The sequence below is a fragment of the Perna viridis genome, chromosome 2 (genome assembly GCF_037379345.1).
Source record: "Perna viridis isolate PV_CMFRI_1.1 ecotype Kerala chromosome 2, ASM3737934v1, whole genome shotgun sequence".
Classification (NCBI taxonomy): Eukaryota; Metazoa; Mollusca; class Bivalvia; order Mytilida; family Mytilidae; genus Perna; species Perna viridis.
The window spans coordinates 62,979,581-63,081,920 of NC_142446.1; the positions used below are offsets into that span (position 1 = coordinate 62,979,581).

General features: G+C 32.5%; 1 protein-coding gene across 5 annotated transcripts; it reads left to right on the plus strand.

Moving 5' to 3' along the window:
* Positions 1 to 7,647: 7,647 nt before the first annotated feature.
* On the plus strand, positions 7,648 to 83,638 carry LOC148626403 (neuroligin-4, X-linked-like). 5 transcript variants are annotated; one of them, XM_088570367.1, is made up of 6 exons: positions 7,648 to 8,348; positions 72,801 to 72,950; positions 77,526 to 77,711; positions 79,845 to 80,643; positions 81,051 to 81,148; positions 81,412 to 83,638. In XM_088570367.1, the coding sequence occupies exons 1-6, from the start codon at positions 7,916 to 7,918 to the stop codon at positions 82,326 to 82,328; spliced, it is 2,583 nt and encodes an 860-aa protein (XP_088426493.1). In that variant the 5' UTR covers positions 7,648 to 7,915; the 3' UTR covers positions 82,329 to 83,638. The 5 variants fall into 5 exon arrangements, with proteins under 5 accessions (XP_088426493.1, XP_088426496.1, XP_088426494.1 ...); XM_088570370.1 differs by lacking the exon at positions 7,648 to 8,348 and adding an exon at positions 25,329 to 25,537; XM_088570368.1 differs by lacking the exon at positions 7,648 to 8,348 and adding an exon at positions 40,544 to 41,433.
* Positions 83,639 to 102,340: the final 18,702 nt, after the last annotated feature.

Sequence of the window (102,340 nt, forward strand, 5' to 3'; positions counted from 1 at the left end):
GAATGAACTATATTTGAATCTCTCACGATGGTCAACGTAATTGTTTACTGAACAGATTAAAGGGATTCAACTGATGTATTTTGCTGATAAAAGCATCATATATTTTGACTAACTTTGAACACAATTGATAACAGTATAATTGACAGCTGACGATAAATCAATTTCATTCAAGAATCCATACAAACAACGTTTCATAGCTGGATCTGCAAAATGTACCACCAAACCTTTTTCAAAATTTTTAACTTCTATACTCACAACTGTCAAAGAGGGTCTACAGTCCTACCACAACACTTGGTATTAATTCAATGTGGATCCTGAAAAATTCGAAAGATCTTTTGGAGACAATCAGTTCAAGACTATTATTTGAATATAATAGCATTAAAACCTATGATTTTTCGACACTGTATACTTCTATTCCCCATACTCAGTTAAAATCCCGACTTAAAAACATTATACATCGTTGTTTTTCCAAAAAAAGATGGTACACCTAGATACAAATATATAGTTCTTGGTAGAGATTCCTCATACTTGGTAAGAAATAATTCCTAATCATCTTACAAATATACAGAGGAAGATGTTTACAAAATGCTGGAATTTTTAATTGACAACATATTTGTCCAGTGTGGTGGACGTGTTTTTCAACAAACGGTCGGCATTCCAATGGGAACAAATTGTGCTCCTATACTTGCTGACCTATTCCTTCACTCTTATGAGGCTGACTTTATAGCTGAACTGATCAGAAAGAAAGAATATCGTTTGGCTAGATCCTTCAATCTCAGTTTCCGCTATATAGATGACGTATTATCTTTAAACAATCCTAATTTCGGGGATTTAATAAATCGCATCTACCCAAAAGAACTTGAGATGAAGGATACTACAGACACTGTGAAGTCAGCTTCATATATTGACCTACACTTAGAAATCGATGGTAAAGGAAAACTATTGACCAAACTTTACGACAAACGTGATGACTTTTCATTCAGAATTGTCAACTTTCCTTTCATCTGTGGCAACATCCCTTCGGCTCCTGCGTATGGAGTGTTCATATCACAACTCATACGTTATGCCAGTGCTTGTCGAAACTACACAGACTTTTTGTATCGCGCTAGAACTCTAACAAATAGGCTTCTGGAACAGGGTTATGTTGCTACAAGATTGAAGTTAACTTGTGGATCGTTATGGTGTATCCATCAGTACCATGAAAACCGATTTATTCAACGGGTCATAGTTTTCCTTCCCTCGTTTGTCTACCCCGGACTTGACTTTTTATGAGCAACTCGGCGGGTGTTTCTAGAAAAGCAGAGGACGCTTACCCTACCGGTGCACCTGGTCCATGCTTCCAGTTTTTAGTGGAGTCCGAGTTGCTCATTTACTTTTGTTACTTTGTATGTATGATTTTAGTTACTTTATGTTCTTTGCTGTGTATGTCTGTTTTCCATTTCTGGTCTTTGTCCCTAGATTACATTCTGTTGATTACCGCTATGGCCTTGGTTCCCTTGATTACTCTTTCATTACAATATGCTGCAAATACTAAAATCGTTTGACCCATTATTATATTGAGACTCAATTTTAATTTATACCATATGTTATACTTAATAGGTTTAGTTCGCGTAAAAAGCAGAAAAAAGATAGAAATATAATAATTGTCTCAAACGACACAAAACTAGGTCAAGACTAAGTCAAGGCACAAAGAACGCAAAAAAAAACCCAACTAAAATGAAAGCATACAAAACAAGTCAAAGAAACAAATCAAATCAACTTCAACATCATATAAAAAAAACTTACTTCCGGGTTTGCGAGCAGTTCCTGTTGAAGTACCAATACATATAAAATTCAGATGATTCAATGTGCAGAAAACCCACTGGACAAACGATGTTTTGTCTACATTCGCTATAATCAATTGTACGTTAAAACGTTAAAAAGGTCATAGTCCTTTCTGTACTCAGATCTGCATTTTTGAGGAAATCATACATTCGTTTCCCCTTTAAAATCAGCCAAACAATGAATGATAACTCTTGCAAAATGTCAATGTCATACACAATCTGTAGGATTTACTCTCAAAAGTACAACTAACGAATTACAAACTAAGAGAGGTTATGTGGTCCGTCACTGTTCCTGAATTAGAAATAAAGAATTTGGTGGGTTTTTTATATGGATGAATCACTGTCTGTCTTGTTTTTACAACGTCTGCTACGTGGAGTCCCGAACATATTCATTGTTTTTTACACACAAGTAGTTTTGAGTGGACTAAGACCGCATCATTTACATATTATACCAAAATTATGATCATGAATATGTTGTGAAACTACCGATACTCTTTTGTTCAAATACGTAACGTGTCGCTGTATATCGAATATAACTATGTATCTTTATTTACTCTCCAATTCCAAGGGCTTGCACCAACGTCGATGAATGCAGAGATCATTTCTTTCATACTCTGTTGTTCAAATCTGTATTAATCATTTCAGATGACAATTATCATTAGTAGGAAAATGAGATATTAATTGCGCTGAGCTAGATGTTTCTATCTGGCAAAAGATCCTGAATTGACAAAAAGTTGCGGTTTCCATCAATATTCAAACCACCATAGGAATGTGGTGCCAGATTTCACATAACGGTTTAATGGATATGGAACCGATATCTTTGGGAACACATTTTTAGTGCAAAGTTGATATACTTTCTATAATAGGCATCGTAATTCCGTAGTAACAGTAACTTTGTTATTATTTTAATGGTCAAGACCGACCGCTTTATGACCTTTTAGAGACGTTTTACCACACAACAGACGAGAATTACATAGGCAAAACGCTGTGTACTTCTGAATATTCCCGGAGCATTATTTCTGTGAAATGATATAATCGCGGCAATTTAAGTCCACAAAGTAAATTTTAGACTTTGACTTTTTAGTACTACATTTGATATACAATGTTTCAACATCTCTCATTGGAAGAAAACAGACAAAATTAATGTAGTTTATTTCTTAATTAAACCGTCGACAGTTAAGTAATACTAGAATCTAAATGAGGAATCGTTGAATTATGTGTTTCCTTCCTATTGTTGTCTAGTCATGGAAACAGGAAATACATATTTGTACTATAGATTGTTATTTTACCTGATCATAACAAATTGTTCCGTCAATATAGAAGTGTTCGGAAATTGGAACTTAGTTTCCGAATCACAACGATTCGAGACAACAAATGGGTTTATCACTGGCATGCTATATACAATTGGCGGTAGTCATACGGGTTCGGTTAACGTATTAAGTGGAATCTCCTATGGGTCAACAAATAATAATTCTAGGTTTAACATGCCAAAACGATTCCAGCAGTGGTGGAAAACAACATGCGTGAGATATGGCGTTGTATGTCCACAAGCACGTACGCATGATCGGAAGTTGGAGGAACAATATCCATTAAGATTTATTGAACAACTTGGACGGAAGTCGCATTACTCTGTGTTTCAAGCTGAAGATTGTTCAAAGCTAAATTTGTATTTGCCTAATGGAGGTAAGATGTAACTGAATGTTGAACCCTTCATAATCACATTATAAGATTTTATTAAAGAGAAAGCTTAGCATCAACATCTATTTTCTATTTTACTATCTTATTGTGCATCAAAAACAGCCCTAAACCAATAGTTTCAAAAAAAGAAAAAAAATTAAAAAATAACAAGATGCCAAAGGGTCACGTAAAATTTTAATCTCCCGCTGCTACAGCTTTTACACCTCGGGCACACTCGGTGCTTAAGTCTGCCTATGAATGCAAATAAGTACAGTATAATGAAAACAGTACTGCTGAACTCTAACGATTACTGTTTGTGCTTGCGATTTTTTTCACATCTTATAATAGCAGTCTAAAATCTAGCGGAGTAATACATAAAGTAAATCAGGAAGCGGCTATAAGTCTGTTGAAGAGAATGGGAAATATACGTTATCCTCACTTATAAGCAGGCAACGCAGAAGCCAGGTTTTCCCTTTAACAAAATAGCCTCAAATGTAAATTAGAATCTTACACTGACTGTGTCATTTTGGTAATATTAAACAGATGATATATGACACAAGGCCCCCAAATATACGAGTTTCCTAAATTCAAATTTCAGAAACAAATTTTGCCCGACTTGATTATAGCCGCATATTCATATTTCCGTTGTGACGTCATTGGTTCAACAAAATGTTTCGGCAGTGATATGATGTTTCCAGATCTTTTGTTTTGTCAACATTTTTTTTTATTAAGATGTTTCCTCAATTTATGAATTAATACATCTTGGTGTATTTAACCCCGAAATCAAAGACTGTGAGAAAGGTAAAAGTATCCGCATGACCGAATGTTAGTTATATTTTCTTGAAGTAAGTATCCACATTTCTTAGTAATCGTTCATGATAGAAATAATTATTAATGATCCCTTCAGAGACGTGATAATAAGTTCAATACTTGAGATTTCTTGCGTACATCATGTCAAAGTTAGCCGAGAAAAAAAAACCAACATACAACCGAGATTATTTCTAGATAGCTCTGAGAAGTACAAACATGTAAGTTATAAGGAAACTGAGGATGACCATTTGATTCTGAACGGGGAAGTGGATGCTGGCAGATTTGCCGGGACAGAATACTTACTTTGAAAAATTCGCGAATCAAAATTTTTATTTTTGAAATTCTATACGGCTAGATTATTCATACTTATTGTACTTTGCAGTAGAATCTGGAGGCAAGAATTTGTTTTAAAAAGTTGTGGCCGGAATATTCATTTACAAAATTTTCCAGGAACAAACCTGCCAACACTACTCAGAATCAAATGGATATCACATTAATTCTTCTTTGTATCTGACCTGTTAATAATTTCTGGTTTTCACTCTAAATAATGCTTTCACAATATAAGATATGTCATTGGATTGCTTTTGGGCTCAATATCCAACATTAATCCCCACAAACCAACGAAATTCAAAGAATCACGATAACAGCATTGCCTTGCGCCCTTTTCAAAGGCTAATGTCAGATACAGAAATACGTAAATCAGGAGAAATAAAATTGACACATTTCATTCATTTCTGGTTCAAAGGACTTACGTTATGCAGACCTTTTACTTCAGACCCAATCACATGGGAATCAATTAGGCAACGGTGATGATTAATGCAGATTGATTTGTCTGTCCGTCCGACCTTTGATTTCTATTGACTTATACGTCTTATTTCATCGTTGTACTCCTCTGCATGGTTTGATGGAACAGACTGTACATAGATGATGAATTACTTTATATACCCCCTTTTGATATTAAAGTTATAAAAAATCTGGTTCTGTTTGTTATGCAATATACGATTTATTCTGGTTGTGAAATGAGCATATTATTCCCAAGATGCTACCGTCTCGACGCTAAAATATTGTTTTGGCATTTTATGAGTTAAAACATCATGTACGCAACTATGAAGTGTTGACATAAATGCAATTATTTTATATAAAACAGGCATTTAATGTATATGATCAATTGAAATCGAAATATCTGGACATGAGATATATTATTCACTTTTTTCTCTGTATTTCTTATTTAGCAACTTAGCCTCTAGTGAGCATGGGTCACAGACGAACTCCCTGCATCTAACGTTTTTTTTTTTCGAGTTGTTATCTTGCCTCTGTAACTCTCAATGTATCTAAAACTCACTGTGTGATTTTTCTATGGCTTTCGAAGTTTTGGCAGCGAAGAAGGGCTATATTAGCATAGAATTGACGTGATCATATCCCTTCATCCTAACAAGAGACGATTACGATCAAAACCTGTCTCATCTGTGATTCCAAACAGACACAAAACCTCAAAAGTTTGATTCGGCGTATTTTTTTCCTCATAAAAACCTAATTTCATCCAAATTGGAGCATTTTGAAATTGTGGTGATGAAAATTGGTCGCAACGACAACCTTGAGTTTCAAAGTTTCCATTTTTTGCATAATTTTGGGTGAAAAGTTATAAATATTTATGTATACTAATAGAAAAGGGTCTAATGTGACTGATTAAATACTTTTTTCCGACTCCGGATTTGACTCCATTTAGGTGAATGAGATTGTGTCTAGTCAGGAAAACTCATTAAATCAGTGGACAAAAATCGGATATAGAGAAACGTAAAACATGTGTACAGGTGTAGTAAAAATACGGTTTATGACAAAATGACGTATGAACAATTAACGCAAAGAAAGTTACCAAACGTACTAGCGATACTATTTTTTGGTCCTTTGTATCAACTTTCGGTGCTTCTATAGGATTAGTACAAACAATATTTTTTCGTTTTGTATTTTTGCAGTGTTGACAATGGTATCCGTCACGTGTTCATTTTCTCTTCGGTTGACTTTAAATTACACACATAGTACAAGTGTATGTAGAAGTGTATCGTTGAAATATTGTTAAAGAATGCCCTCTCACTTAATAGTGTTCATGTATTGTACTTAGAACAGGGTTAAACAAGACTTATGTTCTTTTGTCCAATCCAGTTTGTTTAGGGCAAATAAAATATGAAATATTTTTAAACTAACAGTATTGTTATTACAGAACGCTCCTCATCTTTACCAGAACTTTAGAAAAATCCGTTTAAAAAAATTAGTGCGTAATAGGGATAGAGCTTCAGCGACTTCAATTCCTGTAAATGTAGAGTATACTCTGAGTATGAATGTCTCAAATCTTTCTGTCGGAAATGACGATTTCGGAAGTTACGTCAGCAGTTAGGAAGTGATTGTTTAAACTTTTAACGCAGGCGCACGATGTATGTTATAAAAAGTCTCGCATATTCTCGCTGGTCGAGATATCAGCTTTATAACATAACACTGTATTATCAACACGGTAATTTTTTTTATAACAAATAGCAAATATCTCTGTTCCTCTTAGGCAAAGCCTAAATTCATGAAACTAGTTCTTTCAAGTGAATTTGTAGTTGTCTTGTTTCAGTTTTTTTTGGTCACATTATATACTTACTTGATTGTCCTTTGCAATTTGTTTTTGATTACAGTTATGTACTTACTTGTACTTGGCTATTCTTAATGACTTTCATCGTCTAGCACATTTTCAAACATCACACCATGCTAGTTTTATTCAAAACATACATCGATCTTGATTTGTAATCAAATCTAACTATGGTACCCATTGTTCACTGGTCTGACTAAATTATTTCTTACGCATTTGATGTACTTCAATGTTTAATCAATTTTTTTCTGTATTTAATTATGTTGAACTTTCTTTTTATGTCTCCGTTTTTGTAACAAATTTTACCGCATGTAACATTTGGCGTCTGTTTTCGTTTAATTCGCCCCAATCCATCATCCAGTCGTTTTATTTGTAAAGATACATTAGGGAGCAACGCTCAACTAAATAGAGCATTTTGGTTCGGTACAGTAAATGAAAAGCATATTACACTAATGAATATTATGCTAATTTTTCACTTGGGAAACCAATGTTCAAATTATGTATACATATACAACATAAGTATAAACAATTTTACGAAGGCTGTTATATTGAACTGCCCAAGCTTATGCATATCTAGTCAAAATAAATGGCAAGCTCTCCTAAATGAAAATTAGCCTTTGATTTTATTGTGAAGCGACTCAGCGCAAATCAAATCAATGTGAAGACTTCTGGTGATATATAGACGCAGTTTCTTAAGCGTAGTTCAGAGCTCTCTAATCTGATAATCCTATAAAAATCATTGAAATGCAGGGCATGTGGTTCGGGTTTTACTAGCATTCGGAAAATGTCGGAATATACATTAGGACACGGTCATTAGAATGTTAACTTCAGCTGATATAAGTTTCTTGAACTAGTTGGATAGTGTTAGGTTCACTCCATGCACCGCGAGTTTTATTAAGCGTGCTTTTTGGCGGGAGATCTTTATCTGTTTGGCTGAGATCATTTTACTCTGAGGTCTTTTTTCTGCATCTAAACGATAATGAAATTTCGAGGATTTGCTCTGGCAATTACTTTGATTGACCTGATAACTAACTCTCAATCCGCTATTAGGACTAGTAGATTGAGATACAGAAGGATTAAAATCAGAAATGGATATATTCGAGGTGTGACAATTAGATTTCCGTCAGACACCCACCTTAGAAATGTTGATACATACCTAGGAGTCGATTACGGATCTCTGAAAAGAAATTTCCTATTTAGATTTCTTCCTGCTTCAAATGTTATCCCTAACAAAAAGGCAGACTTTCTGGACAGTACTGCTTTTAAAGGTGTTTGCCCACAGCCAGTTCAGAAGAATGTGATTCGGAGTGCCAGTGTTTACGTTACGATGGAGGAATATCTAAAAGCAGCGATGACCAGAAGTATTCAAACAGAGGATTGCTTGAGTCTGAACGTGTACGCTTTTGATAAAGGTAAAGAATAGATCTAGTCTGTTTTTTTTTTTTTGGTTTTTTTTAGTTGTTTGTTTTTTGTTTGTTTGTTTGTTTGTTTGTTTGTTTTTGTTTTAATATTTTGACTTACAAAAGTCTTATGAAAAAGTAGATTGAATCCGTTAAAATGAGGCCATTATTCCTGTTCATATTTATATCTAACTACCCCCCCCCCATTTTCAACCAATTTTTATTCATCTGTATGGAATTTCAGGCCAATAGGTGCGCCGTGGGTGTTAGTACTCCTGAATATCATATTAGTTAGTGGTAAGTGTGACCTCGATACACAACTTGAAATATTATAAGTATATACTTAACTTGTTACGAGTTATATAAGTAACATTCGTTTAAAAGTGTACGTAGAAAATAAAATGAAACCAGTCTAAACCAAAGCCGGAATAATCCGAAAACTTGTCTAAACCAGACTCTTGTAAAGTCCATTGTTATCAATCAAAAATTCAATTTGAACTTTTGGAAACCGAACACGTTTCTTCAACAAAGTTTTAAGTCAAAAACGGGTTCGGTTAGGACAGACAGGTTTCACTGTATGTAAATGTTAAAATTCTTTGTGATGATCTGTAGGTAAAGTCTTGTATTTACAGTGACGCCTGTTTAAACTGAGTCCCTGTCGGACTGAATTCTTTGTTCCTTGAAGACAAGAGTTCGGTTCAAAAAAGTTCAAAATGCCTTGGAATTGTTATGCAGGGTGGTGAGAAGGAGTCTAGTTTTGACAGGTTTCTAGTTTATTTAGTATGGTTTATAGAGGTTTCACTGTATATCAAAATATGCTCGTTATTCCTTTCAATTCCAACCATTGACTTGAAAAGAAATGTCTTAAAGATGCAACAACCATTTCATACGCTGCCCCCTTTTTGGTATACACGTTAGATGTTGACAAAGATCTTAAGTAAAACACAAATGGTACGGCTTTTTCTACATTCATGAACTAAGATATCAATTGATTTATTCCATATTTATGGAAAACCAGTTTAAATTTTTGCTGTATATTTAAGGAATGACTGGTTTATTTTTCGGCCTATGAAGAAATAACCTCAACACACGGTGCACATTAAAGAACATAGCAGATTATTTTAAAGTGTGCACCACGAGCATTGAGGTTACTTTAAATAGACCGAAAAAATATAACAGTTGTTCTTTTTGATTTAATTTACGTACCAAAATTCAACGAGTAAATCATTAAAAAGTTTAATGACGTCATAATCATTACAAAATTTGGTTTATGAGATGATAGACGAAATTTTCATCCTATCAGAAACCGTGTTACTTCTCAAAATAAATTATAAAGAAATAACATCAATTACTTGAATAACCTACGGTGCAGTTTATTTTTACTTATAATTTAACTGTTATTTTGTTTCCATAAGATGATAAAATTTTATCATGCTAAAAACCATGTTAAATTTAAAAGTAAATTATTAATTGACAGTAAGTCACAACGTCATGATAGGCATTATTACATAATCTTTGTGTACGTTTAGAGGACACAATGACTTCTGACCTATGGCCATATCTCAAGTAGGAATGTCAGTGATTGATTGATTGATTGTTGGTGTTTAATGCCCAAGCAGCAATATTTCAGCTATATCCAGGCGATGAGCATGAAATGGATGAAAAAATGAAAATGAAATGATAATGAAATGAAAAATGGGATTTGACACAAGGACAACTGGGTCAACAAATTTGATTGCCACTGGAAATAGGGAGAGGTAGGTAGGGTCAGACAATTTAGCCTCCTGTGGCGGAGCGTAAAGGTTCCTACATCAATAGAATACCACAATAGGGTTCTTTAACTTGCGAGAAACGTGGCATATTTCCCAACACGTTGCACCACTGCGGTTTGCGTTCAGGTTTTCCGTATTATGGCCTGACGACCCCAGCATGTAACTTGCCAGGGATACCACCTGGAGCACATGGGAGGAGCGTCCTAGCTCCCGGCCAGTGTTTTGAGCACTGTTTAGTCGTCTTTTACGATTTTACGACAAGCTTCGTGCTGCTGCCCGCCTATTCTTTTGATACCCGGACCCGCGCGGGGCTAGAAATGTCAAAGCATTTCAAAATTTAACACCTCCGTAAACCAAGTAAACCTAATTTTCATGCATACAATTAATTAAAGTACAAATCCATATAAAATTCCGACACCACCAACGGTAGAGGTATTTCAAGGTACAAAAAGAATCCACCAAACTAATGATGCGTTTTCAATTTACACAGGCCACGTTTTTACGTTACTCTAGTCCTTTCAGCAAAGAGATTTGTGTTTTGGGGAAAACATTTATCTCTGTCTTAAAATAATTAAATTAAGAACAATAACTCCTTCAAAATGGAAATTTTATGTACATTCTGTTTTATTTGTATCTCAAACATTCAAAACCGAATAACAATCTAAAACTGGTCATTTGGTCTGTAACTGTTTCGAAATATGAATGAGAAATTAAAAAAAAATGTCTTTTTTGGTTTTTTCACATGCATATATCACCCCATGTCTGTTATCTAAAAGGACTGATACTTAAATGGCAGTCCTTATAAAAATCAGACAGGAGGTGATTCAAGGATGTGAAAACCCACCGAAATTAGTTATATGTTTTGCTCAGAAACATTTCACATAATCAGCCTTAGTTTTTTATTTGGTCTAAACGCTTTTGAGATAAAAATTATAATACATGAAAAATAGATAGTGCACGAAATTGGCTCTTTGCCAGAGTTGTCGTTTTCATTTGTCTGATTTTTTAAATATTGTTTTCGGAGATAAATGTATGATTTTCTCCGTAATGCAGATATGAATACAGAAATGATTATCGTTATGTAAAAAAGTAGCATGTGTATACTGTAAAAGCATTGTTTGTTTGTAGGATTGCTACACCATGAATCACTTTACTATTGGCAGTGTCAGAATTTTATATGGACTGGTACTTAAATATTTAACTGTACGATATTCATCACCCATTACACATACTGTACATTACATAATAGCCATAAAGCATGATTTTTCTTGTTCATAATGGGGCAATCTTTGTGATAGTAGATGATAATATGCCATTAATAATCGTTATATGCAGACTGAACATATCTAAGTATAACACTAAATTGAATTAATAATGACTTATGAAATGGAATACACTGTTTACGTCTATTCATGTGGTAAAGTCTGTACTTATCCCCAGAGTTAATGTCTGGTATTAATATTTGCCTATACAGACATCGAAACAACAACATAAATATGTCAGTGTATCCGGTCACTTCGTTGTATAAAAACGTCAAGATAAGCGGACTCTTCCTTGTAGATGTTTCTATTGTTCAGATGAGTAGGAAGCAATAGGCTACAAGATGTCATTCTTCGCTGGATTAGGTAACTAAACGAATAATGGTAATTTGCCTCGAAGTGATTTAAACAGCTATTTATGTAGAAATATGTTCTCCGTTATTCAAATGTAGCCTACTTTATTACCACTTAACAGCCCAACTTTGGGATCTGTTGGTCAAAGACTTTCAAGCTTACATTGACAGCAGACTGTGTCCATACAAATATTCACCTGAACCTTCGGTGGTACGAAAGAGTAATCAAGGGAACCAAGGTTATAGCGGTAATCAAAAGAATGTAATCCAGGAACAAAGACCAGACACGGAAAACAGACACACACAACAAAGAACATAAAGTAACTAAAATCATATATACAAAGTAACAAAAGTAAATGAGAAACTCGGACTCCACTAAAAACTGGGAGCATGGACCAGATGCACCGGTAGGGTAAATGTCCTCTGCTTTTCTAGAAACACCCGCCGAGTTGCTCATAAAAAGCCAAGTCCGGGGTAGACAAACAAGGAAAGGAAAACTATGACCAGTTGAATAAATCAACCAAATATAGGAACCACACTGTCTTTGATTTGGTTATTTTGGTTTATTTATTGTGAGTACCTACTTCCTTGTTTAGTCGTTATCCTAAGAATATGTCCTTTTCATTACCATTCGAATCATGGTTCCCTTGATTACTCTACATTTAACCCAGCACGCTAGCCTTTCTATAGTCGTACTCAAAGTGGTACCAGTTTAATGCAAATTGCCATAAGTTAGTTGTAAGTTTTAAAGGCACATTCGTCAATAGGTTCTCCTGTCTCACTCCACTGGATAAGTGGATGGAAGAATCAAAAGCATCGAAAATACATACGCATGTCTCTGTTCCCTTAGTCAAGTAATTGCGATTTTGTTCTCTGTTAAAATGACCAGTCCCGTATAGACATATATTGCGCCGATTGCCCATTTATTTTGCATACGTCAATTGTTGATATGTATTCTTGGATCGGATGATATGTTCATAAGCATGGTTTTGTTTTTATAATACTTTGATCATATTTCCGAAGACAAGCCACGCAAAAATGGCCGTTAAAATGTTAATCAACCCATCGTTATATTTCGTATCTACGGAAGGCTATTTTGTTAAATCTTTTTTTTTTAGCATAACCACACCAGATCTAATCACCCATAATGAATTGATGTGATTGATTGGTCTAAGTGTCAGACTTTCACATTATACGATCTATTTCTCGATTTTAACATTCTAATCTGACAAGAGAGGAGGATGAATCGTCATGATCCTCTCTTTATTAGATTAGAAGACACGTCTTGTTTAAAAGTTAATGATATTGAAAAAAAGAAATTAACTTTTTTTTTCAGTGACCGACTAAAATAAATTAAAAAAAGCTAAAAGTGTTCACACCGTTTTGGTCAATGATACCAAAAAGATTAGTTCATTAAAGACAAGTAGATAATTTGTTGGTAGTGATACAAAAATGATTGAAAGAGTAATTAAGGGAACCAAGATTCTAACGGAAATCAAAAGAATGTTATCCAAGAACAACTTCCAGACATGAAAAACAGACACATACGAAAAAAGACCATAAAATAACCGTAATAATACATACAAAGTTACAAACGTTAATGACCAACTTGCACCCTACTAAACACTAGGAGCATGGATCAGGTGCACCGGTAGGATAAGCGTCCTAACATGTGAAATATGTACACTGATTTTAATATTAAAATAAAGGAAACACGACAGTCAAGAAACTAAAATGCAGCCAATGAACTGGTGTGAAAAAGTAATATAGTGTTGGTCACCATACATGCATAATTAAGTATATGTAATTGGTCGGCGAGGATACAATAGGTTCCCTTTGGTATACTGATTAAGCATTGTTAATAAACCTTACACATTGGTCAAGAATATTGTTGATCACAATTCATGCATATATTTTCAATAAAATTTAAAAGTATTCTAAGATAAGTTTGGGACCTGCTCTTACGATATGAGCAGTGTTTCTACCGACAACTTGAAGATAGGATTTTACCATGTATGTTTTGTGAGGAAACAGCGTAATGATAACTTAGAGTTAAAAGGTTGACAAAAAACATTTTATACATAAGATTGCAGGTCATAGGTCGTTTTAAAGTATTTCGTAGGAGATCATAACTTTTTCGTCAATCAACAGCATTTAGCATTTCATATCATTCGTGAAAAATAAAAACAATATCTTTGTAAAGAAAGATCTCGTTCCTTTGAGATTTATCTGCAACTGATAAACAAAAAGTTACAGACGATTTTGCTGCAATTTGATATGAAATATTACAACCTTTATAAAAAAAAAATAAGACACTACCTCACCACATTATGCCTTAGTAAACACTAGCATTATGTTTTTCTTGAAACCCCAACATTCCCATCATATAGCTAATCATCTTGATCGATTACCCCCTCATACAACAGAAGTACAAAAAAGATATGAACGTAAAAACGTAAACCTACAATAAAATTACGGGACAGAGTTTAGAATTAGATTACTTTAAAAAGCACGCATGTCTTCAGAATCATTAACGCTGAAATAATAGACTCGGGCCTGTTATTAAGGAACTTGTTTTTGGATGATATATTGAACTCGAACAAGGTCACGGAAGTTTTATATCTCTTTGTATTAAGCAAAAATGCCATGATAGATTTATTACTTTTTGTACACACGGGATACTTCGTTCACTTACGTAGCAGTTTAGTTTGGTTAAAATGTATAAACATGTATTAGTAATGATCGTTATGCTGATTATTTTTCCCTAGAGAAACGTCATCAAAATAGGAAGCAAAGACCATAGATAAAATCCATCTAATAAAGTCAGTCCCTTTTACTGGGCTTTGTCATGATACGGCTAATCATTATAAGATTAAAAATTCCTTATAATGGCAATTAGCCCTGGCTTAAGTGCAGCAGCTCTCCACAAATCAGATTGACGTGAAGCTTATCGTAGATAAACATGCTGTAATACTATTGTCTTGAAAATCTAATTGTTCGAAAATAATTTTTATGTTTCAAACGGTATTTTATGGGACGTTCTGTCTCTTTCAGGTGTTTTTAGAAAATATATATGTAACTAAAAATTACAGCAACAAGAAAAAGAACAAAATAAAAAATAAAAAAAATCATTTGACTGTAAAAGCTGACATGATAACTTAAGACTGACTTCGTTAAACATATATAAACGTATATAAGTAAATTAAAGAAAATAATAGACATTGTAAAGTTTTTACGCTTGACAACAACTGAATATGATGAAACATTTGCTATTTTACTATTTTGGTTAAAAGGTGTAACGGGAGAGCATGATTTGACTCACAAAATTATACTCCACCACCGAGGATTGAACCCTACAGCGCTCGGTGACAAGCCAGCGACAAACCGATTCGGCTAAAGAATTAATCCTTTAGCCAATTCAATTAACTGGCTATTTAAATCTCACTACCTACTACAACGCAGGTAGACGGCCACAAAGGTGTGGCCATCATCAAATGGAGTGTTGATATTTTCACGCTTATTTCTTTGTCATTTTATAGATATTTAAGTGGTCCTTGTAACCAGTGGTTGATTATTTTACTTTGCTATATGCTTTAGTTACCACTGCTATACACAAAACAACATGTCATTCATGGCGTAATACGACCTTGCAACTATGCTAATCTTTTTCTTCAAGCATTTTTAATAAATTTTAGTGAGTGACTGTTTACATGTAGGGTATTCAAGGAAAATACAATTAAGAAAGGAAGGAGAGTTGTATCTGGATTAACATCAGACGGAACAATATATAAAGATTGCTTTGTTCCTGTTTTTGTAAAACATACACTCCAGGGAAATCGAAATAATGAAAGCAATGAAGAGATCAAGCGATGAGACAGCATCATGGAACCTAGACAATACAACAGATAATTAACTCGTAACGATCAAAGGGATACAAATAAATAAAACTGCATTAAACAAACAATTAGAATTTAAGTAAAGACGGAAACATTGATGGGACATATGATTATGGATCGTCGTGACTTAAGACAATATATATTTAAAAGCTTGGATATATTTTAAAGTAAAGTCTTTTTATTCATTTTTTTATTATTATTTTGCATTGCAGTGTTTACCTTGTATTTCTCTTGATGTATTTGTTCATGCAATAATACACGGGGCTATTACATTTCAACTACCGTCTACAAAACTGAATCTGTTTAAGTATCAGTTTTTATGTCGGACAGGAGGTGATTCATGCATGTCAAAAATCCCACGGAAATCACTTTTATTTCTAATTCAGAAAGCAGTACAGACCACTCAACAATTTTTGTTTTTATATGGTTGCAAATGTTAAACTGTGGAGATGAATATTACTTCAACTGTACATGTAATTTGCTAAAGGTTATCGTTCTTGATTTGAATGAGAGGTGAATGTATGTTTTTTTTCCAAAATACAGGTCTGTATTTAGACATGACTATATGGTGTATGTTGATCGAAATAGCATTGTTTGTCTGGTGAGTTTCACAACTTGAATCACCTTTACCATTGTTCTATGGATAGGCATTCACCATAGAAATATGCAAGGTAGATTCATGGGTTCAAAGCACGTATTTTATTTTTATATTTCCAAATTACTATTATGCTTTATACGATTTACTTATATGTTCAAGAATCGTAATACTATTATGATTCTTCTAGTAGTAGGAACATATTCAATGAAATGCATTGATTTGTTTTACCAATCAGCGGATATTGCTCTTATTTTTATAAGTACATTCTTATATGACCACGTCCTGGCGATTCTATTTATAGAACAATGGGTTGCAAAACATATTATTTAAATATGGTGATAAGTAATACTAAATATATGTTTATGCCAATAATCTTAGACGTATTTTGTTGGATACTTTTTATTTCTATAAAATTGTCTATATACGCGAAAGAAATGGACATGTTTATCCTCATTTAATCAACATACATTTAGATTAGGTCAATGTATCGGCCTTAGACAGAATTCAAATTAAGAATATAGAAGATTCCAGCCCCATTTATGATATGAAATGTTGAAAAATTGGCTCTTAAGAAGACGTTATTATTCAGTTCACATGTCTCCGACTCATATCACCATAAAGGCTAAGTTAAAACTATTGGGCTTGAAATTACTTTTCCTGGAAAGTTCGAATAAACAAAAGTTAGTATATTTATCAAATCATGCTTCTTTAAGAAGTATTCGAGTTACAGCTTCTGTTTGAAACGGTTATTAGAACTAAAGATATAAGTATTGTCATGACATGTTTAATTCTTTTGTTCCTACACACAATTCTTCCTCCGTTTTGTTTGTTTTTTCTAAAAAAAAAGACTTTTTTTATTTTTAATGACAATAAAGCTATTTGTTTTGGTTTGATATTGGACATGATTAAAGAAATTACAGTATACGATGTGAAGATACAATTAGCTAATCTAAAAATTGCAACCTCGTTTGTACTTCATTAACTGCTACTAAGCAGGTAATTCTACTCCCAGTTTGAATGGTACGTTTTCAGAGTCGAAATTTGTGTATGAAATAATAATGGATAATGAACCGGTGGAAAAAATGAAGCAAAGCCTTTAAAAGAAAGCACCTCTGATTTAACAGGTGTCACTTCACTTGTACATGTGCAATTTACATTTAGTATCCATGAACTTCATTCCGATGTACTGCAATTGTTTGTAGAAAGTGAAGGTTTTGTTTATACTCAGTATTGTAGAGGTATAGAAGCATTAAATAGTTTAATTTGTTTTTCTGCTAAGAGATTGTTTTGTACTTAGTATTATACAAAACAAATATGTCTTCCTCTACCGAATTTCATAAAACAGGAAAATATGATCCGCTGATTTTGTCGGAGTTGTATCCCTTTGAACTTTTGAACAGGGTGAGACATACGTTTTCGAAGGCAACCAAACTCTTCCGTTTTAATTTATATTCACCAGCTTTGAATGCAAGTTCATGATAATTTAGCCGATGAAGTTCTTCAAGGCCTAAGATATTGTAACTGATAAAAAAAACATGTATATTGATTTTTGGTTAAACCATGGTACTAACCTATTACGTTACTATTAATTTTACATTGCGATATGATCGATTGTATAAATCGGGCTTAATAAATTCGTTATTCGTTATGATTTGATGAATTTTGGTTTGTTGGAATAGGGTCAACATGCCACATTTCTGGTCGATAAATCTCTGATTTTCGGATACTACATATTTTGTCACTTTATTGACAAACATATTTCTTACAAGAAAACAAATAGAAAAATAATACAACTGTATTAATACTATTTTGATTTATTCCGAACATTCTCTTATGTTTTGATATGATTTCATATTAATTAAAAGAAAACACGCTCTGGGTTTTGTTGGTTGTTGAAAAGATGTTTATTAGTTTACGTAGATCCACAAGACTCAAAAAGAAAAGTAATAAGACACTTTTTTTAAATGTATCCATCTGCACCATGAAAACATATTTGTTCAACGTGTCATAGTTTCTTTTCGTTTTTCATCTACCATGGACTTGATTTTTTATGAGCAACTCTCCGGGTTTTTCCAGAAAAGAAGAGGACACTTACCGTACCGGTACATCTCGTCCATGTTCCTAGTTTTTAGTGGAGTCCGAGTTGCCCATTTATTTTTGTTACTTTGTATTTTTTATTTAAGTTATTTTATGTTCTTTGTTGTGTTGTCTGTTTTCCATGTCGCGTCTTTGTCCTTGGACTACATTCTTCAGATTTCTGCACGAATCTTGGTTCCCTTGATAACTCTTTTTAATGCGGAATTAATCCTCTGCATAGCAATACATATTTTAAATTCATACTTATCAATTAATTCAGAACACATTGCTATATATATATAAACCTTATTTATCATATTTATCAATATTTGCAGTTTTTCAAATTTCAAAATACCTAAAACTCTGATGAATCATTCCATATATTTGACGTGGTAGAACCTCTCTTAAAGGATTTGGCTTCCTATTTCGACAGCTTGGATATCGAGTAATTCTTGTTTACAATTGGTATTTGGATTAAGATCATATATATTTTATTACAATGTGGTAATGCGTCTCCTTGGGTTGATGTCACTGCTGGTGGACTGAAGACTTAGAGGATATTCACAAGTCTGACCTCGAATTATAACAGATTTTATCTATCATATGAATCAAAATTTGCAGTACTACAAATTCAAATACCTAAAACACTTCTTGTATACAACTATTTTTTTTATTAAGATCTTCATTTATATTTGATTTGTAATGCAGTTGATGAGAGGTTACTCCTTGACACAGCATATCGAGATATATAGCCTAGCTGGCCGAGTGGTCTAGGGCGCCGGACTTTGTGCAGGCGGTGTTGCCATAGATGTCACAGCGGTACAAGTTCGAGTCCCGCGGAGGGAACGACCAAAAATTTGAATCGCAAATTTGACAGTTCTAACATCGTTGGGAATTTATATGATTTGTGTTTTTGTAATTAGCATATTTGATGTTGAGCTAGAATATGATAACAGCCATAATACATATTTTTGGTTTTGTTATATCCGTTTGCCCCAAATAAAAGTCCAAAAATAGCATTATAGAAGTGTTGTCATACTTCATGCTACGTATTTGAATTTTGGCGCATACTATAGTAACAATGCAAACCGAAAGTGCATACAAGAGGTGAATAACCATCAACACGTTTCGCATACAGTATTCTTTTTCGTATCTAAGTCTTGAAATTCCATGAAAATTTTTTTTTCTAGAATTACATTTCCATAGTGATGACCGTATTAATAACGATTTCCACCACATACAGTTTAGAAACTGGAATTGACAATGTGTAGACTTTTATGCCTTAAACATTGAGAAGTGTATACATTTGATAATAGAACTTGACTTTCTACTACTTTATCTTTCCTAGACTCATTTATATGTTTTCATAGCTCTAATGTTAATTATTTTTGACTTGAAATAAGACAATTTTTATAAAGCTTCATTAATTCTATCCTCAGTGGCCATTTGATGACCAGACAACATATTTTATCGCATAGATAACGTGCATCCCTACAATAACAGCCTACACATATCTGTCTCGTTGGTATAGCAATTTACACTGAGTTTATGATGGCAGTAAAATAGAGTTATCTCGCTTTTTGCGGCGTGCAAAGTTTTGTGATCATAACAGTTGTCTTAACCAATATATCGATTATCATATGCTTAGGTATTGTTCAGTAATGACCACTGTTTCATAGAATCAAGTAAATAAATGTCAATCAGTATCAAGTGGTTCTCTCCAATTGTCTGGTTCAAAGAATCTGACAAAAAAAGTTGTGTTGTGTCTACCCAATAATATTGATGTAGCCAAAGTCAAAGCTTACTCTTCACGCGATAAATAGTTTGAGTTTCATTTCATTGTTAGTATTTTTCATTCTTGTTTTGAAAAAGCATAAGTATCCTGTACGATTTCTGGGTTAAAGTTGATTTTTTATGATGAGTGTTAGTTCTCTTGTGACAAAATGACATCGTTTTTTTTGTTCGTTTTTATAATTATTGTCACATTTGAAACAATACATTCCGCAATGTAATAACGTCTTAAAGCGATATTTACTGGGTTTTTGTTTGTTTGTTTTTTTTTTTGTTTTTTGTTTGTTTGTTTTTTTGTTTGTCTTTTGTCTTTGTCAAGTAGAAATTATTCAAATTATTGCATGACTTCAATGAATCGTTTATTAATACTTACAAACAAAATATATTTCATTTATTTGTAACATTAATCGAAAAATTGTACTGTACATCCGAATGCATTAAAAATTTATATAAGTCAGTTTGGTTACAAGTTAAATGTTACCATGCAAAACGTAGGAAACAGATGTCGTGTACATGTCATGAGGAGTTTATGTTTAAATACATAAATTTAGTAAATTAGTTTTTAACAGTGGGTTTATCGTATGTATCACAGGTCGATTCCCGTGAGAAAGCTAATATCAAAAACTAATTGCCTTACATTCTGTTATCTGTTTATCGGTAAATTATAGATAACATTTTATTTTCGATTGTTTCTTTGTATGCTAAAAATACAATAATGAAACTTTTGACCTTGAAAAATAATACTTTCAAATATCAAATAGTCGGGATGAGTCAACGTCATTTAACTCCAATATGACGTCACGATTTTTACGCATGCATGGTTTTAAACTGACTTGTTATTTTTTGTATCAGGGTTAGTACGCTGTGACAAGCAATTATCGATCTGTGTACATTAACAGAAAATGTCACAAATTACAGATAAAGCAATGTCTCGTGACGTTAGGTGCATACTGAAAATGTATTTATCTGTTCAAATGTATATTATTTATTATCGGCATGACTAAACTCCATGTGACTTAAACTATATTACCATGTATAAACATTAATAACAATTATTATCCAAATACCCAAAATACGCTAATATGTCAAAAACTGACCAATTGAATCAAACCGGGCATCTATACGGGGCCAATATGAAAAAAAGGGCCAATATGGATCAAACCAGGCCAAATACGGCATCATAACTTTCGGTCGTTTGACTAGCCATTTTGAGTTTTGAATTGGATTTCATGAACTTTGATCACCAGGACTAAAAGCTGCATAAACACAAAACATATCTCTTTTATATAAAAAGGATATTTAAAACTGATTAATGCAAATAAACTTGCACGTTCTTGGTAAAATACGAAAACAACTGTTTTAGAAATCATCTAGTTGAGTTGATTAATAAAATTGTCAATAAATATGTAATTTCGTATTGGCCCTGTTATAGGTTTCTGTCAATCATATTGGCCTCGACAGCCATATTGGCCAATACGACCCCCTCGACCAATCTGGCAGACCTCTCAAACCTATAACAGGGCCAATATGAAATTACATATTTATTTACATATTATAATATAAACATGTAGACATATTTTCTCGGCAACAATGAAGAAACCTTTTTAGCTGGACATCTTAATGCTATGTGTGTTTTTATATGCTAAACTACTAAACATGAGCTTTTTTAGAAATTGTAATCAATGAGACCAAGATTCGGGCGGCAATCTAAATAATTTATAAGCCAATGATAAAGATTTAACAGAGAAGACAAACATACACAACAATGAACATGATATAACACGTACAAAGATACAAAGGTAATTGAGCAACTCGGACTGCACTGGAAAATGGTTTTATGGACCAGGTGCACCGGTTAGAGAAACATAGAAAGAAACTAAAAATGTATCTAAGGAATGAAAGGGAACGTATTACGAAAAGCTGTTTGACTACAACTATACAACTATACGGAAGATAGTCTGTAGTTACTATACAAAGAGATCGATCATCAATCAATCATAATTCCTTCTAGAAGAAAGAGCATTATGAAGCCAACCAAATTATGATTCTAGGGGTAATTACTGTGACCAAAGAAAGCAAACAAATCCAATTTTTCTGAATTGATTTCGAACAAATTGCCTCTCAGCTTCCATATCTTTTGCTATGAATATACTGAGAAAGTTTTTGTTCATATTGATTTTTGAAAATGCATTACTTAGTTTTTTCCCCTATATTTCTTTATTCATTTATTGTCTTCGTTTGTTTTCAGATTTTTTTGTAAACGTATGTCTTCGCCAATCATTACAAGAAGTAATGTGAATATTGTGTGCACAATACTGTACATGTTGTTATATACTACAAGAAAATATGCTATTTTTTATGTTCTGATATGAAACATCATATTTATGTGGCATGCTGCATGAAGGGAGATATCAAAATAAACGAACTAATAAACTCTTTAAAGTAGTCACAAGAATTAGTAAAGTAGGACAGTCATATAATAAGTGCCAATATCAATAAGAAAATCCGGAAAATTTGAAACCACCGCAATGGTCCTGCCTTGATACATGGATTCAGAAGAAAATGATTGAAATACACGGTTTAATAGCGCGTTAAACGCCGCTTCTGTTACTGTTTTTTTTTTTTTTTTTTGGGGGGGGGGGGGTGGGTATTTTGCAATACAATCTCACAGCATTCATTTGCAACGGGCACATCTAACTAATACAGTAAAACAGTACAGACGACTATTAATGATATTACGAAAATCTATCGTCTACAATCAATTTTGTCAGAAACAGAATATTTCACAATAAGATCTGGGTGTCGAACTTTAAATTTAAAGGCAGAGTGTGAGGCAGTTTATAACCTTGGTCCAAAGGCACGTCTCTCAGGCAACGATGGTGCATTCATTATTTACTAATTCTGGATTGGCCACTGATCTATTCTTTCACTTAATTCGTTTCCAAGAACCTTTTCACGTTAAAAAGTACTAATATGGGGTAAAGTTCCCATTGTGTGGTATATTTAGTATTGGGATGTTTCATGTGGTATAAGGGTTTCACATTGGAAAATCGTTATCTATTTATTTATTCATTTCTGATTTTTGCCATTATTTAAACATAAGTTTGAATGAAACAAAATTAAACTTTTAAGCTGAAAAAACTAATAGTGTATTATGATGAAAATTCCTACTGGAGTTCTATGGGGTACGGGATTATTTTTTCTTTTTGAGAATGTAGAATGGGGGTATCTGTTATAAATGGAAATTAAATGTTCGATAATTTTTCGTATTTTTTTTTTTTTTTTTTTGCAAATTAATAATAATGTTTTAATTACACCACTAAAATTTCGTTTAGTTTAAGTAGATAATAGTTTCATCAATTTTAATGAGAAAAAAAATCTGAAAGTCTGTTAGGTTATCAAAATCGTCATGACCACTGACAATGCCAGAATTGAAGCAGTACTCAAGCAGTACTCAATAATAAAAATTAACCTAAAAGACGGTAACAACGGAAAACCTTTACATGGTTTGTCATTTACCATTTTGATTTTGCTGATGAATAAGCAATGTATCAAATAGATGGGTTTAGTTGAAAATTTCGGACAACTAAACCAGTTATTATCCATAAATGTGAATTCATAATTCCTAAATTTCAAATGCCCAATTTGACATTCTTAATCTCTATCTTATCCAAATTCGTCATTTGTAATTTCCCAAATCAAAGTTTTCTTTTCGAAAGATCTCAACGGACAGTTATTATTTAGAAACTCCCTATTCCCTAGATGCTATTCATTATCGTCATTCCCAATTCCATTTTTCCTATCTCCCTTTTCCCAGTTCACCATTTATAAATCTCCAATTCCCTTTTACCAACATCTTTAATCCAAATTCACCATTCCTTAACACACAACTTCCACCTTATAAAATGCAATCTCCTTTTCTCCAAGTCTCCATGTCTGATCTTTAATATCGTAATCACCATTCGTAGTCTCCTCCCCATTCCAAGCACACCAATCAGCGGCTGAATATCTTTTAGTATGAAACGTTTATTATATGTCGACCTACTGACAATAAGTTAATATCTTATTCATCAAACCCGTTACTTACATGTATTAGTAAAGGAAATCAATCGTAACATCTATGAGAAAGTATTATGAATCCAAGCACGTTATGATTTGAATGGTAATTACAGTGACCAAAGAAGAAAAACAAACCCAATTTTCCATGAATTGATTTCGTGCAAATTGTCTCTGGCATATCAATCCTGAGTCCTTGCTTAGAATAAAAGTTTGAGTGTTTTTGGCAGTGTGTAACAATCGTGGACTGGGTGTGTATTTATCACATTTGATTCTGAAGTGTAATTACTATGAACATGATTAACTGACCTCTTTTTATTGATAAGTGGTCATTGCTAAAATGAACACCTAATTACTCACAATTAATTGGTGGTCACTACTGCAATGACAAGTGTTTGCCGTCAACTACAGGCAGAAATCATTGGTGGTCACTACTGCAATGCCAAGTGTTTGCCGTCAACTACAGGCAGAAATCATTGTATGATTTCATTAATGAAGCTTTGTCGTTGATTTCTGCTGCTTTATGACTTTTGATGCAAAATTATTTTGGGTTTGCGTCAATTTTTGTCTTGCAAGACCACGGTGTCATGGTGTATTAAGGAAGTAATAGATGGTTCTTAATTCATTAGGACTTATTTATATCTAAATTTCCTTTATATCACTTATTTACAGTGGAAGTTAAATGGAAATGGATACCATACGTCTGCAATTTTACTTTTATTTGTTTTAAAGTGATGTTTTGTTCTGAAGTATATCAAATGTGATGCCGATTAATTGTGTTCTGTTAACAGCAATGACATTCGAGAAAATTAAATTTTCTTATTTTCCAATAGAATTGGAGCCCAGAGTTATAAAGTAATTTTCTTTTATCCATTGAAGTTTTACGCGCTTAATGTAATGTCAGACGCGAATTCGTTTGGAAATAGAGAAACAGTTGTGATGAATATGTAAATGGATATTAGGCAGATTTCAGAACAATATGACACATATCAAGTTGTTGTTTCAGTTGATCTTTGCAATGCTATTCAAAGGATGTATAGCGCCCATCTTCATTCACCAATTTGCAAGTCGTCATGTTAAGATTTCTAAATGGAATATAACAGGTGCGATAATAGATTTTCCGAGGGAATCTGTACTTCATGCAGTTGGAGGACACTATGGAATCCCATTTGCGTCAAGTTCATTCAGATTTATGCCACCATCGGAAGTTGAAATGATTCAAATGTTCAATCAAAACAGGAACGAATCTTTGTCATGTCCTCAAATGAAATGGAAAGATAATATATTTGTGAATAATGAATTCTCAAAAGGTACACAGACTCATTTATGGCGAATCATGCAGTCAACATTGACTCAACAAGAATCCTGTCTTTTCTTAAATGTATTCGTCCCTCTTGTTGGTGAGTATGACAAATGTTTAGGGTTTCATGGTGTGTTTAACATCTGGTATCATTAAAGTTTTACCGTTTGCACTACTTACTTTCTGGGCATATCTTGTATGTCATTCTGATTAAAAAACACTTTGAAAAAGCCCCCTGAAAATCCAGTGAGTACCAATGTTGGAAGTATATAAATCTGTTTATTATTGCAAAGCATATTTAAGGCGTTTTAAGTATTTTTTTAAACATGAAGTGATGGATTTTGCAACGGTAATTAATTTGAAGTATGAATAATAGTTACCGTTTTTCCATAACGATAGGATAAATTTGGGTTGATGACTCCTTGATATAAAAGCTAAGGGCCAGACAACTGTTTGTCGTTTTTATATTAAAATTGGTACCTTTTCTCAATCTGCAATATTATTTTACCATCTGATTATGAGTAATCAAGGTAACCAATATTCTTGTGATAATCAAATAAATATATTCCAAGGATAAGACTAGACAGAGAACATGAGATCCTATATCTTTTCCGAGTCCTGTTTTCCCCTTGCACATATCCTGTCAGGTCCTTGTAGTTTTTACTTGTTTAATAGGTTTTTGGTTGGTATCTGAAAGTTATTTTTGGTCTTCTTTGTTTGAATGTTCTCCCTTGACTGTCGCATTTTTGGTCTTCATCGCCAATTGAACTTATTTACGCGACAATTGTAATATTTTACGCCTTTTTCTTTACTTGCTGTGAGATTACTTTTTATGTATCTTTCTTTGTTTCTCTTGGTTCGGGTTTGTTCTCTAATTTATGGTTTGGTATAAGAAAAGTGTCGATGAAAAGTGGGATATCAAAGTTGAGAAATCTATCGATGGAAACACGTTCCTGAATACTTAAACTGACATTGATCACACACATCACCAAATACAGTGATGAACTGAGATTTCCTGCAAGGATGAGCCGTCTTGCTTCTTGTATGTCACCAGTCGTGCTGCTCAATCAAGATTATATCAGGTAAAGATGAAGAAAATCCAGAACAAATTTAGTTCATTAGTCATAATGGAAATTATCAACTAGGCATAGGGAACGTGATGACTTCAGTCTTAGTGCAAGGTATCCCTAGTCTTATAGTTTCAGTGCGTGTCTAGTCCTTACAAGAAGTCTACCTAATGACAATGTGTTCTTGCATTTATAAACACATGAGCTGTGAAATGAAAATTCCATACGCAGAGTTAGAGCAAATATGTGAAGAATTATCTCCCATAAATAAGTATATACATAATACTTGGTGTGTTTAATAAAAGGCTTAAAACTACCCAATCATTATATCATTAACTTTTACTAAGTACATGTATACATACATGAACATCTACGGTAAATACATATTTAGTTGTATATGAAATGTTAGATCAATTCACTTGATCGGGTTAAAATGTCGGGAAAATACAAAACTCTGGGACAGCGCGAGCAAATTTAAAAAAAAAAAACCCAAAATACTTCATTTGTTGCTTATCACCATATCCGTTATTTTTTCCATTCGATACCTGATGCTACTTTCAATGATTTCAATGTATACATTTTATGTGCAGTAAGCATTTTCCATCTCGCACCATTAGAGAGTTCTATCCCTACAATTAATACATTGTAAAACATGCGTTATCACGTTAGATATATTGTATTTGCAATGCTTCTAAACTGAACGAATTTGATTGCAACATGAAGAAGGAATGGCTTTACCATCATGATATTTACATTCAGTAACATGCCCATTCATCATTCTAGTCTCACAATATAATGAAAGGTAAAACATTAAGTACGATACTTCCCTGTAGCAGGTGGTTTACTTCAGACTTTATTCAATTTAAAAGACAACATAATAAGTCGAGGGATTTGATTCAATATAGGTCGTGTACTTTTATGTAGTGCAACAGCCGTTTAGAGAATTTGTTTTCAGAAAGATACGTTGTGGAGGGCAAGCTAGTTATGACTAGTTAAACGATGTGGTTGAAATATCTTTGACTGCCGTAGAAGTAATTATTTTTTACACCTCCATACATACTATTGCTTTCAAAGGTTAAACGAAACTTGGCTTCACAACAGTTTCAACATTATTTCAGTATAAATTGTATATAATTATAAAGTATCTATTGAAAAAGAGTGTATATAAGCCATTTATAAGTTTCATCGATTGTTCTCAGAAATTACGGGTTTATAACTACTGGTTTTGAGTATTTGTACATCACGGAAAAGTAAACATTTGCAAACATCTCATATATCCAAGAAATAATCATTGTTTACAGTTTTATCTAATTACATGTATACAGTAGTTTCAACTGTAAATCTATTCCCACTAAATACTGATTTATTCCATCAGTCATGTATAGTGTATTTCTACCGTAATTTATCTGAATTTACCATGAGAAAATGGTGGATGTAAATATATACAAAAAACATCAATCATATATATTTCAAATTTCGATATGCTGTGTTTCAAGTAGTTTTCCTTCAAAGGCAACATGAAAATCAAATATATAGGAAATTATAAATCCAAAAATTAATTGTATACAAAAAGTTTTCAAAACCGAAACTATCGACATAGAAAGCCAAATCCACCAACGAGAGATTCTATCATGTGCAGTACAAGGAATGAAGCCGTAGTGGTTTAGATATTTTGCAATTTCTAATACTGCAAATTTTGTTAAATATTAAAAATTAAATTTGATATAATTCGGTCAGAAATAGTCCATTAGATTGGAGGGTCCACCGTCCACCCTCATCAACTTCATGGTAAGTTTCATGTTCCTGTATACCTCTCATTACCGAATCAATTAGTCGCCAAAGAATATTGTCGGATTATTTTTCAGTAAAGACCTATATTTGTACTCCACCGAGTCAAAAAGCGAAGGTTTTTGTAACTGAATTGTTCGATCGTCTTCTTGGGACATTTGTAAATAAACTAAACACGTTTAATAATAATAATAAAATGTGCAACACAAATAATATAGGTTTATATGACTTCAGTCTTAGTGCAAGGTATCCCTGTTCTTATAGTTTCAGTGCGTGCCGTCTAGTCCTTACAAGAAGGCTACCTAATGACAATGTGTTCTTGCATTTATAAACACATGAGCTGTGAAATGAAAATTCCATACGCAGAGTTAGAGCAAATATGTGAAGAATTATCTCCCATAAATAAGTATATACATAATACTTGGTGTGTTTAATAAAAGGCTTAAAACTACCCAATCATTATATCATTAACTTTTACTAAGTACATGTATACATATATGAACATCTACGGTAAATACATATATAATCTTTATTCAGTTAGTTACTCGAGACATTTGTTTTATCGTAGCTACATGGTATTTCCCACTTGTTTAAATGTACTATAAACAACTGAATCTTGATATTTGTACAATTAACGACCCTGTACTCTACACATAATTTAATAATTAATGTAATTATATCCGCTACATGATCAATTGAATAAAAACACCAGTTTGAAAAAAAAATGTAATTTGTAAACATGTAAATAATTTAGTTTTAGCTCATCTGCCAAAAGGCCATGTGAGCTATTGCTATCAGTCGTCGTTGTCCTCCGTCGTCGTTAACAATTCCTGATAACTCTTCTCCTCTTAAACGTCTTGACCAATTAGAAACAAACTTTGTTTAAATGTTTTTAGGGTATTTTGCATCGAACTTATGTGGTGATTTTTTATCCATCGCAAAACATGGCCGCTGTTACTAAGAGTAGAACACATGGGTCAGACAGAAGTTGTTCCTATATATCTCCAAAATACTGACTCTATCTACGGTCAATTTTATGTGTATTTAAGCCTGATGGAGTTAATTGTCCTTTTTTCAATTTTTGTCGCTATTTTTAACGTTATTACTCTCAAAAATGTTCTCTGAAACTGTTTCACCAATTTTAACCCAACTTAGTATGAATCTTTCTAAAGGTATTCTACGTATTCTATCGAAAAACAAAAGGGTCAGTCAGAATTTTTCTCATATATCTCCAAAACAGTAAGATTTAGCCAAATTCTTTCAAATACAGAAATGATTCTTATTATAAGCCTACAAAAGACGAGTCCTTGTTAGAGTCATTGCCCCTGAAAGACGAAAAATGGTAGTTTCTTTTAGTATACAGCCAATATCTTGAAAACTATCATGCGTAGAAAGGAACTCTCAATTAGTTAAATTATTCTAAAGCAAGGCCTACAAAATTCTGCAGGGAATCAAAGATGACGTACGACTCTTTGTTATAGTAATTGCCCTTGAAAGGCGAAATATGATGATTAAGCGGTTTTAAGCCAATATCTTGAAAAGTATATTAGAAAAAAAGGTTTCAATTGATGAAATAAGTCGAACCAAAGTCTTCTTTGAGTCATAATTTTAGATCAACTCCTTATAAGAGTTTTAGCCCTTGAAAGGCAAACGTATTTACCAGATGAGCGATTCAGGCTCATTGGGGCCTCTTGTTTACTATATTTAAGATTTATCTTTTATATTTAAATAAACGGAAAACACGATCTACGAAGTAACCTTTGTTAGAATCATACGCATTCTGTAATATGTGATACACCCCCAAAAAATGCTACCAATTTTAATTTTTGTGATCAAGTTGCTTTACTAATCTTTATAATGAGATGGAATTAAAGAAGATAACTCTTTCATTACAATCTGCCTGGTCTTAGGACATTGTAAAAAGTTTCTATTGTATCTCAGTGTCATTTACTGAGTTATCTTCTCTCATTTTGAATTAGTACAGTACTTTCCCTATAATTTTTATCTTCTAAGAACGAGGGTTATATGAAAAGCCACATTTAATTTCTGTTTACAATAACATTTCTAACAAAATATCAAATATAAAAAAAATATAACGAGAATAGGTTGTATGCTTACATACATTACATTACATTTTGTATGGTTCTTATCTGGAGTGCTACTTTATAAGTAAACAACAGGCAACTGTTTGAAGTTTAGTACTACTTAATAGCAGATTTAATTGTTATAAAGAAAGTGTAGATTCATTTGAAAACCAGAAAAAATGTACCTAATTACATAAACTAATTTGTCTTCCTTCCAAATCTTGTGAACTCTGATTCAGCTAATATAGTTTTCAAATTTGAAAGTGCAAATTGACCTACGTAGCCTTATATAATAATAAAGTACTGTTACTTTTCTCTACTGAATTATATGACAAGGCAGTATTAGGTTTCTGTCTCTGATTAGCGTGTTCAATCCATACAAAAACCCAAAATGCACTACATATGCCGTACTCAAATGATTGCTTTATTTGATTAAGTTCAAGTTTATGGAATTAGATGACTTACTTGTCTGGCTGGAGAAGGTTTCTATCTGAAGTACTTTTATTTTTTTTTCTTGCATTTTAACCAGACATTTAGATTTAGTGGTGTTATGTCAGTTAACAATGGGTGGTCGTTATTTTTACTTAACATACAAAATATAAAAGGTTTTAAATCCTTGACAGAGAGCTGAGGTTCTTGGTTGGTTAATGGTAAAGATTGAAAATTTGAAAAAAACGTTTCATTTATAGAAAATTTGATGAGAAAATGTTTCCAGTACCATTCACAACAGGCTAGTAAAATTCAATTGGAAGATTTTTGTCACCTCTTGTCACTCTACTCATATAGTGATATATCAATTAAAAGACTATCCTAATGCTCAATTTATTTAAATATTTGGTACGTCAATGGTAAGTTTTTTTTGTTTTGAATGTGAAATAAATAGTTCAAGATGACTACAGCCTATTTAATGCTTAGGAAAAAAAATAACTGTTGAGTATAAAACGTTGACTTTGTTGTTCCCTCTAAAATATATTTCAGGTACAAACCTTTACAGTATTACGATCGTGGCATCCAATTTATCTACGATCTTTGCAACGTTCACCAAGACCAAAGCATATACGTAGTATTTGCTTTGCTGTCATAATTGTCAGAACTAATGATTCAGAAAGTCACTGGGTCGGGAAATGATTTTGATGAATTAATTATAAACTCAACGACTAGTCCTGTGGAGGGTCATGGAGTCATGGTAGTTCCTTTCAATCAGGCTCATGCCGTTGGTGGGATATTTTATTAGGAAGATTGTAGTCTCCCAGACCACCATTTGTTTTACAGATTGTTTTTAGCCCAATTAGCATTTCATTTCTTTATTGATTGTACCGACATCAGCTCAGCGTTATGAATTAGTAGTGAAGGCTGTAAAATCAGTTTGTTTCTGTCAAAAAGTATAAACCCGTCTTCAAGAAAACTTTCGTAGATATATTCATTTGGATTGCTACAATAAAAATCTTGAAAAAGCGTTTGAAAATATTTCTTTTACAGCTGTCTGTATTTAGCAGCCGGATTGTAGTTCATTTACGATCAAGTTGATCATCAATTGCTTTTTCAGTTGTTTGCGGAAGTAATGAATTTTTGATTAACAGGAAATTGCAACATAAGGAAGATAGTACTAAATGAAGAAAACTGAACATAAATCTGGGTTTTGGCATTTATTTAGTGGTGGAAAATGATACAAAGCATGTTTTCTTGTAATATTTCATTTTGTATAAGGTACATAAAAAATTGACGTCCATAAGAGTCGATGATTAAAACGTCTCCTCATTATAAAAAATATGGTTTGAAATTGTTGTTATTTAAAGGACCATCAAAGTTATCACGATAACTTAGAGCAATAAACAAACAAAAAATAGAAAGTCAATGAACAAAGACTTTGTAATGGTTAACAAATCTTAGGGGAGAGCAAACAAAGTAACTGTACCCAAACAAATGCAATTATGAAGACCATATATCATCTTATCAATTTAGAAATTGATTTCAAAGGAAGTTGCGAATGGTGCAAATTACACCGATGTCAAGAGAACTGGAAGCTAAACAACAAAATACCAAAATACAAAAATACAAAAGCAAAAATCAAACAAACAAACAAAAAACATCGACAACAATATACACAAGCAAAAAAAACTCAAAACTCTTATATCGTTTTGCCTTCATGATACTAATATTTCATATTATTTATTGGGAAAAATAATTTTGTTAAGCTAGAATGTTCACAATTAAAAACATTAATGGTTGAAAAAGAATTCACTGTCAAGTCTTTCGCCTTTACCATTGTCATTATCGGCTGGTTAGGGTCTTTATTTTCTCTTAATCAGACTTTTTTGTACGTGTGTATTTCTTGTGTTCGATCGATTTTAGCCTAATCCTTAACTAATATAATGTTCCAAAGAACTATTTTAATTGCAGGAAATAATCAACTCGTATCTGCATTTCGAAGAAACTTGTTAATTTTCCAATAGCGTTCATTAACATGGATGTATATTTGTTGCATACAAATAAAGACCAATACTTGTCACTGCGATGTGATACTGCAAATTTTAAGGGTAACATAATTTTTGCATAGACTCTAAAATATTAAATTATTTCAATACGAATCAAAAAAACATCATAGTTACTAGATATAAGTGTTATGCACAGTGTAACAGATAGTCAACATTTTTTTTACCCTCGGCAATATAGGAATGGCGGCCATTTTGAATTGTCAATAAAGTCCGTCAAGAGCCCATATTATGACCTATTTTTTTAAAACCATGTATCAGTATTTTTTTTCTACGATTTTTTTTTGTAAGTTTAAACCGGGGCCATTTTTAAATGACGGCCGTGTATGAAATTTCGAAATGTTTGTGCACATCTATATATAGTGCAATCTTTTTGAGCCACGTTTACGTTAAATCCATTCAGACATTGTTCTCAAAAACATGGGCAACATCATTATTTAAAGTGTGGATCATCATCATAGTTGGAGGCAACTTAGCAAATAAATATAAATTTTATATAAAAAATAACAGTGCACTGCCTTGACGAAAATATGATGTACGAATGAGTCTTAGAACTGCGATTTAAAGCAAAGCGAATTCCAATTCAAAGTATTATGTTTCCCAATTGTGGTTTCGGAACATATTGTCTTTGTTCTAACTTTTATAACATCATCTTTCCCATATACTTTTCCCGAGTATCTTCTCAAAAACGGTCAAACGGATTGAAACTAAATTTGGCAAAAAAATAGGACACCATATGCAGATGTGCAATAACAATCTGATTTTTCAAACATGCGACGTTTAAAGAAAAATTCATTAAAAATGGGCGAAGAGATTTGATACTTGGTCATACAAGGTCATCACAAAGGTTTTCCGGTCAGTTATGTTGCAAAATACAAAAAGACCATCATTCCAAGATCACCACTGGTCAACAATAATTCATAGCGCAGTAGAAACTAACTTTGGGAACTCCTGTTTTAATTGGAACGCTTACGGAAAATATTTGTTGTGTCCAAAACGATAAATGCTAGTAATATGAAAGAAAAATATTTAAATTTGCCGGAATAATTTTTTTAAAAAGTAGCATAAAATTTAAGATAAAATATTTTTGAATCACTTGAACATTTGAGGTTAGGGTTTTGTTTTGATATACAGAACTATATTTGTTCGGCTGTGACGACGCATAGCTTTCGTTTTGAATTCGTTGACATTTTTTTATGTACGCATAGCTTTTTTTTGTATCCGTTGACATTTTTATGTAACTGACGAAGACGACGAGTTCTCCAAACATATTGCATATTCGTGATTATATCGTATTGACGACCATATATGAAAGACCAATCTGCCCGCGTTAAGAGTGAGCTGATTACGTTCATCGTGAAGTATGAAATGTCTAACAAGTGATACTGTATTTGCAAGCATCACACAAAAGTCGCAAAATACGAAAATAATAGGATTCAGCCAAATTATGAAGCCACCATTTAATTAAGGATGCCATATATACACTATATTGCAGTCATTTTGAAATAAATACAGTCGAACTTCACTTGCTCGAAATCGGATGGCTCGATTACCCGGGATTTCTCGAACACAATTCAAAGTACTCAAATTTTCTCCTATATAATCAATATAAACAACCTTGGATTTCTCGAACTTCGATTTCTCGAAAACTCGAACTGACTGGTCGGCCCGTTCGGTAATAAATCTCAGAGAATAAACCGCACTAACTCGTCAGCAATTTTGTCAGCTTGGGTAATATAAGGTGTGAAAAACTGAAACCCTATCATTAATCAGTGTCATTTTAGTTCATTACAGGTAATACTTATGTCATCACTAATTAGGTAGTTTTGATAAAACTGATTGAAGTTCGAGAATGTTCCGAAGTCAGTATGATGAAACCATGAAAGAAAATCGGATGAAAACAAATTATTGACCAATGAACCCGCACTCTGGACGTTTTTAAAAGAAAACACAGCATTTTTAATGTCCACAAATCAACATAATTTTCCGAAAGCGCATGGAAAAGATCCATGAACTAACACAACTTCGGAGGAAATAAGCAATTTCTAACGATAACGTCGAACTCGGTCCGGCAACGAAAGAAATCCGGAAATACACGAACTTCAATTTCTCGAACTCCCGATAACTCGAACACATTTCAATAGTCCCTTGGACTTCGAGCTACCGAGGTTTGACTGTAGCTGCTTTCAGACCAAAAATGAAGCAATCATTGAATAAAGAATGCAATGTTTACCCCATTTTGAAAAAAGGCTGCTTTCGAGAAAGAAAAAAAGACGCTAGTGAGGTTGAGAATAGCATTTTTGGTATTTTCATATAATTATATAGGGACACTAATTTCATTTTAAATTCGGTCGCCATTTTGAAATTCTGTATATAAGCCCTCTGTCCATGCTTGATTTTCTGCCCAAGTCTGGTTGAAATCGAATGGGCGGTCTCCGAGAATCGTCAGGACATCTCAACGTGCAGAAGAAGAACAAAGCAAAAGTCTTTGTTTTGGTGACTTAATTCTATTCAATAACATTCTAAAACGTCATCACTTTTGCAGTCAGAAAAAGCTCCATGCAGTACGCAGAACGGTCCTATTATTGAAAAATTGAAAAAATAACACATGAAATCCAGGTATAACATCCCCGTTTGTTATTAACACCGTGTGCCTGAATGAGCACTACTCATCACTATATCTGAAGTAAAATTCAAAGGGGCGCGGTATTGTGTCCGGTATGACAGAGGTATAGCACAGATTTGGACCTACCTTCAACTAATTTTATTTCAAGCATCATCACATAAACTAAATTAATGTCATTCAATAGGATGAATAAATCGTAGGTTCAATGTTACATCAATGTCAATTCTATAACATTTATCTCTAAAATGATTCAAGTTACGATTTTATGAAGGAATAGTAGCTATTACACCATTAGAGCATAGGATCATACTATTCATTTAGAAGTAATGAAATAATTGAATTTTTCAAAAATGATTTTACAGATGTATCATTTGCAATTTTCCTTTTGATTTGCTGTTTAAACTGAGTATTCAGTGATATTAAGTTACTTTTCGTGCATTTCTACAATAACAGTTTGCGGAAGTAAAAACAAATCATAGAAAATGTAGACCATTAAAAAGAAGAACTACAGCGTATGTCGTGCAGTTCAGGGATAATTATGAATATCACTATCCAAGAAAAATTAATATGAATTAATGTCATTAACAAAACATATTCATCTCTACAGAAACGTTTCAATAATGGACTGTAAGGATACAATAGCAAATGATTTAAATGGATCTTTGATCTGTTAAATGTATATTGTAACACTATGCATAGGGAAAAGCTTAAATAGACTCTCTATGTAGTAACCATGCAAATATCGTGATATTTTCAAATTTAAACACACCATTGTTCTGTTCCATGAGTAATCAAGGGAACCAAGGTTATAGGGTAATTAAAAGAATGCAAACCAGGGACAAAGACCAGACATGGAAAACAGACATACTCAACAAAGAACATAAAGTAACTAAAATCATACATACAAAGCAAAAAAAGTAAATGAGCAACTCGGACTCCACTAAAAACTGAGAGCATGGACCAGGTGCACCGGTAGGGTAAGCGCCCTCTGCTTTTCTAGAAACACTTGCCGAGTTGCTCATGAAAAGTCAAGTCCAATGTAGTGTTACACTCATTATGATGTTAGGTAGAAAAGAAATTGTTTTTGTATTCAAAATGGTAAAGTTTTTACCAAGTTACCTCACAAATTGCAACAACATTATGAACATATCACAGGTCATTTTCCCTTTATCTTAAAGTTTCTAATTCTGTGTATGCTATTTTATTCATTATTACCATTTACATAACTTATATCCCAGTATCTTTGTTTTAGAATGCAGAAGTTCAAGATTTCTAACTGATGATTTTTTTGTATTTTTTTATAAATGTACAATCATTGCCTCTGTTTTCGCTTAAAACCCTCACTATAGCTATGTTTATTTTTTTTTTGCATATACAAAAAAAGAAACATTAAAACAAAAATACAAAACAAAAAACAAACAAAAACACAATTAACTGTTAATCGAGTAAGTAGCCTTTTTGTATTAGTCTTATCTGAGTGAACAAAATCGCGAAAATGATTGCCTATGAACTTTCGAAAGGTTTATGATCCATGTTATCAAATGTTATAATGTAAATAATTATTGAAGAATTGTATAAAATAATCTCAATCAGTAAAATATTAAACGAATCTAATATCGTTACTGACAATTTACCAAAGATATAAATGTCATCATTTATGACTTCTCAATTCGTTGCAATTTGTTATACGTGTCACAAAGCACATTAAAAAAATACATCCAAATCGTCTTGGTCATTTTTACTAAAATACAGTGGTATTGAACAGATGATTAATTACATCGTAAAATATCATGGGATATCTACTCCCTACTACAAATAAAAACTAAATTGATATGAGTTTCTTATCATATACTTCATAATCCATCCACGTTTCTCTGCTGTAAGTCTAGTCCGTTTATAACTTTAACTGAATCTTTATTCCGAAATAAATCACCCAAACTACGGTCAGGTAATTCAATTACTAAAAAATAAAAGTAATGGGCATTGTCAGAAATTGTTATCAAAGACAGAAATAACATCAAACATTATATGGCTAAAATGGTTAGGAATAAATGATAAAATAGACGCGTCATATTGTGTTATTCGACCGTATTTGTTTTGGATCACAGCTGGGCCACCAATTTTTACATGACGGATGTTTGCGATAGTCGTCTCTGTGGGGAATTATTTTTGGGGTAATGTTACATGGAAAAGGAAAAAGTACTGATAAGAAATAAAAGGTAACAACGAAATTATCGAATTAAAAGGTAAAACAAAACACCTGATAATTAGATAATTTGGATTGCTTTTTTCCTGGGAGATATAAAAAAACATAGTTTAAATGATATATTTCTTTTAACATGTGGGATATCTATTCAAATTCGTCCTTTAGTATTTTTGTAAAAGAAAAATTTGGAAAAAGGTATTTAAAGGTATTTGCTTTAATATGTATTTTAATTGATTAAGTATAATATATTCTTAGAAATTGAGGGTTTCATACCTTACAGTGTACCGATAAGGGCATATTTACAGCATCAACGTCAATATGAGTGCATCACAAAGTTTAAATTCCTTGCAAATTTATGTGATTGAATGAGCTAAATACCGTCATCTTTTATCACTTTGATTTCAAAACATCACATTTGTTTTGTTGAGATGTTTTTGTTTTTGTGTGTGTTATTTGAACATTTCTACAATTAACCAAGAATGATTTCACATTTAAAAAATCTACCTCTAACTAACTTTTTAAACTTATCTTTACAGACCATTTTAATAATCAATTGTGTGGAATGTCTATTATGAGAAGGATCTAGTGATATGCTGATCGATTTCTGTTATTGAAGGTATTTTTCCGTTAGAATCCAAGGGCAGATATATTGGGTATGACATTTTCAAACTTTGCTCATTATAAATCTTGGAAGCTCCGTATGGTTTACTGTAGAATAAACATGCATATATAAAACTTTGGAGTTTGCAACGAGTAGTACACTTTTATCTAAACTGTGTGATAGTTATTATGTGCATGCCCAATGTTTTCGAGAAACATTTTTTGTTTTACCCAAACCCTGTATTTCAGAAATAATTGTCACGCATGTTCTTCGACTAACCGGAACCGGAACATAAAAGAAAAGGATTTAAGATTTGAAATTCCTATGTATTATCCAATCAGAAAGGTTTTAGCGCATTTTATATAGCAGGGAAAAACGAAAATAAATAGTAAAATAAGGACTTTTGAATGACTTAGATACAAACATACACTCATAGTAAGTTTAACGGTGAAATGACAAATGTATGAAAATGACATCAGAGACATCAAAGGGTAAAGGAAAATGGATTATCTTTATTAAGTATATAATATAAAATCATATTTCAGTGGCTTCTATAAATAAGACTATATACATTTGAGTAAATGGCATTTACATAGCCCAAAGCTATTATATTGGGACATCATTCTTGAATACGGTCAAATATATATATATATATATGAAATAATGGAACTGACAAACGTTGCTAACAGAAAAAAAACCAAATAATACCGTATTATGATTGACATACTGTTCTTCAGGGAAAATGAACATCAGTTTGCATTCTTAGTTCAAAAGATTTATGGCCAAAGGGGCTTATAAGTTTTTTCCAAATTTTTTTTTAATCCCACCACCATTTTTGCGCCTGTCACAAGAGATGAATTTCTGGCCTCTGTATGTTTTGATTCGTTTTAGCTGTCAGTTTACTTAATATTACTGAAGAGTATATAGAGGCAACTTTTCGCTGTACCTGTGTATAATGTTGTTTTGAGTCAGCAACAGCCTGCCCAATGGCTTGAGGGATTCCTGGTCCTTCATTGAAACCCCAATTATGAGTGCAAAGAGTTGTGAATTTCATATCCGGCCGAGTCGTACGAAATACTTTTGATAAGACACTGCTTCTCCTCCACGCAAATCAAATCCTGAATACATAAGAGATTGAGTGACGACTTTTGATTCAGAATCATGTTTTGCAGACGGAGGGATCCACCTACTTCCTTGTGAATGATTCCTTCTGCGAACTGGTGCCGAAGCAGAAAAGCAGAGTACTTTTTTGTCACGAAGTGCATGAAATATCTGCCTCAATAAAACCATGTTTCAATGTCACGGTCATGTTCCTCATACATTTGCCTTACGGTCTATTATCTAAATAATAATAGGATAAAAAATTGGAAAGAGTGAATAACCAAAATATTATCACGAGTGCCGAAAAATGCCTAGATTTAAAGAGTTTTCGGAACTTGTTTTTTACGAGTGATCATATTTTGATTATTCACGATAACCATTTTATTATACTATTTATCATATAGATTTCATCCATTATTTATTGCTATTTTCAACATGAATTTAAATTCTATGAACGGTGTATTGATATTCGTGTGACTTTTTGGCGGGAGAAACCCCGAGAGTGAAAATACCGAATGTATTTTACAGTGTGAAATATCGAAATCCATTACAATAGGAAAATTCGGTAAATCACAGCTATCTATATAATGATAATGCATAGTTCTACATATAACACGATTATAGAAGAACATTAACATAAATTCAGAACATCATATAAGCTCAATGGCATGTGTTAACTCTAGCCTAAGATGCTGTGGGCTGACACGACTGTTTGATCAAATACTTCCATAAGTTGCGTTATTTGTTCTGAAGAGAAAATAATGTACTTAAAAATGATGTTGCCAAATACAGCTGATTTGTTTCATGGCATGCTCTGTCATAATGTCTACGAGTATTATCAAAAATGATTCACTAAATTTTTAAAAAAATCAGTTTTAATATGTGAAAAAAGTTGAAATAGTTTAGAGATAAATTTGAACAATGTTCCGTTCAAGGACTGATTTTGTCCTCCTTTTTGGACACTGCAATTGGAATACATTTTAACTATGCCTTCTGCAATGTAGTTTTATAACATTATATTTCCTATAGCAAGAACTTTTGTAAATAAATTGTCCTTAAATTGTCTGTAATTAAAGAATCTGTAGACTTTAGCTTCAACTTATAGTGGCTTCATAGTGATATGTCAGAGCGATGGTTACTCAATCAACGGCTTCTTGTGGTTGCTGCTCAGTTTATTATAGCCATCTTATCGAATTATTATTGAAGAGCTCCGAGTCGAAAAACAAATTTAATTAACTAATACAAAGACGGTCTATTTAGTGGAAAGCTATAATGTCGAGTTATTTCGATTCAATCAAACATTCCAGAAGCATGGGTGAATCTGGCTTGTCTACAATGTGTCGATACTGTTAATGTTGCTAAGATGAGACTTTATGATCTGTTTCTTATGGACAGCTGGATATATAGGAATATTGTGTGAGTTAGTGCTTGTCGTGTAGGAGACAATTCCCCTAATTACTCTCAAAGGATTCAGTAGCATTGTAATACTTTTGTGTTACTGGGATTTAGGCCTGTAGTTGATCATATCAAAAGACTATCGATAATTCTGTTGTATTTGTTTACGGAAGTGATGAAGATTTGTTTAGCAGAACAAAAACGCAATGGAACTTTCACAAGTAGAATATAATGTATTTCTAATTATTATGGCAATTTTCATTAGATGTGATACTGGGGAAGTTTTAAGTAACACTTTTGAAGATAAGGAAGTTCGAACTAACAAGGGTATCCTGAGAGGAAAAATTGTAGAATTTCCGAAGGACTCCTCCCTCAAATCTGCCCATCGATATTTCGGAATATCTTACGCTCTAGGGTCTTTCCGATACATGCCACCATCAGAAATTGTAATTTATCTGAAACAAGAAGGCAAGGATATTATGTCAGTGTCATGTCCTCAGAAAAATATCAGAGATGAAATGATAAACGGATCATCAATACCCAAACGGACACGGATAAGCCTTTGGAGAATAATTGAATTTACAGAGAGAAAAAACGAATCTTGTTTATATTTGAATGTGTATGTTCCAAACAATGGTAAGTTGCAACTACGTTTCAATGATTTTACCTTTCTTTAAACTACTAACTATGTGTGATGCATCACTTTCCGTTTCTTTGTTCTGTGTTACATGATGGTGTGCTCACTGATGTTTAATGTTTGTATGCTACTAAAGATAAATGGTAGTATAAAACGTACCAACTGTTTAAAAAGTATAGTTTTATACATTACTTCGTGTCCATAGCATTAAATTGTTAAACTCGAATAGACTACTAGTATATGAAATAAATCTTCGATTCTGAATCTTTGCCACTGGGTAAAGGTTTATGCTGGTGAAAGCAAACTATAGCAGGCATTGTTATTTAATCATATCATATCAATACAGTTATCAACGAATTCGAGACGAAATGAGTTGCTTGTTTGTTTTGTTTTTCGTGTTGCCTCCCTGACTGCTGTTTACCTTTATTGGTATGGCTAGAATAATCTTCAGGGAAAACATTTATAGTCATTTTTATTCTTTACCAACAATGCATTAAAATGATTGGTCTGTGTGAGTTTAACTTATTATTGTCGCTGCTTTCTAAACATTTTCATAGCTAAATAAGTAAATGTGTAACCACATACCAATGTGCGGAATCACTAAGGACAATTTAACCCACGAATCAAGGACAACAATTGGTTAAAGATACTTAACAACTTCAGTTATTTCAAGCAGTCAATTTTAGAATAAACCACTACCCATAAGATATGCATTCACGGTGGGGAAAGTAGTGATTTATTGATTAAGTGTGGTTTACTGTTACATGGCATACATCTCATGCATTTTAGCACGGACGAGAAGGTTTGGTCAAATGGACTGACTTTGCTTGTAAATGTGTGATACGCTGAGCCATATTTCTATTGCAACTCAAGCAGTAGAAATATCCCGTAGGTAGTCATCTTAACCCACTCAGTGACATTACTAATATCCGAGCCAGCCAGTCGCCACTCTATCTCCGTTATGTCATGCCCTTCGTGGTAAAGTTTTGAGTGCCGGTTTTTGATATGACTTAGCCGGATGTTGAACCAATGACTTCCCACGCTCAAGGAAAGCAAGTTCATAAAATCACCGGTACGGTTGGAGAAGTAATGATAACGTTTTTTAAAATGATATGAAAACACACTAACTTTTCGAATGTCAAACAAAAGGAACCTGACTTAAATTGATATGTTCACAGTGAAAAATGTCATCCTTTGTATTGTGCTTCATGTACGTGATCAGTTTGCCGGTATGTACAATCTCCAATTGTACAGGTCTTAATTATCGTTCTTTTTTTTCTCGCTGTTAAACAAAAATAAAGCATGTTTTGTACATATGCAAAAACAAGCCTTCCAGTTTAGCCCCAAAGGTTCAAGTTGTTTATTTTAAATCGTTATACTGCTTTGCAGTTCGTTATCTTTCTCAGTTCTATATTCGTTAGTTGTATCAACTATTTATCATATGTTTACCGTCATAAAAAACTTGAAGTGTGTCGTGAATACTAAAAGGTTGTTATACGAAAAAAATACACGCCAGACTAGACCTTCAGCTGAATCACAAAGTAGTTCAGATCTCCAATATGAGAATTTATAACATACTAAAAGGATTCTGACAAGTAAATATCCATTGGTATATTATCAGGAGGTATTTTAAGTCGATTTGTGAAAATACATTTTTGTAAGTCTTGATATGACCAAATAAAATGCATTACATGACATTATAGTGATTAGATTAGTCGGTTGTCGACGTTTTTACATGTTAATGATAGTGACCATTTACAATGCGCTGGCTATTGTTGTAGTCTGAGTGTTTTACATAATATAGATATCTAGATAAACTTTTTTACGTTGACATATAGCAGAAACAAAAGTATACTTTACAGTGGTATAAACGTGCCTTAATAATATTTTGTTTTTTATTTTGAAACAAAACGTTTAGATAAATTATACCTGTTTATTTTTCGGTAAATAATCAATGGAACAAAATAAACGAAACATTTCTCTCTCGTTCTTTAATAATCTACATTATACTGAGGTTACACCTTTGTACTATAGGTGTAAGATTGAAAACTAGCTCAATAGAAGTAATAAAAAGTAGCAATAACCACAATTGGAATACATCGACCCATAGAGAGAAAGCTGACCTATTATATACAGCCTCGGATATATGGAAAGGTGTACTGAGCGTACACTCCAAAATTGGAACTTTTTTTTTTATTACATGGAACTTTTTCTCAAATTCTACCATAAGCAATTATCTTTCATCGCCTGGCCTTTATATTCTACTTATACCTCTCTACCTGAAATTCTGGATTGGCATAGCCATGCAGATAGTCGTAGATATATTTCTTGAATATCGTTCAATCTCGAACACGCAATACGCCAGCACTGTTCCTTGAATTTGTTTTTCCTGAAATAAATCTTTCGATAGTACGTTGTAAATCCTCGTATATTAACTAATCAATATACCTATTTAGGGTTAAAAAAAATACTTTCGTTTAGGTTTATGTCTTCGATTCTGCTCTTGGATAATATTGACATTTAAATCACTGCATACACAATCAACTTTTGCACGATCATGTACCATTATCATTCAAAACTCTTGATACTAGATTTATTTCACCATTATTTAATACCCAGTTGTGTTCCTGTGATTTTAAAATTCCATGCATTGTTACAAAAAAGGTTTCATAATGTTTCTTTATGATTGTTCCTACATACCTTCCTGCCAAGTAGTTTTGTAAGACTTGATATGACCAAATAAAATGCATCACATAACATTACAGTGATTAGATTCGTCGGTTGTTGACGTTCTTTAGATGTTGATGACAGTGACCATTTGCATTGCGCTGACAGTTGCTGTGATCTAATTGTTTAACGTAATATAAATGTTTATATAAGATATTTTACGTTTACATATAGCAGGAACTCAATTATACATTATGGTAATATAAAAGTAAATACTCATGGAACGAAACCTTTCTCAGTTATATTCCTGTACTTTTAATACTTCATGCACAGTTACGGTAAATGCTTCATAATTTCATTTTCTGATTTCTCTTTTCTACCTACTTGCCAACCTCTCTATGTAGTTACTTAGTAAAATTATATGTACTTACGTCTCAACCAACAACATTCCTATGATGTTTGTCCTCGCGGGACGGGGCACATAGCCATTTCAAGTCGCTGCTACTGAACTATGTATCTGCAATGCGCTGTTTTAATCCTGGGTTAGTCCTATGTCTTTCCGTTCTTATTTGATGGTTTATCTTAACCAAAGTGCACACTGCAATTTTTTAAAGTAAATAGAACTACACACTTTACATGGTCAAAGTTTACAACAATTTTATTTGTAAACTTTACAAAAGGGATAGGACACAAGTTTTACCAACTTATGAAGTCTTCTCCCAACAACAATATACAATTCATAAATTAGAACATTGAGGGCATGCATTAAATCATTATGAATATTAAAAAAAGACAATATGGTCAAAACTTAGTATAAAGATTTCGTACGCTGAGACATGATATCGAATTTTAAAGAGTCACTTAAGGTTTACCAAAACCAAGATCTAAGACACATATATACACATACAAAAGTGTTAACACGTCAATGAATCATGAACGAAAACCTTTTGAATCGCGTGTCGACGACATATACCTCTCGATAAATGTCTTCTTTTCACCCGAAATATATATGAAAATATGGTTTTAGGTGTACATTCTTTAAGATAATTTGAGACTTTTTTTACAAAAAATGCACAGGCAATGCAAATACATATTTCATAGCAAAATATATGTTAACTTCCATCTTGATCCCTCCTTGAAGTCCTACCAATGGTTGAAAGTAGAACATATTTCGATATGTACATGTATTTCTGTCATAGACAATACACTTACACTCCGTAGACACAAACAAAATCATTTATTTCACCTTAAATGTATTCCCCCATAGCACCAAGATTTCGGGTACCTCAGCAAGATGCCGTAAAAACATTACACAGATCTTCTGTAATAAAAATATATTTCCTTCCTTGTGTATTTTATAGAAAATTCTAAAATTACCAAAACAATGCATTTGCGTAAAAATACATTTTCGAATTTTGCACTATTCAGACATCACAACTACTTTGTCTGTCTGTGACTTTAGAATATATAAACTAAACAATGTAAACGTAGCTTTTAAAATTAAGTTGTAAAGATTGCATGATTCAGTTTGTTCTAGCGAATGAATACTAACAGGAATTGCTTTTTGGCAATGGTAACCTTATTTTGATAGTCTAAACCTACATATCTTTTTCATTAATAGAAATCACATATGAAATGACTTGAATTGGGTTCGGTTGTACTATTTATTGAATGGTCTTAGGTTATTTAGAATTATTGAATTTTAAATTCCGTCTTAAATATGGTATATCTAAAGGCAATTAAACTCAACTTTGGTAGCTAATCCTGCCATCCCAAAATATTATAGAATTGCCAATAGATGGCTAAACTATTAGAGAGTAGATTACGATTGAAATCGCAGATATAACACCACAATGGTCTTAAAATTACACAAACCACTGAAAATGAAAGATTAACAAATCAAGATGACAAGCAAGAAAATTAGTTTCTAACAAATTCTTGATATTTGGTACAATCATTTTTGTTAGGTTTGTTATTTTTTGAAGGAAACTATTACACATCACGAAATCAAATTCATGTCTTTATGGCATAATTGCGATTAGTTTAATATCATTTTGCTCTCATTTTGACATTTGACGTCGGGAATTGACGAAGCAGATTTATAAAGTGATGTGAGTGATGTTATAATAGATTGAGGGAACTCCAAACAATAGCGGATAGCAATTTGTATAGTTGTTAAAAAATCTTAGGCTGCTTCCAATAATCTAGAATTTTAAACTCCATTTCTCACAAACTTGATTTAATATATAACATTGAGGGCAACCATTAGAAACGTGCGTACATTTCAAAGAACAAAAAAATATCCCCCCCCAAAAAAAAAATCAAATGGAGCTCACAAGCAACATAAATGAATTAGAACGAGGAAACAGTTAAGTTGCACCCTAGCTAATAATCATGCAAAATGTGATACATGGTTGAAAAGCCTACATATTTTTATTTTTGATATTTTGTTTGCAATGTTATAGTAAACAAAAACTAACATGCGGCTTTTCATATGACCCGTGTCTTAGGACATAAACATTATATAGAATATACTGTAGAATTCAAAAGTAAGGGAGATAACTCTGACATTAAAATATTATTTGACTATCAAAATTTATTCGAACGGAAAGCGTTAAACTTACTTAACATCTATTTAAATGACTCTCTTGGATTGATTTTGAAAAAAAAAGACGGAATTTAATGACCAGAGTCCACAAAGTGTGCCATAAGTTTTCGTTTTTGATCGATAATTTTCCTTTTATTTGTTGCTTAAAAGAGCTTTTGTTTAATAAGGTGTTGTACCATATTTAACCTCTAATAGATTAGCCTTTGTGTTATTTCTACCCAAAATTAAATTTACCATCAAAAGTTCTACAAGTGCATGCATATATTATTGAATGACATAATGTGTTCATATCCACAACATTGTCAAAATTTTCTCGCTTTATTCCTGACAGGGCGTGCCGAAAACAACCCATCGAAAGAAGTACGCTTTTAAAACTTTCACCAGGTACTACTTGCCATCAAAGTTTTCAGTTTTCAACATTTTTGTTGGTGTTATCAACGTTCAAGTAATCAAGTGGTCTAGTGCGCTGGATTTTGTGCAGACAGTGTAGCCACAGATGTCACAGCAATACGAGTTCGAGTCCCGCGGAGGGAATGACCAAATATATACATATGTTTTCTTCCCTGTATCAACTTGATCCGATGGGGCAGTGTAGCGAATAGAGCCATCACATTCTGAGACGTTATATATATAATATATGACGACTCTATTCGCTACACTGCTCCATCGGATCAAACTGATACAGGGAAGATAATGTAAACGTATAGAAAGATCTGAAAAATTCCCAACGATGTTAGAAGTGTCAAATGTCAATATATATATTGATTAATCTACAAAGTTACGGATTCAAATTATTACTTTCGAAGCCTCAATATAAAATTTTGGATGGAGAAATCTATTTAGCTTTGGAGGGGGGTGGGGGGGTGGAGTCCAATGCTTCAATGATAGGGTTGCCGCTTGCATTCCGTAACCCAGCCTTATTCATATATTTTGCTTTTGAAAGATGTAGACCTGTTCATATATTCTGTTAGTAAAAAAAAGATAATTCACACCGTGAAATAAATTCGGTAATTTCACTCTCCCGCAAAAACTTCACAACACGAATATTGATCCGCCGTTCACAAAATATAAAATTTGTACTGAAAATAGCAATGAACAATGGGGGAAATCTATATAATAAATAGGACAATCAATTGGTTATCTTAAATAACCAAAATATGATCAGTCGTGCCAAGAACGCAATAAGATTTAACTCATACGCGGAACAAGTTCGGCACTCATGATCATATTTTGGTTATTCATTCTTTCCAATTAACTATCTTTTTTAACTTTATTGATTTATCTTAAAATTATGTTTGCTTTCCCCCACCTTTTCACATAATTGCAAGCTGAAAAATGGTAATAATTCCAGCAGCACGTCATATTACGTCGTATATAGGAATTCCCCACCCTTCCCGCCCCCCTCCCCCCCCCCCCCCCGAGATGTAACACATTTACAAACGGGTTTTGATTTGCAAGGGCAGTTATAGATCATGTTTTCACAGATGAATGTTATATTTAACGTAACAAACAATTTTGAAACATAATTTTGATTCGCAGATAAATGCTATTTTTTCGTTTTATAAAGGTTCAATAATGATTGCACTGAGTTAAAGCCTACAGATGTGTACTGAATAAAACATTTAACCTGAAGCATAATATTGATTTCGTTTCATGGCCATGTACTTTTGATATTAAGTTAAACGAACATCTGTTTGTATGGTTTTCTTGATAGTTTTTTTATGGTTTCTAATTTGCTTCCAGGTCTTTGAAATCCTTTAAACGGACACTTCTTGTAAATTGTTTATTCGTTGTTTTTATTACTAATTTACTTATTTATTTTCAAAAAATTCAAATTTAAAAAAAGTGAAATTACAAAGACGAGGCTGACTGAAGAATATTTATACCTACGACAAAACAAGAATGAAAATTACGTTACATTTACAATGCAGTGTGAAATCATGACATAATACCTTAAATTGCATAATTGCTACCGGGTTATTAACGGATTTAACTCACTTGCAATATGTCGGGTGCCGCTGGTGGAGCAGGACATGCTAACCTTTCCGGAGAACCTGGTGTCACAACTAGTTTTTTTTTGGTGGTTCATATTGGTAGTTCTAATTTTTTTTGTGTATGACGTCTTATTTCCCTTATATTCAGTCGGTCATTAATTATTATATTTTACCGATCCATGTAAATTGCATAAGAAGAGATGGTGCGAGGTGTAGAAAAAAGTCACCGCACAAACCAAACTATGCTTCTTCAATCCACAATTGCTATTTTTACGCAATTTAGTCCTTTTTGAATACAGGCTTTGTTTTGGAGAAAGGTACATATTCAGCCCTAACACATCTTTTATCAAACAAGTCAAGAACGAATACTCTTGCAAAGTGACAATTTCATACACCATCTAAATAATTTTATCTCATAAATGTGTAACGGGAGAGCATGATTTGCCCTACAAAATTTCACGTCCGCCAGCGAGGAATTTACCCATTTCAACAAGCCAATTAACTTGCAGTAACAATCTACCTGTTTCAACCGCCGCCCTGTCACAAAATCACACAATCGGATGACCTGCTACGATTTTTTATGTGTTCTGTATCTGTTAAATTCGTTGGTTTGAGACGTAAATGCATCATCTCCTGATTTTATAAAAACCGATTCGTTCCTGTTTATTGTTATGAAGGTCTTTTGGTAATTTACTTTTATAAAGAAATCACTGACTGACCAATTGCGCTTGCAAAAAATTATAAATTTTAGTCGAATTCTGTAGAGATCTTTTCTCTGCTACGAAGCCAAGAAGACATAATCCATGAGATATAACAATAAGTAATGTGATATAAAAATAGGGTCTTAAAGGTCTTAAACACTTCCGGGAAAGTCAACTTCCGCAGTAAGTTGATTACAGGCCTGTTATCAAATTTTGCAATTGTATTTATTTAACACATCGATCTGAACTTTCCTTTCACAGTTTACAATTGCTTGATTAGACTTAAATGTGGCTGTTTTGACATTTAATATTCCTTCTAATGGGTAAATAAGCACCTTACTGTCGAATTAGGGCAATTCCTTGATGAAATTTCTTAATTAAACATGAGAGAGAAAATCTTAATTAAACTTGATGAGTTGTATAAATGGGTTAGAGATAATCTTGTGTTTTTTTATAAAGTTGTTGTATAAGAGTACATGTTGTGTATGTAACAGTAAACAAACCGTTAGTTTTTTGCATTAAATTTTCGTGAGTATCGCAGGGACATACATTGCGCGACAATAAACGTTTCGAATATGCTTTTTGTCTTACGATATAAAACAGACAAAACAAAACAAGCAATATTGCATTAATAAACCAATGTTGAAAATATGAGACTATGAGTTTGATTCGATCATTTAACTTAACGTGCACGACTATATTTACTGTGCATGAAATAGATAGAATTTTTATGTAAGTTTGTTTTCTAACGCCCACCGGCTATAATGGGCATTATATAAGCAACAAAGAATGACCATTCGACACTACGTGATTTTGATGTCTTATTTGATGAGAGCAGTGGAACAAATAGACTCTGGATGTATTATTCCTTTACATTTCATTTACAGTTTGTTGTTGTTCATATTTCGGTTTCTGCTTTGACATAGTTTAGTGGAAATCATTTTTTTTGTGCTTTTGTTTTTCTTTTGTGTTGGTTTGGTGTTTTTTGCGGTTTATTTTTATTATTATTTTGTGCGCATGCCATTCAGGGGTCAGTATATATACGATTGTAGTAGTAATGGTTTTTTTTGGCGAAATTCGTTGCTAACTTTTCCATCTTGACAAAGTTATAAAGTTTGATGGAAAAAGTGTTGTTTGATCAGTAATATTAAAATTAATCAAAGATTTCTTCCGACTATGTTTTGATACTTTATTCAATAATCAGATAAATATGATAAAGCAGCGTCTTTTTGAAGTTATACATACTATTTCAAACCATCTTATGATTATAGGTCTCCTGTCATTACGACAAACTTGAGTGTGTTCTTGTCTTGTGTTGGATAGACACATTTGCGTCATGTCTGTCAGGTCATAAATATGAAATTAATATAATACGGTAACCAATAATTCATTTTTATAAGCTAAAATTGAGTAGTTAATCAAGCCAATCTATTGGAATATAATCGGGCTAAGGTCGTTACTCTTTTGTTTCCTGTAAAGTCAACGACTTTTCATGAAGAGATGATTAACGATTTTAGAAATTGATTTAATTTTGTCTCAATTAATGTATAAATGTGTAATTAACTAAACTATTTCCAAGGAAAGCATTTTTTTCCATTTTTAAACGAGAAACTTGTCAAACTTGTCGAACGCCTGAATTGAATTTATCTGGAAACATATTCAAAATGAAAATAAGAGTTTTCTCTGTATATATGTGCATAAAATGTGTAAATACACGTTGAGTTGGATTAAATAGCCATGTCCGTCCGTGTAATCATTATTTAAACGTTAACAAATGAGAGTAGTTTAATGAGATCTGTGTTTCTCTACCCTACGTTTAACTAAGGGTTAGTGAAATTTTGAAAGAACTTGACCTATAAATAGGAGTTTTAGGAATGGTAAAAAGAAGATCAGGTGCGCAATTTATCTTTCGTCCTTTTGATTGGTTTAAAATATTAACATAAACCGTATAAAAAGGCAACTTTGACTCATCTTTCGTAAAAAAACGACGAGAATATATAAAGTATAAAAACATGATTTACTGACACCATTCGAGTATTAGGTTGTCGAGTATTTTGCCTAATCCTTAAAGATAGTGAATATAATATCAGTATACCGGTTTCAGATAGTGTTGTTAGTTCTATATTTATTTTTGTCCCACTCGCTAGGAGGAAGGGGACATAGAAAAACTATTGTCCGTGTGTCCGTCACAATTGACCTTGTGGACGCAACTTCTTAGAAACCGCTCAACGGCTTTTGTTCAAATTTAGAGAGATTGTTAGTCATCAGATGTTGTTGTTCCTATTGAGCCGCTGTTTTAATTCGATAAACTATACAAGGGCTATGTGTCTGTTTGCCATTTTTTGCTTTACTTTGTGTTCTTCCCATGATTTTTGTGATATTACATTTTTACGTCATCACTTAATTTAATGGAAAATCCCTACTGTATTATCTTAAAACGTTACTTAAAATGTAGAGTTATTGCGTTGCCTGTATTAGATCCATTGGGTATTTGCTTCTAACTTCAATTTAACCAAGTATGATGCCTATAACCTCAGCTAGATTAACTTTGAATAAACTTACCTAAACTTCATTCACAATCATTTTAAGTACGCTTATTTCAGAATGTCAATATTCCTTAAGGTTATCTAAACCCTATTACGGAACCCTTTATAGGTTTAGTCGCCCATTGGAGTAAATTAATCGTGTGTTTGTCTTTCGACATTGTAACAGTACAATTGACTTAAGGAGGTAGACCTAGGGTAATGGATATAACTCACGAAATCAGTGATATGTTTGCATCATATTCAATTTAACCAAAGCCTCTCAAGCTTTGGTTTGAAGCAGAATAAAATGAATCCAAGTTTTTTTAGATGCTTAATAAGATTACATACCTCCTTAAAAGAATACCTAGAATAGATTTACAGAACAACTGCGATTACAGATGTTTGTTGTTTACCCACAAAAATTTCGAGTAAACAAAAATTATAGTCTGTCGGTTTGTAAATATTTATCATTATAAGTCTGTGAATTAGAGCTTGATTTGTTTTTAACTCTTGGATTCGTGAACAAACAAGTATGTTGATAAACGATAAAAAGGTTAATGTCGTTAATTTAAAAAAGGAAAATGCTTTTAGATTGTTTTTCAATTTTATTTTTATACGAAGGTACCGGAGAATTCGCCTGTCAATAACATGCCATATACATTGCATTTACACAAAAAAATTCTAAGATTTTTTTGTTATTTTGCAGAGTTGGATGGAAATGATTAAGTTGAAATGGGAATATTCATGGAAAAAACTTTTCGATAATACAAAAACATTTTCAAATATATTCGCAATATTTTGCCTGTCCTATTTTTTTTAAAGAAGTCCCAGTTCAAGAAAATATTTGCTATAAATCTAATTTCTAATCTTGGATTTTCCTAGATTTATTCATAATCACTCTTTAATCACTCGACTCTAATCATATTAATCATTAAATCATAGCAAAAGCCATTCAAATTGTTTCGTTTAGGGTAAAGATTTGCTCTTAAGTAGCAGTCTTTATAAAAATCAGGCAGTTGGTATTCATTCATGTCGAAAAGGCACTTTTATTTCTTGTTCTGAAACAGTTCATGAACACATAATCAGAATTTTGTTTTCATTTCGTTTTTGCACCTTTGAGAGAGAAAAAAAATCATATATATTGTACACCTTACAAGAGTCATGGTTCTTGATGTGGTTTGATTTGTTTGATTTTAGTGGAAGATAAATGTACGAGTTTCTCAATAATACAGATCTGAATAGAGGAACAATTATCGTTATGTAATAAATTAGCTTATGATAAGACTGATAAGGCATCGTTTGTTCGTTTGGGTTTTCTACGCCATGAATCGCTTTACCATTGGCATTGCCTGAATTTTATATGGATTGATACTTAAGTTATGCAATTGAGATTTGACTCATCATTTTTCTGCAAAACTATTGAAGAGGTTTCAATCTGAAGTTATTACATAACTTCCGGGTTAACGTATTAAATATTATTTTGAGTTTGGCATAATAATCGAAGTTGTTATATGAATATTGTCAAAATAAGTTTTGAGCCTCAATAATCCATGATGGAGTGCCATTAGTCACGAATTGTCAACAGGATTATATCATTGTCTCCAAACATTTGTAAATTAGCCGGCCTGGACAAACTTAGAATTGTATTTCTAGAAACTTGCAAAAAAACTTTCTATAACATAGAATTATAGACACTGAGAGGTTAGAGCATCGAATAACCAATAGTTAGTTATCGTTTGATTACATATTGAAATTTGAACTTTAACTACAAATTTTTACTATAAATGATGTCTTTTATTATCATAAATTTTGTTCTAGTTTTACTGGATCCAGTCATTTTTTGAGTCTAGAGTTTTTTCTACAATTTCATATTTTGCTTTTTACAATTTTGTTTTGTTTTAGCCTTTTTCTGGTAATAACATAATGAATTTTATTTGGCTTCTCATGAAATCTCGCTTGAAAGACCATAAACTGAGAAATTACTTAACCCATCATGGTTAGCAATCTGCGAGTAGAATAGACCCTAGAAGGCAACTGTTATGGTCAGAAAGGTTTTTGTTGTTGGTCTTAACTACAAAAGCATTCATATATTAGAGAAGTGTGTAACTACAAATATTATATTGAATATGATGTATAATATATAAATTACGTTTTACTATAAGACGTACTGAATATTAAATATATATCTTCTGCACAAAGGTTTGTCCGCTATCTGAAAGCGTCTTTATGTCTGCCACTCTCAATATTTAATCTTGCCTCGTAATTAAAATTAGTACAGGATCCCTGCGGACTTGTAATGAGTAGCACTTGTACTTTTTAAAACGTTGTTTCACATCCTAATTTATCGTTCTGTTCAGTCACTTCATGTATGAGTTAACAATATTTATCTACATTTCTGTTCAGATGATCTTTCAGATGCCCTTTTCAGCCAGTCAGCCTCAGATGCCATGATGCCAAAATGGGACAACCCCAGGGATTCTAACAAGGTCATTTGAACAGAAAGTCCAATGCAGTGTTGTTAGTTAAATGACTGAATCTAACAAAAATAGGTCTAATTTTCATTTTATTGGTCAATGGATAAGTTTAGACTTTCCAGTTATTTTATCTACACAAAATTGTAGGGCATTCTTATAGTTTACGATGCAGTAGAAGGAATTTCTAAGGAGAATGTTTGCACACCAAACATATGATAAATCAAATTCATTCACATATTCCTGAAACATTATTACGTATATCTAGAATGATGAATACTTCTATATTAAATCGAGTAAATTGCAATTTAGTAAGCGTCACAGTTGCATTATAGTATTATTTGCGGAAGGTTTTCCATATTGGCTTAGATATTAGTCCGAGGCTATTTCTAGCCGAGGACCAAGAACTCAGCCAATATGAAGAACCTTACGCAATTATACCTTTATTAACTAGCAAGTCCAAAACGCTAGGCCAATATGGATTTTAACCCGTCCAATTTGACGTATTGGACGGGTAAAAACCGTATTGGACGGCTTAATCCCGTATTGGATGGTTCAATCCGTATTGGACGGCTATATCCCGTATTGGTGCACTTATGTATGTTTTCGTATCGTATTGGCAGTTTTGATCATATTTATGCCAATATTCGAACTTTAGTCAATAATTACTATTATGCAATGGTTGAAATATTTTCATTCCATGTAATAACATTTCCCTCATTTTAAGTTTTCAAGAAATAGCATTTTAACCGACATCAATGGGATACTCTACTAATATTTTCAAGAAATGATTTAATAATTGCTAAGTCTTATGGAAACATCATATAAAAAGAGAATAGGTTTTGAATATTCTTAACTTCTGTAGCTTCCTGTCGTAGTTTTCTTTGTGATATGGCATTTATAAATCACAAATGTTTATTCTGGACGTTTAATGCAAACTTGTGAGTATTAAATATGTTCCAAATCCCTTGATTGGGGGCATTTGTGCCGTCAGTAATCTGATTAAATGATAACACCCTAAGAATGATTGAACTATGCGATGTTCTATTATTTTGTAATTTAAATGTAAATTAAAGTCAAAAGATTTGATCCTAATGCAGCATGATGTTTTAATTAGAATCAAATACCTCTCCAGACAAGAATCGTGCAGAAATCAAAAAAGGGTGAATCATGCTGCGATGTATTGCTATAAGTAATGAACATATGGTCCCCATTGATTTGAGTCGTCGTTTCAAATGTTCTTTGATAGTCAGCAAGACCGTGTTGACCGATTTGGAATGTATCTCGACAATTTTGCCAACGACCCTCATTCGTCATATACACGGGCTTGATTTTCAACTAGGAGCACGACAAATATCTTACAATAAAAAGGATGCGCTTCTCAAATTCTACAGGGTAACCTGTGATTGACCCGGAATAAACCGGATCTCTGATTTTAGTTTCAATATTTGTTACATTTCGAATCGAACATATTTTTCAATTTTAATGAGGTTTGATTAAGGAAACTCTTACTACATCGCTGACATAAGAACTTGTGTTACATATAAAAATTCAGTCTCTACTAAATTTCCAAAACGGTCATTTAGTGATACATCATTACTTCCTATCAACGATCAGTGGCCAATACGAGGAACATGTCATTTCCATAATTGTAATAAACGAACTTACCGTATGTATTAAGACGTCTGTGTTTTATATAATTATAAGGTTCTTTGAGAATGAAAATTAAGAAAAGTGACTTATCTTTCTCTGCATGAGTTTTGAGAGAATCATCATTTATTGAAGAATGACGTTTAGTTCCGATGTTGAATCTTAGGCAGCTTTATTAAAATATGCCTTCTCAAATATTGTCAAATTACCATACGTTACGGCTTAACCAGTCAAACGAGTTCATCATTATTAGTAAAAGCTGTCTATCAGATCGAATCTTGAACAGAAACATGACGTTAATAAACCATCGTATAACCTATATGAAAATAGTAAAGAACTATTACAAAAAGTGTTAAACGGCAAAAATATACCATGATATGCCAAAATAAATAGAGATATATGGATATGTAGCAACATCCTCCAAATAAACTTCAATGCTATACTACTTTCCGACTTAACAAATAATTGTAACCATCTCGCTTAACAATATTCGGTATGCACAAATGAACGTCCAATCAGATATTGCTACTACCAAAAACAGTAGTCCCATGCATGGCAAAACGTATTTGTGTTATTCAATGAATACTGTAAACGGAATAAGTTATGTGGACAATTTCGTAGGATAAATAAATTTAAGCGTTAAGGAGGTAGACCGAGGGTTAGGGACATAACTCATGAAATCAGTGGTATGTTTGTATCAAATTCAATTTCACCAAAGCCTCTCAAGCTTTCATTTGAAGCAGAATAAAATGAATCCAAGTTAATTAGATGCTTACATAAGATTGATGTTAAATGCTGAATACAAACATTCCAATGATTATTAAGAGTTGTGTCCCTTACCCTAGATCTACCTCCTTAAATAGTGTGAAAAGTCCATTTCGCAGGGTACAATTCTTCGCGCATATCTGCTCACCGGGAAAGTGGTAAGAATTAGTAAACCACGAAAATAATACTTTTAAAGTATATTGTGTGTTTTCACCCATTCGTAAGGAAGTCATATTTGGTTAAGAAATTGTTCGTATCCTTCGGAATATTTCTCCGCTTATAAAATGCGTTTTCATGATAACGTAATACAGATGATTTGTTGTTGATGATTTCCAGACGTTTGATTTATATTTGTGAAATAGGGGAAAACACTGTTTAGATTTAAGTATCCAGGAAAACAAAAAGGAAAAATAAAGTTAAAAAGCCCAATTTATCATGGTTTTTTTTTCATAAGAAGAAATACTAACTGTTTTATAAATAAATACGATATCTATAAAAACAATAGATAACTGTCATAATTAACTAAGAATATTCATTCATGCCAATGAACGTATGCACGCAAAGCGCGATAACTCTAACTCAATTTCTGACTTGACAAAATCATGCAGCTTGGTTATCATTATCAGCATTTTATGTATAGAGTAATTTATGCAGCAGCTAATTGACACAAACTTCACATGACATCGCTAGTATGTTTATTGAGTATTGACGATTTACTTGATTTCTAGTTACATTATAGACTTTGCATTTATATTATTGAAATACTCTATAAACTCATAGCCCCGTGCAGGTCCGGGTGTTAAAAGAATAGGCCTGCAGCAGCGCTAAGCTTGTCGTAAAAAGGCGACTTAATAGTGTTCAGAACCTTAGCCGGGGGCTAGGGTGCTCTTCCCACAGAGCAGACCCCATTGTCCTTGTGTCCCATCCCTTTTTCATTTCATCATCATTTCATGTTCATTTTATCATCAATTTCACGTTCATCGTCTGAAAATAGCTGAAATATTGCTGCTCGGACGTTAAACCCCAACAAACAAACAAACAAATAAAAATTCATATGTAAACCATTTGCCTTGTTTTTCCCTTGTGAAAATAAAAACAGAATATCCTTGAAGAATTTATTTGTTAATTACCGCCATTTTTACTTACTCGTAATACATTTATAGATATGATTTATAACAGAAGCAAAAAAAAAAGAAATTATAATATTTTAAGCTTAATTATTGAGAAAAAGTAATAAAAACATTAAGACATGCGTCCGTGTAAAATACTTTTTTAATCTATCTTATGTCTATGATGTTAAAAATTTTCTTTATTCTTAATCATATAGTAATACACGTACAAATTTATTAAAAAATCTGAGATGTGCGATTGGCATTCGGTATTATTATTTGATAGCCTAAACATCCTCAAATTTTCTTGAAACACCTACCGCACAGTCGAATCAGTTAAATGAAAATTAGAGAATGTACTACGATATTGTGAACAAACCTGTTTTATTGCTGACAATCGCCACACCGTAACAATCAACGAGTTCACGATGTCGACGTTAAATTATTTTGGGGTGACGAGAGAGCATTGCTTATTTTTAAGTCAAGCACGGTACTGTTTGGGTGGCTCTAGAATTACCTATGAGCTATACCATTCCATACACAGGTACTAAAGCCATGCAACTATCAGCAGATGGAAATTTTTAAGAGCTGTTTGTCCATTTTACTGCTTTTGAATTTGTTTCCAGCTTACCAATATCTTGTTCCTCGTTCTTATATTGGTATCAGTTTTTTACTTGTTTCAGTAGTTAAGTAGGACTCCAGCTAAGAATCATGCAAAATGTGATTCATGGTCGGAAAGCCTACATATTTTTTTATGTTTGATATTTCGTTTAAAATGCAATAGTAAGCAGAAATTAACATGTGGCTTTTCATATTAACATTGTTCTTAGGAGTTAAATTATATAGAATGTACTGTGGAATTTAAAACTAATTGAAATAACTCTGTAAATGATAATAAAATACCATAGATACAACTATTGGATTTTCAATGTGGATTATCTCCTAAGAGCAAACACATTGGAATGAATAATTATACATTTCATCATATAGACCTATATATCAACTTAAAACAAAAACTAAAAATGTGTAGCATTTTAGGGTGTATCATATATTACAAAACTCTGCATGATTCTTACAAAGAATTCTGCTTATAAACTTGTACGTGTACATGTACCTGTAATGTTTTTGGGTCAACTGCAGGCTTACAGTGGTTTGAGGGTAAACTCGTCGTTCATTTAAGTTCCATGGGTTGGACATACTTGACATTTTTCATTCTGCCAGGGTTGCTGTTTCACATATGTTGACATATTCACCATCATATCTAATTTTATTATATTGTAGTTCATTATTGTAGCACAACCTAAGGTAATCTATTATAATTTTTTTTTCGTGTCTAATTATCGCGAGAAAATAAGACTGTTATCTAAATTAAAAAATACATACAGGTTGTTTACTTCAAAATATCATACACATTTTGGGATTTTCTATTTAACATTTACAAGAGCTAAAGCTATACACTAGAAAAGAACAAAACGATGGAATGCACATTATTAAGTATTTTAGGTATTCCCTGGTAGAAAAACACAGCCATGTAAACCGTTGTTTGTTTCTATATATATCAACAATCTTCATCACTATGTGTCTGCTAATTGATATTTATCTTTTGTATCCGAATTTACAAATCTTTATATTGTTAAACAAAGAAATCGCTTTGTAATATTGTTTATGGTTAAGATAATTTTTATTGATTTTTCCAAACGCCTTCTGTCTTTGAATAAACAGAATAACGACCTCTTAACTATCTCATCAGCCATAACAAATTGGTTAGGCAGTAAAATGACATCCCGGAAAGCATTCATCATCAGCATCGAACAAACTGGCTTCGCGTTGTTGATTGCCTATAATTGCCAGTTTTTAACGGGACAGTCTTCAGAGCGTCCTGTGATTCATCGTCTTCATTGCAAATATGTAAGGACAGTCTTTACAGCTTCCTGTGGTTAACATAATGACCTTCAAAGTCTTCACATTACATTATATATACCACGTGGCAAGTTAACCGGCATTTAAGTCTTCCATATTCTCATACCTTCTTACCCGAGAAAAAAATATCTTCTTTTATATGTTAACATGCGATAAAGTGGATTGATTAATTTCACTGAATAATCTCACACTTTGTACGTTGGTAACAGGATACAGGTTTTACAGAAAGCCGTTATGATATTAAGTTTTTGAAGATGATTAATTTAGACAGGCTTTTTAGGAAAAATAACTAAAAATAAAAGATGGCTCCAACTTCAAAATGAAGAATACATTTTCATACCTTTCAATAAAAGCGATGTAGATCACACTTAAGAAACCTCTTTTAACTAAACTTTAATAACTTAACAGATGTACTTCTGTTCTGAAAATATCTTATTGTTTTTAGAATGCGCAAAATATTTTCTACGTGCAAACATAGGGAAATTGCAGGTTTGAAGTTTTCATTAACAAATCTAATAATGCAACGGCAATAAGTTATCAATCGTCTTTATTTTCTGCTGTACTGCACTTTGGAAAAGTGACGTCAACACCTGTATTTTGTTGTTTTATAAAAAGAAATTTCAACATTCATTTTAATTTTTTGTTACTACAAAAAGGGTTTTTTTTTTAACTATTTTTTTACTTTTATATCAAGCTTTGATTTAGACAATAGGTATTCAATCTCACTGTGATTTAATTGGATAGGCAATGTTTATTTTACTTTATGTATTTGTTTACTTTTGTCAATATCAGTAACGCCAGTTTATGTAATATAACAAACACGGACCTTGTGAACGAATCCACAAAGATTTCTTCTGTTTTTTTTTTCTAACGCCACTTACCCTCAGCCCAATTACGGAGTTTAATTTCATTTGTGTTCATTTTATCAGTGGTCATTGTCTGAGTGGTCTGGTAAATCTCAAATACCAAGACATTTTTCCAAAATAAACCATTAGCACTCGTGATTTTTGCTTCTGAGTGATCAAATCCAAGAAAGAAATTGTCAGCGTAATAAGTGAATGAATGAATATTGTCTGATGCCTTTGTTTAATTTTGTTACAATATTAGAAGGCACGTGTCTCGTAGATGAGACCTATTTATGTTGAAATAATTTATAATTTTGATAGAAAGTTTATTTCTCAGAACGGAACGTGTCAATGTATAAACACGCGTTTCAATCATTAAGGGGATATGGACAGCTACTATGTTACATGAGTTTTGTTTACAACATTGTCCTTATTGTTAACAATCACTTTGTAGTTTTTTTTTTATAATTAACATCAATGTACCATTGAATCCATTATCATTATCATTCATTTTCTCCTTAATGTTGCCTCCAAATACGTTTTGGTTTCGGCTTAAGTTTGCTAAAAAAACAATGCCGTTCCTGGGATATGTGTACGTTCAGGTTTTGTGTGTTGTATCTCAATTTCTGATTGTTTGTAATTTGTTCTTTTTTGTTGTTTCTGTCTTCAGTTTCTTTGCTAAGTCTTTGTTTCCTTAAAATAAGGCTTTGAATAAATTGAATAAAAGCTTGACCACAATGAATCAATAACTTGAACATATGATACGTGTTTGTTTATATATATTCTGCATGTAGGGATTGTGTTGCTTGTGATATTACCTGGTATGTTGCCTCATTTGAATTCCAATCATTTGTCATTTTAGTATTCCAACATTTTTAAAGTAGATCGGACGTTATTCTAATTGAATCACTTTTTGACTGAATGGCTTATTCAGTTGGAAAAGATTACGTTGGAAAAGAAACCTGATTCAAATAGCTTTCTATATAATAGGGGTTTAAGTTAAACATTCCTTGTTTCAACTTTACTGTTTTATGTCTCTGATCACAATTAATGGAAATTTTCAAGAAAGATTATGGAAAGCACCACTGAAAGTGAGATCACTGAAAAATACAGCGAAGTGAGATCAAGGATAACATCATCGGGAGTAAGATTTTAGGAAAACGTTGTTTGAATGAATTCAAAACTTCAATGGACAAACAAAATTGCATTACTAAACAGAAATGAGGCAATTGAGAGTTTCCTGATTGCTACTAATAAACGAAATAATGCTTTAGTCATGTCTGGTAATGTACAGAATATTTAAACAAAAACAATTCATTTGTCATCTTTTCATAGGTTGATATTTATTTCAATTACTCTCTTGTTGACAGACATGTTTTAAAACATAGTTAGATTTTAAAGATTGTTTAAACCTTTATGTTTACTGTATCTACATAAAATAATTATTATATATTTATTAATTTCATTCTGTTATTTTTTCTGAGTTGCTACTTTATCACATTTTCATCCACTAACGAAATAGAGACTTTTTCAATCCTTCATTTCAATATATTTTTACCGATATTGTTCTGAAGGCAATAGAAGGGATTTATCACTTCCAGCTTTAAAATCTAATAAGTAATTAGAAACACTCCCCCGTTTATAACTTTGGTGACATAACGGCAGATGATTTTAGAGACCGGAAACATATTTCTACTCTTATTTCAAAACAAAGTTCTTTTTTTAATAAAACATTAGCTTTTGGTAAACAAAACTCTTGCATTCTAGTAATGCAAATCTGATTAAGCCACTTAGTTCAAGCGAAAAAAATGGTAATAGCGTTATACATTAAACCATTCTTATTGACTTGAAATAGTATTCGTTAAAACAAGAAATCTCCAAACGAATCAGTATTTGATTTTTATCAATTCAAAATGAAAACATGAAAACAATAATTTTCAGAACGAGATATTTTTGTACCAGCTATTCTTCACAAATAGCTAATTCAATGATTGTTTACTGTTATCTATCTTTAAACCTTAATGCTGTTGAAAGGAATCTTATTAAGAGGTAAAAAGAGGTCAGTAATGAAATGTACAGAAATTAACTTAAAGTAAGTATGCAAGAAATTGCATTCGTGAAAGGGTAATTAGAGTATCTGTCTATTAATTACAGTTAGGAATAACTGTGTTTTTCCATATTTCGAGCTAACTTTTCCCACAAGACAGTGATACCATAGGAGACCCCAGTAGGTGAATCTGAGGGCAGAAAACATTCGTCCACTGCACACAGGTATTGGATATTGAACTACATCTTTTAGTATCAACAGTATTGCCTGATTCTTATGATTGTTAATACTTAATCATCACGCTCAATATAACAACAATTTGAATGTAACAGCCTAAGACAAATTGATCAATGTATATAACTGAAGGAGGCTAACTGGATTTGCTGTCTTGTTGCTTACTTATGTGATATTTTTTTTACAAGTTGCAACTTGTTGTGTTGCATTCTGCTTCATTAGTACATTATTGGAATCTATTTTGTAACCAAGTTACTTCGCCATGTATTATCAAAACCGGCACCGTGATTCTTAGTTGTTACTCTTAACATAGCCAGCAATAGAATTTTCTTGGGATAATTGTATCATATTGAGAAAGCTGTGATATGTATTTACCATGTTAAATCAAGTTACTCTGTATTTTTCGTTGTATACTGTCACTTCTATTTACTTCGCTGCAAATTATTTCTAGTGGATAGTGGATACTACATCGCGTCTTATTTGTCGTAAAGAATGCTATTACCAAAATGTAAACACGAAACAGACCAAAATCATTCGTTGTTGAATTCATTGTATAAAAGTGGCATTTTTAAGTTCGGAAGATATATTCAAAGAGGTAAACTCATTATGTCATTGACAATACTTGCTACAAGAAATGTTCGTACGTCTCAGTAATTTTGCATTCGAATACCGGATATGATTGTTTTTAAAACTATCTTAAATGCTGCGATGTTGCAAGCAATTTCCGCATTTCTTCCTTATTTCACGGATGTCTGCGACGAATGAGAATGTTAGTTGCTCACAATAGGTTTGATTAGGGCTTTCGATCAATGTATTGCTTTTATGCAGGACAGATGATCTCCTATAGTAAATGCAAAAGTCAAATATTGGCAGATTCATTACATTACTTTGAAAATCAGATCTTCTGTATGTCTTAAATAGTCTAACGATACAAAAGGTTACATGCTTTCGAGTGAAATATTCTACTGTAAATCTTATGCACAGCTTTGATGATGATAGAAGAAAAAGATTGTGTGAACTATTTAAGTGTAATTGTTTTCTGCTAATTGTGCATGATAATGACAAAATGCCTAAATCCACTGATATCACATTGCTTAAACATAGTTGAAAATGAACACTCTATGGATTCACACTACATGGTGGTTCTTTGGATTATTTTCCGGATGTTCTGCACCTGTGTTTATTAAGTCACACGGTACTACGGAAGTGAACACACCATACGGAAAAGTAACCGGTTTATTCGTTGAGTTCCCGCCGTATTCACGGTTAGCACCTGTTGAAGCATATTTTGGATTACAATTTGCCTCGATTCATAGCGCTAGAGGACTGTTAAGGTTTGCCGTACCGAACACGCCATCGGAACGCTGGAGTAATATAAAATACACAAATGAAACTTACGTACCTATATGCTCTCAACATAAACTTTCTGCAAAAGAGCTTCATGAAAAGTTTCCTGACGGCATAGTCACGAAAATGAAAAATATTTTCTTTTTTGTCGAGGATATGACAGAGGATTGCTTGCGTCTCAACATATTTGTCCCAACCACAGGTAAAACATAGTTTGTACAATAAGGATAGTAAATGATGCATTGCTTTATTACGTGATTTTATCATTTAAAGTTATAAGTCCTACTAGTATTTTGTTCGTCATGCATATAAGAACACCATCTGTAAAACGATACCTTTAGAAATTGAAGACTGATTATGGCATGCCCATGTGTGAATGTGTGAGAAATTGCTCCTATTTTATGGAATATTTGAGAAATTTCGACTTTTCAAGTCAATTGATAGATATATATATGATAATGCTCTCAGAGAGAGAGAGAGAGAGAGAGAGAGAGAGAGAGAGATTTTGGTTTTTAACAACATGGTAATCATTGTTGTCTTTGTTGACCGTCATAATGTTTAATATTTGCAATTATTCACAGGAATGGGGTAGGGGTTGACATCTTTTTTGGTCGCCAGATTCAAGTGCCGCTACTTACAAGTTGAACTTTTGTTTCGAGTCATATTTGAACTTTATACCATTTGCATAAAAAAGTCGCATATTCTACCAGTATAAATTGATACTTTAACACAACCCTTTTAGTGGCATTCCTTTTCTATATTACTCTTTTGTAATTTTCATCTTAATTGTAATACATTGAAAAAAGAACGAAAGGATTAGGTGAAATGAAACAAATCCACATGTGTATAACGTAAATCCAAAATAATACATTTGTAAATACTTCCAGAGATCACCAAATGGTACTCAACTAATCTTAACACACCTTTTAGTGAGCTCTTGAAGGTCCAAACAGCAAAATCCAGGGTAGCAAAACGATAACATTTTTTAAGGTTAAGGTGAAAAGTAACATAAAGGTAAAATGACACATTAATTTCCAACATCTCCTGACTGTACACAAGCGAATGAAATCTACGGCGAGGTAAAATCAGTAAAAAGACCTAAACCATCGCCCTGCAATGTGTGTTAAAAAAAATTAATTGAAACAACTAACACACACACTATAAAATACACTCAATAATTCTTCCAATTCTCTGCATGGAATACCGTAACTTAACAATATATACAATATAAGATGCCCACTTAAATAATGCTCGCAGGTGATAAAAGCTAGCTCAGAGTATATTTATGTTATGTTATTTCTTAATAGCCAATTCTTATAAATTAATTTCAAAACATATTTTTATCTTTAAACATGAAAAAAGTAGCTCTGAATTTAACTGAATAGGGGCGTGTCAATATTTTTTTATCCATTGAGATATATCAAAATTATTTTAACCAATCAGATTACAGTATTTATCTCAAATTAATTTATTGAAGAATGACAATATCATCAAAACTACCAGCATTAAAATAATATTTTAATTACAATTCCAGTGGTTTGGTGTTAATTACTATATAAGCAAGATCTGATGTATCGCAATACTTAACAATGACTTACTTTATACGGGGAATGCAATAAGGGGTCGAAATGTCTATTTGTTAAAACAAGATTCGAATAATACACAATAATTTGAAAATAGTATCCTTTCAAATCTATTAACGCAGTTAATATATATCAACCGGATTTTATTTGAAACAATGTGCTTTATAGAGTATATTTCCATGCAAAATAAGATGAGAAATGTCATTTTCTGAAGGATTATATTTTTGTATCAAAGCAAAGCACACAGTTAGGGAAGAGTGCAAATAAATCATGCTATTTAACCTTGTAATGTTGTCCCCAATTACCCAACATCTGCATCGACAAAAGACTTTTTTGCCATACTAAAGCAAATGATCTTGAACTGTCCAATCTTCTTTTCTTGGCAGTCATTTAATCGATTCCTATTATCTAAATAAGATCTTATGGAACGTTTACAAAAGATACAAAGATGTCAAAGCTTGTTTATGAATCAGTAAAATAGGATAGCAAGTCCAATGAATGATTGAAAATTTCCTTTTTATGACATTGCATGCACGGGACCTATAAAACCAAGGCAGTTGATTTGTTTTCACAGTAGTATATCAATTTGTTATAATGACGATGGTTTTATTTACAAAACATTGATTTGGAATGACTTTAAATAACGTTACAACATAAATGAACTCATAACTTCTTACGTTAAACCCCAACAATAAATCAATCAATCTTAAGTTCAAGGTAAAAAATTAAAAAAAAATAAATGGCATGCATTAACCTATATTTTTTCTAAAGACATATAAAATATATGTTTCAATTTATCCACTATTGCAATTCATACGCCTAGTTATCTAAACTGATTTTAAAAATATTCTTATACAGACTGAAAACCCAATTCTATTTAAATGAACTATCGTGATTAACACAAAAACTATTGATAAGTCAGCGACGACCATTATATGTAAGGATTTTAAACATAAATGGCTCAGAATTGTTCTGTCGAAGATTATGTACGTGCTTGGAACTGATAGTTTGAATTTTTTGTACCAGGGGCAGAGTGGGTGTTCTAAACTGTCTGGCATACTCCCATTGATGACGATATCGTCTCCACACCTATATAGCGACGCATCGTCAACTAAATTCTTACCCGAGTACAAATAACCAAACAAATATTACCTGTTCCTCTTCATTTTGTTTTGCAATGCACTCATTACTGGAATTTGTGCTTCCGTGTGTGTACATTTTGTCTTCCGTTTTTTTTCTGTGAGTATTGTGGGCTTTGTTTTTCTTGTGTTTGTCTTTCGATGGTTTTTTTTTTTTTTTTTTTTTTTTTTGTCTTGTTCAAGGATACCTCTCTCTCCGCCATCTTCAGTATCAATAACCACAGAATTTTGGACAGAAATAAGTAATACCATTTTTTCCTACCCGATGTTTTTATGTATGGTAAAGTATACACATTGAATAGGATATGCACAATCAAACCGTAATATTTTACTATATTGTGTGAACCATGATGCATTGCTAATATTAATGTTTTATTGTATGTGCCGCAAGTAAGTACTATATTACTGAAATATGTATTTTTTTTTTTTTTATTTTATTCAATCAAATACTTTAGCATTCAATCCAGTAATAACATTTGTATCTGTTCATGTAATAAAAAAGTAAATATTCATAATGCTATTCAGTATTAAAAAGTGGCTAAGCACTTCATGGGAAGTAAAATTGTTGATATGAGAAATACAATCAACTAAATGGTAGACATGACAAATGATAATTTCAACATTGCTAAAAGGACTGTAACAAAACGCGAATAGGCGTTTACCTACAAACGTTGCTAATTTAAAAATACTTGAGCTCTTTAAGTGGAATGACACTAACTCGTATCATGTATGTTCCCTTATTTGTTCGATTCATAAAATGAACTAACCACTGTGTTTCAGCATGATAATTGAATGTCCAACTCTTTTCTTGCTCACAGTCATAAAATCGATTCCCGTCATCTAAATAAGATTCCAAGAAACACTATTTATAAATGTAACAAGATGTCAAAACTCTTAATGATAAATAGTAAAGAGGTTACAACTGCTCAATGTATCAGACTGTAGACATTTTTTTCTCGTGAGATAGCATGTTTTGTCTAATAAAACAAAGGAAGTAGACATGCTCCAGCAACTATTTATTGAAACTGTTGGTTGTTAGGTCTTATTAAAACAAACAACAGGAAGCCTGTAGATTGTGTTAAGTGAAATAGCAAAATTGTCAATGTGTCTAATAGGAGCGGAACAAGAAGTAATGTATCATATTCATTAGTTGTATGTGTGTTTTAACTGTATTGATTTATGATAACTTTTTATATTTTATTTTGGTAAAAACATGAAAGCAATTTGATCTTAAAATGCAGGTAACTCGACATCAGTAGATAGTTGATGAAGGCTAATAACAAAATTTTCTAACAGATACAATTTAGGCATTAGTCAAAAGGAATGCCTAAAAAGGAAAGTCCGTATAACAAATGACAGTATCAGGAAAAATTCGAAAAGTTTGAAACGATCGCAAAGATCCTAATTTGTAACAGGCTTCTGATCTCAGGACTGGATTACTTGTGTTTTCGTTTAACATGTCGTTTATGTCCATCAAATTACACAAATAATATATAATTGTATTGTTTTAGTATCTAATAATGACACATAGCTCCGGACAATGGTAAGGTTATAAACAAAATTCGTATGACTTGTATAGTCAAGAATGCATCGAACTATATGTACTGTTGCTGATTTTGTTTGTTTTATTATAAATTTTTTTTTCAACAGATTTTTCGTTTGACGTTTCGGTATTTCTACATATTTTTCAATAAAAGTAGCAATGTAAAAAAACAAGAATTTAATTTTACAAATTAAAGTCAATTTTGCAGTTTTCCTTCCGATCAAACGCAATAAATAGAAAAAGAACTTTCCTATTATAACAATAGTCATTAAGACAATGATATACATATTCAAAGAAAGTGTGAAAACTAAACTTTTTTAAAACACTTTGAATGGTGCTTTCTAAATTATATACCAGTCGAAATAATTAAAGAATTTAGCCTAGAGGGTTACTGTTTTCATCTATTTATGTAGTATAAAAGGATCGAAATCCTATTTATCGGGCTATCAATCACTTTTTACATCTAACCATGGGGTATTGTTATGATTGAAAGCTTGATAATGAACCTTAAAGATTCCAAACTCATTCAAAACACTTTGATTTGAGGAATGCTATTAGAACCTGCAATATAAAAGCGAAACAATTATGATTGTTCTTTAAAACTAAGACATGTAAGTGATTGCTTCCAATAAATATTCTACACAGTGATAATGAATATTTTTTAAGCAAGTTATTAATTTGATTATCTGTTCGGACGCATACTAGAAATACGTTTGGAGAAAGATAATCACCTGAATTGACCAAATACCGGCAAATTCAATAATGGAACAATTCTTATTCTTTAAGTACATGAAACAAAAAAAACATATGTAATCTGCTTATTGCTCTATCGTGAAATTTGTGTGCCCATCCTTTCTAGATTTGTTGATCCTATATCTTTTACATTGATGCGATGTTATGTGTATAGATAAGGCTCCATATACTGTTGTTAACACCACAAGCCAGTCCATGATATAACAGTAAGATAAGCTGAATCAGCAATGATATATTATTGGTTGTGTGTCACTTTATATTTACTCGGTATGAAATTTAATCCTTCCCTCCTGTTCCAACTCGTCTTATCCGGGATAACTATCATTTCTGGTGTACAGACTGAAGTGACAATTGGATACCTAAATGTGCATTTGAAATGTAGTTTAATACAATGTAGTTGTGTGAAATGACCAGATATTTGCTATTTCTAATACTCGTTTTCATGTTCATTTTATCATCCATTTCATGTCCATCGTCTGAATACAGCTGAAATATTGCTGCTCGGACGTTAAACCCCAACAATCAACCAATTAATCTAATATTCGTAAGTATCTGGATATGTTTGCATTAAATTAAGACGCTAATTACGATAACACAATTTCATTCATATTTTCTTACCAATTGACAAAACTCATATATATATATATAAACGTATCACTTGCCTGTCAGATTAACCTAAGAACTTATATTGAATGAAATAATCAAACTGTAGTAATGTTTTGTAAATTTTTGTTTCATATTATTATTTCCTTTGAGTTTGAGGTGCGTAATTATACCTGACATAAACGCTGTACTAAGTCCTAAGTAAGGCTATCAGTATTGGTATCACATCGTAGCAATTTGTTACAACAGTGCAGAATTATGCCGCAGTTTCGCATTACACTACCAACCTGTTCGTTGAGAATGCATTACTCATCAACATTCATGATATTTACATTTAACCTCTTGTTTGACAAATGTTTTACGTGCATTAAATAATTATTTTTCCATCTTCCGTTCACTTCAAGCTATCAATTAACTTGTAATGGATGAATGCAAGTCAAACGTTTCTATAGGAATAAATATAAAAGAAGGAATCTATGCTGGTTCTTTCTGTTCCGGTGCTGATTGAGTTATGGCAAAAAAACTTGTGTTTTTGCATTGTTTTTAAACTTTGCCAGTATAGAGTACAAAGTATTTTTATTTTTTGCAACCGAACACTCGACGCATAGGCCAACAACTATGGATGAATCAAGAAGAGGTAGAAATACTGACGTTTCAAACGGGTAATATCGGTAGTCAAAACTACACGGAGATCTCCAGAACATGACGGAGCAAAACTTAATCTAAAAAACATAGAAACGATCTATAGACTCTTTCATGCTAATTTTTTGCGCGGGCTCAGTTGGTAATACCGCAAGTTTATGACATTCCCATGATATTTGGTTTAAATATTCTCTTCATTACCCGTATTTTTGTTATTACTTTATATATATTTTGAACGTCATCGTAAATTGTGCAGAGTTGAAAATGAACACGATTATACGGTTTAAGTTGTGTAAATTTGACTCAGAAACGTCGTGTGTAGTGTAATCAAATTTGGCATGGCTGTGATATATTCAAGAGATGGTACACAATTTTGGTTTAAAATCGATTGATGTAAAACATTTCCGTATTTATTCTTTTTTCAAGTCTATATTCTGCACAAATGCTTATAGTGGCGGAAGCTATCTAAAAACATCAGCAAATAAAATTGAAGTAACAAAACGTCTTAAATCTACACTTCGTACGTTGAATTGAAATGATTATTGGATTTTAGCCTGCATTCGAAACAACCCAGGCAATAACTATTTACATTCAAACCTGCCTTGTGTTACAAAAAACACTGCACTAAATTTCCTTGAAGATGCATTACGAAAATTCAATAAGGCATCGTCACTTAACCGTTTTCTGACTTTTCCCTACGTGGATAGTACTTTTACACAATTTACTGTAAATGTTGGGGAACAAAACGGCATCTGTCATCGATCATTATATAATTGTGTAACAACGTTCAAACAAATGGTGGCGTTGATGCAAAACAGAATCACTTTATCGTTATCGATGAACGATTGTTGACTGTTCCGATGAACAATCTTTATGATATTGGTCAAACTTATTTTTGTATATCAACATGTTGTGGCTTTTAGTGGATGTCCGATTAAGGATCACGCAGGAAGGAGGGTGATTTATAAATCGGAATATCACATAATATTATTTTCTTTAAATGTTATTATAAATGCCTTAGAGAATTTTAAGTAACAACTAATCAGTTGTTTTTTTTATTGTTTTTATCGTGAAAAAAAAAATCAACTGAATGCAATGTCTTTTCATGGAGATGACTTTGCCGCCACATTCTATTGTCGCTTTACCTCGAATATATTTTAATACAATACTTCAAATGAATCATCACTGTCTGTCCCATAATTAAAATACACCAAGTTTCATTAATTTAAGAAATAATACAAAGTACTTTTTGTGTACTTAACCAGAAATGGCATGATTCTTAAACTGTGCAGTGCTATAGTTAAAAGATTTCTCTTGGGAATATATTCATTTGTTTCTGTTATTAGGAACATTTGAAAAATTAAAATCAGTAGACAGAGAAAGATATCCAGGAGGAATTGAATACGCCAACTTTGTGAAAATGGTCTGAATATTAACATCGTTGCTTCAATTATCATGGGCAGAAAAAAATTGCAAGCCAGGTTTATTCCTGCATAAATTAAGATTGTCGTAAATATGTTTGTTTGTTTTGTTTCTATATATACGACATATATTCGTTAAAAAACTTAACCATTTGAGAAAACGATAAAGAAACCTTCCTTTAAATACTGAAAATTCGGGAATATATCCGTGCAGCACTTTGCAATTTGTGTAGCTTTTAGCGTTAGAACTGTTCTCTTTATGATCTAATGAAAATGTCCCCTAATGTTTCACAATAGTTTGATAACAGTTCAGTCGTATTTTCTCGGTATTTACAAGAATGCAACATCGCAGTTGTTCTCTAAATTTATGGTACTATGTGATAATGAACTATACTTCAAAGAGAAAATCGCAACACGGTTTATTATTTGCTATTTGCATGAGAAACATGTGTCACATATATATATATATATACAAAAATCATTTGATGTAGGATTGTGGACCATTGATTACCAAAAACAGCTGAAAATTGTAGCCTTTTTCCATTACTCAAAAGCACCTTTCATTTCAATATTTTTGGAAGCGTATTACGACTAAATAAACAAATGACACCAAAAGCAAAGCTGCGATAGTGTTGCATCTAGCAAAAATTGGACTGCTTTTTTGAGATATAGCAAATTGAAAAGCCTTCTGGTCGGTGATAACTGGAGACACATATGTTGTTTTCCTCTTTCGTGTTATAAAACGATATACTTCAACATAATGCATGTTTTGAAAGTAATTGACTAATGTATATTTCAGAATGGAATGAGACATCTCGATTACCTGTAATGGTTTTTGTACATGGCGAATCGTATGAAATTGGAACGGGAAATGCCTATGAAGGGAGTGTACTGGCCAGTTTTGGAGAAGTTATCGTTGTCACTGTCAACTACAGACTCGGAGTTTTAGGTAAGTGAAAAATTTGCTTTGATATGACTTCATTGCGTTTACTATATCTGTCCTTGCGTAAGTATTTTTTCCAAACAAACACAATTCCAGTCGCATAATTCTTTGAAATGATAATAGTATTTCTATTTTTTATATTTGTGGGATTTAAAGATGCTTTTTGATGACACTTTAACTTTGTTTATAGGCACCATTGATAAAATCAAACTCTTTTTACTCATTAATTATACATAATGTATTCGAATTTCGTTTCATTTTTTTCTTTAATGTTTTCTTGTAGATGAATTATGTTTTACGGGTGTAATTACAAATTTCCCCATTATTAGTCCTGTTTTTGTTTCATTGGTTTATTTGAAATTAGAAATCAATAACTGAGTTTGTTTATACGAGATGAAATGTTTAACGCATCTGTTTTGATTTTAAAAAATAATTACGATTGGATTGTTTCCTGCGAGCGCAGTTATAATAGTTATTTACCAAACTGGCATTTATCAAATTGCCATAAATCAAATTTTCATTTCATATAAGAAACAATATAGATATTTTATTTGCAATCAACATAGGAATGTACAAACAGAAGATGGCTAAAAATGAATGGGGTACTAAAGTATCAAATTAAACTGTTTATCTTGTGTGCTTATTATAAAATATATAGAAATAGCCAGTTTTTTGGCTATAATATAATAAAGAAAATGTTTTATATATTTATTTTGATTATCATATCAAACGGTATTAACATTTTTGGACACACGGGTAATTTGCCTAATCCCATTCTCCGATGAAACGATGTATTAAACCTACCAGTAACTGACCATGACATAGACAAGGATAGGGACAGTGAGAGTCGTAAAACAGGCTGAAGACAGTGACTATTCAATACGTAGACATTTTTGCTCGTTTGTACCTTGGCACTACTATAAATGGGCATATTCAGTAAATATTATATATCACAGCATATTAGTTTATTGAGCAGTAAAAGTAGTGTAATAAGTCAACCAGGGTAGTCGTGTAAAGACTTTTACCGTTACCGTAAAATTGCAATAGAATATCTGTATTCATTCTTATGTTGCTACAAGATTGAAGTCATCACTACAGAAAGTTTATTATGGTTGTCATCATAAACTCGTGGATCGTTATGTTGTATCCGATGCACCTGGTCCATGCTCCCAGTTTTTAGTGGAGTCCGAGTTGCTCATTTGCTTTTGTTACTTTTTATGTATTATTTTAGTTACTTTATGTTCTTTGTTGTGTATGTCTGTTTTCCATGTCTGGTCTTTGTCCCTGGATTACATTCTTTTGATTACCGCTGTAACCTTGGTTCCCTTAAATTTCACTCTTATCGGTGCTAGGCTAAGTAAACTTGGTACATTTAAACTGTATCCAAGTTGCTCAAACGACGGTAGAGGTGCAATTTGTCGTATTAATTTTGTTTTTCTGATTATGGTATCTTTTTTAAACTTTAATTTGCATGTCTGATCAATTATTAAATCTTTTTGTTTTACACGAAACATTTTAAATGACTCATCTTTGCTTATGAATCCCAGGAGAAAGCTACCATTCGAATTAAACTCTATACCTTGTCCAACCTAATACTAACTACTGCTATGATCATTTACTTTCAAATTTATCGAGCCTTACGATAAAAAAGAGTAATCAAGGGAACCAAGGTTATAGCGGTAATCAAAAGAATGCAATCCAGGGACAAAGATCAGACATAGGAAAAAAGACATACGCAACAAAGAACATAAAGTAACTAAAATCATACATACAAAGTAACAAAAGCAAATGAGAAACTCGGACCCCACTAAAAACTGGTAGCATGGACCAGGTGCACCGGTAGGGTAAGCGTCCTCTGCTTTTCTAGAAACACCCGCCGAGTTGCTCATAAAAAGTAAAGTCCGGGATAGACAAACGAGGAAAGGAAAACTATGACCCGTTGAATAAATCAGTTTTCATGGTGCAGATGGATACACCATAACGATCCACGAGTTCATGATGACGACCATAAAACTTCTGTAGTGATGACTTCAATCTTGTAGCAACATAAAAGCGTCGAATGAAAACTTCAATATTACTTTCGCTCAATCTCACATCAGTTTGTAGTTTTTTACTACAGGTGTATATAAAAGATATCTTATCAACATCAAAAACGCAATTCATAAGAAGACGTTATTGATTAGCATATGGATCAGCACCTAAAGAAAGCACCGAAAGACACCTCAGCAGTTCACAATAAATTGTTCTGCTCTAATCCAGGTGCTTTTGAAGTTCTTTATTCTAATTGCCTATAATCCTTTACACGCCTTCAGAGATATTTTCTTCAGGTCGTGCATTTATTTTTTCAAATCGTTGTTTTAATGAAATATTTAATACAAATAACTAAAGTCTTTGTTAGAATCAAGCAAATTCTGTAATATGTGACACACCCCCAAAAAGGCTACATATTTTTATTTTTGTTATTAAGTTGTTTTATAGGTCTATACTATGAAATGTATAATTATTCATTCCAATCTGTCTGCTCTAAGGGGATAATTTACATTGAAAATCCAGTGATTCCTATTGTAATTTGGTGTCATTTATAAAGTTATCTCACTTAATTTTTAATTATACAGTACAGTGTACATAATCTTTATCTCCCAAGAACTAGGGTTATATGAAAAGCCACATGTCAATTTCTGATTACTATAACAATTAAAACAAAATATCAAAAATAAAATTATGTAGGCTTTCCAATCATGATTTTGCGTGATTCTTAGCTGGAGTACTAATTAAAAGTTTGTATCCATAATAATTTACAAATTCTGTTTTGAACACAGTTAAACTTTTTACAGCGATTGTGATTTACCGTTATTGAAGTGAGAAATATTTCCTTAAGGAGGTAGATCTAGGGTAAGGGACAATACTCTTACAAATCATTAAAACATTTGTAGTCACCATTTTACACCAATCGAATATAAGAATCAAAGTAACGGATATGCTAAATAACAACTTTCAAAAATTATAATTTGATTTGGTAAGGCATTGTTAAAAAACCAACGTAAGTTTGAAGAAGAAAAGTTTTTACAATGTATACAAAAAGATAAATGTGAATTTCCAACAGGTCAAATGAAAACTGTTAGAAAATCATAAGATAAGAAACAAAAAGATAAGAAAACAAGACTAGCAATATTAAGGAACGAAAGACAACAAAACGGTTATAGATGCCTTACATAAGGGAACTAAATATAAGAACCAGAAATACAAGCCAAAATTATAACTGGAGATTAACTCGTGTATTACCGAAAGGTGAAATAGACATTCTTTCTAACATGTAAACAAGCAGTAACTTTGAAAACATCAACAACGATAAAACAAAATCCAGGAAATACACGACGTATTGTTTAAAGTATTGAAACACAATTCAACATTTTCAATGAATTATGTCATTTCTTCATTAGATACAGAATGTTCCTGTTATTTCAAGTTTCTTGAAATAATTGTCACTTTACGTCCGCCTTGATGCCTCATTAAGACAATATCAACGTGCCTTTACGACGCAATTATTCAATATTGTAACCTAAAATTACATTCTGTGATTGATGCAGAGTAAAATGAAGCAATATTTGTTCAGATGTCTGTATGCTGCAGAAGCGACCATTACAGATTTCTATTGCAAATATAGTGACATTTTCAATCAAGTCATTTGCAATCGTTGCACAATGACGGAGAACGCCATTATCGTCGTTGAATCAAATAACGGGATTCGGTACATTCGTTTACCATAGTGCTTTCACATTTATGTGCCTCAATGAGGCAAGCACTTGGGAGTAACTAATGCCGAGAGTAGTTAAAGCTATTAAAGAAATAAAATGTGCTCCGGCTAAATCTCAAGCAGTCTTTAAAATGTTTAACATATAGGTTCTCCTCTGGTAATAAGGGCTTTAATTTATTTCGCCACCGATATGTTAAAATTAAAGTTTTCAACATGCAAGCTTGAACGAACATGTTAAAATCTTAAATTTACCATTTAGAGAGTGGAAAATAATACTCATAACGAGAAGGCTGAAGGAGAATCGGTTCTCTCATAACATTTGTAGATACAATGGAAAGTGTAAAATTGCGGGGAAAATATCACAGAAATTTAATCACCGCCCGGTTGTTAAAAGTCACGTGCATTTTTAATCATCGGCTTACAATTGGATGAAAATAAATCATTATGGAAGTATTCGCTAAAATTTGACTTTTTGACACATAACTTTTTTTCGGATAGGCAATGTGATAATATTTATCAACTGTTTACAATGGCATCAATAAAGCGGTGATTACCTAAAAGATACTTAAAAAAAATAATTTAATTAGAGATAAATGAAGAATAGCTCCAATCTCATACTTAAACTATCGTCATCAGAATTTTAAACACGATTTCTGAGATTATCAACCTTTTTTACCACAATCTTGAACAATTACCGCTTTTCTTTTGAATTAATGATTAATCTTTAATTTAGTTTGTCAAAGAAATTATGAAATAACTGTAATCAACATCTAATTTATTTTCATAAATTCTATTAATCATTTAATTGAATCTTATTCGTTGAATAGGTTTTCTAAGTACAGGTGACCAGGAAGCCAGTGGGAACTATGCATTATGGGATTTGTTTGCAGTATTATCGTGGGTCAACGAAAATATTGGCGCCTTTGGAGGCGATACTAATAGAGTAACCTTGTTCGGTCACGGACATGGTGCAGCTCTGGTTAACATTTTATTACTATCTCCCATGATAACAAGTAGGTATTTGTCATATATATTTGGCCGTACAAGATGGGGGAAAACAAAATTCATCAAAGGACATTCCATTAATTAATATTATAAAAATATAACTTTTTGTATATGCATTGTAAGTGTTTGTTTAAACCTTATATTGCCTACCCTATATCGCATACCCTATATCACACCTGTAGACCTATATCGCATACCCTATATCACACCTCTAGACCTATATCGCATACCCTATATCACACCCCTAGACCTATATCGTATACCTTATACCGTACCCGTTCACAGACCATACTTGGATTATGGTTAAATTTTATGATATACTGAACATGACATGTAAAAATTTGTTTCAAATGTTGTATCAACCCATGACCTATATCAACCCAAGGGCAACAGGCCCATGGGCGATAAAAAGAGTCTCGGGTTGATACAGCATTTGATACAGATTTTGACATGTACTATTCAATATATACAAAAAAACAAGTAACTTTATAGTGACTAACAATCTTTGTATTAAGCAAAGATATCAGTTTTGAGTAACAAACGATATACAGTGCCCATTTTCATGACAAAAATATATTAAGATTGTTTTCAAACCATTCCTTGGCTCAAATTTCGACCAATCAATTTAAAACAATTACTTCCTGTTTTTTAATGTTTCTCTCTCTCTCTCTCTCTCTCTCTCTCTCTCTCTTCTCTCTCTCTCTCTCTCTTCGATATCCCTTCTTTTTTATTTATTGTCTCTGTTCGTACACCAGCCATAAAATTCAAAATAAACCTCTATGTAAATTTAAATCTTAAGTTAACACCTCATTATGGGAAATGCACACTGTTACATCAGAGTTCACGATCAATTTTACTTCTTCGACCTTTTTGGTGAAATGAAAACGAACAAAGACAATAAATGCAGTTAAAGCAGAAATACTGAAGTTCCAATGAAAAGAAGGAAAAGCCATTAAAACAATTATTGAGAACTTGTAAACTGTCCATTATTGTCTACAATAAAAACGGGAAAGTAAAACAATATACACGAAGACGAGGACGGAGGAAACACTGTTACAAGAAAACACCGGTAACACAAAACAATTACATTACACATGGAACAAAAAGTACAACACATAAGAACCAGATGTACACACATAAAAAGGAACAGCACGAACCCAACTTAAACATGTTATTTGTTTTTTGTGTAATTTTTGTATCAGAAGTGATAAGCTTTTTTAGAAGTAAATCATAAACCGTTAACAATAAAGTATGAACTACAGATACATGAATCACCACATGACATATTTTTATCTTTGATATAAAATTTGGTAAAGCACATTTTGCCTCATTATTGCATGGAATTATATCATAATAGTAATTGATGTGCTGTGCCTCATCAATAGATATCCTCAAGTCAGCGACGAAGTAATTTACTTTTAATCTAAGATCTAACCTCTTCATTTTGACCTCAATTTCAGAAATACATTACATTTAAAACTAATGTAAAAATATTTAGAAGTGTCATTATAAGACTTTAAAATCACCAGTAGCTTACCAAACACCTACTTTATAAGCATTCGAAACGTCATTTAATTGTCTGGTACCAGTAAAACATCTTCGGAAATTAGATTCAACACTTCTAACGCTAAACATAACACTTACTATTCAATTATCTTACAGACATAATTGATGATGCTGCTTCTATTAAAATAACCACTTTACCGATTCTCATCTATAAGTGTTGATCAAAACGACATATCTTGATAATTAGCGTTAAAACTACAATTTTTCATCCGGTTTTATTTAGAGAGATAGACCCAGGGTAAGGGACATAACTCTTGAAATCAGTGAATTGTTTGTATCATATCCGATTTCACAAAGCCTTTTAAGCTTTCCTTTTTTCCTAGGTCTACCTCCTTAATTTACTTAGACCTAATTTAATTTCTAATACTTATTGTTACCAAGGTAGTTTCCATGATTAAAAACAGATAAAACTCTATTCTTTTCAAAAAAGAAATAAAAACGTAATTAAAAACGGCAAACACACGAGTATCCGCATATTTTGTATTTAAGAGAATCAGCGAAAATCACTGCAACCATGTCCTAATGCGTATCGCGGTAGCAAATTTATTATAACGTCTGCTTTTTTTCTGTTTAAGCACGTCTTGTTCAACGGGCAATACTACAAAGTGGCTCTGCATTGAGCCCTTGGGCTTTATCATTCGACGCTGTAGCGTGTACACAATGGCTTGCCGTTAACGTTAAGTGTGATCAATATCTGAGTGATTCAGAACAACTTGTAAGGTGTTTACGTAGCAAGACAGCCACAGAGTTGGTCGAAAATGTGCCTTTGCCTCCAAAATATTTTTCCTGCTTTGCTCCTACCCCAGGTGGAGGACAAATGTTTCCAGACACTGTGAAGACATTGTTGGATAATCAAGAAGGAGTGTTCTCACAAATACCAATAATTTTTGGTGTAACTCGGAATGAAGCTTATGCTTATCTTAAGCAAACAGAATTAGTTGAAGGTATTTCTAAAGAAAGGAAAGCTCAAATTATACGGACGTTTGTGCAAAATTTATACAAATTTCACAGGCAGAAGTTGTATGAAGTTATTGATTTCCAATACACCGCATGGACAAAAGAACAGAACAGAAACACGTCACGTGATGATATAATGAGCATGCTCAGTGATGGTTTATACGTGGCGCCATTAGTGGCAATGGCGCAAGAACATGCGACATTAGGAAACGACACATATTTTTATAATTTTGGTTACTCGACACAGTCCGAAGACTTTCCGCAATGGACTGGCGGTGTTCATGGTGACGAACTACCATATGTCTTTGGTGCTCCTCTTGTAAACGGTATTTCCCCATTCCCAAGTCGATATACTAAAAACGAAAAGAAATTTAGCTCCAGTATTATGAGACTTTGGACAAATTTTGCAAAGTCTGGGTAAGGCTTTATCTAACATTATTAAAAAGGATATTGGCGTAGCTAGGTTTAATTACTAAGAGTCTGAAAAAAAAAGACTCTTTCAGATTTAAAAGTTATTATTGAAGTGGACAAAAGATTCTACTAAACCATAATTAACAAACAAATTTTATCAATATCAAGACTAAATGCAATTGAAACTTATATTGTACAAGTAAATTGGGATATGTACGTCATGATCATTGACCTAATTGCGACATGGCAAACAAGAATTCAATCTGTGTACTTACATGCCTTTTTGCACATTATTTAAGTAGTATAATTGCTTTACTCCACTACACAGCTAAAAGTTAACATCATATATTTGAATGAGAAAAGCTACTTGTAATATTTACTTTTTATAACGTGGTGGTGCTTTATTATTTCAGCAATCCTAACATCCCTAAGGAGGACACTGGTAATGAAAAGTTTACAGATTTAGAATGGCCAAAATATGATATTGCTAAGCAGCAATACTTACATTTAGGTATGTACACATCTGTATATACACTTTTTTTAATTTTTGTCAAAAAGTAATTAAGGGAACCTAGATTTGATCAGAAATAAAAAAAAACATTTATATATTTAAAGGCTAAAAACTACACATGGAAAACAGACATACACAACACAGAACATGAAATAGCAGAATAAACTGGACAGCTATCCAAAACAGGTTTAAGAGGAGAAAAGTCAAAAACTCTTTTTTTTATTATTTTGAGGTTACTAGCAATCCTTCCTTTTATTTTCCAGGAAAACGCCCACAAATAAGACATCATTATAGAGGATCAGAGATGGCACTTTGGCTGGACCTTATACCGAAAATAAACAAACCAACAGATCCAAACGATGAATTATCGTCTGATACACCTCAACATAGATTACATAATGCAAACAATTTAAGTTTGTTCGATGATCCAGAGGGGCTTGTGTCACGACAAAAATTTCATCGCATATATCCTCTTCCAACTTCACCGCCAACATCTCCGAGACCGTTGAATGATGTTCATGTTTATTCACCTGTTGTAACCGACAATAATATTCATCTTTCAACTCACCAGCAAACGTCAATTGTTGACACGACTGACTATGTACCGGAAGTGACATTAGAAGATAGTGCACTGGCGGAAGAAAATAAAAATGATTCAATAGAAAATAGTTCCGTCCCTTTTAGTATAACAGTATCCATTGGTTGCTTCTTGTTGTTCATTAATATTCTAATATATGCCGGGATATTTTGTCAAAGAGAAAGAATAAGAAAGCTCAGAAAAGAACAGGCAGAAATGTCAGCTGTTAATGAAAATGAGAACAATAGCAACGAACAAGAATATGAACGAGCAAAACCAGCAACCAATCACATTTCAACAAGCCTTCCATCCTGTAATCATGACAGTTACAACGATCCAACATACTCTACTATTACCATATCAAAGGAACCTACAATATCGGATAAACATTTATACACACAAGTGCCAACACAGACTAACTCCCCTATGCATCGGACGGTAGTGTTTCAAAATAGCTCAATGACAAGTTTCGGCAAGAATGATCATTCCCTTAATCATATCAATAAACCTCCGGACCGGTCACCAGTCGGTAGCGTTCAAAGTATTGACAAACAAAAAAGTAATATATGTACTGGTTCTGTTAATGCGGTGACTGTAGTTTAGTTCATAAATGCTGTAAATCCTAAGTGGTTTATCACTTTAAGTGCCATATCTGTAACGCCGTAATTGGTAGACCAAAGAACAAAAATAAAGACATACGTTCTTTCTAACAAATCAAGGGTGACATGGGTCTTGAGTATTTTTTTACTAAAATGTTATTGTTTAACGTTGACGACAAAAGGCAGATATCATGAACATCATTATTTTTCTTTCAGTTTAACCCATCAAGTCGATCCTTATGAAACAAACGTTTACAAATGGTGGATTTTATTGGTATTTATCACAAACTTCAGACGGTTCTTTGAGTTCGGGGTCGGACGAAACTGCATTTCAGAATGAATCTGGTGTAGCTTACTCGTAGGCGTTTCAAAAAAAAATATCATCAATACATATTTTGCAGTAGCGTTGGCAAACGAGTTCTTCTGTTGCTTTTTGAGGTTGCTGTTGATTTTGGAATGATTATCATTCATCGGCTCCGCTTTGTCGGCAGTGTAGTTATTGATACTATCAAATGATAAATTCCTAACTGACTCCTACAATGCTTGATATCCTTTTTTCAGCTAATTTACGTGTACTAAAGTAATTAAGAATTGATATGAAGTAATTGACAGGACTTCCAATACGGTGCCTGATACATGTTTGTCAATCACAATAAATATCTGAATTTCGCACAGCAAGCATAATAATTTCATTGGTCCTTTTTAAAGTGATATATTTTTCTCCAAAACTTGAGAATTTAAACAAAAATAAACAGCATAACATCGACTGTTTTGTAATATCGAGATATCTGCTGACTTTACATTCTGGACAATAAACAGTCTTTTAGGTAGTTTCTTCCAATATCTGAATTCAATTTATGATTTATTATCGAAGCCAGTTTCATTAATTCAAGTTTTAACCATTATATGAAATTGTTAACATTCGTAAACATTTTATCTGTGCCCAAATTGTTTGTTTCAATATATATACTGCTTCTCCAAAACGGCACTTTAATACTTGTATCAGTACATTATTCGGCGATTTGGCTATGGGTTAAGTCTAACTTAATACTTCATTTCTGAAGTAAGTTTGTGTACTCTCAGTTTCCTTTTACAAGCATAAGCAATGTCATTTATCTTGCTATTCTTTCTCTTTAATATGATTTTCGTCTCATGGCATTTTAATTGTAATATCGCTTAATACTTGAATTTACTCTCTAAACTTGAAGTACCTACTAAATTTTCTAACGAACTGATGGACATTTTGCTCCTAGTAACCTTATCCTTCGATTATAAGTCTGTCTTATTAGTTCAATAAAAAGCTTTTTAGAATTAGCTTGATCTTATATCCAAACAAACTCATTACTTCCCCGTATCCTATATCAAGTATGAAATTGAATGTCTGATCGAAAATAATCTTCTTCCTCTGGGATGGAGTAGTTAATGCGTTTCGGCTAATAACATTTAAACAGAGCATAATGGATAGTTCTGTAAAAATCATATCCCACAAAAAGATGATTTCCGTAACATTATCTGTAATCGTGTAAAATCACTAAAAAATCAAGGGAGGACGGAGATAGGTATCAAGTGTCAAAAAGATAAATAATAGTTGTTCATTTATCGTGGTCTTACTTATGCGTTTTTCGTACCTTTTGTTCCTGGAGCACTGACAGTTCACTTTATGTTCATGGAGTACTGATGGTTCACTTATTGTTCCTGGAGCACTGATAGTTCACTTATTGTTCCTGGAGCACTGATAGTTCACTTTTTGTTCCGAAAGAATATATCACACAATATCAATACAAGAAAAGTTCGAGTTAATCAGAGGCGAAAAATTGCAAAACCTTATATAACCAGTGAATCAAAATATATCCGTGTAGTAACCAGTACCGCCGCCATCGAGTCAGCAGAAAACTGTCTGTACGTCTGTACGTCCGTTTTTCTTGATTATTCAGTTATCTTCACTTTGAACTGATTTACGAAATATTTCGTTTATATTGACATCTAGATGAGTTACTTATAAGTTACAATTAGCAGTTTTGATGCTTTTATCGTGTTTTGTGAACAGCGGTCCGACCTGCCCTTCCAAGTTAAGTTTTCTGTGAAATTTGCAGAATTATAGGTATAAGGGATGGTTTGTTTTTCCAGTAGAAATTCCGTTGATGATACACATAGGTAAACTCACGTAACATTGGGTTTGAATTACGGCTTGACCGAGTTGTTTTTTTCTAGACGATTTACCGAATGATATCTGACAAAGCTATGACCATTTGCTTCGTTAAAATTGTTGTAACAGGCTAAGAGAAAATTGACATGTTTGAAAATCACAGTCGTTTGGATATATAAAGTTTTCTTAAACGTAGACCTGTAGTAATCTATAATTTAAAATAACATTTACACCAGTTCCAAAGGAGAAAATAGGGAATAGAAGTACAATTCTTTGTCGATTTGCACAAGATATCGGCGAAAATATCAAAGCGTCAGCATTGAGATGACTCAAATACGTCAGAATAAAAAAAAACATGGCCTAAATGTGAACACATGAAACAGATATTATAGATAACCGAAAAAATAGACTGTGCTGCAAACAAAGCGATTCATTGCAATATATAACACATCATTTTTGACATCATCGACCAGCTTTGTCAATGCTTCAATAGTTAAGATTTCCTTTCTATAAAAGCAAATCATGAAATGTCATTGCATATAGAATAAAGACATTTATCATGTCATGCAACAACCGTCGACGTGTAATATTGAAACACCACCGGATTCCTATGTTGAGTTGTGTTTTGATGTAAATAGCAACAAAACCATCGTTTCCTGTATAAAGGTGTACCCGACTAAACTGTAGTAAAGAGCACATTTTACTTAGTACCTATATGTGCTGTCTCTGTAAATATCTTTTAGTGATATCATTAGCTGTTTGATCGGTTTTACATTCCTGTTTTTGAACCCATTAGTATTCCTATTATCACATTGTTTAATTATGTAATTGGTCGTCCCTAACTAGCAAGTTCATTTTCTAGGTCAATGCGTTTAGTTGCACAGCAGCTGTTGTGGTAGGCATTAGCAGTATACTGGATTTCAATATGCAAAAATCATTTCAAGTTATGAACCATACATAATAATAAAAATTATTTGCCATTATTTACAAATGTAGTTATTTAAACCACACTGTGAGTAAAATTAAAATTCATTGTTTTGACCATCATACTGAAAAGATTGGTTTATAAATTAATGTCCAGAATAATCCATCCCTAAGAAAAATGAAATGTAGTTATGATAACAAAAGTGTCTATGTCTTTTATTGTACTTTTCTATGAAAAATACTTTGCAACCGTTCATGTCTATCGTAAATATATATATATATATGATATACCATTAAAGCGATACATTTGCTAATCTTTGCTCATGTCGCGACATGCATTATTTTATCTACTATTACATAGTCATTTCAAATTCTAGCTGAGATCCAACAACGTTATTTTCAAAATGCATTTGAACTAAAACTATTTCTAGATCTTATCAAAGTTTTCTGGCAACTAACATAGCAGACTTTATATTTAAGTCGATTGTAGAATTTTAAAGAAGGTTTCATATGTTTATCCCTTTCTATTGTTTAATTGAATCTGCTCTTCTTTGAAATGAATTAGTTTCCACTCTAAAACTAAACTATTTGCATGCATTTATACAAGAGATGATTACAGAATTTAATATATTTAAGCAAGAAGCAAATAAATGAGACCATTACACTTTAAGTGGAGTAAAAATTATGTTATTTTCCAGTATAACTGAACAATAAAAATAACACAATCTGGATTTTTAGAATATCGCACTTATTGTGATTCGCATACTAAGGGTTCATACTGTCAAAAGCAGTGAAGACACGGCACCAGAAATAATGACTGCTTCGTACTTTTAATAAACTTAAAAATTTGTCTAATAGCATCGCCAATAATATTTTAAGTGATATATTAAATTCCGAACTTAATCAAACATGTAGCCGCAATGCATTATTTCCAATACATATATTTATTAATTGTAAATTATTAATTAATTAAATGTTGACACCCAAATTGAACATATAAATCGCTTATTCCTGAAAAAATCGAAAGAAAAAATAAAACAAATACAGTTTTAAAAATTAACAAAGCTAACATAAAACAACGAGAGAAAGGAAAACACAAAAATTTAAACATCAATGGGAGATAAAAATGAAAAAGGTCAAATATCAAACTTATGTAGGCTAAACAAGTCAAGACGGCTCATTATTTAGCTTTGAAACTTGCATCGAAAGTATAAATAAATATTACTACCCCAAACAATGCATTAATAGTTACTACCGTCATTGCCGAGAGTGCATGTTCTTAGCTCAAATTAATTACTACAATCATTGCCGAGTGTACGTGTTCTTAGCTCCAATTCATTACTACAATCATTGCCGAATGTACGTGTTCTTAGCTCCAATTCATTACTACAATATTGCCGAGTGAACGTGATCTTAGCTCCAATTAATTACTACCGTCATTGCCAAGTATACATGTTCTTAGCTCAAATTAATTACTACAATCATTGCCGAGTGTACGTGTTCTTAGCTCCAATTAATTACTACCGTCATTGTCAAGTATACGTGTTCTTAGCTCAAATTAATTACTACAATTATTGCCGAGTGTACGTGTTCTTAGCTCCAATTAATTACTACCGTCATTGCCGAGTGTACGTGTTCTTAGCTCCAATTAATTACTACCGTCATTGCCTAGTGAACGTGTTCTTAGTTCAAATTAATTACTACCGTCATTGCCGAGTGTACGTGTTCTTAGTTCCAATTAATTATTACCGTCATTGCCGAGTGTACGTGTTCTTAGCTCCAATTAATTACTATCGTCATTGTCAAGTATACGTGTTCTTAGCTCAAATTAATTACTACAATCATTGCCGAGTGTACGTGTTCTTAGCTCCAATTAATTACTACCGTCATTGCCGAGTGTACGTGTTCTTAGCTCCAATTAATTACTACCGTCATTGCCGAGTGAACGTGTTCTTAGCTCAAATTAATTACTATAATCATTACCGAGTGTACGTGTCCTGAGTTCCAATTAATAAATAAGTCGATCTATTGCCTGCCAGACATTAAGGACAGCTAATAGACAGCGTGGCATATTAACCCAATTTTCGTGCATTGTGGTATGAAATAAGTCATAAACTTAATTGATAGCATGTCGACTAAATGTTGAAACATACATTATCGACAATCTCCTTTCAGATTTCTTTTATCCTTTTAAAACCATCATTGCTTAAATATTGTGTTTTACAATGTTTTTCAGTACATTTCTTTATCACAGTTTTTTCTGCTTTGACTGTGAATATGACATTTTCAATTAATGTAATTTTCATTCATTTTGCTGTATTGGAAATCTTAATTATTGAATATGCATTACGTTTTAATCATGTTTTAAAGACGAAATACACTTGAAAAAATATGATCATAGTAGCAGATTCAGTGAAACTTCTCCAAACTGGTCACCACTGGGACAAGAAAAAATGGCCGGTTTATAGGGGTGGCCGGTTTTGTGAAAAATAACAATGCACTCTAAGAGCTGTTTCCATTAATGTGTTCTACACCATGTCAGTTTGTTGGTTGAGACATGTTTAATGCAATTCAAAACTTTTGGCCTTTTATTACATTTCAAAGCTTGCATCATTTGTGAAAGATTTGATTTTACAAACGGTACTGCCAACAAAATAATGTTCACGGTTTTGAAAGAATGTGTATTAAAGATCAAAGAGCTATTGATGGTAATTAATTATTTGTATTATTTCGTAAATTACTTATCAACAAAGTCTAATAATTTCACCCCTATGTTGTTTTGGCTTGGTTACAGGTCAAATTAATTGACAGTTAAAAGATCGTATATATCGTATTATTAAATGACCCCGGTTGCCTGACGTGTGCACACACCAATTAACAGCCAAACAGTGACAACATGTAATGTCTGGATTGTTGTTTAAACTACTGTCCCCATCAAATATCATCTGTCCAATGATGAAATGCAAACCGGTCAGTGAATGAATTATTAATTACGTAATGTTACGTAATCATTTACAGTTTCGTTGACACATTTATTACAGGTGAACAATAACCAGGCGGCCGGATTTGAGAGGTTGTTTTTATTTGAAATATGTAACTAAAACAGTGAAAAACCGACCGATGTACGGTTTTAGGGGGTGGCCGGACTATTGAAGACAAAACACACAGGTTTTAAGGTATATCGGCCGGGACTTTTGAAAACGGCCGGTTTGAAGGAAAGACCGGTTTTTTGAGAGTCCGGTTTGGAGAAGTTTCACTGTACATGATATTAACATATAACGATGCAAAATGCACATATTTAGATACACGGAAATGAACTGGATGTTTTATAATCCATTGAAAAGTGCCCTGCAAGTTCAGACAGTGTTGTGCTATGAAAAAAAATGCTAGGATAACGACAGGTGCATGTGGCACATGATATTAAAAATTGGAAATTGTAGTTGCATTAAAAGCTTTTATTCAGATGTGATATTACAGTGTACAGCTCTTCGATAGGGCCAACTTCTCACTTTCCCCATTGTCCTCTTTGCAGTGTCTCCTTTCCCATTATTCCATTGTCCCATTCGCAGCATCTCGTTCCCTATTCCCAATTTTCCCGTTCCCTAATATCCCATTCGCAGTGTCTCCTTTCCCATCCCCCATTGTCCAGTTCACAGTATCTCGTTCCCTATTCCCACTTTTCCCATCCCCAATATCCCATTTGCAGTGTCTCCTTCCCCATTGCCCCATTGTCCCATTTGCAATATCTCGTTCTCCATTTGTATTTGGCATCGCTCCATAATTGATCCGTTATATGTCCAAGGTCTGTAATAATGGTCAAACGAAGACGTAATAGTCCAATGCAATAAATCGTAACGGACTGGGTAACCCTATAGTGGACTAGCAAGAAAAATAATGTTATATAAATCAGGCACATTCACTCATACTGAAATCAACCGGTTAATAGAAAAAAAGATCATGCATGTTTCCAAATTACTTCATATCGAAATTTGTCATGTTAATATGATTGATAGTTTTTTTTATCATAAATAGTTCAAATGATATCTTTTATTTATGATTTTATGATTTTAGTATGTGTAAGTAACAATCCTAGATTCGGGTATTTTATTCATGGCATCTATCCCAAAGAACTTGACATAAAGGATACCATAGTCACTATATATATATATATATATATAGAGAGAGAGAGAGAGAGAGAGAGAGAGAGAGAGAGAGAGAGAGAGAGAGAGAGATTGAGAAGGCCTCATATCTTGACCTACTCTTAGAATTCGATGGAAAGGGAAAATTCCTGACTACATAATACGACTTTTTATCGTCAACTTCCCTTTCTTCTGTCGCAAAATCCCATTGGCACATGCGTATGGAATTTTCATCACAACTCAAACGTGATATCTGAGATTGTCGTAAGGATGCACTTTTTGGTAACGTGCTAGGCTCATCATGAGGTCGAAATCGATATGGTGTATCCATCTGCATCTGAGAACCGATTTTTTTACCACTCCAGTTTTTTATTCGTCTTTCGTGTACCCCGGATGTGACATTTCATGAGCAATTCAGCGGGTGTCTCTAGTAAATCTAGTAAAACAGAGGACGCTTACCCTACCGTTACACCAGGTTCATGATCCCATTTTTGTTTTGTGGAGACTAGGATTCACATTAGCTCCTATCAAGTATCAGTCTTTATAAAAATCAGACGGGTGATTCATTCCAGTCGAAACTCACTGGATTTTTGTCAGAAACAGTTACTGGTCACATATTTTTCATTTGAGATTTTTTGCGCTTTTCAAAAAACATGTAGCAAAAACACTGTCTACTCTACATGCCAAATATGTTGTCGTACCAGCTGACAAAGCCCAAAACAACATTGTCTTTGTCTGCAAAACGTATTACATTCAATATTTATTATCAGAGATAGACGTGGGAAACAATAACAGTAATAAGACCTATACTGCTACAAATGCAAACAACGCTACACTTTCCAAAGAAGAGATAGTCGAAAACTATAAATCTGTGCTGTCCTCTTTTGGTCTCTCTACCAATAATCGATTGTTTTTCACCGTGTATCGCTTTACAGTTGACAGTGTCTGAATTTTACATCAACTGTTACTTAAATGGGAAATTTGTCCCATGCATCTTATGTTTTTCAGACATTAAAAAATAATGATGTACTTTCTGAAAACAATTATCACGGACACAGAGTTCCGAGAAGCATCACATTACAGCAAAGGGATGGTTCCGAGACTTCTGTAAAGAATGCTATCCTTGATTATAATTGGTTAAATCGACTCTGTCATATATTTTTCTTTTCGTCCTACTAAGTGATAAGAACATTTAATGGTTATCTATTGCTTAGAACAGTTTGATGTTATTGCGAAATGAAAGCAAGGAATAATGACCACAAGTCAAATATGAACAAGTAATCAAGGAACCATGATTCTAACAGAAATCAAAAGCATGTAATCCAGGGAAAAAGACCAGACATGGAAAACAGACATATACACAACAAAGAATGTAATCCAGAGACAAAGACCAGACATGGAAAACAGAAGAACACAACAAAGAACATTAAGTAACAATTATAATACATAAGACGTACTTGAAAATCTAGAACTATTAATACGAATAAGGGCCTCAAATAAAATGAATAAAATGAAACAGAAACATGATATGGATAATATTCAATTAATAAATGTAAAAAAAAAAATCAAACAGTGAAACCTGTCTAATCCAAATCTCTCTATAAACCGATATTTGATTGGTTTCGACAAATGTCCGGTTGTACTATGTTTTCAATGTTTTAAGTATCAGTCTTTTAAAGAATCATGCAATTCTGTAAAATGTGATTCACCTTAAAAAGGGCTACATACTTTTATTTTTGTTATTGAGTTAATTTATAGGTGTCTATGATGAAATGTATAATTATTTATTCCAATCTGTCAGCTCTTAGGAGATAATAATCCATATGGAAAATCCGATTGTTTCTATTGTATTTTAGTGTCATTTTAACAGGGTTATTTCCCTTAATTTTACATTCTACTGTACATTCTATAAAATTGTATCTCCTTCGAACAAGGATTTATGAAAAACCACGTTACTTTCTGGAAAATGAGTCAAATTCAATGTATAGTGCTGTATATATCTAATTTCCGGTGCATCGTACAATTACTTTTACCATTTCTCGTGTAGTTAAAGCAAAATATCAATAAGTAAATGGATGACCACGGTTCCCTTTGTGTCAATTTGAAGCTGATAAAAATACCTACCTTTAAAGGCGAACAAACTCAGTTGTTCCAGAGAAACACCAATTGTTCTTGTTACTTTATAATGGAAGCAAAGTGGACACACAAATGACAACAATGCTGACGATCACGCAATGCGTATTAGTCGAGACACACGAGAATGCCATAATAATAACTAAGTTCTATTCTCTGATCTAAGATAAATTGACCATTATTTGTAAATAAGTAAGGGGTTTATGACTTATATAATAGAAGTTTTGTTTGTTTTCAATAAGGAGAATAGGTTTAGGTGCAGTGACAAAAGCCATGAAGACGGAAACTACTGTCTTTTGGGAATTTCTGGTATTTACAGCTCCAATCCCATGTAAAAAGACGTTTTGTTTATAGTCCCCTTAAGAATGTCAAGAGTTAAATCGAATTTTAGTATACAACAAAACGATTTTTTTTTAGAATATGTTTGTTAAGGATAGTATAACATCAAACAGAATAAGCAACTGTGCTTGATAATTTCATATCCTTGCGGTGTTAAATATAACAATTTCAGTCACTGTCTATGATAGACGTGATTCATGGTGCAAAAAAAAAAAGAAGAAACGGCAGTTGCCGTGGTTTTACGCTATAATATCTCCTTTATCATACAGATTTGTATTTTGGAGAAATCGTACTTGGATCAATCAAATCGTGTACTAAATCTCTTGCAAAGTGCCAATTGTTTTACACAATCTATATATTTTTTTTATCTAAAAAATTCAACAACTGCATGACAAAGTAAAACTGCGTGTGATTATGTTGTCTGATACTGTTTCTATAAGTAATAAAAATTAATTTGGTGGGTATTTGACGTACTTGAATGAACTCTTGTTGTATTTTTATATCGACTGCTACCCTGAAGAGAACAAAGCTGTTTTCATTTGATATTCCTTACAATTTCTCAGCCAAACTGAATAAGTGTTTTAGAACATCGAAGAATGTCAGCTATCAAAGCAAATAGTGGCATTTTTTAATGATTTAATCCATGGGAAAATGGTTTCGATTTTTATTTCTATCCAGTAATTAATCGAAAAATCAAAACGTCAAAAACTCGTATATTAAACACAATGGTTTTCCCCAAATAAGCTAGGTAATTGAAACTAAACCATTGATATTTTTTAAACTGTAAAAGTTTTATCCTAAGAAAAAGTATCAGTAAAATAATTAATAAATTAAAAGTATATTATTATTAATCATCTAATGACGTATATATCCAAATATGACAAGGGTGGTTCGACTTCCGGTTTTCATGTTTATATATTAATGATATCACGCAATCTCACTTAATTTAACCCTTTCATCCGATCATTGTTATTCTAACAAAAAACAAGGTTGCACGTCGGCATATATACATACCATAATAACATAAATGATAAACATATGAACAAAAAAATGTTTGTGTTATGTCTACTTTAACATGACATCCTCATGTAGTATGATTGTATTATTTTTATGAGTTGTTTAAGGAAATAGACCTGGAGTAAGGGACATAACTCTTGAAATCAGTGATATGTTTGCATCATACTCAATTTTATCAAAGACTATCAGGCTTTCATTTGAAATAGAATTAAATCAATTCAAGTTCCTTTCATGCTTAGATGAGATTGATGTAAAATACTTAAACTAAACATTACAATGATGTGTAAGAGTTATGTCCCTTATCCCAGGTCTACCTCCTTAAGTAGTCCTTTTTATCGGTTTTTTAAAATAATTTCTATGGCATAGGCGGCCGTTTGAATTTTTGTTAAATTTACATTGAATAACGTTTGGAAGACTATATATCGATGTTTCCTTAACCTGGGGTTTCATTAATATCTTAGTTGGTTAAAATTTACTGAAGTACTTCCCTGTCTAATACTTGGGCAACATAATAAGGTGTGGCACATGAAAATAAAAACTCAGACATTCTATTGCATTATCTAAGTATTTATACTTAATAACTTCAACAAATAGCATCAAAGTGTTTGTTAAGTTTTTGTTTTAAGATATCGATAGGTCAAATTGGGGAAAATTTCCCACACTTTTTACCTGTAAACACTGTAAAAAATATCTACGTCACAAATGTTTCAGAATGAAATTATATATATAGCTTTTTTGATCTCTAGATGTATTGAATATATTTGAGGCAAATGAACGAATTGAGTAAAATGGTATATCTGATTCTTCCAAAGAATGGTACTTAAACTGTAAGTCTGCAATGCGCATCAGAGATGTTTTCATCGAGTCTTTGGCCTTGCAGTTAAATGTAATTATTATATTACTTGTAATATGCGTCTCCTGCATAACTTCAAATTGTTAGTACTAAAGCGGATGCGTTATTCCTAACTTTGTCAATTTTCATCTAAAAGTCATTAACAAAGAATTTCTCTTAAAACCTTTTTTTCTGTTTTCAGATGCGTTTAAGGTAGATAATGAATATTACTAGGAGCATCTTTTTAATCGTCTTACAAAATCATAAGGACATATCATAGAGTATATTTCTATTAACTATTAGTATTTAAATGATGTAAAAATAATGTATTCAAAATATTTTAAAATATTTTTTTTTACATATTGTATGGTAAAATTCATATATGAACTGTACAAATTCTTTTTTAAATCGAAAAAATGGCGGGAAAATTCTTCATAGGTGGTAGTAATTGGCGGGGAAATGTTCTATAAAAATGAAATGGGAGTTTTTGTTTTGTTTTTTTGTTTACATTACAAGAAAAAGAGCTCGGTGACCCCCCATTTTCTTTTTGAAATATAAAAGAATATCAGCTAACTGTTCTTTATATAAAGTTATAAGAAATCGTATGAACCAGTTTTTTTTAAATAATTTGAGAAAAAGTGAAAATTCTCTACAGAATCCATATAAAATGTTGTAAAAAGTTTCAGGCTCAATTATCTCACAATCATGTTCGGTAAACTATGCTTTTTACATTAAAATTCTGAAATGCGTTCATCCAAAGTCATCTTAGACAAAAAAAATAGGAAAATCTATCTACTAGAAATATTAGGTATGATCTACCTTTAGTTATCATGTCAGTACTGAAAAATGGCTGAAACTTTCCGTATAAAAATATGTTTTTCATATGCTGTGACGATAAAAGATTCATTGATGGTGTTATACTTACAAATACGAAAAATATAAAATATTGTACCGATTTTTTCATAACAAACCTTATATAAACCCAAAGCCATCTAAATCTAAAGATACTAATTGGAATCGGAAACACAATACTGCTATAATGTTGGCAATAAATAAAAACCCCATGTGCAGTGATATCATTGGTACCGCATAATTATGCATTGATTTGATGTGTTTGTAATCAAGTTTAAGACTTAATTCATGTAAAAATGCACGGAATATCAGATTACAGATGCTCCGGTTTGTTCTGACTGTCCTTTATTTCTGCAACAAGATTGTATCACTTTGTAATTGGAGCTGAGGACAACTAACCTTTTGGAATATGTGATCACCGTACATAATTATAGTTTAAAGAACTCTTATACCGACATAATAAAACCAGTCTGATATGGACTATTTCTCGACAGTCAATGAAAGTATAATTGTAACTTACTGGAAAGCTTTTTCAACATTGTCATACGACAATAAAATTGGCGATAATTGCTACTGTTTTGACGATGGGTAGATCTAAACTAGTGCTCTGTCCAATATATGTATTTTAATTTGCTTCGTTACTTGCTTGATAGACTCATGTTCTTGGTAGTGCCGCTTTACCAACAAAAATGGTAATCAGATGTGATTCATGATGTAGAAAAACCCACCGAACAAACGTTGCTATTTAGATCAACATATGCTATATTTTTACTTTTCGAAAGTCGTTTCTGAATTTAAATCTGTATTTCTTAGAAGGTCGCGCATTCATCTCCCACTGAAATCAACTAAATCAAACCTTATCAAGACCGGTAACCCTTGGATCACAATTAAATGTCAGTCTCTGTAAGAATCAGGCAGTGGGTGAAACATGGTATTAAAAAAGCATCATTTTGATAGTGTAATTGGACTAATTAAGGAAAACTGACAAGATTTTCCATATCATTTTGAACCATTGAGCTGCAATATCATTGAAATGCACTGAAAATGAACATTTCGAGGGTAGATAACTCTGTCAAAAACCTTATTTTCTTAGATTCTAATGAAAATTTTCTGTGCAAAGCCAGTGATGCAAGGATCAAATAAGGATCTTTTCAAATAGAGAAAGTATCCTTGAGCGATATGACATGGTTATATCGGTAGGGTTTTAACATGCATGATTCTGATTTTCCCATTTTGTCTGATTCTTACGAACACTTACGGTTAAGCATATATTTTATCTCATATGAGCAACGAGTAGCAACCTAAAACTTGTTGTTTGATCTGTGAGTGTTAGAATTTCTCACTTAGAAACAAAAGTGAAATCGGTGTGTTTTTGGCATGCACGAAGCAAATCATGTCTTATTTTGATAAAGACCGCTACTAAAATGTACTTACTACGGGTAAATATGACAATCAAGGTGCGCAAAGAAAAACTGCCGTTGTCTTGTCTGGTATTTTAGGATATATCATTTTTGTGTTAAACGATTAAACATGTTTGTTTTGAACTCATTAATTTTCGTACTACCCAAAGTTTACACATCGGTTTGTACAGACATTAAACAATGAAGTTAACATGATGAAATTGTGTCAGGCAGTTTATTTATGGACGTGAAAGAATGAAGAGTAAAATCTCAATGAAGAAGTGTTGTGTTGTAGATCTTTTTCGTAATGAAACAGTTGTTTGTAACAAAACGCAGGGCCTTCAATATAAGAACATACACTAGGTCTGTGAACAATAACCGGAAATGATAAAACACAATCAATCCTACACAGATAAAAACACACGAAAGAAGTAGCCAAGTCAATATAAGGAGGTAGACCTAGGCAAAGGGGTATAAATCCTACAAATCATTGGTATGGTTGTGTATTTCTCAGTCTCATATTTGTATCTTAGTAACTTAGTAACCTTAAGTAATATGCCTCAAATACTGGTAAGCAATAAAATGAAGATATCAACGGAGAAAGAAAAACGTTGAGACAGAAACGTACATATTCTAAAGGAACTAAAATTTAAGATCAGAAACTATATTCCATCGTAACCTATATACTTATAAGCGATCAATGTTCTCATATTAAAATGATTTACATGTACCGGTGTAGGGCTTGGGTAGGACAAAAGAACTTTCTTTGCAGAAGTATATATTGAGCACGCTCTACTCATGCGCATAGACTACATCAACGTTAGCATAAAAGGGTATGTTAATGGCAGAAAAACGTTGTGCGTTTCTGTCCGTGGTTAGCTTGAGTTATAGTTTGGTTACACCTTGTTGTGTTCTGTTCCATTATCCCTGCATTCACCTGTAGGCAAACTTGCCTGATCCGAACTATAACAATTTTTTCCAGTATCACAAAGTTCAAAACCCATAAAACACCGAGACTTCATTCCTTGAGTTGTCATTGTAGAACACAACAAAAACAACTCTGATTATTTTTGGTAGAAAAATAAATCGTCATATTTCTAATAATTTTTATTTATGAGAAGTTACTCCTTTAAACATGTGAACAGCATACACCAATGTTAGTATTTGTATTTATAGTCGCATGATTGGTATTTTTGTATTTGTCGTATCGCTGTATTAGGAGTTCTTTAGCTTTATTCTAGTGCGATGAATTAATAAACAATGAAAGCAAAGTTATTGTTGCGCGACAACCATTTTACTAAGCTCACACAAAAATGCGTAAAACGTGGAATACGCCATTGCCTTTTGCCCTTAAATACCTTGTATCACCTTGTTCATTTTGCTCGCTCTTAAAAAAAATAACAAAATGTTTGATCATTTCTTTTTTGTTTTGTTTGTTTTTTTGTTTTTTTATTTTTTGTTTTTTTGTTTTTTTTTAAAGTTAATGCATATTTCTGGTTGTATCTTCTACCTCTAAAATAATAATAAAAAAAACTCGCCATGATTATCAAAAGAAATTACGAAAAGTCAACAACCTCCGTTGTCGAACTCATGTCTTTTGCGTTTTACTTTTTCATTGGTATGATATTGATATTGCGATATAATTACAGCAAAATCAGACGAATCGCCCACTATAAGAGGCACATTCACTGTAGTTAACATCAAAATGATGCTACATTTATTGACTTCTTACTAATACAGAGGACTGAACTTCGTTAAAAGGCATTTCAGACAGGCTGGTGAAATGAAACATATTATATTACATAACGAAACGGTCATTGGGATGTCTGCTGTATTTTGTCTCGAATATCTTTTCGTACTTAAGCAATTCTGAAAAGCTATTATCATTTACGTTTTCGGTCTTACAAATAAAGCCGAACGATGCAGTATTGTTTTCCAAGAAGTTGGCCCAGTAAGGACAAAATTTGGCCGCAAAACCAAAATGTACCTAAAGAAAAAATAATGATGTTTCTAAAACTCTTTACTGTGTTGTTTATTTGATTCGATTGTTTTTTTTTATGTTAATAATTTGAACATATACGGTCATATTTGCCTTTCAAACTTGGCTGAATTTGGAAAAAATCAGTTAAATAGGTTGGAAACACTGGGTTTGTGCAGTTTTTCATTCTTTTACTTTTGTTACTTTGTATGTATGATTTTAGTTACTTTATGTTCTTTGTTGTGTATGTCTGTTTTCCATGTCTGAACTTTGTCCCTGGATTACATTCTTTTGATTACCCTATAACCTTGGTTCCCTTGATTACTCTTTAACAATGACCAAAACACGTGTTCAATCTTATGCTTCATGTATTTTATACATAATTGTGTTAAAGCATATGTGAAAATATCTAAAGTGAACAAAATGCATTACCGCTATAACCTTGGTTCCCTTGATTACTCTTTAACAATGACCTAAATACGTGTTCAATCTTATGCTTCATATATTTTATACATAATTGTGTTACAGCCCATGTGAAAATATTTAAATTGAACAAAATGTGTGGCTACGTCCGTTCCACAAAAAAATATCTTAAAAATTGCAGAAATGTTAAAATTTTAAGGTTTTTTTTAAAAGTTACATGAATACGCACTGTTTATTATTATTTTTTTTTTGGACAAATCCCCTCGGATACAGCTTGTATTCAGTGCTTGCGACCATTTTGCTATACTACTACTACTAAGAAATCAGCTTAAATCAAATGCACACTGCCTGATTCTAACAAATACTGATACTTATTTTTTTCGCTTTTACAGCAACTATATTTCTTTCCTAATTATGGTATGTGTAGCCATGTTAATTTGAAGTCCTCGGGTTTCGGTGCTCATTTTCTGTCCGGAAAGAGGATGGTCCTCACCGAACTTTCTCCTTTATACAACGGGACAATGTACTTCGTACATATATGTAAAAACAAATATTTAAGTGAAATAAATTTGTTTGCAGTATAAAGACAATAACATCGCACTGACTTGATAAATGTATTGATGTATTCATAATTCAGCAAAAAAAACCAGTCTTGCATTTTCCTGTGGTTCGATATTAACCTCATCATTGTATCGTGTTTTTTAGAGAAAAAATAAAAGCAGCAGCAGAGTATCTCTTTGTTTTGTTTTGTTTGTTTGTTTGTTTTTTTTGGTTTTTGTTTTGTTTTTTGTTTTTTTTTTCGCGGGGGGGTTCCGGATATTTAATATAAAAAAATACTGTTCTATGCAATTATGTCAGTTACTCTTTTAAGGTAATAATACCTGTGGCTCCGCTACCATTGTATATCAATCATCATGCATTTTGTGTATTTCTTTGAAGTTTGTCAGGTACGTCTTTTCAGTCTCCGTTTTCCTTGTAAATTAACTTTTGAATTTTGAAAATTTCTTTAAATGTGGTTTCTCCTTAATTTCATATTCAGTTGACTACGGAAACAATCTGATTAAACTCTATACAAACGTGTACCAACTTCCTGTGCTGCAATGTCTAACTGCGATTGGATATGTTTGCAATTTACATCAATGTCATGATGTCAAAATGAACGTAATTTGAGTCTTTAATTTTGGTTTTCTGTCATTTCAATAACATCAAGACAATCTCTTATTTTTCGTTAGAAAGAGCAGCAGGCTATCCAAATTCCTTAAGAATATTGAATGTAAATATGACTTTGTCGAGCAATGCAACCTTTAAGCTTCCGTAAATTTCGTAATTATATTTTGATAATTGCATAAATATACAGTTTAAGCGTTAGTCGAAAAAAAATAGCTTCATATAATTTCAGGACGACGGAGTTATTTTAACTTATGGTAGATTATACCTAATATTTCTAGTAGATAAATTTTCCTAGTTTTTTTCAAAGATGACCTTGAATAGACATACCTTAGAATTTTAATGTAAAAAACTTCGGTCCCTAAACTTCATATAGAGAGCACTAAACTGACATTCTTTCAAACTTCATAACAAAAATTGGGGGCCACCGAACTCTTTTCTTGCAATATTAAAAAAACTATAAAATTCCCTATACATATCAAATGCACATTTTCCCGCCAATTACCTTGTAAGAGGCTTTTTGAAAATAATATTTTTAATTTTATCATTCTAAATTTTATGTACAAAATCATTTGAAATATTTTAAATAAGTTATTTTTACATCATTTCAAATACAATTAGTTCATAGAATAACTATATATATATTTATTGTTGATAATGCACCAGTCTTTAATATTTACACTCCGTGCGAGAGCCACTATGGTAGTCAAGGACTTTAAAAATCCCCTCAGTCAGTAAAGTACCAATATGCTGATAATTATATTGCTGATGTCTCCATTATATGCGATACTTCCTGTAACACACGCTGTGCGTCTGCATCACTTCTTAATTGCACAGAAAAAGGAACAGATAAGGTGAAACGCAACAAATGCTCTATCGTATAACCGTTATAAAGATATTTAAAGAGATCACCAAGTGCAATGACACCTTCAATTGAACCCTGAAAGGCCCCGACCACAAAAAATAATAAAATCCATCGTAAAAGATATAAACGTCATCATTTCCGAAATAAGTTACGTTACTTCGAACAAAATATAGTTTAGATTTCACAAATCATATACAGGACGTCTTTGACGCTCCGTTACTATAAAGTGTATTGGAGTAAGGAATATGTTGGCAAAACGAATTCAAGTCTTCCAGCAATTTTAAAGTGTTGGTACAAAACAAGTGTATTTGGTTGATAAAACGATTATTGTTGATCGATAACAAAATAGAATCTACCGATTCTGTCTTGTTCGTGTTCAGTCAGTTTATTTCATCCGTCATTTATAATGAACAAAGCTTTAAAAAATCATATTTCTTGCGACTGCCGATACTCCCACCTCATCAAGAATTATCAAAAACGAATAAAACTATTGCAGTACTGAGTCCATCTCCTCCGCAGACTTAAAACCGCTTCCTATTTCAAGTTCCGCACACTTCTAGGCGATCTTCGGAACTCGTGGTCATATTTTGGTTATTCACTCTTTCCAATTCATTATCCTAGTAAAATATAGTTCCTCGATCAGTGATGTATCCTCAAAAATGAAAAGCTTCACTACATGTAAAACACCAAAAACTGGTATTTTTTTACTTAAACTTAGGCAAGTTGTCTATATATGACAACTACAACAATGTATTTTATAGGGTTTCAGAACGAAAGGACTTTTGATTGTCGCTACTTGCTATAATTCTTTATTTCAAAACAGTTCCCTGTTAATCCGTAATACATATAACAAAACAAAAAACAAAACAAAACAAACAAAAGACCAAACCAAACCAAACCAAACCAAACAAAAGGCGCATATGACAATTTTGCTTCAGATGACCCAAACATAAATTTTAACATGGGATTCCCGTGCCTATTTGCAGGTACAAACTCGGTGAATCGTATCTTCGGAAGATTAATGTTAAAGATCCCTTAATTACAAAATAAGGAAGTCGTCAAGGACTGTAACAAAACGTGACATATTATTTAAAAGCGATTACATGTATTTCTGTTAATAAAACTCCTATCAGAAATTTCCAGGAAAAGATCGTTAGCGATAATTACTCGAGCAACATGGAGCATGAATATCACCGTCATGAATTATTAGTTTCACTAGAAATTTCTGATATTATTTAACAGGCAGCTTTTCATTTCCAGGACTTGAATTAAATGTTTATTGATTGTATTGTAGTATATAACAATAAAATTGAAATAATTCCACTAATCATCAAAGGTTTAGCTTATTATGGAACGTGCGTTTTTGTACTACATTTATATGCACATGCAGTTGATAATGTAGAGTTAAATGTATTTCCTTGTAGTGGGTTAATTAGAGGGAACTCAAGCATTTTTGTTTGGTTTAGTTAGATGGGTGCAAATCCCTCAAAAATACTTCGTCATAAAATGTTAGGGTGAAAACAAAATAAGAAGAGTGTCATTCACATCAGTGACTGCTTCTCTGTTTTGCTTTAACACACACACGCGCGCGTGCGATCAGCACCTGCGTTTCAAATAAGGTCCTGTTTATCACTTCATTGCGTCATTTCCGACGAATGGGTTCAGCTATGTATCAGCTATGATCAAATTATGACGTATGGTGATTTAAAAATGGTTGTAAATACTAAAATTTTGAGGGAAGAAATGATCCTGCATACTTCTGGCGTAGACGACATGTCATACCATTGATTAATAAGAACAG

What these genes read in the sequence shown, in the direction of transcription:
- LOC148626403 (XM_088570366.1), top strand. Translation starts at nt 64,081, where the DNA reads ATGAACACTCTATGGATTCACACTACATGGTGGTTCTTTGGATTATTT. An exon ending in CTACAGACTCGGAGTTTTAG is followed by an intron (nt 72,951 to 77,525) that starts GTAAGTGAAAAA and finishes TTCGTTGAATAG; the next exon opens with GTTTTCTAAGTACAGGTGAC. An exon ending in ACAAATTTTGCAAAGTCTGG is followed by an intron (nt 80,644 to 81,050) that starts GTAAGGCTTTAT and finishes TTATTATTTCAG; the next exon opens with CAATCCTAACATCCCTAAGG.